The sequence below is a fragment of the Onychomys torridus genome, chromosome 8 (genome assembly GCF_903995425.1).
Source record: "Onychomys torridus chromosome 8, mOncTor1.1, whole genome shotgun sequence".
Classification (NCBI taxonomy): Eukaryota; Metazoa; Chordata; class Mammalia; order Rodentia; family Cricetidae; genus Onychomys; species Onychomys torridus.
This window is the reverse complement of record NC_050450.1, coordinates 49,402,302-49,545,937: the sequence shown is the minus strand read 5'-3', so window position 1 is coordinate 49,545,937 and position 143,636 is coordinate 49,402,302. Positions and strand designations below refer to the sequence as shown.

General features: G+C 46.2%; 2 protein-coding genes and 1 non-coding gene across 3 annotated transcripts; all 3 read left to right on the top strand.

Annotated features, from left to right (window-relative positions):
• Positions 1–11,372: 11,372 nt before the first annotated feature.
• On the top strand, positions 11,373–11,444 carry Trnaw-cca. The gene has a single exon. It is a non-coding gene; the product is annotated as a tRNA-Trp (tRNA).
• Positions 11,445–32,588: 21,144 nt separating this feature from the next.
• LOC118589741 (multidrug and toxin extrusion protein 1) lies at positions 32,589–70,262 on the top strand. Its single transcript, XM_036197275.1, has 17 exons — positions 32,589–32,750; positions 38,045–38,146; positions 39,192–39,260; positions 40,447–40,595; positions 41,419–41,461; positions 43,153–43,197; positions 48,095–48,192; positions 48,448–48,545; positions 48,625–48,738; positions 48,818–48,885; positions 52,158–52,266; positions 52,398–52,473; positions 59,426–59,495; positions 59,758–59,890; positions 64,864–64,958; positions 65,621–65,699; positions 69,847–70,262. Exons 1-17 carry the CDS (start codon positions 32,616–32,618, stop codon positions 70,071–70,073), a joined length of 1,710 nt encoding a protein of 569 aa, XP_036053168.1. The 5' UTR covers positions 32,589–32,615; the 3' UTR covers positions 70,074–70,262.
• Positions 70,263–71,727: 1,465 nt separating this feature from the next.
• On the top strand, positions 71,728–117,047 carry LOC118588258 (multidrug and toxin extrusion protein 2). The gene is made up of 17 exons (XM_036194477.1): positions 71,728–71,880; positions 71,961–72,062; positions 78,324–78,392; positions 79,382–79,530; positions 80,062–80,104; positions 83,454–83,498; positions 84,848–84,945; positions 87,483–87,580; positions 101,019–101,132; positions 101,903–101,970; positions 102,535–102,643; positions 103,404–103,479; positions 104,859–104,928; positions 105,313–105,445; positions 114,509–114,603; positions 116,504–116,558; positions 116,812–117,047. Exons 1-17 carry the CDS (start codon positions 71,728–71,730, stop codon positions 117,045–117,047), a joined length of 1,713 nt encoding a protein of 570 aa, XP_036050370.1.
• Positions 117,048–143,636: the final 26,589 nt, after the last annotated feature.

Sequence of the window (143,636 nt, the reverse complement as noted above, 5' to 3'; positions counted from 1 at the left end):
CAGCCCTGATAAAGGACAGACACCGTGATGAGGACAAATTCATAGGGTGTCTGCTCTTCCAGCTTCATTTAAGAGGAAAAACATTAAACAGCTCTGTCCTGGACAATTTGCCAATAGTGAGCAAATCCAGAAGATGGTGTATTCTATGTTTTGATACAGGATTTCTAAGGTGGACATGAACAGGGTGAGGCTTCCGGGGAGGCTGTACCACCCCAACCCCACAAGGAATTAGGAAATTGAGTGTGGCTTAGAGTGAATGCTTAGCAGAGAGAGAGAGAGAGAGAGAGAGAGAGAGAGAGAGAGAGAGAGAGAGATGGCTCCATCTCCAGCTTGAAGAAGAAACTTGAGGCTGGAGAGATGGCTCAGCAGTTAAGAGCACTGGCTGCTCTTGGCCTTGGGTTCAATTCCCAGCACCCACATGGTAGCTCACAACTGTCAGTAATTCCAGTTCTAGGGGATCTTTGATTATCTCCCAGGTTGTGGGAAATAATCAAAGGCAGGCTGTCATTACAATGCGCTAGGAAATGTGGAGGACACAGTGGGGTCTACTGCCAGGGGCCTCTGACCTGCACCCCTTCTGTGTTTTTGAGGCACTCCAAAGGAGGTAGGAAATAGTCCAAGCTGAGCCCTGTTTGACTTGGGAGCAAAATACCAAACAGTAGGCTCACTGGGAACTCCCACGGCAGGGCAGATGAGCATCATTTGTGCAGTGAGCTAGCTCAACAGTGTAAGTCCCCAAAGTCCAGGCCTATTGGTCACAGGGGACTAAAAAGGAGAGTGGAATTAGAGAACCATGTGGTCCTAACTCTATCCTGAACTCAGAGAGAAGCCTGAGGAGGGGGAGATGCTGGATATTTCTGGGGCCAGCTCAGACAAATATCTGCATGCTTTCCAGTCCAAGTGAGAACAGAGGCTCCACAGATGGACCCTGGAGGAAGCTTCATGACCTGTGCCTCTACCCATGGGCTCAGCCAGGGAACCTGTTAGTGATGCTGTGGGGAGAAGGCAGAGCCCCCCTGAGCACTGACTGCATCTATAGGGGCACTGGACATATAAACTCTTCCTACACTTTCTCCTCTATCTGTGCATGTGGACGGCCATGGTCCCCCGGGATGGTTCGCCCCTGGGGAGCAGCCAGTTTGGCTGCTCTTCTCCTACAGACCTGACAGTGATCTTGCCTCGCACATCCTGTAGGCAGAGTTTTCTCCGAGCAGCTGTACCCATATCCCTATCATTCAGGGTCTCCTCGCATGTGGGTATAGCTGTGGTGTGGTCTCCTATCCCCACAGTGACCTGTTCTGTCTCTCCCACTCTGAGGAGGTTTTGCCTCTCCTAGAAACTGATGTGCAGGAAAGCTTCCCCCACTAGAGCAAGGCCACTGCGTGTGTCTTTGCCTGGCTGTCTTCCCTCCTTTAGAAAAGATCACATGCAGCCCATGCTGCAGCTAGTGCAAGCCTGAGGTGGCCTGGTTCACCTTCTGCTGCTGTGATAAAGACACGACCGGAAGAGGCTTAGGAAGGACATTTGACACACTCGTCCTGATCACACAGTGAAGGGACCCTAGCCCCCAGAACGTGTGCCTCTGGCGGGCCTCGCCCTTCCCGCCACTACCTCTGCCTTGCTAAAAACCGTTAGATGACATCCCTAAAGCTAGCCACCAAGGTCTGTTCCCTTGTTTGGCCACTTCGTCCTCCTGAGGCAGACCACCAAGGTCCAGCCATCAAAAGCCCCCTTTGGCTCACCTACTTAACAGGCCCAGTTAAAATTAAACCTCATCCTAACATGCAGTTTCCCCTTTACCTGTATAAACCGCCATTTGCCTATGTGCCACGTCTGTCTCTCTCTATCCAGAGGCAGTGCTTTGTCTCTCTGGGAGAAATACCCCGCCCCTTTCCCTGGTCCCCTTCCCCTTCTCCCTGGTCTCCTATCTCCGTCACTACCTTGTCCTAGCCATTCCTAACACAGACCTCCCCTTCTTCTCCTCTTAAAAATGACACCTGCAGCCGGACGGTGGTGGCGCACGCCTTTAATTCCAGCACTCGGGAGGCAGAGGGAGGTGGATCTCTGTGAGTTCGAGGCCAGCCTGTTCTACAAAGTGAGATCCAGGAAAGGCGTAAAGCTACACAGAGAAACCCTGTCTCAAAAAAACAAAAACAAACAAACAAACACAAAAAGACACCTGCAAGGTCATTTGCTGCTGTTTTCTGCCTGAGTCAGAAAGCAACCACTTTACCTTTTCCTCCCCAATTAATAAAGAATTTCTCTCTGTGAAAACGGGTGTTTGGGTGTGGTTTGTGCCTAGTCCGGGGTCTGGGAGGAAGCCTCCACTGTTTGGGAGTCTCTTTCACACAGTCCATCCCTGAGGGAAGCCAGGGCAGAAACTCAAGTAGGGCCAGCAACCTGGAGGTGGGAGCTGAAGCCGAGACCATGAGAAAGCACAGCTTGCTGGCTCGATTCCAGGCTTCTTATACAGCCCGGGTCCACTTGCTCAAGGATGGCACCTGCCGTAGGGGCTTGACCCTCCCACATCAATCATCAGTCAGGCAAATGCCCCACAGACTTGTCTACAGGCCCATCTGATGGAGGCGTTCCTCAGCTGAGATTCCCTCTTCCCAGAAGCCAGTAGGTGTGTGTCAAGTTGATTGATGCTCTGAATGAAGTCTCTATGAACACTCTGGTGCATGAATGGAGGTGAACAGCAACACAGCATGTGGAGATCGAGGACTTTCCATCATCTCTCCAGGCCTCAAGGACCAGGGGCAGAAAGAACCTGTGTGGGGTCACATGACCAGGCTATGCCGTTAGGAAAGGAGTCTGTGACTCCTGCTGTCACTCAGCGGGCCGAGGGCTCTTTTGCTCCACCCACATAGAAAGCACAGGCCACAGAGGTCTAGAAGAAAGTCCTGAGCATGTCTCTGCTCTCAGGGTGTCCAAGCGGCAGGCAGTGGACACGCGGAAGCAGCAGAGCATGGCGCCCTCTAGTGTTAAAGTCTGGTTCAGGCCTCAGGTGCCTGGAACCTACGCCCTTGGCAATAGCCAGGACCTAACAGCGCTCATCCTGAGGTCTGAGACCTTTGGTCTTTAAGACCTGACGGATCTTTGGAACACTTCTGCTAACCGGGGCCTGCAGTTTCTGTTCGCTGGATCTTTCAAACCTTTTATGATTTTCATTTATTTTATTTTATTTTTTTGAGGCTGAAACTTACCTAGCCCAGGCTGGCCTCGAACTTGCTTTGTAACTGAGGATGAACTTGAACTCCTGAGGCTCCACCCCCCCAAGTTCCAGGATTACAGACTTGGGCTCCCACACTTGGCTCCTCTATCCTCCGTTAATCAGCCCCACCCACTCTAGTCTCTCCTGGCGCTAGCCTTCCTCCCGCCCCGGCTTCGGCTTCGCTCTGGCTCTGCGGCCTCTCTTTCAACTCTCAAGCAGCGGGCTGCCTCGATTCTTTTTCGTCTTGGCCTGGTGGCTGCTCAGCTCTACCATCCTCTGCCCCGCCACTGCCCTCTGCTGTCTCTTTTGCTTCGGCTCTCACTACAGAAGGCAAGTGACGATCGTCACGATCAACTCACTGGATGAACTTGCTTACGTAGCCTAGGAAGGATGTTTGGGCCAATCACAGCTGTTTGTTTGGGCCAGTCACATCCTGACTCTCAGGCTAGTCTCAGCAGCCCCTCTCCTAGACCTCCAAGGGAAGACCCTTCCCTCTGGCCAAGGTGGAAACAGTTGCAGGGTTCCTTAGAAATCCTTTTGGCTCACGATGACGAAATACTGTGAAGAGCTGTTGCCAACAGTGAGGACTGGGCTGTGCCTTGGGGAGCAAGGGCAATCAGCTGTGCTTTTCCCATTTTCTGTCATTTTCTCAAGGTGTCCCTGGGGTGTTCCAGATGGCTGGTGCTAATATAAGGGTGCCTGTCAGCCAGGGAGAGTCAAAGGCTTGCTGACTGGGGAGTCAAAGGCCCTCTCCACCGCTCGCTGCTTATTTACAGGAAAATGAGCACCAGCAGGAGCGTTCACAATATAAACTTAACTCACCACTGATATGAGCAGGGATTTTAACGGTGCTTACAGCCTACGGAGTGCCCACTGATAGATAGACATCCCCTCCTCCCCGCACCCCCACCCCTGCCTGCCTCAGCTCTTCCAGGCCCTCTGGTCTTGACTATCAATAGCCTAAGCAGAATTAGGGCTGCTGGACTTATTACTCCACCATCTTGGGTCCCAACAGTTCATTTATAGCCCTGTGATTAACTCCAAGCCTACAAGGGGCAAAGAAAGGAAATGGTTTTATTCTCAAGTCCCAAATCAGGTTTGCCTGTCCGTTGTGTAAAAAAACTCCACAGGATGGACAGGGATGCATCCAGTGGATGTGACTGGAACAAAATCAGTCTCTCTTCCCCAGGAAACTCAGCTGTGGGTCAGACAAGGGGAAGAGGTGCAGAAGGAAGAGTTTGGCAAACAATCAAAGTTTTCAGACTTTTCAGTACCGGTGGGCCACCGAGCTTACCAGCTGTCCGAGTCACCACCGGTGCTTTCTCTGTTTGACTAATGGGAACAATGTGCTCCATCTGTACAACCTTGGGCTAGCAAGTGAAGACAGCTCTGTCGCTCAAAGAAGAAACTCTTATTTACTTTGTTATGAGTGCTCAGTGTAAGAACTGACAGCATGACCACTCCATGGTAAGGGGAAGGTTTTTGTTGTAGACATGAGAGAGACCAGCCAGCGGCATCCGGAAGAGTCCAGAGCAGAGAAAGAAAGAAGTATACTGAACATGGTCCAACAGAATGGACCTGGCCAGGGCTGTCTGTAAGAGAGGGAGAGGAGCAGGGGCTAGAAATACACATGGAGAAAAGCAGGAACAGAGCATTGAGAGAACATGTCAGAATAGCAGGGTTGTAAGGAGATGAGTACCTGGGGGAGGGAAGTCTGTGAGCTGGAGGGAAGCCCAGGAGCTGGGGGCAGGAGATGCTAGTACAGACTCTGAAGTATGTAACAGGTGCTTGTGATACTGAAGGAGCCTGAGGGCCAGCATGGGCTTTGATGTACTAAAAGGCGCCTCAGGTACACGTTCCTTCTGCCAGAGCTAAGGGAAATGACTCCTTTTGATAGCAGGAAACCCATTTCCCAAGTTCCCGAGGAATGTTGGCTTTTAGCTAACCTCCAGTTACCCTCCTATGGCCCAGGCTGAGCTCAGTTTGGACGTGTGGACTGCCTTTTAGAGTTTTGGGAACTGTAGTTTCCTTGGGACCTGACACTCAGTTACATTTCAGCCTCGCCTTCAGTCTGGCTCAGGCTATGAGCAGGATGGAGAGGCAACAGGGTCAAACTTCTGACTTGTTGTGTAGGCAACAGACCCCTTCCCGAGTCTCAAGTTCCCATATGTCTGTAAGCACAGACCGGGGGCTAACACCCTCTGGGGCTCTGGGGCTCGTCAGCCTAAGTCACTGTCTCTGCCAAGGGAGTGTCTGTCCGCTCTGTTCCTGCTGTTCCTGCTGTCCCTGAGCTGGGCCGCCCTGGCCTCCTGCATCAGTGAGTTTTGGTCATATTCACCACCCCACGCCTCCTCCTAAGTCCACCCTTCCCAACTTTCTTTTTTTTCTTTTCTCAATAATTCATGGAGTCCAATTTGTGCTGTCCATACACTCTTGTTCAGGGCTATCCATTGGTTGACCAGGAGCCACACCCTTAAAGAAACTGACTCTCCCTCTCCTAGAAACCATCAACTGTCAATAGTACCTCAGCTAGAGGTGGGGGCTCATGAGACATCCCTCTCCATGCCACCGGCTTGATCTTGTGCGACCCCAGCTGCTGTGATCATGGCTGCAGCAGTCCTGTCCAAAAGACACTCTTTCCTTCTGTTCTCCTCAATCTGTGGCTCTGACAGTCTTTCATTCTCTTCCATGATGGTCCCCCAGCCTTGGAGAGAGTGTGATATAAATGTCCCGTGTGTGGCTGAGTGCTCCACGGCCACTTACTCTCTGCACTTTGGTTAGTTGTGAGTTTTGCATTAACAACCATCTGCTGCAAGAATTTCTCTGATGAGGTCTGATACTGCACTGTGGGTATAGAGAAGTGACTCCAGAGGGCTATTGGATATTATGTCCCTTTAGCTAAATCATAGTAAGTTCACCACTATGAATCTCAGGGTTTGAGGCCAGCCTGGTCTGTAGAATGAGTTCCAAGACAACCAGGACTATACAGATAAACCTTGTTTCAAAAATAAAAAATCGCTGGGCAGTGGTGGCGCACGCCTTTAATCCCAGCACTCGGGAGGCAGAGCCAGGCAGATCTCTGTGAGTTCGAGGCCAGCCTGGGCTACCAAGTGAGTTCCAGGAAAGGCGCAAAGCTACACAGAGAAACCCTGTCTCGAAAAACCAAAAAAATAAAAAACCAATAAAAAATTTAAAATCTCCATAAAAATTCATGAGTGGGGCTTGGCATGCAAGTAGCCCTGAGTTCCATTCTCAGCATGTATAAACCCTGCTTCATAATGGTGCAAGCCTGCTTCCCAGGACCAGGAAAGTGGAAGGGAAATCAGGAGTTCAAGGTGATCCTCAGCTACATATTGAGTTAGGCTAGCCTGCTCCCTCCCCCAAAGAAGGAAAAAAGATTCAAGAGTCGTAAAATGTTGTTAATCTGAATGGAAACTGAAGCAGAAAGTCTGGTCTACATGACTTTGCTGTAGACACAGCAAATTTGGTCACTACTCGACTCATGCTTCTAGAGAACCCAGATTAGGGAAATGCCATACCTCACCCCTCTAGCGCTGGTCAGCTTTGTCCCTTTGAAGTCCTAAATATTTGAAAGCCAAAAATTGTTCTACCTGGGACTCATCTCCACACATTTCCATAATCATTACAGCATCTTTCAATGTGGCAAATAACTTTAGAGTTGTGTTGTGACTGCTTCCTGTTAAATGTGAGCTTTCTCAGCCTGAAGCAAAGGAGCTGAAATCACACCCATGGGACCATCGACTTTCCCCATGAAAGGAGGGTGGAGGCTAATGAGGTTCATGCTGCACTCCCCCACCCCTGTGATATACAGATGGTTGACAGTTGCTGGGAAGGGAAAACCGTGCTGGTGTAGCAGCCATAAACTGGATGTGTTGCTGCTGGAAACCCATCCCCCAGGCTCTCAGTGGTGGATCTGATCCTTTGATCTGCTGTTGAAGTCCTGTTTGGGGTGAACAGACATTTGTTTACATATCTCCAGGAAGCCGTACAAGTCAAAATGTTGGCCACGGGAAATTTGGGTGACCTATCCAGGGTCACATAGGAACAGGCCAGCAGCCTGTCCCGACACAGCTTCTCTGGCTCCCTCTTTCTTGGTAAAGTTCCTTTTCTCACAGTAGGTAGACCTTACTTCTCTCTACTGATGCAGACACTGGGCCCACAGTTAAGTTCGGATAACAGGGACGAGGCTCTCCCTTTCTCAGGTTGGAAGACAGCTGTCAGGCTTTGAAAAAGGCAGCATCAGATTTTGTCTGTTGATGGAATTCTGGAGTTCTATCTTTCATGGAGGCCTCCTGCATGCAGCCTACACTCATGGTCAGCTGCATTTTATGGAAGTATGGCCTGTAGGCTTCAAAAAGTGCAGAGCTCAGATCGCCAGTCCGAACACATCTCCAAAAGCAGGTTTTGCCAAAATTATTACACAGGGTAAAGGTAAGTTGGGAGAGTCCCACATTACTCGGGGACAGCTAGACCCTGCTAGCTGCACCTCTGGCTGTTACGAACTTTCCCTCCAGACACCCCTGTCCCCTGTGACGCTCCAGGCCCTTTGGATATCTCTGAACATGCATGATAGTCTTCTAGCAGGACGTATTCTGCAGTAAGCCTTGTGTTACTGTAACAGAATAGTTGTCATAAGTTAAGAGGAAAAGTTTATTTGGATCCATGGTTTCATCATCATCAATTGGCCCTGTTGCACACCAAGGTGGGGGGGCACATGATGGGGTCCCTGTTCCCCTCCTGGTGACAAGGAAGCAGAGAGACAGAAGGTGGTCAGGGACTTAATATCCCTTTCCCAGACACATCCCCAGTGATCCAGCCTCCTCCCATTGACCCCAAGTCCTAAAGATCCCACCATTTCTCAGTAGTGCCACAGATTGGGGACCAAGCCTTCAACACATAGTCCTAAAAAAGACATTGTGAACAAGAATATGAACCTCTCAAAACCAGTCACTTAGATTTATGTGGATCTAAACTGACCAACATCATTGGAAAAAACAAATCCCAGGTCACAGACGCTTGCAAAGCAGGGAGCTGAGGGGAAAGGCAGAACAGTTAGCCTGTGCTCTTTGGATTTTCCCTTGTTATGAGCTGAGCATAGGACACACATGCATCGCTCCTCTAGAACACTCTAAAGCCCGGCAGATGTAGGAACATGCAGCCTGCAGTAAGTGGAGAGATTGGGTGGAGTGCATTCCTGCTGAGCTCCTGGCCTGATTCCAGAGAGCAGCACCTAGCCCTAATCCTTCCTTTGTTTAACCACACCATTTGTTTCTCTTATGTCCCTATGTGAATCTTGTCTGAGAGTCAAGGATCAGAGAGTCCCCCAAGGATCAAAGGCCTATGCAAAACTTGGCTCAGGGAACCTGGAAAACTATGATACCTGATTAATCAAGGAATTTGCACTTGGCATTTGGTCTCTGGGAGCTCCTTTTAGGTTGCTTTGAAGGTATGGAAATTAACTGGCTAAACTGTAAATAGAGAGTAATTAAAAGTGTCCTAGGCGAAGGGAAAGGCTTCAGTCCTTCAAGGCTGGACCATCCTGCAGCCATGAAAGGCTATATTCATTCTTAAGATGCCTCTGAGTCTTCTTTCCACAATGCTGCATGAACCCACACACTGGTGTAGTGACACTCAGCCACACTGGGGTGTTGCTCAGTGGCTCAGTACTGTGCTCCAGAAGTGTGCCTATGCTTGTGGAGGCTAGAAGAGGATGTCCAATCCCCTGGAACTGGAGTTACAGCTGTTTGTGAGCTGCCATGTGGGTGCTGGGAATTAAACCCTGGTCCTAACCAACTGATCCATCTCTTCAGCCCTCTGACTTATTCATTAGTACATAATCTCTAGAGAAAAATAAATGTGACAGAGCATTTAAAACATTTGTTACCCTGTGATCCCAGGACCAGTTTGCCTTTTTCAGTTTTACACAAGAGTATCAGTTCCCTAAACTGATTGCTCTCTCTCTCTCTCTCTCTCTCTCTCTCTCTCTCTGTGTGTGTGTGTGGTGTAGGTTCCCATAGAGGACAAAGGTGTCAGATCCCCACGGAGCTGGAGTTTGAGGCAGTCGTGAGCTGCTGGGCACGGATACTGGGCGTGTGCAACTGCTAAGCCATCTCTCCAGCCCTGCTTTACTTTCTTGAAAAACCTTCTCCATTTTTACTATTTTTCTGTGTGTCCCTGGTAAAATCTTGAGACATAAGAACCTGGAAAGTTCAGTGGGTGCCCCTGGGTCTCAGGGCCACACTTCTAAAGCTGGGGGTCACGATGGGTGTGAATCAGGGTATTCACCTGTCTCTTCCCTGGACTCCTTTTCACCTGGGTCGCTTAAGGACCCAGTGCTGCTGGCTCCCCAGAGTACTACCACATCTTCAGATTTCCCCAGGCCCTCTGCACTCATTTGCACACCCCAACATTCCTTATACCTTCCCAGAATCACAGCGAGGTGACAGGAACGCAGATGAAGCTCCTGGCTCACCACCCCTATCAATGTTGTCGCCTACAGGCTCATAATGCTCCTCCCTTCTAGTTAATTCGGATCCCCACTTTTCTGTCAAAATACCTGTTTACTTCCCTAACTGCTCTCAGTTCCTCCCTATTCATTTAGCATAGACACTGCTATTCCAAGAGTATGGAGATAATTCTCCAGAAAAAACAAAAAACAAAAAACAAAAACCAAACACAATACCTTGAACATTGGCTACAAAGAAAACAGCTTTTCCCACCTGCACTTTTAACCTGATGATTCAAAACAAAATACAAAACCATCCAGATAAGAAAAAGCTTCTTCTAGCAGACGAATTCTTGAGGTTTTGTAAATTTTAATTGATGGCGTGTGTGCCTGAGTGGACCATATGCATGCAATACCCAAGGACACCAGGAGGGGGCGAAAGATTCCCCTGGAACTATGCCATGCTTTGTCATAATCCCAAGCCGTCCATTTCACTGATGGGTTTTAAATAAAATATTCCCTGCCTTAAAAACAAACAAAAGAATTTTCCTGGAGAAAAAAAAAAAAAAAAAAAAAAAGGAATCTATGGCAACCCACAGAGACCAGAAGAGGGCATCAGATCCCCTAGAACTGAAGTTACAGATGGTAGTGAGCCACCTAAATGAGCCAGTTTATTTAGGAAGGAAATCATCATTAAAATCTACGTATCTGTATCTAATGTTAAATTTCAGAGTTTGATGACGTTTTTATCCTAGGGTCCTGTGAATGTTGTTTTGTGTAAGCAACATTTTAAGGTTTTAGGAAACATTCAATAGATCCAAAGGTAACATTTTAGTAGATTTTACGATGGTAAGAGTACCTCAGTTTATGAGTATGTATTTATCAAGCCTTTCAAAATACCCTTTCAAAAACATGTGCGCTCACACTTAGGCACATATGCATTTTTAAAGTACACGTGCTAATGGTGCTGGCTAGGTATTTGCCCTTCGTGAAAATTCGGATACTTTCTGTGCGCCACCATCCGGAGGAAGAAAGAGCACCGGGAAATACTAGCGTTTCCGTGTGACGACTCTTCCACGATTGCTCTTTCCTCAGAGAAATGCTTATTTGTATAGTTAAAGCTGCCGCGCCTCTCTGCTGGTTTACCAAGCCCTTCGCCTGGGCGTCGCCCTCTCGCGTCCCCACGTTTCCAACCAGCGGACAGCGGACTGAGAACCAGCGCTGGTGCCCATCGGTGCCCGCCTGGTCCCCAGCATCCGGAACCGGCCGCCCTGGGCCCGGTGCCCGGCCGGTCCCGTCACCCCCGCCCGGCCGCCCGGGCCCTCCGCCGAGGCGGCCGCCATCTTACAGGGCGGGGCCCGCGGCTTCCCAGCCGCGGTCAGTCGGGTCCCCCGTTCCCCCCGTCCCCGGGCAGCCCCCGGCTCCCGAGCATCCCTCCGTCCCTCCTCGGCGTCCCCTCGCCCGCGGGGGTCCCCTCAACACCGTGTGCCCCGTGGGCCACCGCGAGAGACTGAGAAGAGCCCAATGTTTGTCGCGAGCGAGGGTCCCCGCGCGGCCGTTCGGGCTGGCGCCGCGGGATTCCGAACTCCTCCCCTGCATCCGCGAGCGACAGTGCTCTACCCTGAGCCTCTGAGCCCAGCAGCGAGCCGGTGGAGCGAGGCCTTTAGCGATGCAGAGTCCCTAGCTCGCTGTGACCTCGTGGCGCAATGGTAGCGCGTCTGACTCCAGATCAGAAGGTTGCGTGTTCAAGTCACGTCGGGGTCAGCGTGGCCTTTTGTTCTTTTTCTCTGCCAACCACGGCAGAGTAAAGTACTGTAAAGTTTTAAAGAAATTAGATTATTGCCGGGTTAAACCGTGCCACTCACGCCATGGAAGACAGTGCTACTTTTTCTCTTCCTTGAGACCGAACACCCGAAGGCTCGGGAAAGCGATGACTCGGGATGACTCCCGATGACCGACAGGAGGCGCTGCAGCATCAGCATCGGCATCGAGGTGGGACCTTGGGGAAGGTCTGCAGACTCAGCCTCCCCAATGCCAAGGCCCTGCCTCGCCCCTCGGGCTCCCCCCCCCCCAAAAAAAAAAACAAAAACAAAAACAAAAACAAAAACAAAAAACAAAACAAAACCGGTTCTTGGTCTCGCGAAGAGTAATATCTCTCTGGTAATATCTTCAATATCTGTGCCCAATCCTTACCCCTGCAAGTCCAGTTACAACCATTAGACCTGGATGGTTTTTGTTAATAGCTTTGTTTTAAATCTCCTTCCCCACCCCCACCAAAGATTGATGTAGAAAATAAAAGCATGCTGCATCGAAATTATAAACATGAAACTCAAATTTAGTATCTTTGATCTGAAATGCTTGGGACCAGAACTGTTTCAGACTTTTGAAAAAACTTTCGGAATGTCGGCTGTCTTAGTTAGGGTCACTATTGATGTGATGAAACACTGCGACCCAAATCAACTTGGGGAAGCAAAGGATTTATTTCACTCACAGTTCCATGTAACAGTTCATCATCAAAAGCTGTGAGGGTAGGAACTCAAGCAGGCCAGGAACCTGGAGTCAAGAACTGAAGCAGAGGCCACGGAGGGGTGCTGTTTATTAGCTTGCTCTTACGTTTGCTCAGCCTGCTTTCTTAGAGAACCCAGGACTGTGGTGGTATTGTGTTCCCCGAAATATTGTGCACACTAATAAACTTATCTGGGGTCAGAGAACAGGACGGCCACAATATTAAACATAGAGGTTAGGCTGTGGTGACGCACACCTTTAATCCCAGCACTAAGGAGGCAGAGCCCAGGCAGATCTCTGTGAGTTCGAGGTCACATTGGAAATAGCCAGGCATGGGGACTCACACCTTTAATCCCAGAAAGTGAGCCTTTAATCCCAGGGAGTGATGGCAGAAACCAGAAAGATATATAAGGCGTGAAGACCAGAAACTAGAAGCATTTGGCTGGTTAAGCTTTTAGTCTTTGGAGCAGCACAGAAACTAGTTAAGCATTTGGCTGGTTAAGTTTTTAGGCTTCTAGCAGCAGTTCAGCTGAGATCCATCCGGATAAGGACACAGAAGCTTGCAGTCTGAGGAAACAGGATTAGCTGAGGAACTGGCGAGGCGAGGAAGCTGTGGCTTGTTCTATTTCTCTGATCTTTCAGCATTCACCCCAATAATTGGCCTCAGGTTTGTTTTATTAATAAGTATCTTTAAGATTCCTGCTACACAGCTCCACCAGCCCAGGGACAACCCCAACCACAACAGGTCAGGCCATCCCCCATCAATCATTAATTAAGAAATTGTCCTACAGGCTTGCCTACTGCCTGATCTTATGGAGGCATTTTCTCAGTTGAAGCCCCCTCCTCTCAGATGACTGGCTTGTATCAAGATGACATAAAACCAACCAGTACATTGGCATACATGTAAATTACATATCTTTGAAATGGGACTAAAATTTAAAGACAGAATTCACTTGTATTTCCTATATCTCTTGTGCCCAGTCTGAAGATAATTGTTATGATATTCTTAGTGTTCCTGCGTCTGACGTCCACCTGTCCTGTGAAGGCAAGGTGTAGAACTTTCCAACTGACCTAGGTAATGTGTCACCGGTCAAGAAGTTTTGGGCTTGGAAGCATTTTGGATTTCCAGATTAGAAATAGTCAACCTGTGAATACATTTGGTACTGAAATATGTATCTGTATTTAGAAATGTGAATGATGACTCTGTTGTGCAGAGATAGCTTCTCTGAGGAAGATAACAGAGAGCAGGGGAGGGGCAGAGACGGTGATTTGTCGTTTTCAGACCTGACAACATGTGAGTCCCCTCTTGAAGAGGTCAGTATATATTTTTTAAGCCTGATATAAGACACCCATCTCCACATTCTGCCATTTGAATGAGAAATGTCTCCCATAGACTCATGTGTTTGGACACTTGGTCCCAGTTGGTGGCGCTGTTTGGGGAGGTTTTAGAACCTTTAGGAGGCAGTTCCTTACTGGAGAAAGTATGTTGATTTGCCACTATATTCTGTTTCTGATAAAGCTATAAAAAGCTCTGATTGCCTTTGTAATAAACTAGTCTAAGCCTTAGTCTTGCCGTGGCCCCCTCCAACCTGTGCCTGCTTTTAATTCCTTGACCAGCCATATCAGGTAACCTGGGCCTGGTAAGTGGGCGCCCATGCTCACAGGAAGTGAAAATCTAGCAGTATGATGTCTGTTCTGGTGATGACCTTCTGGCTCCGCCTCATCACTGTGGAAGTAAGTGCACATGAATGAGAAGAAGCGCTTGCTTATATATGCCAGAGGTCACCCTCAAGAGTTATTCCTTGGGCTTATAATTTTTTGGTTACATTTTTACTTATTACTTTGTATGTCTGTTTCACACATCAGTGAATATTGAGGATCCACAGACAACATTCCAGGGCATACTTGGGCATGATTAGATATTTTTTGAGATGGGGTCTTGTGAGTGTACCCCTGTATGAATGAATATTCATAACAGTCATGACAGGAGCGCAGCCACATCAAGGAGCCCAGTGCCCCTGGGACTAGAAAGGCCTTTCTCCTGGCTCTAGAATGGATGTTGACTATACGTGCAGGAAGTAATAACTCCAACGTTTTCCTCCGTGCTGACCATTGTAGGCACCTGTGTTTACTTACCAGGCCATGGTTACCTGATATGACCAGTGGAGAAATGAAAACCAGGCCCAGGTTGGAGGGGTCTACAGCAAGACTGAGGCTGTGACAATTTTATTGCAAGCAATCAGACTTATTGGAAATAGAATATAGTGGTGATTTCCAGGATCAAATACAGTTGTGGTTGCCAGGATACAGTGGCAACTGCAAGCGGTACAGGGTACACAAGATTAACGTCTAAGGTTAACATCCTTACACATTTCCATAGGCTTCATTGATTTCTAAGGGAACACACACAAAGCAGCCTGAATGCTTCACTGCCTGAGGGACTGCCTCAGTTTCTCAGGAACTGAAAGACACACAGCGCCCCAGGAGCTACAGACTCTAACCTGCAAAACATATGGTGCATGTTAGGTCAAACCAACTTCATGGTTCCCCATGACTATAGCCTGAGATCTCTCCTACTGAGATTCACTACTGAGATTAGCTGACTCACCACCTCACTTGGCTGTATGTAACAATCATGCTGAGTTTCCCTGATGCTGGTGTGTCTCTAGCAAAGTGCACAGCCCAACCAATCCCAGCTTTTCTGTATCTGTGTCTCATTTCTTCACTCTCTGTTCCTCCAGGCAGATCAATCCCCCCCAAACACTCAGGTTGCAGCAGGGTCTCCTGGACTTCTATATTGAACATTCTCTGCCTTCTCAATAGCTGTGGTTACAGGCTCATGCCTCTGTACCTAGCAGAGTTTTGGTCAGAGAGGAAGTGCAGACTTAATATGCAGCCCCAGTAAACCCAAGCACCCAGAAAACCTTGCAGAGACAGGAAGTGAACAGTCTTAATCTACAACAAGCAGCTCAGTTCTAAGTATGTGCAGGAAGCCTTGAGTGAGTGACATCCTGGGTGCATGTGTGTAGTTGATATGAGCACAGCCGTGTCAAGAACCTTAGCCTCAGATTTGTAGGAAAATGGCAAAGTCTTCCCCCTGGGTTGAAGCTCGGGGGGGATGGCAAAACCTTCTGTGTGCAGATGTTGACAGTGTGTGCAGAAAATATCTACTATAGCTTTCTCTTCCATGATGCTCCCCCATAGCTGCTCCTAATTGAGATGAGCTAAGCCTGCCTCCTTGTTCGGCTATATATAATAATTCTGCCGCTCTGTTTATTTGCATGCAACAATTCCCTAGCTTCCTGTTCTGCTGCGCACAGTAACCCCGCCTCTCTGTTTAACTGTATAATAAACACACTGAGCTTCAGAGGGCCCCGTCCACCTGATCCAGCTTTTCTATGTGTTTGTCTTCATTCTCTCGGTGCTCCTGTTAGGTCCAAGTCCCTGGAGCTGTGCAAAGAATTCAGCAAGTATGTGAGTGACCTAGAATAGGGCATTCCTGGGTGTAGACGAAATTCTAAACAGTCACTGGACAGGTAGCTCCGGCCAGGCCTGGGGCCTGTAAACCACCTTGGGCGCCAAATGTAGACAGAATTCTAAACCGTCTTATTAAATAAGAAACAGCCAGGTGGTGGTGGCGCACACCTTTAATCCCAGCACTTGGGAGGCAGAGGCAGGCGGATCTCTGTGAGTTTGAGGCCAGCCTGGGCTACCAAGTGAGTCCCAGGACAGGCACCAAAGCTACATAGAGAAACCCTATCTTGAAAAACCAAAATAAGTAAATAAGTAAGTAAGTAAGTAAGTAAGTAAATAAATAAATAAATAAACAAATAAGAAACACAGAGCCAAATACAGAGTTAAAAGCCCAAGAGATCGGAGCACTAGCAAATAGCCAAGACTACCTTTTCTTACCACTGGCTGCTGTTGCTTCCCCGAGAGAGAGACCTTCTTCCTGTGTGATCTGTCTTTTTTATTGCCTTTCTGTTCTGCTTTCTCATTGGCTCTAAATCTAACCACATGACTTCCTCATCACTGCCTGTCTATACAGACCTTCAGGTCTCTATGGTTGGTACTGGGATTAAAAGTTCATGTCACCTCTTGGCTGTGTCCTTGACCACACAGAGACTCTGCCTGTCATGTGATCAGATTAAGGGCATGTGCCACCACCGCTGGACTTCTGCTAAATGGCTTGCTCTTAGCTCTGATCCCCAGGCAACTTTATTTATTAACATACAAATAAAATCACATTTCAGTACAAATAAAATATCACCATACCTGGGTGATGTGTGGGAACAGGACAAAGCCCAGAGAGATGAGGCCATGTAGGCAGGGACCTCCTCTATAGGACCCTAGGTGTGACATTATGTGTGGCTTCTGCATGCCATCTGAGGCCTCCTCTGCCTTTCTACTGTGACATCCATTGTGGGATAATCTTTTTGTACACTGTGAAGATGTGTCTCTGCCAAGGCACCTTCTGATTGGTTTAATAAAGAGCTGAATGACCAATAGCTAGGCAGGAGAGCATAGACGGGACTTCTGTGCAGAGATAGGAACTCTGGGGAGAAGAGAAGCAAGATTCACTAGCAAGATGCAGAGTCAGTTGGATGTACAGTGGTAACGAGCCATGTGGCAGAACATAGATGAGTAGAAATGGGTTAATTTGTGTTATAAGAGCTAGTTGGGAACAGGCCTAAGCTAAGGGCAAGCTTTCATAAATGAGAAATCTGTGTCATTATTTGGGAACTGACAATCCAAAGAAAGTCCAGCAGCAGACACCTCTGGGTTCCTCCTGTTTGTCACATCCCCGTGGATAGCTTTCTTTTGTGTTTAGCCCAGCGTGTAACTTGATCAAGTAGCACGTCTGAGGATGGTTGATGTCATCCATGCCCCCTGGCTTCAGTGTGGCCCTTGTGGGGTGTCAGTAAGCAGAAGAATGGAAATGTATGAAGGGTCCAAAGCTTGTGGCAGCGCACAGTGAGCTCCAGCTCTGAGATCTGCAGAAGCCTGGAAGATTCCAGGCTTGTCCACTAGACTCCCTACCCCTCCTGACTGCCACAAAGCTGGCTTCCCAGCTAGATTTGGCAGCAAGGGGCCGCCTCAGGGCTGTTGCTAGGCACGGATTGTGGGTCAGCATTCTATTTTTATGTCTGGTCTGGCCATTGTCCGTTTCTATATTTACTTTCTAAAGGGTGTTCCCAACTGCCTTCTTACAGGGGCACTGCAAACTGTGGCCTGAATGGGGGCACACAGGTCACCCCCCCACACCCGGTCGCTATTGTCTCATGCTGCCAACGGCCTTTGCCTGCCTTCAGGCTTGAATGTGTCAGTGGGCAAAACACTAACTAGGTCCTTACCAGCCCCAGAGTGCTCTGTCAGCTTGGATTTGTCCAGGAGGTGTCTCCTGAAAGATTCACGCCTGAGGCTGCAACACCAAAGAACTCCAGTCTGGAGTGGTGTGACATGGCGGATGCAAATACAAGGATCTGGTGTTTCTCTGATGTTAGGTGATCTGGCCAGATATGAGCAGGTCATTGAGGATGAACTCCCCTCCCTGCCATAATTTGCTTTGGAGCCCAGCTCCTTCCCTGGTAACACAGTGATTTTTTTAAGGAAAAGAACATTTCATAGCTGCCCCTCCGTAAGACCTAAACACTCATTGAAAGGAGGAGGTTGGCAGCGGCAGAGTTTTGTCAAGACCACTGAGGGAAAGCGGCTGTTTTATAGACTTGGTGGCTTTTTAAAAACTGTTTTTTCTTAGCATCTATTAGTCATACCAAATGAGAATGATGGGCTTTGTTACAACATTTCATATGTGTATATGATGCTTTTGATCATGTTAGACCCCTGGTACCCTCTCTTGTAATTTTGCTGATCCCTTCCTGAGCTCCCTCTATCTCACACCTCTGTGTGCGACCCAGTGAGGTTGATTGGAGTTGCATACAGGAACATGGGTTAGGGGTTGCTACCAGGAGCACAGACACTCTTCTAGTGTTACATCCTTTTTCGGTGTCCCCCGAGCCTCTGAGTGGGTGATATAGATGTCTCATTTATGATTGTGCTGGAAAAGAACCCCAAATTGTTGGGGAAATGTGTATCTAATGCCTCACAAAGAAACAGAGGTTGTAATGGAGTCAAATCTCAGGAATGGCTGGCATTCAGGGCTTGGGCAAACAGGTGTGTACACAGAGATTTACAGGATGGGGGAAATGTATAGGACCCTGGCCCTGGTGGCCTAACCATCTGTCTTCCATTGATGTGATGAGTCATCATGACCATGGCAATTCTTATAAAGGAAAGATTTGATTAGGGATACAGTTCAGAGGTTTAGTCCATCATTATCATGGCACACTGGCAGCATGTAAGCAGACATGGTGCTGGAGAAGGAGCTGAGAGTTCTATATCTGGATCTTCAGGCAGCAGGAAGACAGAGACACACACTGGGCCTGGCTTGAGCATTTGAAGCCTCAAAGCCCATCCCCAGTGACACACTTCCTCCAACAAGGCCATGTGTCTTAATCCTTTCAAATAGTGCCTCTCCCTATGAGCATGTGGGGGTGGGGGGGCATTTTCATTCAAACTACCACACCCTTTTAGATCGGAAAGACTTCCTTATAGCTAGGCATCCAATGCCCACTTATTCTGAGCAAGTTGGCAGGTTAGGAGTCTCTGACCACTACAAGAAGCCTCTTCAACTATAGCTGACACTAATCTATGGCCATAAACATAATTACTTAGAAAGCAATTTGGTGAGCATATCATGTCTTTTTAGGACATGCTGCTTGATTTATTATTTTTTAAAATTCTTTTAAATTTATTGTTACATGATTTTTTAATCAAAAGAATGGGGTCTGAGTCATATCTCTGGTCCCAAGTGGAGGTATGACATCCTAAACTGCCCCTAAAGGTCATAATATTATGAAGACATTAGTCTTCCCCTCTCTTAAGTGTTGATCAAAAAGGACCTGTCAATCATATGGACAGGAAAACGTCTTTCTGAAAACTGTAACTGGGCCTGTGACACAGCTCGGCAGTAAAGGCACTTGCTGCCAAGCCTGATGTTCTGAGTTTGATCTTTAGAAAGCAATTTTCTCAAATTGTCCTCTGACCCAGAGGGACAGGCCCCTCCCCTCCCATGCATATGCACACACATTAAATGAATAAATAAATGAACAAATAAGTAAGTGTAATAAAAGCTGTAGCTTCAAGAAATGTGATTCACTTGAGGGGATTTTAAGGAGTTAGGAGAATGACTACCCTTTAATGAGCTAGGTGTGTGTATAGCCTAGACGCCCCCCCAGGTGCTCCCCCCCCCCCAATACAGTTGCTCGCAGATCCCTTCTGCTAGGCCTGCCTTCTTTTCTGAGTTCTAACTTGAAAGCACAACTTTTCTTCTCTTTGTTTTTTTGAGCTGAGGATCGAACCCAGGGCCTTGCGCTTGCTAGGCAAGCACTCTACCACTGAGCTAAATCCTTTTTTTTGGGTGTTTGAGACAGGGTCTCATTTAGTGTAGGCTGTCCTCAAACTCACCCTGTAGCAGAGGCATACCTTCTGCATCTAGCTTCCAAGTGCTGGGATTAGAGGCCAGTGCCACCATGCCCAGAGAACCTGTCTTTCAAAGATGCTAGAATCAGGTACCACCCAACACAGTGTCAAAGAAATGCTTGGAGGAAAAAGTGTCCACAAAATGCCTGGCCCTTCCCATTTCCCTCAGATCCTGGAATGAAATAAAACGGTCTCCTCCGCTTACCCCAGTTCCCTGTTTTTTCTGCAGCAGAGACGGTTGATGGATTTTTGGTAGCAGTGGGACTTTTTTTTTGGGGGGGGGGTCATGACCACATCTTGTCACCTCCAGAGAGACAGAACAGTGTGTACGCTGGAGGACGGCTGTGTCTGTGGGCTCACCTCTGTGTGTACCACCCAGGCTGGGGAAGCGGAGCCAGCCCCAGCAGCCAGGGTCCAGATGCTCAGACGAGGACCCCCCTGCCGTAGCTCACCTCAGTCTCTAAGAAGGGCAGCTTTCTTAAGGGGGCTTTAGGTCTGGGGGAGTTGCGTGTTTACAAATGAGGTTTTAGGGCAGAAGCCCAGCTTTGGCTAGCCCCAGTGGGCTAGGCTCAGGCACCACCCTGAAATGAGACAGGTAACCATGAAAACTGCAGACATCCATACGAACAGCCCGGGAGAACAAAGTGGTCGTGTGGCCTCAAGTCCATCTTGGGGTACAGTCAAAGCTGAGGTCTCGTTGATCTTTGTTTTACTTCTGGTTCTGCAAGGCTGTCGGAGGAAGTCCTTATTGCTTGAGGGCACTCTGTTCTCAGGAAGTGGATGCTCTTGCGTGGTGCAGTCTCAGCCTCGGGGATAACTGCCCTCCCACGTAGAGCGGCGGTCATGGAAGGCTCTGCTCTTCCTCTGGGATCTGCAACCTCAGCTACTCTTATCTTTGTGCCTGCAGGCTGGAAGCGGGTGAGACCCGTTAGCTATCTTGGTTTCTAGGGTGATTAACAAGGGCATGTGTAGTTGAGCAGGAGCCAGTGCGAAGTTGAGAAGGTATACAATGGACAGAGGGGCCGGCCTTTCCTCCCGCCCTCTTCATTAGGGACTCCGGGGGCCCCGAGTGAAGGGGCAATGCTGCACACAAAAGCAGATTCTCAGCTCTTGTCTGTCTAGCCAGCTCCAGTGGGAGAGAAGGGGTCAGCCTCATGTCCCTGCGGTGCTTTCCTACAGGAGGGAAAATCCGCTAAGACAAATATCAGAAAGTAACGGAGTGACTGACTGCTCCACTCCTGACAGTGGCTGAGAATAGAGACAAAGGGACCGAGAGGAACCTAGACAACTATTTCAAAGTGTATACAGTGGGTTAGGAACTAAGTAGGAGATGGTGTTGGTATGAAATAAACTGAACAGCAGAAGCTCCCACAACTACCATACTCCGCAGGCAAGGAACGGGTCAAAATGTGGTTACTTCTGAGCTGCAGGGGGCAGATTCTTTTTGTTGACTCTTGTATATATTTGGAGATGATAAAGAATGGAGCTGGGTGTGCCGACATGCAGAGTGGCCACATTCTAAACTTAGCCGCTGCCTCTGACTTATTGTGTGACCTGGGATGATTTCTTTACATTTTCAGTGCCCAACTTCCTATCTGTAATATGGAAATAATAATGTTTCCAACCTCGCAGGGCCAATGGGAGAACACAGTGACTGTGTTTATGGAGAGTGCCTTGAGTGAGGCATGTGTAAGCTGACAGCAGAGATTGGCCCAGCCATTTTTGCCATTTAAATGCCACTGCCATTTCCAAAGCTAGACTCTTCATGTGGTCAGTTAGCAACAGAAGATTCCATACACCTCCAACATACATACACACCTAATGTTCCATATATCCCCAACACACATGCACACACAATGTTCCATACACCCCAACACACATGCATACACAATGTTCCATATATCTCCAACATACATACATTCATAATGTTCCATACACCCCCACATACATACATACACAGTGTTCCATACATCTCCAACATACATACATACATACATACATACATACATACATACATACATACATAATGTTCCATATGCCCCCAACATACATACAAACATAACGTTTCATACACCCCCAACATGGATTAAGAGTGAGATTTAGTGTTGTGTGTTTGTAGTACCAGCTACTTGGTAAGTTTGAGTCCAGGGGTTTGGGGACCAGTGTAGGGCACATAGATATAGCTGAGATTCTGTCTCAAAAATCAGCAAAGTAGGAGGCTGGCAAGGCTCAGTGGGTAAAGGAACTGATAACCTGAGTCCCACAAGGTGGGAGAGGAGAGCCACTTCCTCAAATTGTCCTCTGACCTCTACATGCACACCACACATACACATCCAAGTAAACAAACGTAATAGAATTTCCAAATAAATCAAATAACCGTCCCAATGACAAAAAAAAAAAAACCTAAACAAATAAAACCCTAGAAATAATAAACACATACTTGAGAGAGGGAAGACCACGGTGAGTTCAAGGTCAGCCTGAACTATATGAAACCCTACCTCAAACAAACAAACATGTCAAAAAAAGAAAACACAGAAATTTAGACTAAGAATGTCCTGCTGTCCGGACGACGTTCTGACCGTGGTGTGCTGTGGATGGACCCTTCAAATCCAAATTCAGATCATGAGACCGTGGCAGCAGCTTGGCCCTTATCAGGCGAGATTTTGACCACAGCTAGAGAGAATACATTGAAAAAGACAGCGTTTATAGCATCTTGCCCCGTCCACATCCCCCCCCACCCCCACACACACATCGGAACACTGCAGAAGTTGTCGGGGACGTAGGAAGAGTCGGAGGATAGGGTGGAGGACGCAATAAATCTCACAACAACTGCAGTTACCTACAGCGGGCCTGCACAAGACCGGCGCTGCCGACAAAGCGTCAGGAAAGGAGAAGAGACCCAGGGGGCCCACCACCCCTTACTGCTGAAATACTGGCTATTGATAAATTCCTGGAGAGGAAGAACCGCCGTCGTTAGTGGTGCACCGACTGCTGAGTCCACCAGACTCCTGCAGATAGCGCCTGACCCAGGATCACACAAACATGCTTGTGACTGCGTGGGTCACAGAACAAATACATGAACGGGAGAAAGGTATTTTTAAGGAAGAGGGAGAAGTACAAAGTATAGGATAGGGTAAGGAGTGAGAATGTCATTGTGCCTCATTTGCTGTGTGTGAAATTGTACAAGAACAAATTTAACTATTTAAAAAAAAAAAAAAAAGTGTAGACGCCAAACAAGCAAATATGCCGCCTACCAGCAGAGGGCGCAAGTGGCATACGCCAAAGTAGGTAGGGCCTGGGCCATCCAACCCTCCTTCCCTTTTACAGGTTGTTAGTAAACGGTCTTGCTAGAGTAGCCTAGGCTGGCCTGAAACTCTATGTAGCCCAGGCTAGCTTTGAATCATGCATGGTACTGCTCCTGCCTCAGCCTCCTGAGTGCTAGGATTACAGGCATGAGCCACTACATCCAGTTTGTCTGTCTGTTCTTATATGTTATACCCCCTTTCCACCAAAAACTAGCCATGTGTGCATGAAATGCTTAGCAACCTGGACACCCCAAATGGCTAAGTCACCCTGTTATCTAAAGCTAGGGTTAAATGGTTGAACCCTAGCTCATGCACAGTGGAAAGGGGGTCTCCCTTTCCCTACTAGCTTCTCATGGCTGGGGTGGGAGCTGGAGCCTGTGTGCTAACAAGGCCGTCAAGCTGGTCAGGATCCACCTCTCACATATGAGAATGAAGAACAGGCCGTCAAGTGGGCAGGTGGAGACGAGAGTGCCTACAAGATCATCAAGTGGGCTTCCAGTTTCTAGTGACATGAAACTTAGACGACACTGTTTAACCCGAAGTGAAAAACAAAATCAAAACTCCAGCAACTTTCTTCTTTTTTATTTATTCTATTTTATATGTGAGCATTTTGCCTACAAGTGTGTACTTCACACATGCCTGGAGGTCAAAAGAGGGCATCAGACCCCTGGAACTGGAGTTACAGATGGTTTTGAGCTGCCATGTGGTGCAGGGAACTGAACCCAGGTCCTCTGCAAGAGCAGCAGGTGCTCTTAATGCCAGACCCTGCTCCCACCCAATTCACTGGCTCACCAAGCTAGATCTGGGCGCAATCTTTAATCCGTCATGAGTGCTCTATCATTTGTTCATGGCTCCCATGTCATGCAACACTTCCATCTGTAACAAACATGTGGCACCTTGTGTGTGTGTCCCCTGGGAGGTGCCACATGTGTAAGGCATTTGTCCTGTGCAGATGGAAATGGAAATTCTCTCCACTTAAGCCCAACATGCAGAAGTCCCACACAGCATAGCATACCTTCATAAAGCTGCCTAAGTGCACCATAGATGCTTGAAACAGTTTGTTACAGAATAGAGACTTTTACTGTGGTGCTGTGAGCACAGATGCTGTGGATGCCTGGGTGTTAGGAGCTTGGACCCAGGTCTCTATTGCCCCTGGCTTCATCCCATGGTGAGTGCTGGGAAGTTTGGGAGGTGGAGCCTAGCAGGAGGTCTTCTGGTCACTGGCAGGGTGCCTTTGAAGGGAGTTGTGAGACCCCCCATCTCTTTTCTATTGCTCATGGCCCATGGGTGACGGTTTGTGAGGCTGCATGCTCCACCACGAGGTACTGCTTCACCTCAGAACCCAGTGCTAACTAACCAGAGAGGGGAACCTTTAAATCCATGAGTCTCAGGTGCCTTTAAGACAATGTTTTATTTACTTATCATTTATTTTTAATCTTTGTGTGTGCATGACGTATGTGTGGGTATGTGTTCACATGTGTGAATGCAGGCGCATGTGTGATATGCCTAGTGTGTGGAGTTCAGAGGAAGACTTGGGTCTTAGTCCTCATCTTCCAACTTATCTGTGACAGGGTCCCTTGCCTGTGGCTGTGGACACCCAGCGAGACGGCTCATGAGCTTTTGGGAATCCTTCAGCCTCCACCTCCAGTCTCTCTTCAGGAATGCGGGGATACAGGGGGCCCTGCCACAGCCCGCTTTGTGCTTTACACAGGCTCTGGGAACCCACTTTACACACATCCTCACCCTTGTGCAGAAAGTGCTTTCCCCATGGAGCCTTCTCCACAGTCCCTGGGTCTCTCTGCAGGGCCAGGAAGCAGATGGCTATAGCAGAAAGCTTCAGACCCATCCGAGTTTGGGGGATTCTGGCAAGTCGGCTACTAGGCTGGTGATGGTCTCTGAATCAGTGAAGGTGGACCTGAAGGAGCAGGTGAAGGTGGACAGGGTGGCACACACCTGGAAAAAATTCTCATCACTCTAGAGGCTGAAGAAGCATGATGAGTCCCAGGCCAGCCCCGATACATGGGGGCACGGGGGAGGGGGGGGGTTGGGTGCATTATGTGAAGGCAAAAGGCAGAACCAGGAAGAAGGGGAAGGAAAACCCACTCTCATGTGAAATCTGGTGGAACATCATAATTTCTTACAATGAAGGGAATATCATATACCGGTGAAGAAGAAACAAAAGCAACTTGGGTCAGAGAGTCGGAAGGAGGAGGAGCATAAGGCAGGTTCCAGATGACGACTGTGGCTTTACTTCCATTGGGACACTGTGATTGACAGTGGAATGCTACCAAACTGATAAAGTGCACACCGCGCAGGGCACAGTGTTGGTACAGTGCACATGGCTCATGGCGCAGTGTTGGTACAGTGCACATGGCTCATGGTGCAGTGTTGGTACAGTGCACATGGCTCATGGCGCAGTGTTGGTACAGTGCACATGGCTCATGGTGCAGTGTTGGTACAGTGCACATGGCGCAGTGTGGAGGCAACTACAATGAGAAGCACTTTGGATCGTGAGATAAAAGAAAGAAACAAACATGGAAACAGGTTCTGGGACGACATCAGGGCCCCAGCAACAGAGACAGCATGATGGGGCTCTGAGAAGAGGAATCAGGGCCCATGGGGCATAAGTGTGGCTAGTTCCTTATTCCAGCTTTCTGTGGATGGGGGAGGTATCACAGCATAAGCCTGCAACCAGGTTCTGGGAAGGGGTGGGAGCCGGATGTGTGGCCACCATTACCCATGCTAATGTGAACTCATTTTCCCAGGTGAGAAATTCCAGCACCCCAAAGTCAGAGCTAGAGTGCCCGGGCAGTACCCGAGGTGTCTGTGGGAGGACAGGGCGCTGGGGCACTGTGACCGTCTGGTCTAGATTCTAGCCTTTTGTTCTCACAGTTCTAGGGTCACAACCCAAAGAAACTGGAATTGCTCCTACACACTGTTGAGACTCTGTGCCAAAAGCCTGCTCAACTTTTATAATTCAGACACATATGATGTTTCCTATGAACATTTTGCCAACTTTCTTTTTTCATACCATGAACAGAAAGATGTGATAGCCTTGGTAATCTTTTTTGTCTAATTTTTCTTCCAAACCCATTTAGTATTTCCTTCTTTAGTAATTCATTCTCTGAATCGGAGCCCTCTCCATCCCTGGAGGTCTTGGTAGGGAGCGCAGGGTGGCCTAGAACTCATACCCCTCCTGCCTTACCGGTGCTGGGACCACGAGCTCCCAAGGCTAGTTCCAGGATCTGTAACTGTAGCCGCCCTGCAAAGGGCATCACAGAGAGAAGGGCCCAGCGCTTGACAAGGCAGCTGCCCGGGGCTGTTTGACTGACTGCCACCTGGGTGAGTTTCTGGAAGCAATTTGGCTTGACTGGTCCTGTGTTTCCCACCTTGTCTGTGCGGATTCTATCTCTGTTTTACTTTATAGATCTGTTTCTCAGACAAGTGTGGTTCTGGTTTTACTCCTTGAGTTTTTTGTTTGTTTCTCTGGCTGGCCTGGAATTCGATATATAGAACAGGCTGCCTTCAAACTCATAGATGCTTATCTGCTTCTGCTTCCCCAGTGTTGGGATGGAAGGCATGCCCCACCATGCCCAGCTATTATTGGAGTTTGTAGGATAAAAGCCAACAAGCTGGGTTCAGCCACCTGTCCCAAGTATGACAATTTAAGAAATTCACAATTGTGAAAGCAGGTATTGACTGAGGTTCAGGTTTAATTGGACCATGAGAGGTATGGGAAGGTCATGGAGTGGTCCTGTCCATATGAACAGCCAGGCAAAACAAAGTGGTCCTGTGGTCTCAAGTCCATCTTGGGGTCCATCAAGGTACCCATCACTGACCCATCACTGTTTCTCTTCCCATCTGCCTGTGGCTGGTCTGATAAAGTCAGCACAATGTCAACCTCTTCCAGAGAGACAAGCTCCTCCTCTGGCTGGAGCCCAGCTTCAGGCTTTCCTTTCCCTCAGCGTGAGATTCCTGGGGAAATCTTATTCCTTTGAGGTCCATTGTCTCAGTGGTCTGACAGCTGGAAGGAGGGGCACCGCTGTCTCTTTTTAGAATGTCTCTCCTCCCATGGAGTTTGGGTTGCGTAGATTGACGTATTTCCCTGTTTGCGAGTGTGCATGGGCCATTTCAGGATCACTGGTAGGCAGGGCACCAGGTACAAGGGGTTCAGCTTGTGTAGCTCGGGGTCTTGATACCTCGGGGTGCCTCAGTTTGGTTTTCATTTTTTCTATACCAGCATCAGGTCATGTCACTCTGCATGGAAAGTGTTTTTCCTCCCCCCGAAGTTGAATGCTGTACTTTGGTACCCATAGATCAAGGTGGGCATCCAAGTCTGAAAAGCTGGCTCTCTCTTTGTGTGCATCAAGGAAAAACCTTCCCCTCTATCTGAGATTGGAGATTTGTCTGTCTGAGTGGCCTGTTTCTGTCTCTCTGATTTTGTGTGTGCAATTCTCCTGACTTCACCTTCTTCGATGTCAGCCTCATCCCTGGGCTCAAAGTGTGGTAGGTATGGGCACACAGTTAGGCATGGCATAAAGCCAAGGGTGGAGTAAAAGCCCTTCCTGTCCAAGATTCTTTCTTAGAAACAAGGAAACCTGTTCCAGAACTATTTTTTACTGGTTAAATATCTGTGGTTAAAATTGGGCTATGCCTATAAATTCCCACACAGGCCTTGATGAAGAAAACTCGATTATTATGAATGGCTAAAACAAATGATTTAGTGTGAAAAGAATATTGGGGAATTAACTGTTGCAGCCACCATATTTCCTGGAATAAGAGGGGAATTAGAGGAGCACGTAAGACTTGTCATTTGATACTCGAAACCACAGTGAACATGGTGGTATGCAAAGATTCAGAAAGTATATACCATATAACCTATTGAGAAGTCAATGAAGTTAATGAAATAAAGAACCAGGAAGCTGAAGACAGAATGGGAAATAACGAGTGTGAAATGCAGAAAGTTATCCTAATCCCCAGAATGCATGGCTTCGTTATCCTACATGATGACATAGGCATAGGCAGATGTGACTAAGTTAAAATCCTGAGATGTGGCAATCACTCTGGATTGTTACATGGGCTCAGTAGAATTGCAAGGGCCCTTAAGATGAGGGCAAAAGGTCAATGTCAGAAAAAGGACTTGAGGTGGCAGAACCGAGATGGGAGTGTATGTTCCATATTGGATTGCTACAACAAAATACTTGATGCTGGAGAATGTATAAAGAAAAAAAGGGGGCTGAGAGATGGCTCAGCAGTTAAGAACACCGCCTGCTTTTCTAGAGGTCCTGAATTCAATTTCCAGTATCCACATGGTGGCTCACAACTATCTGTAATGAGATCTGGCACCCTCTTCTGTATACATAATAAATAAATAAATCTTTTTTGTTTGTTTGTTTTTGTTTTTCTTTCGAGACAGGGTTTCTCTGTGTAGCTTTGTGCCTTTCCTGGAACTCGCTTTGGAGACCAGGCTGGCCTCAAACTCACAGAGATCCGCCTGCCTCTGCCTCCTGAGTGCTGGGATTAAAGGCGTGCGCCACCACCACCTGGCTTGGGGCCCACTTCTTAAAGGTTCTGTCTTTTGAAGACTACAACATGGAGGTCCGAGCTTCCAATGCACAAGCTTGGGGGACAGACATACTGAAGCCACAGTAGCCGATAACTTTGGGAGACAGAAAACTTTCTATTCTTTTTTTTAAAAACCAATTTCCTTCTTAATTTTTATTTTAATTATTTAATTATTTTTGGCTTTTTGTGACAGTATCACTTTTTAGCCCAGGCTGGCCTGGAATTCATGCCTTAGTTTCCCACATATTGGATTGCAGGCATGAACAGCTGTGCCCAGCTTATTCTTTAAGAGGTAGGAACTTTGCTGCCTATGTGGGGCCTGAGCTCCTAGGCCACAGGCTTCTGAGTACCAGGATCACAGGCACATAGTCCCATATCTGGGTGGCTTTGGTTCTTTTAATCCCAAATGAGATGAAAAATTGGTGACAGTGAAACATCCAGAATATTCCATGGATGACACAGGTGTTAAGCACTGCCCTCCATCCCTCTGCAAGTTAAAAATTCAAAATATTCCAAGGAAATCTGAATTCTGTGCTGGTTTTATGTTGAGAGACCTTGAATTTTCTAGTTTTTTTCTTTCTAACGGTGTGTCACCTCCGGGATACAGACACATGACTACTAAGGCCTCTGTGAATTCACGTTTCCTTAGTTCTTACTAATGTCCTTTTCCTGTCCCAAGAAAGGCTTGTGACACTACTGTCGGTCACGGAAATAAAATAAATCCTAAAAAACAAAATTATTAAAAGATCCAGAACATAAGGCTGTGGGGTGGATTTCACGTTCAGTCATAGCACGCGGTCTACAAGGATTACTAGCTCTCACCGGAAGCCAGCAGTGGTGTGCACCAGAGCTTCCTCCTGAGTCCCCAAGAAGAAACTGGCTCTGCCATCTACCTCCCTAGCTTCAGGCTTTTGGCCTGAAGTGTAAAAGAATCGAATCCTGTTGTCTGAAGCCTCCAGATCTGTGGCTGTTTTTTAAAATCCTGTTGTTTCAGAAGCCCCAGGTAACCAGGGCGGGTGCATGCTGCCCGCCCTCCTGCTATTGCCCCCTCCGTCTTCTTTGATGGAAGCCTTGTCTGTCAGAGTTCTCTGCTGTGAAGCTGTCATCCCTCCTCACCATGCTGTAGAATGAGGCTCAGATCACACTTAAGAAGCGAGGCCAACAGGTTTAATTTCTTGCTATTGTGTCTGGTATTTCTTTTAAGAATGTTTTCACGTAGAAACCAACACAAAAAGCTTGCACATAGAACTTTATTAAACCTCTTTTAATTCTATTTTTTTTCCTGGTGCTGGAGATGAAACTAATGGACTTGCCCATGCTAAGCAAGCACCGTCCCTGGAGCTCTCATTGCAGGCCCCTGTATTAAATCCATCAGCTTTCCCCCATTTGATTTCTTTGGATAGTCTTGAATTACAAATACAAGCAATGGTTTTACCTCTTCCTTCCCAATATTTACACATCACATTTATGCTTCATGTCGTGAGGGTTTCATGAAGACCCCAAAAGAACAGTAGTGGCTGTTTCCCTCAGAGCCAGCGGGGGTGGTCATGTTTAAACCTTTGCTATGAGGAGTTGCTAAAACAGCTGGGCAGCCTGAAGGTGGCACTCGCCCAGCTGCATATCACCAAAATAACAGGCAGGAAGGCCTCCAAGCATTCTGGGATCAGTGTTGTCTGGAAATTCACGGTCCATATTCTCATCATCATTAACCAAACTCAGAATGTTCCACAAATACCTGAATCTGTGCCCAAGAAGATTCATGTCACAAACCAATGCTCAGCAAGCAGGAGAACACCCCCAAAGACCAAGAAATAGCTGCAGAAGTTCATTGTCAAGGACCATGTAGCAGAGCATCGATATAATGAGGCTAGGGTGGGAATAAACTGCAGGAAAAGGGAGGGGCATCTTAGAGCCCAGCCTGGGCTTCCAGCTTGGAGACTCCCACTTCCTCTGAGAAGCTGCTTCTATGCTCCACACATGCAGTCCTGGTTGAGAAAACCCAGTCGTAGACAGGGTCCAATCCTTTGGTACAGAGCTTGGGGTATAGTTGAGGTATACCCAATTTCCTGGACCAGGTAATTGTTCTAAAAGTAGGCAAGACATCTAAGGAGAGCCAGTCCCCTCCTCTCTCTCATTTTGTGTTAATGGAGTCAGAAGAGAAGGGAGAAGGGCCTTAGCAGCTGACCTATAGAGTGGGATGGGATTGGAGATTGCCTTTACCCGCATAAGGACCAAGGGGAGAATCACAGATGGTGTGAAAGGGCAGGGAAAAAACATTAATGGTCTTGTTTGTTTGTGTGGTGGTCTGAATAAGAATGCCTCCCACCATAGGCTCATCAGGGAGTGGCACTACTTGAGAAGGATTAGGGGGTGTGGCTTTATTGGAGGAAGTATGTCACTTGGGGGTGGGCTTTGAGGTTTCAAAAGCCCACATCAGGCCAGTGTCTTTCTCTCTCTCTCTTCCTGCTGTTTGTGGATCTGGATATAAAACTCTCAGCCACTTTCCAGTACCATGTCTGCCTGCGTGCCACCATGCTCCCCACCATGACAATAATGGACTAAACCTCTGAAACTGTAAGCGAGTCCCAGTTAAATGTTTCCTTTATAAGAGTTGCCTTGGTCATGGCGTCTCTTCACAGCACCAGAATACTGACTAAGATGCTTTGTTTGTTCTTTTCGTGGTGCTGGAACCCAGGACCTAACACATAGTAGGCAAGCATTCCATTTCCAGCCACATTGATCTTATTTTAAAACCTTGGATTCTCCATGGCTGTAGCTCAGTGGTAGGGCTTTCGTTCAGCATGTGTGAGGCTGGGGGTGGGTGGTATCCCCAGTACTAAAAATCAAAACCCAAATCCTGACTCCAAAATTTCTGGTTACCTGAGTGTATGGTTCAGTTATGCAGTGTCTCTCACGGAGTTTTATGTTGAAGCCTTGGTCTCCACCTGGTGGCCTCATTTTGGAAGGTGCTGGAAATTAGGCTGGAAAGTGAGTTGTCACATAGGCATGTCCTTGAAGGGTATTTTTGTCTCTTTGCTTCCTGGCTGTCACAAGGTAAGAAGCGTGGTTCCTCGGCATCCTTCCTGTACAGTGCCTGGATGTGGATGGAGCCGTCTGAGGCCGTGAGCCAAAGTCAATCGCAGCTCCCTTAGGTTGTGTTTGGAACATGTTGTCACAGTAGCATGAAACTAACAGTGAGCTAATTATTTGTTGTTCAGGCTCCCTTGCCACAGAAGGGACTTTAGCACCTCACAGGAATCCTTTGACTAAGGCAAACTAAGGAGTGGCTGAGGAGGGAGATGCATCTTGAGTGTACAGATGAGGAGAGTGAGGTGGCGGTGCATCTGTATTACTCCCCCCCCCCCCCCCCAGGGTTGCTGGTGTCCTTTGAACCTGCATATTCTTACCACAGTGTCTCCTGTCTCTTCTGGCTGATGACCTGGCCAGGGAACACTTCAGTGGCTTGCTTTTCTCTCCTGGAAGATGCTATATTCTCTAATGGAACAACTGTCAAGAGGGAAAAACAATTGTAAAGTCCAAACCCACAACAAAGTGTGTGTTAAGCTGACCACAAGCTGCACAGCAGAGACCTCGGACACCCACAACTGCCAGACCCGACTCTGGGCTGGTCACAGTGGAATCATGATCGGACCCCTGACTGGCCATAGTGAATCACGTCTCAGGACTCTTAAGTCTTTCCAAACTACAAATTTCTGAACCTGCCCCTGGGCAGCGATGGAGACTGGAAGGTCGATCCGCTCGCTGTTCCCGTGCGCTTTCCATTCGCTTCCAGCACTTCTGCAAACTTCTCTGTCCTGAGTTTGTGCGCTGGCCTTTGGAGACGCGCGGACCTTGGGGTTGCAGGGGCAAGGGGTGCGTCCAAGGTCACAGAGACTGCGACTCACCCTGCCAGCGCTGGGCGGGCTTGGGGAGGCGGGGGAGGGCGGAGACTGGAATCCGCCAGGCCTGTGGGTCCCCGTGCCGCGTGCGTCCGAGCCCCTGGCAGCACGAAGGCCACATGGAGCTCCCGGAGGAGTCTGCTCCCGGGCCGGGAGGCGCGGACGCCGTGTCCGAGCGCCGTGGCCTGCGCCGCCTGCTGCTGTCCGGCTTCCAAGAGGAACTGCGGGCGCTCCTGGTCCTGGCGGGTCCTGCGGTGAGTCCTGTGGCCTCGGCTGCCGGCCGGTCCCCAAGGATCGGGGGCCCAGTTAGCTAATTGGCCGCGTCTGACTTGGTGGGGTTGGGGACCGGGAGAGCGGCGGGCCACAGCTGCGCCAATGTGGAGAGCCTGGTGCGCCTCCGCGTGCGCCCTGAAGCCAGAGGTTCCTGAAAGTAGAAATGCTCAGACTTAGTTTCTTTGCAAACAAGCGGTGTAGCCTGGAAGGTCGGGGCGTCTATAGAATCAACCCCGGACAGAGGCATGGAGCAGGAAGGTGAACTGTCACCTTGGAATTAGGTTTTCGAAACTATTTGGAATCTGGAGCCAATGTCTGACGCAGAGGCATCCTGTGCCAGCTCCTCTCCCACCAAGCACCGTGATAAAAACCTGAGTTCTTAATGCGGTTCTCTTTGGGGTGGAGTGCTCTAATCAGCCGGGTTGGTTTAACTCATTAGGCTAGGCCCCCTTTACCGCTCTCTTGGAAGCAATGTGGGTTTCAAAGACCACAGAACCACATCACATGTACTCTTATTTCTGTTCTCTGCCAGTTTGGGAGTTTTTGGTCCTCAGGGCTGAGAAAGCCACTTCTCTGGCCAAAAGAACCTGCCACTGTGTGTCTGAGTAAATATACTATTGGCCAAGAGGTAAACATTAAGCACCTTGGAGATCCTGAGTGCCGGCATGTGTGACCTCTTGGAATGGCAATCTGGCTCTTGGATATGGTGGCACACACAGTAGGGTGCAAAGCCACAAGAAAGCCCGGGGCAAACCCATCAGCTGCAGGTCCACCAGAGGTGTAGGAGTTCACAGCCCCCTGCAGACAAGAGCTGCTGGTTGTTCAGTCGCCAGACCTGGAGCCCAGCTCCCTGCTTGGATCTTCCCAGGCGTGTTAGGAAACAGCCTGTGAACATAGAGCAGTTCTGCTCTCTCTCCAGAAGTTGAAGAGCAGCTAGCTTGGCGTCAGCTTAGTCTCACCGAGCTGCTTTCAGTAGCCATGGCCTGGAACCTCAGTACTCGTTAGGAGACTCGGGCAGAAGGGTCAGTCACCCACGAGTTCAAGGCCATCCCGGCCTACAGAATGAGCTCCTGCTTCAGAAACCCAAAAAGGAAAAAATAGCAACAGTGTCCCAGCATCCGGAGCTCCTGCCCTCTTCTAGTCTCCTGATCCTCAGCAGTAGACTGATGGAGGGCACTGCCTCCTTTTCCTGCATGGGAACATGAATGTATACTTGCATGACGTTGGTTTCTTACCAACAGAAAGCATATTCATGGCAGGGGGGATAAAGAGAGAAGAAGAAGAAGAAGAAGAAGAAGAAGAAGAAGAAGAAGAGGAAGAAGAGGAGGAGGAGGAGGAGGAGGAGGAGGAGGAGGAGGAGAGAGAGAGAGAGAGAGAGAGAGAGAGAGAGAGAGACACTAAGACCAAGAGAAGGGGAAAAAGGGAAATCTCAGATTATAGGAGCAGCTGGGTAACCCGATAACTGCCTTGCAAAAGTGCCATCAAGATTTCTGACCCAATCAGCTTGTGATTATGTGTGGAGCCCTTCTTGGTTCCTCCACCTCCATGCCCAGCAGCTGGGCATTCCCTATTTCCCGAGGGCTGTGCTTATTGTCTACTGCTCTGTCTTCCCAGTCTCCACCGTAAATAGGTAGGGTGGCTGAGCACTGTCCTCTTTCTTTCTCTTTACATTTATCTATTTATTCATTTATTGTACGTGGGGGTGTATGTGGGTGGGAGGATGCCACAGCACACCGGTGGAGCTCAGAGGACAACTTGCCAGAGTTGGTTCTCTCCTTCCACCACGCAGGCCTCAGGCCTTGAACTCAGGTGGTTTGGCTTGGGAGCAAGCGGCTTTATTGGCTGAGTCATCTCACAGGCTGGCAGGATTTTCACTTTCTCATTCACTGAATTTCCTCTAGAGATCCAAGCATGATCACTGTGAAGCAACTGCAGTTCTTCACACATGTGTATTGAATACAGCAGTTAGTGCCGTGCTCAAACCCTGAACTCAGTTCTGTGGTCTAGCCCCTGCTCAGCCATCATGCCTTACCTTATTTCTACCTTACTACCCAGCCCACCTCCATTCAGAGGCCTGGCCTCAGCCTCCTCGCTGCAGGTTCACTGCCCTTCCCCTCTGCCTGGAAAGTTCTTTATGCAGCTTTTGAGCTCAACTTAATGCCTCCTGGAATCTTCTCCAATTTCCTCATCTCAGCCCATCTTCTGGGCACCGGCCTGGGCTTTCCATTTCAACAGAGGGAATGTTAGGGCCGTGAAAACATCCCTGTTATCACACACTGGTCCAGAGGAAGCCCTGCACCAGGGTTATGGAGATACCACTGTTGTCACACACTGGTCCAGAGGAAGCCCTGCACTAGGGTCATGGAGACATCACTGTTGTCACACACTGGTCCAGAGGAAGCCTTGCACTAGGGTCATGGAGACATCACTGTTGTCACACACTGGTCCAGAGGAAGCCTTGCACCAGGATATGGAGATATCACTGTTATCACACACTGGTCCAGAGGAAGCTCTGCACTAGGGTCATGGAGACATCACTGTTGTCACACACTGGTGCAGAGGAAGCCTTGCACCAGGATATGGAAACAGCACTGTTATCACACACTGGTCCAGAGGAAGCCCTGCCCTAGGGTCATGGAGACATCACTGTTATCACACACTGGTCCAGAGGAAGCCTGCCCTAGGGTCATGGAGACATCACTGTTATCACACACTGGTCCAGAGGAAGCCTTGCACCAGGGTCATGAAGGAGACATCACTGTTGTCACACACTGGTATAGTTGGCTGTCATTTCAGTTCGGCCATGTGTCTCTGGAGACATCATTACTCGAGAGGACAAAGCCGCTGGTTCCATAAGATGATTGCTCCTGCATTTAGGGAGGGGACACTCCGGTTTCCTTTAGGGGGTAACTACTGTCACATGAGAAGTAACCCCCTCGTGAGTGATCTGTCTGTGAGGCTCTGTTGTTCTTGGGATCCAAGATGACTGAAGAGTGAGAACATGACTGGAGAATTTCAGATGCCTTGGGGGCTAGAGCAGGGTATTATGGAAACCGATGGCTGGATGCCTTAGCTGTCCTTATCTCTGTGCCTTCACTCTTCAAGGGGACAAGATGGGTTAGGTATTACTAGTTCTTAGCCGGAACTCTGTAAGTGATTAACATGCTTATGGGTAGAGTAGGCAGGAATCTAGTCCAAGTAAAGGCACAGACACAAGTGAAGGCTGAGATGCCACCCTGCTTAGTTACTGAAGGTCCCCTGTCGGGAGGCCGGTGCTTTTTAGTTCTCTGTGCAGAAGTGCTCAGCCGTGTTATTGCTTCATATCCACATCTCTTCTGTCTGGGCTATGGCTTCCAAGGTTGGGCGGCTGAGAGAACTCAGACTGGAGACCACAGGGCTGGGATTCCAAATGCACTGCATACTTTAAAGATACTATTATGCTCTGAGCTGAGTCAGGTGACTCTGGACTGAGCTTCCTCACACGTATAAGGAAGAATGTCCCAGACGCTGGCTGTGCTGACCTGTTGTTACTAAGAGTGGACTTTCAGGCCATTGTGGGGAGGAATGAACGAGGCCCTTCTAGAGTTCCTGTACAGTCCACTGAGCAGGCTGTTACTTGCTCTCCCTCCAAGCACCAGGCCCCAGGCACATACTCCTCTTGTCCTTCTCCTATATTAAGTTGCAAGGAGGAAGGGTCTTGCTACCATGTTTCTGTATTCTTATGACCTGCTGAAAAAAATGAGCAATGTCCCTGGACAAGAAGGAAGGAAAGAAGTAAACGCTTCCCACGGAGCTGCAGCCTACTCTGGTAATTTCTGTGATATGTTTGGTTCTGTCTAAGCTATGCCCACGTCCGTTCACACAACAGCCATTGAGCTGTATGGGAGAACCAAGCCTTGCCTAGAAGCAACACGCCTTCTAGCAGCAGAGCTCCAAAAGGTCTCGAGTATTCTCTAAGTATGATCGTTGGCCATACACATCTTTGAATGGCACAGAGGTAGAGAAAATAAAGAAATGCAGATTCCTCAGCCACGCAGACCTCCTACATCAATATGTCGAGATGAGCCAGGGAACATTCTGAATACCTGCAGGTGACTTACATCTGTAACCAAATGCTCACTCAAAACCAAGAGCTGAGAAATCAACAACACATTTCTGCTCCAGAGCCCTGATCCTGCAGGTACTAGATATGTTCAGCACCAACCCGGGTAGTGAGCAAAGTTATTGGCATCCTCCCAGCAAAGCTGCAGCAGATCTCATGAGGAGGCTGGATTAACTAGCCTGCCTTTGAAAGTGCATCCCACGTGAATTATCTGAACTTAGCTCAAATTCCTGGGCTTTTGTGTCAGAGACACAGCATTGTGGAGGATTCATGGTAGTCATTGGAATGTGAGGCAGTAGTTGCGGATGTATTTGCCCTCAAAACTGAGCCATCATAGAAATAGAGAATTAGAGGTGCTCAATAAAACAGACGCTTTCCGTGTGAAGTCCCAGTTCCTCTGCTGTCTGGTTGGGTAATCTCACTTATGTCTTAGCCCTTGTGTTACTTACTTTCTGTTCTGATAAAACGCCAAGACCAAGGGTTTATTGTGACGTATGTGTATGGTTCCAGAGGGCTAGAGTCTGCAATGGTTAGTCTGAAGTCCCCAAGTCTTCCACGATCCTCTAGGAAACATGGTCAGGTTCTTTACAGCAACAGCCCACTCCTTGGTACCAACCTCTGTATTAGTTACCTTTCTGCTTCTGTGATAAACACCACGGCCATAAAAGCAAACAAACTTGTGGAGGAAAAGGCTCATTTCTATTTGTACTTCCACATCACAGCCCATCGTTGATGGATGTCAGGGCAGGAGCTCAAGCAGGAACCTGGAGGCAGAGACTGAAGCGGAGGCCATGCGGGATGCTGTTTACTGGCTTGCTCTCATGGATTGCTCAACCTGCTTTCTTACAGTCTCCAGGACCACCAGCCCAGGGGTGGCACTGCCCGTAGTGAGCTGGGCTCTCCCACATCAATCATCAATCGAGAAAATACCCCCACCATATCGGCCTGGTATTTTCTCAATAGTCATTTGCTCTTCCCAAATGAGTCTATCTTGTGTCAAGTCGACCTAAAACTAGCTGGCACACACATTGTATGCTGTATTGAAATTGCGTGTTCATTCATGTCAACAGTGTCTGTGTTTCTTCCCCTGGGGACTGGATGGGCAGCACCATGCTCTGCCTTGCACTGTGGTGGTGGGTGTTCATCTTGACCCTTGCTTTCCTCTCTTTCCAGTTCTTGGCCCAACTGATGATGTTCCTGATCAGTTTTATAAGCTCAGTGTTCTGTGGCCACCTGGGCAAGCTGGAGCTGGATGCTGTCACATTGGCAATCGCGGTACGTTATTAGACTTTCTATAAAAGCTTACAGAGCTGTCTGCTGTGAGCCTCCTGGTGCCGTGACAAATGACCAGAGACAAGGTGATATGCCACTGATCTCTGCTAGGGATTGGTAACTGGCCTTGCAAGGTCAAGAGAGCCCCATCAACTTATTTGGCTTAGTTAGTCATGTGTTTCTTTAAACATGGACTCTGGCTCTTTGCAGGGTGTATCCATGTTCTCCTTACCCCTCTCCTTGTCCTGCCCTATCTCTACTTGCCTGGTCTCTAGGCAAACCCTCTACCATTGAGTAACAAACACTGTAACTCCTTATTTGAAAACCTGAGGCAATGTGGAAGTCTATGCAGGTAAGCCTCAACAGGTTGCTATTGGCTGAGGTCTTGCGACAAGCCTGCCCTTTCAGCAAGCTGAGCTCAGCTGTTGTCAGATTCAGTGAGGCAGCAGAAGGAGGCCCCCTGGATGCTACGTCCTGACTCTAGTGAAGGCGAGTATGCCTGTAAAGTAGTCTCCAGCAGACACTGGCTTTGCTTCTGTGTTCTTCATGGGAGTCAGGGGCTTGACCCAGGCACACTGGTGAAGCGACCCTTATCTGAAATGCAGGATGGAAGTGTCTCAAATTCCTCTGTGCATTTCAGAATATTGGCACACTTTAACCAGGTGAATATATCTAATCTGAAACTCCAAAATCCAAACTGTTGAGATGCTGTGATTTGTCATATCAGTGTTAAAGTTTCGGATTTCTGAACATTTTGGAAGAGAGATGCTCAATGGGTCCTTAGTCTCAAGAGAGCAGACTCACCCCAAACTGCTGCTGTGTCACACTGTGTTCCTTTAGGAGCTGCTCTGAAGTCGGGGAGCAAGATAGCTAAGACTTCAAAAAGGCTGTGCTATTATCTCTGGCCTGGGATTTTGATGTCCTTCTATGAGCTTTTGTGTGTCCTTCTAGATGACCCTAGTGATCTGAGCAGGTGCTCTAGGAGGGGTCGGTCACACCGTGGTTCTGATCTACAGCCTCCTTTAACTCCTTCTCACTTCTCTTCCAGGTTATCAATGTCACCGGCATTTCAGTGGGGCACGGCCTATCTTCCGCGTGTGACACCCTCATCTCCCAGGTAAATGGAAGTGATCACGTTCTCAGTGACTCCAGACATCTTTGGTGTAGATGGAGAAACTCACCACAAGAGGAAGAACCATGCACACACCCAGATGAGGAACTCAGAGCAGCAAACCCCTGCCACCCTTTGCCAGCCATAGATTCCAGTTTTCACTGCAATCTTTGAAGTGTGGCTAGGGTTCTTTCAGCCCTAGCAAACTATTGTTCTGCATGACTGTCATTGATCAAACAAGGGACCTCCTATAACTTTCCTGTTGGAGTTTGGTATGGTCCTGGGCATCTATAACTGAGTCTGCATCAGGGCTGTTGGGAGGGTTTGCCAAAGTGCAGGTTGCTGGGCCCCACCCAGGGTTGTGGGTGAATGTTCAGCATCCTCTAGGAGGGTGGTATTCCGGCTTGCATATGATGCTCTTTGACTGGGATGGGTTACATCTGGATAGATCCATCCTAAATGAAAATTACCCTAAGATAAAAATGCACTGAATCTCCCTCACCTAATGGACATCCCAGCTCAGCAGCGTGGAACACAGCTTGGTCCCTTTGATCCATAACTGAGTGGGAGTGGAGGCTCCTGTGGTGCCCAACACTGAATGACAGGGCCACACCCCATATCACTAGCCTGGAGAAGGATCTAAAATAAAACTTCAAAGTTGGTTTCCACCATGTGTGCATTTCTTTTGCACCGACTTGGAGTTGAAAAGTTAAGCCAGTCCATCTTAAGCATAGGGCAGTCCCATTGGTCTGTGTTCCCCTCTTTATCTAGTCTGAAGTCCCCACATAGATGTTACTGGACAGAAAGCTGAGAGACACCAGCATCTTCTGGCTTCTGTAAGTTGGTAGGAGCTGGTGCCTCACACTGCTGGCCCTTGGCCCAGTCCCTGCTTTTAGGTCAGGATCAGGCCCAAGAATCTGCATTTCTAACAAGCTTCCAGGCAATGCAAAACCTAACAGCATTCTAGAACCAGATGGGACCTTTGACACATCATTGCTACTTGGGTCCCGAGTAGTATGTTTTTGTCAGGCTGGGCAGTGCAGCAAGCCCAGCTCTCAATCAGCCACATGATCTTTTCCTAGAGACAATGGCTAAGCTACCTGCTTTCTTATGAGGCATGACTGAAGGCCTCTGAGGGACAGCTGGGGTGTACCCCTTCTGCTTAATGGGTTTGTTTGCCTGTGCTCCCCAGACATTCGGGAGCCAGAACTTGAAGCACGTGGGGGTTATCCTGCAGAGGGGGATCCTCATCCTGCTCCTTTGCTGCTTCCCTTGCTGGGCACTCTTCATCAACACTGAGCATATTCTGCTGCTCTTCAGGCAGGACCCGGAGGTGTCCAGGTAAGGCAAGGTTGGGGGCAGGGCATCCCTCTCAGTAGAAAGATCATCCATACTCAGCCTCCAGGTGACAGAGGCCAGGGACTCACACAAAGATGAGCTTATCCTGGGCATGGCTGCTCCTTCCCAGGCATCGATACCTTCTATATCTGCCTTGTGAGACCTGGATTCCTCTCGTTACTGGCTCCTAGGGTTAAGAGTTTGGAGTGTATTCGCATTAACAAAAATCTTCCCATTGGGATCACAGTCTGTGGCATGCTAATGCTTAGTGATTTCTGACCACGGTTGGTATTAAAATCACCTTGGTACTTTAAATACTTCTCTAGGCCTCTAGTCCCCACACCCCCAGCTTATTAACTGGTACAGGTGAGGCCCGGAGCATCAGTAACCTTCAAATCTTCTATGCGTGAGCTGCCATGTTTAAGACCCACTGGCTTAACTGATTAAGACCTTTGAAAAGCACTTGCCCCATGCCAGCATTTGACAATAGCTGAAGATGTGCCTGGATATCACATTGGGTAGAGGGGCTTGGGAACCAGGAAGGCTGAGAGACAGTTTGTGGTGCTCTGGGCAACTCCCACAGCTGGGGACTGTCCAGCGGCACCATGAGGCTCAGCATCCCTGCCCTAGATCTTTAGATAGGAAGAAGCAGGAAGATGAGCCGGAATGCCAGGTGACAGATTTTGTACAGTCTTCCATTTGCTCCGACAGCTGAGGTCCATTTGTTTAGGGAGAACCAAGAATGCACCAGCAGTGTGCAGTGTTTCAATCTGCCTCTTCCCGGGAGAGTGGCCTCTGCCATCACTGTCACCATTTTCTGTTACAGGCTCACCCAGACCTATGTCATGATCTTCATCCCAGCACTTCCTGTGAGTCTGCAAGGGGTCAGACACTTGGGTCCTTGGCTAAAAAGTGACAGAGATGTCATGAGCTCAGTCTGACATAATTCTCACATGTGACATCGGCTCATCACAGAAGTATGCTTTTAATTATGTCCCTTAAGGACACACCAGCATTTTTGTCTCCCAAAGAACAAAAGGAACTCTAGGACAGGGGTCATTGCCTTGACTTCTTGTTCCTGGCGTACCCTTGGAGTATCCAGCAGAAGAGTCCAGAAGGTTTCTTTAAGGTGTAAAGTCTTGTCCATTCCAGATCCCTCAAGAGCATCCCTTTGACCTTTAGACGGTTGTCTGTTAATGTTTATAACAAGTTGTAGCTGGTCAATGAACTGTCAAAGCTAAGTTTATTTAATTGGGTAGAGGGGCTGGACGTTTGCTGGGACTGCCACAGACTGGGGGCTCAAACAGCAAAAACTGATGTCCTCACGGTTCTGAAGGCTAGAAGTCCAAGATCCCAGTGTGGGGCTCAGTGGTTTCCCTGTGGCCACTATCTTTGGTCAAAGGTGTCTCTTTTTGTTCCTGCATAACTTATAAACACACTAATTGGGGCTGGCGGGATGGCTCAGTTGTTAAGAGCACTGGCTGCTCTTCCAGAGGACCTGCCTTCAATTCCCAGCAACCACAACTGTCTGTAACTCTAGTTCCAGGGGATCTGACACCTTCATATAGACATACATGCAAGCAAAACACCAATGAAAGTGAAATAAGAATAAATAAATTATTAAAAATGTTATAAACCCACTAATCCTATTGGATTAAAGCCCACCCAGGGCCCTCATTTTGATTTAATCCTCCTCTAAATCCAGTTGCATATTGGGTATAGGGCTTCTGGGGCTGAATTTGAAGGACTCAGTCTGCCATAATGGTAGCGATTTGCCCTCAGAATTGGCATTTTATTTCTTAGTTCATCATAAAACGTTTTATTTTACTTTTAATCTTTATGTTGTGGGGAATGGAGCCCAGTATCTTGCATGCTAAGTGAGTACTCTAGCCCTGAGCTGTACTCTCAGTCCTATCCCATAAAACCACTTAAATGTGACATGTTTTCATTATCCCACCAAATGAGATGAGAGCTGGGCTATACTAGGATGTCAGTGTATACCCTAGGAGACAGTACGTCCTTTGGCCAGACATGGAGTGAGGGTGTACCTCTTTTGTGGCTGGGACAAAATACCTAATAGAAGCAACTTAGAAAAGGATTTACTTTTAGTTCATAGTCCCATGATGGTGTGATTGGCTCCTCTTAGTGACCCCAAGAACCCAAGGACACTTCCTTATAGCTCTATACCACCCGCCTCTCCCCGCAGGAAGCAGGAGATCAGGTCTGTAGTGAGGCCAGGCAGAACCCATGACCCTGTATTTCCCAAACATTCCACAACTTCCTCAAAACAGCCTGACTACCTGAGGACTACATGCTTAAACACACGGACCCTTAGGAGACACTCCATGTTCCACCCAGGGCAGGCACTGTTTGGATTATGTTCATTCACACGAAAGGTGTGTGAAGCCACTGGACTACAGATGCTGCTTGCCCCAGGTCTAGATGAGACTTGTGGCGTGGAAGGCAGCCAGGGTGGCTGTGGGACAAGCTGCTATGGCACTCAGATCTCTGATGTACAGTCAGGCTGCAGAACTAACCCTGTCCTCTTGTTCTCTCATAGGCAGCCTTCCTTTATACGATACAAGTTAAATACTTGCTCAACCAGGTAACTCGGACTACCCCTTTCCTTTGGGGAGGGGGTGGCAGAATCAGGGAGACCAGGGTGGAGGGAACTGGCCTGCTGAGAGTCACTGAAAGCTGCTTTCAGGCTTGTGAACACAGGGCTTTGATGTGGAGAGATTTCTTAAGTGACATCAAGGAGTGACTGAAGCATTATTCTTGGCTCTGAAAGTTTATATCCAGTTCCCATTTGGAAATATTGCCATTGGCAATGCTAAGGTTAGCATCTCTGTGTTCTTTGGCTCTTTACTGGTACAGGCCTGTCTGCTCTCTGTAAAGGGCTGAGGGTCACAGTGGCTTGGCTGGGTCTAGGGAGTCCACACCTCTTCTCGGTTTGTCTGAAGGCTCCTACTCTCTGGGGCAGAGGGTGTCAAAGCTCAAATTGTATTGATAACAGAGAACAGTCAAGACTCTTCATACATGGCTAACAGCAAAGGCCAAAGGCACTGGGAATGGTGGCCCTGACTTGGTGGGAGTGGATTTATGAGGACAGTGTGTGTTATGGGGCTGTAGACTTCCTTCTAGAAAAATCCAGGTAAAGGAGGCAGGCTTCCTCTAGCATGTGTAATAGGGAGGCATGGATAAGGGGTAGAAAGGGGCAGGGAAGTTCCCACTTACTGGATACTTTATTAATATTACATTTATGTACTTGAACTAGTTGAACATGGGTGATAGAAACAGCATTTCTAATTGGTCTCCAAGCCATCTCTTTTCTGTCTAGACCCTTGTAGGCACCAGGTAGAATCCTTTGTATGTCACAGTGGCTCCTGCTTGTCTTTCTGTCCTGCTTGTCTTTCTGTCCATCTCCCAATGGAATGGTGACTTTTTATCTCATGGATGGAGAGTGTGAACATGACACTTTCCAATAGCTGAGGCTGGGCAAAGTAGAGAATCATAGTTGAGAGGGGTTGGGGGAGATGTCCTGAATTATGGTAGACTAGTGTAGCTCTAGGATCTGGGAGGGAAGTGTTCCCAGACGGCAGGTGCCACGCACCAGTCACTAGGCAGGAGAGCTGGGTGTGGTCAGGCTGCTACAGTCGTGAAGACATCGCACAATGGCTTAAGAGGAGCAGGCTGGCTGGTCTGCTGAGCATCGTGTTGTATCTACTGGGGGTTGGGTTGGTAGAAAATAAACTAATTTGTGGTGCCGAGATAAGAATTAGGAAAACGGTGGGCTGACAATGGTCTAATAAGAAGAAAGAACTGCCCCGAAGGAGCAGGACCCGTGGTGATAGGTGGACTCTGCAGACTGGGCAGTGTGGGCTCGGGGAGAGCCAGGAGTGTTTTAGCCCAAGCGTACTGTTGGTTTGGAGGAACATATTCCCCTGGAAGATGGCAGAACCTGACCCTGTATTTCCCAAACATTCCCCAATGCAGAGGAAAGACAGAACACAGATTTGCAAGAGGAGGGAGAGGAGCTTGGCAAGGAAGGGAACAGGGGGGCTGGGCCTCCTTTGGCCCTCCTTGAGAAAGGCACCTGCATGTCTCCAGCTGTCATCTATATCCCCATCTCTGACCTCTAGGCAATGGGGAGCGTTTGGCACACGTGACTCCACCTTGGCCTGCAGCCTCCTCCCCGCTTTATTCAGTTGGTGGCCTCTGTTCTTTCTGTCTGTCTGTCTGTCATCGACCCTTGTCTCTGGGGCTTTACCTTTTCTTTCAATTTCCTGTTTGACCGGTCACCTAGTCCTGGGGGTCTCTCTTTCTGTTGAAAATTATGTGTGTATGTGCGCGTGTGCGTGTGTGTATGTGCGTGTGTGTGTGTGTGTGTGTGTACATGTGTGCGCACGCGTGTGTGTGCGCGCGCGTGTGTGTGCATGCACATGTGCGTGTGTGTGTGTTGTGCATGCGTGTGTGTATGCACGTGTGTGTGTATGTGTGTGCTTGTGTGTGCATGCGTGTGTGTGTGTGTGCATGCACGTGTGCGTGTGTGTATGTGTGTGCTTGTGTGTGCATGTGTGTGTGTGTGTATGCACGTGTGCGTGTGTGTATGTGTGTGCTTGTGTGTGCATGCGTGTGTGTGTGTGTGCATGCACGTGTGCGTGTGTGTATGTGTGTGCTTGTGTGTGCATGCGTGTGTGTGTGTGTGTGTGTGTGTGTGTGTGTGTGTGCGTGTGTGTGTGTGTGTGCCACAGCATGCCCCAGTGGAGGTCAGAAGTGGAGTCAGTCTTCTTCCTCCACCATGTGGGTCCTGGGATGGAACTAGGTCATTAGACAAGGCAGCAAGCACCTTTACCTAATAAGCCATCATTAGGCAGTTACCTGGTGGGCTCCTGAATTCGCTTCTTGTCACTTCAGCAGAATCTTATTTACCAGCCTTCTTGCTCTCTGATTACCCTGGTATCTTAGTTAGGTAGAAGAGACACCATGACCACGGTAACTCATATAAAGGACAGCATTTCATTGGGGCTGGCTTACAGTTCCGAGGGTTAGTCCATTATCACCATGGTGGGAAGCATGGTGGTGTGCAGTCAGACATGGTGCTGGAGCGGTAGCTGAGAGTTCCACAGGCAGCAGGAAGTGACAGTGACACCCTGGCCAGGCTTGAGCATCTGAGACCTCAGAGCCCACCCCATGGTGACACTTCCTCCAACATACCTAACAGTGCCACTCCCTATGGACCTGAGGGGGCCATTTTTATTCAACCCACCATACCCGGGCCCCTCAAAATGCAGGCTGGCTGCTTTTCCACACGAGGTGTAAATCTGATTGCAGACTCCCTTACATGGAACTCACCGGGGCTCACTCGGCACTCACTTGAGCTGTCACACTTTAGTCCTGGTCCTATCTGCTGGAGACCACCAGAGACAAAGCTGCAGTTGTATTTTGTTCCTTTATGCACCGAGGGCCCAGGAGTGTCTGGGGTGTCTCACCAGACAAGGAGGAAGTGTGAGCGGAAGTGTCTGTAGAAGCAGCCGGGTGTGGCGAATTGCAGGCCTGCCTGTGACCTCAGCACTCAGCAGACAGAGGCAGAGGGATTATGAGTTCAAATGCAACCTGAGCTATCTAGTGAGGCCTGCCTTATAAAACCAGTTTACAGATGGTCATGATCAGGTGACACTTAAAGGAAGCCTTGAGTTGCAGGCCCAGAGCAGAGCGAAGTCCTTCATGGGGGCCGTGCAAGGGTCTCTCCATCTGGAAACTGCAAAGCTGAGGTGTAGAGGTAGGTGCATGCCGATCGCTGCATTGAGGACCTCATGTGGCATTCGGCATCTGGATCAGACATCAAAACTGCTTAAATTTCTTCTTTTCATAGTGCTGGGATGGAAGCCAGGGCCTTGGTCATAGTAGGCAAGCATCATTACGAACTGAGCTATACCCCTGACCCAAGTGATGCTGATCTTCTAAGCAAGAGGAGAGTGTTTTTGTCTTCCCAAAGCAAAATTTTAAATGGCTCATGATTCTCATATCAGCATTTCTCAGTGAGAAAGCAGCATCCAAAGAAGGCGGGGCGGGGAGGGTGGAGCTAATGCCACCGTGGAGAAGAAGAGAAGTACTGTCTCGCTCCTGGTGCAGACAGCTTCTGTTCTTATCCTCCTGATGCAGGTGAGGCAGGCTGTGATGTCCTCGGTCCAATGTAATTTTATGATCACACCCTAAATGTTACTTTACTTTTCGACTTAAATTATTTTTCTTGCAGTACTGGCAGCATAGCCCAGGGCCTTGCAGATGCTGGGCAAGTACTCTACCAAGAAGGGAGGCCCCATTTCCTCCAAGTCTTTTAGGATTGTTTGTTTTGTTTTCTATTCAAAGACAAGGTGTTCTAGTTACTCTCCGTTGCTGTGAAAACACTCACCCGAACCAAACTGGAGGAGTAAAGGGATTGTCTGGCTTATAAGCCCTGAACACAGTTGATCATTGAGGGAAGTCAGAGCAGCGGAGGAACCATGGAGGGGTGCTGCTTACTGGCTTGCTTGCTCCCCATGGCTCACTCAGCCTGCCTTCTTATACAACCCAGAACCACCTGGCCACACATGGTGCCACCCACAGTGGGCTGAGCCCTCCCACATCAGCCATCAATCAAGGAAACACCCCACAGACATGCCCATAGGCCAATACAATGGAGCAATACTTCAACTGAGTTCCTTCCCAGGTGACTTTAGTTTGTGTAAGTTAAAAAAAAAAAAAAATTAACCAGAACCCAGAGTTTCCCTGTCTAGTTCAGGATGACTTTGAACTCAAGATCTGCCTGCCACCATCTTCCCAATGCTGTCACCACAGGTCCCAGCTCTTCCCTAAGCCTGCATATACGTCTGTGCACCACTTGTCTGCCTGGTGCCAGTGGAGGCCAGAAGAGGGCATTGGATCCCCTGAAACAGGAGTTACGGATGGTTATGAGCTGCTTTGTGGGTCCTGGGATTTGAAGCTGCGTCTCTGGAAGAGCATCCCATGCTTTTAACTGCTGGGCCATCTCTCCAGCCCCTCCCCTTGGCTTTAATGTGAGGCATGAAGTAGGGAGGACATTTTTTCCCCTGTTCCTGCTTCTCAGAGCCGGTTGTGAAGGAATCCAGTCTCCATTTCAGGAAGAAACACAGTTTCACAAGCCCTTTGGTCCAGCTTCTGAATTTGAGTTTTGGTAGAGAAAGCAAAGTCTATTGCCAATTGCTTGCAGATGCCAGCCTGCCTTCTGCTCTGCTAATTCCTGCCTGTCTTGAACACAGCAGGGAGGGTCTCTGTTTTTTTTCCTCTCCCTGCTGCCTTCTGACCTCCTACCCCTTGGAGGCCAGAGCTCTCTCTTTACTCACAGCAAAGAGGAGGACCCAGAGGGAAGGGACAGCGGAAAGGTGAGAGGGTGAGAGGCATCCCCAGCGGACTGCTCCTGTTATGCCCAGGTCCCCTGGTGCTTTAGCATGTAAAGTCATGTATGTGTCTCTTCGTTCCAGGGCATTGTTCTGCCTCAGATTGTGACAGGCATCGCAGCCAACCTGATCAATGCCCTGGCCAACTATGTGTTTCTCTATCAGCTGCATCTTGGGGTGATGTGAGTCCAGCTTCCTCTTGGGCAAGGGGGGCTGCATTAGCTTTTTCCAGGGGAAGGAGGGCAGTTTAGCCGGTGTGGGTGTGGCCTTCTTATGCCCTTTGGAAAGTGCTGGGGATGCTGCTCTAAATAGAAGTAACCTCAGGGTCTGTGGTGGGGGAGGGCACAGTGAGGGAAGGGTACATGACTCCCCAACGCACCGAGCCAGGGAAGAGAGGGTGGAGCACAGTGTCCACCCACACCTGCTGGTCTTCCCAGGGGTTCAGCCATGGCCAACACCATCTCCCAGTATGCCCTGGCCATCTTCCTGTTCCTCTACATCCTCTGGAGAAAACTACATCAAGCCACCTGGGGAGGTAAAGACTATGTTTTGATTGGGCTGTGGCTTTTGCCTGAAGGTTAGATAAGTTGGAAACCCATCTGTTATACCTGCAGGGTGGTCCTGGGAATGTCTGCAGGACTGGGCCTCCTTCCTGCAACTGGCTGTGCCCAGCATGCTCATGCTGTGCATCGAGTGGTGGGCCTATGAGGTCGGCAGCTTCCTGAGTGGTGTGTATGCGGACTGGTGGGAACTGGCTGGTGGGAACAGTCCGGCTGGGGCAAGGCATCAGTTGCCCGTCTTTACCAGGTATCCTTGGCATGGTGGAGTTGGGAGCCCAGTCCATCACCTATGAACTGGCTATCATTGTATACATGGTAAGTGCTCAAGACCCTGTCATGTGGCTGTGGTAAAGGTGTCCTGTGTTCTATCCTGAGAGTCCCACGGTGGCATACTGTATGAGATGGTTCCTAGACATAAAATGCCCCCCTGAGCAGGGATTGATGATATGGACATGTGAGTCCAGTTGCTCAGTGGGTGAAGCAGGGAACTCATAAGCTCAGGGCTGGACTTGGCTAAAACGGTGGGAATATCTCAGTGGTAGAATGTTTGCCTAGTACTCACAAGGTCCTGAGTTCCAGCCCTGACTCCTCCCTCACAAAGTCAACTTGGAGCCTGGACAGGCCCTTTATGCCTGGTATGGTTGGGTCTCCCTGTAAGCTGAAGGGGATAGGGTGGGCAGAAACCCCAAACGATCTGCTAATTCCGTCTCTGGTCCAGTTCAGACCTAAAGTAGTTGACTCTGTTTCCACACTGTCAGAATCTTTTTCTTTGTCCTCAAGCAATGCCCTGGGGTTGGAGTGGTATGGAATGGAGGTCTGGTCACCAAGGTCAGCTCCATGCTGGGTCCACATCCCAACATACTGTGCCTGCCATGTATATTTATCTCCTGGAGACCCAGAAGAATGGGAAACAGGGACTTGGACAGCTATGTACACACCACGTTCACAGAGGCGTTACTGCCTGTCGTTAAGGGGTGCTGTGTACCTAAAGTTTTCCTGGTTCTGTTCAGCTCCCATGGCCCTGCAGCCAGCCGCTTGGACCCAAGTAAATACACAGAGACTTGTATTACTTATAAACTGTATGGCCATGGCAGACTTCTTGCTATCTAGTTCTTATTATCGTAAATGAACCCATTTCTATTAATTTGTAAGTTGCCACATGGCTTGTGGCTTACTGGTACTTTATAGCTTGTTCCTCATGGTGGTGGCAGCTGGCAGCGTCTCCTGACTCAGCCTTCCACTTCCCAGAATTCTCCCCTCTCTTTATCCTGCCTATACTATACTTCCTGCCTGGCTACTGGCCAATCAGTGTGTTATTTATCAATCAATCAGAGTGACACATTCATAGCACACAGAAAGACACCCCCAGCAATGCTATCTGAGAGTCTGACCATCAGTGGAGGAATGCGTGGACCAAGTATGTGCATGCCCACCCTTAAAAGTGAAGGAGATTCTGACATGCTAGAAAATGCGTTGTTCGAGGCTTTCCTGTCACTTTGTGTTACAGAAAGCGTCAACCTGAAATTCTGAAGGGTTCCCTTCTATAGCATGCACCTCCTCAGACAGAAAGCAAAAAAAGGGGGGAGGTGCCACGTTGTGGTAGAGTATGCCCAGCATACCCGAGGCTCGTCGTCCCCAGCACTATGCAAAAGAAGAAAAAAAATTTTAATGGAAAGAAAGGGGCATTTACAGTTTGGAGAAGGACTCAGCCAGCTAACATTCTACTCTCCATTGTTTATATTTAAACTATACAGGGCATAGACACTGTTTATGGCAGTGCTGGCGATCCAAGCATGCTAGGTCAATGCTCTACCTCTATTCCTTGGGGGCATATATTTTTATTTTCACTGCCTGTGGGAGACATTTTTAAATCTGTACTTCATGTTTTTATATTTTATTTACATCTCATATTTTAATAAAGTACATTTATTTATCAATGCTTAAAGTCCATGATCCCATTACATCTAAGCCAGTTTTCCACCGCCCAATATTTAATCTATACTATTTTAATAAGATCAACAGCACCTCAGGATACCACCTAGGACAAATATCTTCATGTGATTTCCTGATTTTTTTCCTGTCTGGAAAAAACAAAACAAAACAAACAAACAAACAAAAGATAAATGGTTACTCTGCTGGGCATGGTGATGCATGCCTTTAATCCCAACTCTGCGAAGGCAGAGGCAGATTTCTGTGAATTACAGGACAGCCAGGGCTGTTACACAGAGAAATCCTGAGGGAAAAAATAAAATAAAATAAAAAGAGAAATGCTTACAGGTCTCTCTATATGCTTTTCGCATATCTTGTCCTCTGTTCTCTACAGGCACATAAAGCACATCCACACTCTCCTTAGTTCAAAAAAGGCTGTGCACCTTCTCTATGGATGCACCAGTGGCTCACAGCACCACATTTCCAGGTTCCCTGGCTGTCTGCCATTACTTGTTCTAATGATGTTCTTTGTAACTTTCCCCTCTGGCATAAAGGAGATACGTCCTGTTAATGTCCTTTAATCATTAATGTCCTTTAGTTGGGAACAGGGCTGTGGCCTTTCTGCGCCTCTCTTGACCAAGACATTTCCCCTCACAGTGTTATAGCTGTTTCATCCTAACTATGTCCAGATTCTCCACTTGAGGAGGGGATTCTGTAAGAAATGATATCGTGTCCTTCTCAGGACACCATACCAGGAGACACATCATATGGGTGTTAACTAGGGGTGTGTGGTCAAATTGTTGCTGACAACTCTCTTCATGTCACATTCCTGTCTCTCCCCTTCTGTGAAGAAATTGCTGGAAAATCTGCTTGCCACTATAGTGACAACCTTGAAGATGGGAATCCAATCTCCCTTTTCTTCTATGTTCCTTATTCAGTGGATTAGATTTTCTTTATCCCTCACCATAGATATCTCAACCTGTAAGGCAACATTCATGCTCGAATAAGTGATTAATCTTTTAAAAGTTATTGTTAGTGACTCAAGTGGTAAATGTATAGATATTCATGGAAAATCTTTATTGGCTATTCACTATGTGTGAGATACTACTAAGCAGCTGGCCATATGAGCTCTGTAAAGTCTCCATTTCTAGAACCTTTGTACAGATAGAACGAAGCATCAGAGGTTAAGCAATTGGCTTAGTGTCCCATGGGTAATAAGTACAGACATGTCAGGATTTGAATCCAGGCAGTCTGGCTGCAGAACCCCCACCTTGTTACAAGGCAATGCCCCCTTCCTGGTATTTCCTCAGTAACATTTCTGCTTTGCAAATGGAATCTCTCCATCTTTCATAACAGACACTAGAGTGGACTCTGGTCAGCCCGTCCTGCATACTGTTCCCCTGTATCCCAGAGGCCAAATGTAATTGCGTGGGGTCCTCCCTCCCATGGCAGAGTTTGGAGACCCTGCAGAAGAGTCTAACTTATTTTGAGAATCCCAACTTGGAGATATAGGTTCATGATTAGCTTAGGGCTTCTAGCTAGGCCAAAGAGAAGTCTCCAGAGCCCCTAGGACCCGTTTTGCCAGCGAGGTGTGAAGCAGAGGCTGTTCTGTCTGTGGTGTCTCAAGTACAGTTTTCTTGTGTCTTCTTTCATTTTAGATCCCTGCAGGCTTCAGCGTGGCTGCCAACGTCCGGGTGGGAAATGCGTTGGGTGCCGGAAACATTGAACAAGCCAAGAAGTCCTCAGCAGTTTCCTTGATAGTCACAGGTGCTTCTACACCATCAGTCCAAGGCTCCTGGTGCAGCAGGCTGTGCAGGCTGTGCATGGGGTAACCCACTTCCCCACTTTTCTGTGACCTCCCTGTTCATTGTGCCGTTTCTTCTCTGCTTTACCTCCAGAGCTCTTTGCTGTGACCTTCTGTGCCCTGCTGCTAGGCTGTAAGGATCTTGTGGGCTACATTTTCACTACCGACCGGTGAGTGCTGGGGTTTTCTTAACATGTGGGGTCTGTGATGAAGAAACAGATTAGGTGGATATCTCACGATGGGTGACTCCTGGGAGTAGCTGCATCTTGGCAAGGTGTTCTGAGTCATTTGCAAGATCAGAAACTGATCTTACTTGAGATTTACTTGAGAAGATCCTGATTACTGAGATAGAGAAACCAATTTGTAATCTGAATCTCAAGTTAGTGGGAATTGGTGGTGACAGTATTTCAATGGATATGATAGTTATGAATTTTTAGAAATTGTTTTAAATTACATTTAGTGTGTGTGTAAGGGAGACAGACAGACAGACAGACAGACAGATAGATAGACAGATGTCAGAGGACAACTTGCAGGAGACAATTCTCTCCTTCTACCATATTGATTCCAAGGATTGAACTCAGGTCATCAGGCTTGCGACATCTTTTGAACCCTCATGTGTATTTTTTTTCTTTTTTAAACTCTCCCATACCACTGTTTACATTTGCAGCTTGCATTTGGTTGTTTAGTGGTAGAATTCTTGCCTGCCACATTTGCAGGTTGGTTGGATATCCTATTTCCCTAATTAAAAAAAAAATGCTTGAAAATCTGAAAGCATTTGAGCACCAACATACCATAAATAGGAAATACATTTATCAGTTCAGGATTAACAATATTAAATGGGATAAAACAATTTAAAATAGATCGAAACTAGCCAAGTGCTGGTACAGCTCTGAGAAGCATTGTAGCTCAGAGCTCCTAAAAGCTTTAAGATACCAAGAGCACAGCCAGGCAGCCATGGCACACACCTTTAATCCCAGCACTTGAGAGGTAGAACCAGATAGATCTCTGTGAGTTCAAGGCCAGCCTGGTCTACAGAGTGAGATCCAAGACAGGCACCAAAACTACACAGAGAAACCCTGTCTCAAAACAAACAAACAAGATACCAAGAGCTGCCCCTGGTCCAGCAAAGATCAGGTTTGAGCCATGTTATAGCTCTGCACACCTCCAGAGCAGTAGCTCTGTGGGGCACTAAGTGGTCTTAACATATAGGGGTTCAGAACTGTTATGGGAACAATCAGGTCCTCATCTGAAGTGTGGAGTCTTGGAGGCCGAGGCAAGAACAAGTCCCCTCTGCCTACAGTTGCAGATGGAGTCCTGGAGGCTAGCTCACCTGAGCTCCTGCCAAGGAGGCCTCTGTCTCAAGTGAGTGTCCCAGTGAATTCTGAAGGCAGTTGTCTCTTCCTCCTCCACTGAATCCCAAAGGCCCCTGGACTCAGAAGCCCAAATGTGTAGGGTACTTGCTGCGACTGGCTGAATGTTGGTAGGAAAATAGAATCAATGGGGCTGGAGAGGTGGCTCAGAGGTTAAGAGCACTGGCTGCTCTTCCAGAGGTCCTTAGTTCAATTCCCAGCAACCACATGGTGGCTCACAACCATCTGTAATGAGATCTGGTGCCCTCTTTTGGTCTTCAGGTGTATATGCAGCTAGGACACTATATACATAAATAAATAAATCTAAGAAAAAAAAAGGGAGAAAAAAAGAAAATAGGCTCAACAATAGGAATAATTGAAGAACTTTCAAACCTGGAGAGGCGGGGAAGAACCCTGAGCCCACAAAAGGTGCTGGAGTTCGCAATCAGGTGGGCAGGTCCCTCTCCATAGATACTTGTTAAAATAGTCCAACTACTTCCAGAGTTCCCTGCAGGGCCCCTGACGCTTCCCTTCTCATTCAGCCGGAATGTTTCTTCTTCTGCAGCTGCTGCTGTGCCTATGATTGGCAGTTAGATTTCAGGCTCCAGCCTGCTGGCTGCCAGAGACTGCCGCCAAGTGGCCGCTAGAAAGCCCAGGGATGGGGCGTGCACCCTTGACAGTGTGAAACAGCAATGAGTTTTGCACATAGACTTAAGTTTCCTCCTCGGGATGGTTCATAATGTCTATGCAAATATTCTAACATCTGAATATACCTGAGGTCTCAAGCACTTTGGTCCTGGGGAATCCATCGGGATGGATGCTCAACCCAGTGATGAGTCCCCTTGGTGTCTCAGATCTGCCAAACTTTTAGAGTTTTAGAATATATTTGTCGCACCGATTAAAGTTCAAGATCTCATCAGTGAGTCGTCTTAGGACTGGCCCTGAAGTGATGGCTGAAGAGACAAACAAATCCATCCTGTGCTCGGCAAGGTTTTTGTCTTCCTCAGGAAGGCTAGCTCAGATGTTCTGACCATAGAGAAATGTCACAGAGACCCTTCGTATTTCAGATGCCTTTATCAGTCATCACAAACTGCCAACTTCCTTGTGGATTCAAAAAGCTATTGGAATAGATTCAGTTGCCTCAGTTGCTTCCTCACTGGCTTCGCTTCTGTCTTTGGATGGCAGGCTGACATTTTCTCAGCCTCAGCCATCCTTCCACAGATTACTCCCTTCAGGGTGGATGAGGAAGGCAACCATAAATAGCTCTATGTTTTTCTTTCTCAAAAGATGGACATGGGGCTTGGGCCAGGCACAGAGGTATAGAAGACTTCTTGTGCCTTCCACCATATGAATTCTGTGGAAGGGTGGTGTACTGTGGATTTTAGGCTGGAGTGGGCCTAGTGCCCCAGGTTGGCCTGGAGACCTTGCAGCTGGATGGCCAGACAGGAGCTGGTACCGGTACTGTCTGCTCAGGGGCTGTGAAAGTAGAAAAGCAGAAGCTGGCCCTCGAGTGAGCCGTCCCCTCCCCAACCAGGAATCTAGGGTGTAAAGCCTCTGCAGAAAGATCAGAAACCATCCTCTAAGCTGCTGGAGGAGACAGGATCATGCTACTGTACACTTGGTCCAATGTGGGGTCATCCTGGGGATACTCTTTAAAAGGGCATTCAGCCAGATCAGTTTCAAGAACTCGGGTTGGGCCCTGCTCCTGCTGGAGGAGGGCGTGGAAGAAGCCAACAAGAAGCTCCAGGAGATATGCAAAGGAGAGACCCTGGTGCAGGCCCCCAAGAAAAAGCAAAGCCTTGAGAACAAGTGAGAGGAAACCTGAGAACATCATGTTTCCACAGTTCTCGAAGTCTGCCCTGCAGCAGACCACCCTTAAGGCCAAGCAGCTTGGCTAGAGAAGGGAGAGGTTCTGTGACCCTCTCCAGAAGGGCAAACAATCCAGCATTGGCTATTCCCAATGACAGGAGTTTAAAGTTACAGAGTCCCCTTTCCTAGGGGCCCTGTATCCTTTCTTCTGCTCCCAGGACCCCATTTTGGTACCCCAGGCTATGGTTCACCATGCTCAACTCTTCAGTCCCTGTCACTGCTCTGAGCTCTCCTGCACATTCAAACTGAGGCTCTTGCTCTGCCCGGAGATGGGGCAGAGGGAGGGGAGAAGGTCGGGGGCTGGGTGGGGGATAGAGCTTGGGTGTATTCTGCCAGCAGGCTGATGGGTTCTTCATTTACTGAAGAGTGACTTGAAGCACGAGGGTGGGTCCTGGGAGGGTGGGAGGAGATGATTGGCAGGAAGCCGAAGCTCAATGATGCTCTTGATTTTGATCTTGTATCACTTATCACTTTGTTCTTAAATAAAAGAAACCTGAACACAGTTTTAAAAAAAGCATTTAGGGGCTGGAGAGAGGGCTCAGCAGTTAAGAGCGCTGGCTGCCCTTCCAGAGGACTCGGGTTCAGTTCCCAGCACCCACATGGCAGCTCACAACCATTTGTAACTCCAGTTCCAGGGAATCTTACATCTTCTTTTGGCCTCCAAGGGCACACCACCAAGTACACATGTGGTACATAGACATATGTGCAGGCAACACCCATGCACATAGAATCATAATGAACAATTAAAAAATACATTTAATTATTATATTTTCATATATGTATATACTATGCTTTGATCATACTCAGCTCCCACTACCCTATACATTTAATCATTTAGAGTATATATATATATATATATATATATATATATATATATTATTATTATTATTTTTTTTTTTCTAGACAGGGTTTCTCTGTGTAGCTTTGTACCTTTCCTGGATCTTGCTCTGTAGAGCAGGCTGGCCTCGAACTCACAAAGATCCACCTGCCTCTGCCTCCCAAGTGCTGGGATTAAAGGCGTGCACCACCACCGCCCAGCAAGTAGATTCTTTCTTTCTTTCTATTTATTTATTTATTTATCTATTTATTTATTTATTTATTTATTAGCTGAGGATCAAACTCAGGGCCTTGCGCTTGCTAGGCAAGCACTCTACCACTGAGCTAAATTCCCAACCTCTATTCTTTCTACTTATAAAATGCTGTAGCACACCGTATGTCCTGCTATCCCCTCAGTGGCTCTGTGACATGTGTGCACCATGTCCCTCAATCCTAGCATTTTTTGTCATGCTGGATTTTATTTTATGTCATTTTGTTTATCAGGCCCTAGGAACAGCAGACTGCAATAGACAGACAGGACAGATTCATATCCTTCCCAACCCCCAGTAGCAGACTAAACCACCTAGGTTTATGTGACCTCATTCTGTGATGTTTACATAGAGATGAAATTGGATAATAAGACATTTCTCAGAATGTATCCCTGTCATTCTGTGTGCATGACCAACCCATGGGCAGAATGAATGAAACAGATGAAATCCTACCTCAGCTAAACACCGTGAAGAGAACACAAAGAGATGATGGGTGAACCTAATCCATCTGCTGGTGGGATACAGCCCAGGCTCTATTCCCCTCCCGTCTCCCTTCCCTCTGCCCCCATCCCCAGCCAAGGATGTGGTCCAAGTGGCAGCCTGTAACTCTCACAGAAGGGCGTTTTTCAAACAAGTGTCTCTTATTTCTTACAAGGAAACCATTTTATTTATATCTTCAGTCTTTTCTAGGGTAATTTTGCAACAGGTAGGCAAGCAGGCAGACACACACACACACACACACACACACACACACACACACACACACACGATCATTAAAAATAAATCCTGAGATTAGTTCTCACAATCTCTTTTTATAAGGAAAATTAAAACCAAGAAGAACAAAGGCAGACATAGTCTCACGTGCCTGCAATTCCCCCTCTCAGGATATGAGGCAGGAGGATAACAGGCTTGAGGTCAGCCTGGGCTACATAGTGAGGCCCTGTGACAATAAACAGGACAAAACAAGGACAACAAAAAATACCACAGAAGAAGTAATTCTCTAGAATAATCGTGGACCCAAACTTACCCTAGAAAAGACTGAAGAGCTAAAGAAAGTGGTTTCCTTTCTAGAAGGGAAATTTGTTTTAAACCCCTCCCCCAAATCACTGATTCCAGAAGATTCCAGGGGAGAAAGTTTTCAAATCACCAAAATATAGATAATTCTAATGATGTTTAATCTTCCAAAGCACAGAAAAGGAAACTGCATTTCAGGTGAAGCAAATGTGTCCACGCAGTACCCAAATCTGGCAGTCTGCACATATACAAAGAAAGCCAGACTATTCCCAGTCACCCAAGCTGATTAAAAACCCAAAATAGGGCTGGAGACACAGCTCAGTGCTTTATAAACCTGAAGCCCTGGTTTGACCCTTGATACTGCAAAAATGAGTGACTTATCTATTTAAAAGTCCAAGGTAAGGGCCTGGGTGTGTGACTCAGTGGGAGAGCATGTATTTAGTGTGCGCATAGAAGGCCTTGCTTCAGGCCTAGGCATCGCCACTCCCCCGACCCCTAAAAAAAAAATTAAAACTCAAGATGAAATTTTAGAAGACAGGATTGAGGAGCACCACATTGCAAGGACATTTCAGGGAACTAGAAGAGAGAATGTCATCTACAGGCAGAAAAAGCCAGAGCAGGCTTAGAGTCATAGAGGAGGGCCGTGAGCCACGCAAGGGGAGTCTCCTCATATCCATTTGGATTTGCTTCTACTTCCATGAGCATTGAACAGGAGTGGTAAGAACTGTGGTCTGTGGGGACAGGGCAGTCATGGTGTGGCCCGAGAGGCAGTGGTCATTGGATTTGTTTGCACATACTTCTCATCCAAAGCTTTATTTTAACAAACAACTGTATTCCTGTGCTGGTTTGAGGGAAGAGACCATCCAGTCCCATGCTGGGTTCTTTATTCATTCACTCAGCAAATATCCACTGCCAGACAGTTTTTTTTTTTTTTTTTCTTTTCCCCAATCAGTGCCTCTGAGGGTGCTTCACCTGGTAACATTTTTTTCTTTCCCTTTACACATAGGCATTAAAATACAAATCTGTAGCATTAAGGGTAGAGTCCAAGTGAGAACCCTGGAATACTCTTACCAAACTTGGTTGACTGGGAAGAACATGTATTGTTTGATGGTGCCAGGACCAAACACAGGGACTCATGCACGCTCTGCCACTGAGTGGCACTCTGTACAGACAGCATGTGCAGGCTTGCTCTGTAATGCATCACTCAGACAGCTCTAGAGATGTGCATCCAAGGTCTGCCTCAGGAATTGGGTTAAACAGAGAGTGGCAAGTGCAATCTAAGCTTTGTTTTTGGTGGGTAGATGGGTACTAAATCATTCCGTTGGTTTTTATTGACTAAATGGATTGCATGTGTCTCCCCCCCCCCCAAAAAAAAGCTATGAACTGTATGTATTAGAAAATTGGTTTCTGATGTGTGTCACACAATGGTAGACTTGTCTCCACTTGGGATGCTGTGAATACATCAGGGCAGCTGGACAAAGAGCCCAGGCCTTGCTGAGCGAGGGTACACGTGGGGCCTCCTCTCCTGGGATCCATGACCTTCAGTTCTTGTTTCTTTTCTCTTTATGCCTATGGATGTTTGCCTGGTGTGTGTCTGTGTACCTCATGCATGTCTGGTGCCCATGGAAGCCAGAAGGGGCTCTTGGACCTGCTGAAACTGGAGTCAGAGGCAGTTATAAGGCTGTCATGTAGGAGCTGGGAATTGAACCTGGGTCCTCTGCAAAAACAAATGCTCTTAACCACTGAGCTGTCTTTCTGGCCCTTTCTTTCTCACTAAACTACCATGCACTCTGTTTTTCCGACAGAGACATCGTGGCCTTGGTGGCTCAAGTGGTCCCCATTTACGCTGTGTCCCACCTCTTTGAGAGTCTTGCTGTGAGTACTGAGCCTGCTTTCCCCCACACGCTTCCATGGTCTGCGTAAGCTGTTTCCTCGGATTATGCTAAATTTCAAGTGGGAAGAGAGGCTGGAGTGGTCTAGAGGGGCTACTGTTGATTGTTATCATGGCCACTTTTGCAAAAGCGTTATTAGAGTCATGTTCAAGTCTGAGGACCACAGAGGGGCTTTCTATGCTTGGAAGGTGGGCTCTTTCAAAGCACCAGCTGTGTTCATACTGATGGCTGTCACCTGCCCACAGTGTACCTGTGGAGGTGTTCTGAGGGGCACTGGAAACCAGAAGGTTGGAGCTATCGTTAACGCCATCGGGTATTATGTGATTGGCCTCCCCATCGGGATTGCACTGATGTTCGCAGCCAAGCTGGGAGTGATAGGTAAGCCTAACTGTGGGAAGACAGGCCAGCTGTCCACAGGCCCAGGGGATGATGTCCAAGCGCAGGGAAACGTCACTCCTCTGCCCTGACTTTCCCCACACTCCTGAACCTTGTCAGAGAGTGAGTGTGCAGGCAGTGGGTGAAAAGTGACCGTGAATCCAGAGCTGCCTGGTCACTTGCCCATGTGTCAGCAGTGGAGTATGGTAAAGGGTCTTTCCTGGTCTCCTCATTCTGAATCAGCCAGTCCTTAGTCCCAGGACTTGATGGCCAGGACCTCTGATGCACTGGGAAACATGTTGTATGTAGACCTTGCCCTGTTCCTTTAATGAGGATCCATAGTACTGTAAGGCCCCTAGCATGACACAACAATACTAAGGCCTTCTCCTGGTGTATTGAGGAGTTTAGGGTGATGTGGGGAAGCCCTAGGCTAGGATGCAAGAGGCTAGACACAAGACTTCCCAGAACAGTACCCTGTGTACTCAGTATGGAACAGGGCTGGCGGTGGGCTCCTTGTCACCTTGTCACCCTCCACAGCCTCTGCTCCACACTTGTCATCATCCATGTCTCTCATGTATCTCTGCAGAGGGACACATGGGAGGAATGTAGAGCAAGGGATGCTGGGGCAGATTCCTCTGTATGACCTTGCTGTGTTTGAAGCAGGGAGCTGAACCCATACGCTCTGAAATGACCAGAGTTCATTTTTTTTTTTTTTTTAAAGTAGGGAGTAGATAACTGTCCAGCTTTGGTTTCTAAAATAATAATTGAGAACACATTGGCAATGAGTAACTGGTTATGTGAAAACCCAACTGTTGTCTTTGGGGTAAAGAAGTGACTGACTGCGGCATGGTTTGTTTGAGTTCATCGGTGTGTGGCGGGCTCGGAGGTGCTTAGGCGTCATCCGATAGCTGCCCAGGACTTCCAGTCCCACATATGTAAGTGTGTCACTCTTTTTTTCTCAAGCTCAATAATATTTTAATGAAAAATATTGTTCTTCAAAGAAGGAGAGTGCCAGAGTTCCGTGGCCATGAAGGCGCGGATGATATTTGGCTGAGTTTCTGGCATTGTTCGTGGCTTGGGTCTGCCCAGGACAAAGCCAAAGGAAACACTTTAGAGGAGTCTAGTTTTTTGAGTAGTATTTTTATTTAACACAACATTTCCAAAATATTATTATTGTAACATGCAATCAGTACAAAATACTAAGGAGATACTTTAGTCTCTTTTGCAATATTATTTTAATTGATAAACACAATTATGAACATTTATAGAGCATAAAGTACTGTTTTGATGTATGCAGACAATGTGGACTGTTCAAGGCCAAGGTAATTAGATTTTTCCATCTCCTTGTGATGCGATCATTGTATACAGTAAATGATACGTCTGAAATTTAAAAAACAGTTTTTAAAAAACAGTTTTATTATATAACTTTGGCTAAGCTAGAACTCACTATGTAGACCAGGCTGGCCTAGAACTCACAGAAAGCCACCTGCCTCTGCATCCTGGCATGCGCCAGTGTAGCACGAACCGTTAGAATGTCTTATTAATAAAACAAACCTTGGGCCAGGTAGTGAGGTGAATGCTGAAAGATCAGAGAAGCAGAACAAGCCACAGCCACCTCACCTCACCAGTTCCTCAGCTGATCCTGTTTCCTCAGACTGGAAGCCTCTGTGTCCTCATCCAGAATGAATCTCAGCTGAGCTGTTGCTAAAAAGCCTAAAAGCTTAACCAGCAAAAATGCTTCTAGTTTCTGGTCTTCATGCCTTATATACCTTTCTGCTTTCTGCCATCACTCCCTGGGATTAAAGGTGTGAGTCACCGTGAGTGGCTGTTTCCTTAAACACACAGAGATCCAAGAGGATCTCTGCCTCTAGAATGCTAGGATTAAAGGTGTGTGCTACCACTGCCTATCCTCTATGTTTAATATTGTGGCTGTTCTGTTTTCTGACCCCAGATAAGTTTATTAGCATGCACAATATTTTGGGGAACACAATACCACCACACACCAGCATGTTCAATTATGTCCAACCTTGTTCTGTTGTTGTTTTCTTCTCTTATTTTTATCTTAGAAAGTTTTCTTATGTAGTCCAAGGAGGCCTTGAACGTGGGATCCTCCTGCTTAGCCTCCCAAGTGCTGGGATTACAGGTGTGTGTCCCCATGTCTGGCTGAGTTAAAATTTTAGAAAGGAATCTGCTTTAAATATAGATACATCTATGTCCCAAAGTCTGTATTTGGCTCCTCTTACCTCAATTGACAAAGCCGATCTGCTGTGTGAAAAGTAGATCAGGGGATTCCTGGGGGAAATGGCAGGGGTCCGGGGAGCTGAGGGCTGTGGGTGAGCATGTATTTGGTCCTTCCAATGGCCTCTTAGATAGAAGTATATAGTACAGGTTGGTTTCACCTTTCATGTTGCCACCATTAGGGTGTGCAGTGTGTACATGGCATTCCCAGAAGCACCTCAGAAGGCTGCAGGCTTTCTCATGCAGACTGACTAATTGGAACGGCTATCAGTTTCCTACAGGGTTTTCAAACACACAAATTCTTGGCCCTGCGCAGAGGATAGGATTCTGGTAGTCACCCTGTATCTTTTAACAGGTATTATGACATTAGTGGAAATCAAGTTCCTAACTCAAATTACAGCTAGAGCTAGCTGGGTGTGTCTGTCAAAAATCTTTAGAATGAACTTGAAGTTTCCATGTAGGAACTGGGAATTTGAAGGAAGAAGGCACAGGCCTTTCTTACTCTCTCCTGGGACTGGTAGGTGGTCACTGACTTTACTCCTATAAAGAGCAGACTGATCGATTAATCCTGATAAATGAGATTCAAGGGCAGCTGCTACCAAGGAGCAGAGCTGTAAACCTACCAGAGTAAAGATAAGCCTTTGAACTATGACTCAGAAGTTAGCCTTAGCCCTTCTATGAATCTGATCAGTTAGCAAAGTCTATATCCTGTTAGGCAAGGGAACCGGTGTCTTGGCAGAGAGTTGAAAGGCAAGCGGAGGAGTGGAGAGCATTATGGGGGATGAAGATGGCTCAGGTGTGTCCTGATTGAAAGCAGCTGAAGAGACATGGCCTTGTGTGATTGGTCCAGGTTTAATATGGTCTAGATGAGGAGATTGTCAGTTGCCAGTTGCTGGTTACAGTCATGATTTAGTTTCCTAGTGGTGGTAACTTGGCTCTCTGTGGGTGTAGTTTCTAGCAGGTGGGCTTCTTGGGCTGTTATGAGGCGAGGGGCTCCTTACATGGGCTGGTTGCTGCAGTAATGGGTTGCAGAGTTGGAGTCTCATGTGTTGTGGTCAGTGTCCATTTGTGTGCTCAGCCCTTCCTGACTGGCAGAACTTTGCTTCTGCTGCCCATTCACTGTGGACAAACTGCTCATCATCCGTGGTTCCCCATGTGCCCCATGCAAGTTTATTAGATAGACTCACCAGGACATGGGGATCCACTCTGTGTACCCTCCAGTCCTTCCCAAGTGTAACCAGCCCTGGAAGCAAAGCTTGTGCCCAAACAAAGTTAGGTTTGAAGGTTGAGCAGAAATCTCTGGGGGATTTTTAAGATTGATGATTTCTGCCAGGTGTGGTGACATACATCTTTAATCCCAGCACTGGGGAGGCAGAGGCAGGCTGATCTTTATGAGTTTGAGGCCTGCCTGGTCTACATAGTGCATACCAAACAAAACAAACAATGAAGAAAGATTTGTGGGTTCTAATTTAACCTCTCTACTATTCCACATGTCATCTCCATATCCATGCAAAGTAGGAGCAGGGTTTTACAAGCAGAATTTTGGAATGTAGAGATTGATTTCTAAGATAGTCTCTTCCAATGAGGGTGCAGCTCAGTAGAGAGTGCATGCCAGGCACGTGTGAGGTCCTGGGTTCCATCCCCAGTAGTTTGCTTCCTTTTTAGACATCACAAATGTACATAAGCTTTAGGGATTTTTTAAATTTTATTTTAAAATATCTTTGATATTATAATTATATCATTATTCCTTCCAGGGATGTTTTTAATGAGAGGTTTAGTATTCTGTTTTGCTAATTTTTAGCTGACAGTAACATACAATAATTTTCAAATCAAAGGCCCCTAGGAGTAATATCCAAATTAAAAATGAAATATTTAAACTCACTTATTAGCCATAAAAATATTAGCTTTAGTTGACAAGATGGCTCATCTGGTAAAGTGATTGCCACACAACCATGAAGACTCGAGTTTGGATCCCTAGAGCCCAGGTAAAAAGCTGGGTGGGTGTAAAACCAAGTAATACCAGTGTAGGGAGGCAAAGTCGGGGAATCCCCAGAGCAAGCTGCACTGTCAGATTGCCAGAACAGTGAGCTCTGGGTTCAGTGAGAGACCCTGTCTCAATATATATAAGGTGGAGAGAGACCTTGCTCATTATATAAGGTGGAGAGAGACCCTGCCTCAATATATAAGGTGGAGAGAGACCCTGCCTCAATATATAAGGTGGAGAGAGACCCTGCACATTATGTAAGGTGGAGAGAGACCCTGCCTCATTATATAAGGTGGAGAGAGACCCTGACTCAATATATAAGTAGAGAGTAATCAAGGAAGATGCCTGACATCAACCTCAAGCCTCCACAATTACACAAACACATGCACTCTCCCAATTTGTCTACACACATGCAAACATACACACACATGCATGTGTAGACCACATACATACCTATGTAAAAAAAAGTTAGTCTCCTCTTTTGAGGAGCACAAAACAATGATTTTTCTGGAGAAAGTATTTCTTTACAACTGGCCCATTTTTTAATATCCAATCACCATAAGCAAAAAGGACCCAAATAGCTTCCTGGACCTGTTGCTCTGACATTGTGAATCACGGCAGTGGCCTTAGGGAGTGCTGAGCCTCTGCAGGATGGAGGTCACTAGCCCACTGTGGGTTCTGTCTTGCCCATGGAAGCTGACTTAGTGTGGTTATTGTCTCCTTGAGCTAACCTGTCAAATATCTTCCCGTGCAGGTCTGTGGTCAGGGATCATCATCTGCAGTGTCTGTCAGGCCCTGTGTTTTCTGGTTTTCATTGCTCGGCTCAATTGGAAACTCGCCTGTCAACAGGTAACCATCCTCAATGTGCCCTAGTCTCTGAAAGTGCCAAACCAGACCGGATATGGCATGCATTCTTTCATTTTGGGAGGTTCTTTTTTATGCCATTTTTATGCTTTTTTGTTATTATTGGATTTGTTTTGTTTTAATAGGATTTTAAGGTGAAGGGCTGCATGATCCTGGTCCTATTCATTCCCCTTTGTTTGTTCAGTGAAATAGAAAAACAGGATTTCATTTTAAGTCTCTTGCTATGAAGAGCCAATTTCAGAAGAACTGGAACTGGAGAGATTTTCTCCAAGTTTGCCCTACTACTCTGTGTGTGTGTGTGTGTGTGTGTGTGTGTGTGTGTGTGTGTGTGTGTGTAAGACACTGTATGGTTCTTTTTCACTTTCCCAGGTCAATGTGAGGTCTGGAAATAGGATGTAGAAATGGCAGCTGAAGTAAGAAGATGAAGAAAGGCAAATGCCTTGGTCCATCTCCCTCTCAGATTAGCCTACTCCCCTTTCTCTCTTGGAACCCGGTTCAGTTTTGGAAGAGAGTTCCATAGTGATCCAGTAATGCTTTATCTCACATGCCAGTTCAGGGACATAGCTTCTCCTAAACCAGGTGGCCATGCTTATCAATGCTACCTGCTGACACTTGGTCTTAACTTTGAGTCTCACTTACTTTTCTAGGCTCAAGTACATGCCAATTTGAAGGTAAATGTGGTCCTGAATGGGAATTCTGCTGTCTCTCAGGAGCCAGCTCACCCAGGTATGCTACAACTCTCAGCTCTGGGGCAGACCTTGGCTATACAGGACTGCAGGGGCATCTGTGGGACACATCTGGATTAGCTGCTGTGAGCTCTCACTGAAGTGGGGCACTGAAGTTTCAGACACAAATGTCGGTTTCCACCCACTTTGAGATAAACTGACTTAAGCTTGTTCACTTGGATTCCACACATTAACAAACTGTTATGGGTGATAGTTCAAGCTTCTTAGGCCCTCTGCTAATACTTGGTACTTCTACAAACATTCTACGGGTGTTCCTTTTCTTTTTAAGTGTATATTGAGAATTTATGTCCATGTACAATAATTGTACTTATTCATGGGGTGCAGTGGACATCTCATTAGGTGTAGAAGAACACGTAGTGCCAAGAGTGGGAGAGCTGGCAGATCATCCCCTCACACACTTGTCCTTTATGTTGGGCACAGACTTATTCCTGATACTTAGCATTCCTGCGTGAGGAGCACATCTTGGAAGCTGGTATTTGCATCCTTGTTTTAATGTGGTTCCTGTGGTTGGCTAAGCATCATTCACTTTAAGCAGGTTTTTGCTTGGACTTTTGCATCATGAAAATACAATTACATTAGGCTGTTTGTTTGTTTGTTTTTTCTGTCAATTTAGTAATTCTTCCATATCCCCAGTTCCTTGGAAGGTTAGTAATGTTAACCTTTCACTCCTGTGAGCGAGGTAGACATGAATTCCTTCTACCTTCCTGCACTCTGTGCCTGATACAAGTTAGACAGGAGAAAAACAGTGTTTAGTTATGTCTGTAGATGTGGGAGTCCACACACCACAAGACTTGAAGGAGGTGAAGACATCTTTAAATCCTGCAAGCCCAGACACAGGGGTTCAGCAGGGCCCACCCTCACCAGGTGCTGCTCAGCCCTGGGCCACAGGTCTACATACAGACTGTCAGAGCAAAGCCAGCCCCGTCCCCAGGCTGGTTCACCCTGCAGGTTTCCAGCTTCCTTGTGATCTTGCTCTGGGACTTTGCTTTGTGTCATTAGTTCTCTGCCACCTTCAAGATGCTTTTTAAAATTCATTTTATTCTGATTTAACCATTATTTTGAGAGGAAGGGCTAATTTGTCAACTTCAGGAAATAATGTTATTTATCCTGTGTCCTTACTGTGAGGATTGCACGTGAGGAACTGGCAGACACAGCCTAAGTATTTTGTAGATGTGACCTAATATCTAATATTGTCTAAATTTAAAAGTTTTTCTTGTTTGTTTGTTTGTTTTTGTTTTTTGGGTTTTTTTTTTGGACAGGATCTATGTAGCTCAGGCTAGCCTTGAATTGGCATTTAGGTGAGAGTGACCTTGAAGTTCTGACCCTCTTGCTTCCCAAATTGACATTACAGGTGTACACCACCATGCCTGGTGAAACCTGTGTTATGATGTTCCAAAATATTTTGTCATGACTCTGAGGCCATTGTAACAATCTCAGCACAGATCGAAAATCCCTAATCTGGAATATTCTGAAATCCAAACCACTGGAATATGAAATACTTCTAATTCCCAAGCATTTCAAATAAGGTGTACTCAATCACTTTATACCCTCATGCTTTTTAAGACAGCTGATGCCGGCCTTCTTCTTAGGCTGCTAGGTAATCTGCCTTTATTTTTCTCTTGGAAAGTTTTTAGTGTGTTTTCCTGTTAGTATCCTTATTCCACAAGCCATGAGACCTGAGTCTTCTTCGTGTGAGTCATTATCTTGCTTGGTACTCAGTGGGTCCTTGGAGGTGGAGGGTCCCATATATTCAGGTCTGTGAATGTCTTGAGTTTTATGCTTAGTTTATCTGTCCTCCATTTGTTTTATTTTCAGTCTGATTAGGCAGGTATCAGCCCCTTGAAAAGCCTGACCCTAGGAAGCTCTCTGGCTCCCCAGGCTGGCTGCAGAGCAGGTTGCAGAGTGAATAGAGGCGCTCAGAGACAATGGACCAAACGTGGACCTGTTACCAGCAATTGTTAGGGTCAGAGCCTGGGTCCTGGCAGCTCTACCCCAGACTCAGCCCCTGTCCTCAATGGGCCAACTAAGCAAACAAGTAATGCTGGGAAGCAGAGAAAGGGGATTTATTATTCAGTATAGCCACACTGGAAAGAGGAACAAATAAAAAGGTCCAGTGACAGATCTCCCCTTCTCCTTCAGGGTCCTGACATGAGGTTTAGGTTTAAGCAGAGGGCACAAGGAATGTATAGGTGTGTAGTCCTGGTCAACATGTGGTCCTGCCCCTCAGCGACACATCACTGATAGTCTTTCCTGCAAGATTGTCTGAGAAGTTGTCAGAACTGTGTAATCTCTTTGTGGGAGACAAGCTCCTCTCTGGCTGGCACCAGGCATCGGCCTTCTCCTTCTCCTAGCATGAGATTTCGGGAGGATGCCAATGTCTTGGGAACCACTGTTGTACTAGTCTGATGGCTGAAGGAAGGGGCACAGTGTCTCTAAAAGATCTTCATCCCTACTTGGATGGTTCCAGAGTCATCTCCTGATGAAGTACAAAGCCAATAAGCACAACCCAGAGATAAGATCCAAAAGTGTCCTGGAAATCCTCCCTCAGCAGTACTGGGGATAGCATTTGGTTTTCTATCATGATAAACAGAAACCGAGAATTGAATCTTTAAATTGTGCTCTATTCAGCATACTGGAAGATGTGAGAAGCCCGAGGGAGCCCTGCCTACCTCCTCCTTCTCTTACTAGCATATTTACAGAGAACAGGGAACAGAGGTGTCTTAGGGTTTCTATTGCTGTGAAAGACACCATGACCATGGCAACTCTTATAAAGGAAAACATTTCATTGAGGGCTGGCTTACAGTTTGGAGGTTCAGGAAGCATGGCAGAGTGTAGACAGACATGGTGCTGGAGAGGGGCTGAGAGTTCTGCATCTGGATCCTCGGGCAGCAGGAAGGAAGAGTGAGCCACTGGGCCTAGATTGAGCTTGTGAAACCTCAAAGTGACACACTTCCTCCAGCAAGGCCACACCTCAAAATGGTGTCACTATGAGCCTTTAGGGACCATTCTCATTTAAACTACCACATTCCACTCTCTGGCCTGCATAGGCTTGTAGCTATAACATAACCCAGAAGTGCATTCAATCCAACTTCAAAAGTCCCCACATAACAGTCTCAACCCTGTTTAAAAGTCCAAAGTCTCTTCTGAAACTCATGGCAATCTCTTATGTATTATCTCTTGTAAGATCAAAATTAAAAAGCAGATCACATACTTCCAACATACAATGGCACCAGGATGTACTTTACTGTCCCAAAGGGAGGAAAAAGAGCATAGTGAGGAAATATTCAAACCACAAGAGGCAATAAACCTTTTCAGAGTGTAGTCTTGTCCCCTGGCCAGATATTTGGCCTTGTCTCTGAGTTTCATAGCAGGGGAGGGCTGGCCAAGGTCACTGAGGCTTGCATTTCTCCTGAGCCAGTTTGGATGACATTTAGATTGAAAGTTAACTCTGAACAAACAGACCATTAGCAGCGCTTACCCGCAAGCTGCTTACAGTAGGCACTCATGGATTCCTTCCTAGAGAATGGGGTGCAAATATGCTCTTGCAAGTTGTAAAATGCTGCCATTTCTTACTACAAAAAGAAACACAAATGTGCCCCTATTTGTCCCCTATGAGTATCTCTGGGAGCAAAGGCAGTAAAAAGATTATATTGGAGTCACTTATGCCTATTTCTATGGGAGAGACTTAGCATAGGTCAAGGCAGGGACACTTCTGAACATGCACAAATCATGCATGTGCAAAATGGTGGACAGGAACGTCTGGACAGAGAGTGTCAGTATAATGAGGTTGTAGTGGGCAAAGTGTGTGGCAGGTCAGCCAGAGAGTGGGTCAGAATGGCTTGGCAATTCTGATGGCTTCCTTATGGTTTTCTCTGCAGGGCCTTATCTGAAACCAACCATAATAACTTGAAGGGACATTAATAGTCATTTTAAGGGATGGCAGCAGGTGCATAGCCCTAAGATCTCTTACCTAGCAGTCAACAATGGTTTCTTTTATTTATTTATCAAAACAACTGCTTCTCGAATCAACTCTCTCCTAGCAATAATCATAAATAATAACCAGCATTTGTACATATGAAACTAAAAATCCTTTCATGCTGCTCACTAAGGTGCTTTTATCCTCACAGTGAGTCCTGAAAGCCATGGGGAAATCATGATGACAGATCTCGAAAAAAAAGATGAGACTCACTTGGACCAGCAGACGAACCAGCAACAAGTTTCGCCTGTCCACCCGAAGGACAGCCATAAACTGTCTGGGAAACAGTTAGCCCTCCGGCGAGGGCTCCTACTCCTGGGAGTGGTAGTCGTCTTGGTGGGGGGGATCTTAGTGAGAGTCTATGTCAGAATTGAGTGATGTGGAAGACTCAAAGATCAAGCCACACGGGTGCTCCTCAGTTTATGAGATTAACACCTGACCAAACCAACACATATTGAAAATACTACATCAGGACTGGGGGTGTTGTGTGACAGACAAACACCTGCTTAGTGTGTTCAGGGCCCTCTAACAAGTATGCTCTCTCTCTCTCTCTCTCTCTCTCTCTCTCTCTCTCTCACACACACACACACACACATACACAGAGAGAGAGAGAGACAGAGAGACTGAGAGTCATACATACACACACACACACACACACACACACACACACACACACACAGAGAGAGAGAGAGAGAGAGAGAGAGAGAGAGGGAACGAACACATGTTTTGGGAGTGGACAATGCATGCAATACACTTAACCTACCAAACACCACTGTTCCAAATACTGTACCAACTAGAATGTTAATTTTTCACCCCTGGGTTGCAGGACCACCTGGGGGCTGTAGCTCACCATCACTGTCCCATATTGCTGAAGGATGGTGTCACACATTGTGAACCCAGGAAAAGCTCCCAGTTCAAAATAGTCTCTACTAAATGCATGTCATTTTTGCACCCATGTAAAGTTGAGAGCCCTTGGAAAGTGAATGACTGTAAGTCAGGGACCACATGTAGCTTTGAACTTACAGACAATTCACAGGCCTGGCAGTGGCCAGTCATTTTAGCTAACAGAATTCAGCTGTGCTTATGGGTTTTATGAACTGAGAATTCAAAATTTTTTTCTAATAAGGAATAAAGAAACACCATATTGTGGTCTAAAACAATATGGGGAAGATGATGTTGAAATATTAATTCATCCACCACAGTCCAACAAGGACTGCTGTGTACTGACTGTATTCAGGTGTGGATTTCCCATTTCTTCTGCCTTGTTTTCTAAGATAGAGACCTGTATCTGAACTGCTTCTATAGTTTTATTGTGTGAGTTCTATTAAATACATTTTATGTCTCTCGGTTATTTTAATGTCTCTAGATTATTATTCTGTGATCGAACATCATTTATTAACCATCAGAGGGAGCTCAGATCTCCTGTGGGGATGCAGGCAGGGAAGGCCTCTGGAGCCGTGATGTGGTGAAGATCTAAACATGAGTGACAGTTCCTGGTGGTGGCCAGAGGACAAAGCTTTAATAAAGGCATTAAGATGAAGCCCAACTCTTTTAGCCTCTTAAAGAGTTATGTACACACTGATAACTCAGCAAACTTTCAAAGAACAGAAAAGGAACACAATTAGGAAATTCAGCTACTGTGAGTAAAACCGGTTCCATTCAGCGACTGTGAGTAAAACCAGTTCAATTTATTTTGTTTTTCTTTTGGTGGTTGGGGCTGGAACTCCATCCACTGCAGGCGAGTATTCCTCACTGAGCTACACCCACAGCCTTCTATCGGTTGGGTTTGGTTGGGACCCCCTAAAGCCTCCCGCAGAGAGTCATTCTTGTTGGGTAAATACGATGACATTTTCCAGCCACCCAGATCGAGGCTTGTCCCGCGCGCGCTGCGCTCGGTGACGGTTGGACTTGGACGCGGCGCCCGGGGTGGGGTGGCGCGTGGGGCGGGTCCCGAGCCGCTGCCCGCGCCCCGCAGTGGGCCACTCCGCCCTCAGCTCCACGTGCCGTTCCCGCCAGCATCAGAGCCTGCACCATGGAGCCCGCCGAGGACAGCCTGGGCGCGGCCACCCGGCTTCCGGAGCCACCCGACGCCCCGCAGTGGCGCATCCCTGGCGGCCTGCGGGGAGCGCTGTCCCCTGGTGTGCTGCGGGAGGCAGCCGCGCTGGTGGCGCTCGCGGGCCCGGTGGTGAGTAGGACCGGGAGCCGCCGCGGGTGTCGGGCGGCCGCAGGAAGGCCGAGGGTGACCGCCTTTTCTGCTCCTTGCAGTTCTTGGCGCAGCTGATGATCTTTCTCATCAGCATTGTCAGTTCCATCTTCTGCGGGCACCTGGGCAAAATCGAGCTGGACGCCGTGACGCTCGCGGTCTCCGTAGGTGTTAACTTTGTTTCTGCTGATGGCGTGGTAAAGCCTCGGGAGTAAAGCTTTAACGTGCTTTTATTTGTGTCTTTATTTCTTTGCTGGAGACGAACTCGGGGCCGTGTGTGTGTGTGTGTGTGTGTGTGTGTGTGTGTGTGTGTGTGTGTGTGTGTGTGTAAGAGATTGAGTGCCGAGCAGATCTCACGGGCACTGTGGAAGGAACGTCCCAAACAGAGGCATGGTGCAAGGCTACCTTAGATGAACGACACATCCCTGTCTTCTGAAACGGAACTACCAAAGCTATTAGTTACACTGTTCGTTAAGATTGCACTTTCTCTTGTAGTGTGTCGTCCTTACGATCACCCGTCCTTAGAAGCCTCCCTCCGTATAGTGCGGTAGGGGAGAGCTGCTGTGATAGCATTTGATCTGCACCTTCAAACATGAGAAAAACTCCTCCTCCGGGTGCGGGGATGGCTACTGGGTCCTCCCCTATTTCAGAAAATGTCCCTTCTACCTCCCTAGGATGTCGCAATGCCCTGTGTGACAATGGGGGCCTGCAGTTTCTCTGTCAGCATCATGGTAGAGTACCTGGCTATGAAGAGTCTCAATTTATAGGACTATTACTGTATTGACCGAAACAATTCACCCCCACCCCCATCTCTGTCTCCGTCTCTGTCTGTTTTCTGTCTCATTCTCTCTCTCTCTCTCTCTCTCTCTCTCTCTCTCTCTCTCTCAGTGTCTTCTCTAGGGAAGATGAGCTTGGCCACTGCATAGTATTGGGCACTGTCCAGTGTCCTGGTCACCTAGGGTTGTGAATGTGTTGACAGGATGGCCATTAGAGACCTGGTGTTTTCCTAACCCTGGTGTCCCAGCCAGGAAGCTCCCTTTTGGGCATCCCATCCCATTCTGTGCTTTTCCTCAAATCCAGTCAGCCACCTCAGCCCCTGGGAGCCTCTCTTTGCTGTCATCTTTGGGGGTGTGGCTTGACTCTGCTCATTCCCCCTCACTGATTTCTAGGACCCCTGCCTCTCCTGCAGTCTCCTTACAGTAGGAACAAGTGCTTGGCTTCATGTTTCTAGGCTCTCCTCAGCCTATAGACCCTCAGTTTGGTTCTCACTCCATCCTGCCTGCTCTTGACCCATGGAGTCCTTACACCAGGATGCCCCAACCTTCTACAGCTCCTGTGGCCCTGCTGGGTTCCTGCCCCAATACTAAACAGGCAGCTCGCCCTCCCCTCTTTCCTCTTCCTCCTTCCTCTCACCCCCCCCCCCCCCCATTCCATATATCCGGTCCTTTGGAAGCCCAATCCAGCACTCCCCATCCACCACACTCTGGGACCTTCTTGCTCATCGCCACGCTTTGTAAATACATCAAGGGTTTCTATGAACATATCCCACCACCTCTGGCTTCTCTTCCCCTTCTCTCTTTGCCAGGGTCTACACTCAGCCTCACCTGCTGCAGTCCGCTCTCTACTCTCCCACGGACTCTACCAATTCACCCCAACTGGCTGGTTTTGTGTGTCAACTTGACACAAGCTAGAGTCATCAGAGGAAGGAGCCTCAGCTGAAGAAATGCCTCCTTGAGATCCAGCTGTAAGGCATTTTCTCATTTGGTGATCAATCGGGGAGGGCCCGGCCCGTTATGTGTGGTGCCATCCCTGGGCTGCTGGTCCTGGGTTCTATAAGAAGGTGGGCTGAGCAGAGGAAGCAAGCCAGTAAGCAGTTCCCCTCCATGGCTCTGCATCAGCTCCTGCCTCCAGGTTCCTGCCCTGTTTGAGTTCCTGTCCTGACTTCCTTCTGTGATGAACAGCAAGGCAGAAGTGAAAGCCAAATAAACCCTTTCCTCCCCAACTTGCTCTTTGGTCACGGTGTTTCAAGGCAGCAATAGAAACCCTGACTAAGACATCACTGGACTCTGCCCACGGTTGTCAGGAGTGTTCACCTTTGTGCTTGCCACCATGTCACCCCCCATCTGGCCATCCTCCAGGCTGTCACCGCTAGGAACTCCCCACAGTGTTTCTTCTCAGCCTCGGCTTGGCTATGGCCTCTGATAGCTGCACTCTTCTCTCTTTATATTTTTCTGCTTTCCCCCTTTTTATTTCATTTAAATTAATTATTAACTAATGCTGCAGTGAGCAGTTGAACCCGGGACCTTGCACACGCCAGGCAGCACTCTACTACAGAGATAATACCCCCAGCCCTCCGCTTTCTGTTTTAAATGTCGTCTGTCTGTGTCTCTCCAGTCAGTGTCTCCATCCTTGACATGGGCTCCCAGTTCTTGTGGAGGGTGGCCAGGTGGACCAGCAGGAGACCAGCGTTGAAACCAAACCAGCGCTTGCTGCAGCTGCATCTCCCAGGCAATGCTGGGAGTTTTCCATTCCGTCTTGGTAGTGGTGAGGACAAGCTCCGAGCCTTACGTTTGCACTCTGTCAGCCCCTCACCTTAGGCCCTCTCCATCCATCAGCTGCCATGTTCCTTAGAGCCTCTCTGCATTTCTTCTGCTTCCGGTGGTACTCTGCTGTGAAGGCTTCAGGCTCTCTTCTTCATTCTGAAGCCCTTTCCGGTGTTCCCCGGAAGGCTGAGGTCTTGCCTCTGGTCACTTGGTGCTGGTGTTTCCTGCCTTTGCATTTTTCTCTCAAGTTGGGGAGGAGTGAGCGCCTTGTTTGGTGAAGCTTGAGTCTTGCCATAGATCTGGGTCACCCAGATGTTTTGGAGTCACATAGCTGTGCTGTCCTGCCTGAGCTCACCTGGCATCTCCTTGTCTTTTTCTTTGTCTGTCAGCCTTTCTGGCTGGGCTTTTCTGTCCTGCACTTTGGTGAGGATTGCAAGCCTCAAAGTTTTGTGTCTGCATCACACCATGAGTCTTTCCTTCCTTCCTTCCTTCCTTCCTTCCTTCCTTCCTTCCTTCCTTCCTTCCTTTCATTAAAATTATTTTAAGATATATCTTTTTTTGAGGAAAACCAAATTAAAATAGTGTGTGTGTGCTGTTTTTTTGTTTTTGTTTTGTTTTTTTGTTTTTGTTTGTTTTGTTTTTTTGCTTCGTTTTTGTTTTTTTGGCAATTTCCTTTCCTTTTCCCATTTATGCCTCTAGAGTTTTTGATGTAAAAACAACAGGAATAAATGCAACCCACAGTAAGATGGGAGGCTTGGTGGTGGCATGTGGGAAGGCTGGTGTGTTCCACAGGCAGGGCTTTCTGCAGATAAGGTCCTGAATAGAGCGAGCCACTGTCGGCCTTTGTAAGTGGGTCAAGGGAATATGTTGCTTCTAATGGATGTTAACTTGTAACTAACTTTTGGGAAGACGTTGGACTTGATGGCACCATGATTAGATATGTTAAGTTTTATAAATTTTGCTTTTGAGACAGGGTCTTGCTCAGTAACCCAGGCTGGCCTTGAACTCTCAATATTCTTGCCTCAGTCAGAATTACAGGTCTAGTAATTTTTGTCTTGTCTTTGGTTATAATGTTGTCCATGGTAAGAGAGAGCGCTAACACTGCTCAGCCTAGTAGAAATTTGAACAAACGTGGGCTACAGAGGATGACTGACATTCTAAGCCAGCCAAAGGCAGCTAGTGTGTGACAGCAACAGCAACAATAAGACGACACTCTCATGTATGAATTTAAAAAGCAAACAAAACTTTTTATAAAGTAAGGTACCTCCCCCAATTCTTTTCCTTGATTGGCTCAGTAGTAGTGTGTACCTAACACTGTGCCATGAACCCCTGGATTTCATGTCTGGTCGGGTAACTTTAGGACACTCCACATGTGGCCTGCTATTGACCTCTTGAGGCTAGGAGGTGTAGATTCCCAGGTATCTCGGTCCCTTCCTACCATCTCAAAGCATTGGGCACTTTATAGAGAAAGGTTTCTTTAGCTCGCACTTCAGGACATTTAGGAGCATGGCACCAGCTTCTGCTGAGCTCTGGTGGGGGTCTCACCATCACAAGTGGATGGCATCATGGCTTATGAGAGGAGCAAGCAGTTACACAGTGTGGCAGGAAGCAAGAGTAACTCTGGCATCTGGCTCGCTCTCCTTACAATTCATTCGCCCAGGAACAAATTAGGTCCCAGGAGAACTTTAGTTTTTTGAGACGGTCTCGTGAAGCCCAGCCTGACCTCAAACTCACTGTGTAGTAAAGGGTAGGCCCCAGCCTCTGCCCCTTCTGCCTCCACCTCTCCAGGACTGGGGTTACAGGCATGTGCCACCATGCCCAGCTCACGCAGCACTGGATTCTCACTCTAGGATAGCACTCTGCCCTACTGAGCTGCATCTTCTGCCCTGTGTGAGAACTTACTAGCCCCATCTGAGGCTGACATCCCAGCGACTTAATCACCCTCCACTAAATGTCATTTCTTGAAGGCCCCACTACCTCCCAATTACACCATACAAAGGACCAGACTTTCAGCACATACACCATTGGGGACCACATTTCATTAGCCAAAACACCAGGTCAGAATCTTGGTAAGTAAAGCAGTTAATTTACCTGGAGTTAACATCAGCTGCTATTTGTGAGACCCAGAATGAAGAAGTGCACTGTACTTTCTCTCTCCTCTGTTGGCCTGGACAATAACACACTTTGCCCTATCCCTCAACTTACGGGCTAATCTCTGGGTAGTTGGGGAGTGGATGAGATCTGCTTGACAGTGTGGTATCAGCCTAATCCTTACCGGACTACTAAAACCTTAGGTATGTAGCCAGACCTCCCAGCTTCAGGTCACAGCACGTAACCTAGGTAAATACAGTAAGTTTTCTGTCACTCAGGCCACCTCCTAAAATGGGGAACTATAACTCTATGTACGTGTGACTTAGGACAGTGCCTGGTCCTAACTCCATAGACACGAAGAGCCTGGCGCATAGTGTATGTTCAGTAAACAATGTGTGTGTGCGTGTGTTTGCAGGTACAGCACCCCTGCCCATGCATTCGGAGTCCAGAGGAGAAGGTGGGTGTCCTGCTCTCTCCCTCTCCACCTCACTCCTTGAGGCAGAATCTTTTATCAAAACTAGAGCTGGGCTGGAGGGTTGGCAAGCTCCAGGGTCTGCTTATCTCCACAGCACACCACATCAAGTCCTGGAGCTATACGTGCATGCAGCTTTTAAGGGGTTCTGGGGAACCAGACCCAGTTCTCACACCTACATAGCAAACACTATTACCATGGAGCTCTCTGCCAAGCCTGGCTTTAAATAGGTTCTTCTTCTTCTCCTTCTCCTCCTCCTCCTCCTCCTCTTCCTCCTCCTATCTTCCTCCTCCTCCCTCCCTCCCCTCCTTTCTCTCTGACACCCTAACCTGTTACTTTTGAATGCATATCCTCTGGCAGACGAGGTACACAGTCTTAGATAATAGCAAAGCTTTTGTGTTTATTTGATTTTTTTAGTTTTGAAGGTGGGGTTTGGCTCTGGTACTGAGACTGGCCATGAGCTCCTTGGGCTCTGGTGACTCTTCTGCCTCAGTCCTGCCAGGTGCTGGGACCACGGGACTCATCACAGTGCCTGGCTTTCCTTTGCTAAAGCAGAAGCTCTTGCATAATGTATTAAGAAAATCTAGGCTTGCTGGGTGTGGTGACACTCACCTTTAATCCCAGAACTTGTTAGTAAGAGGCAATTTCTGTGAGTTTGAGGCTAGCCTGGTCTACAGAGTGAGTTCCAAGCCCGCAATGGCTATATAGAGAAAACCTGTCTCAACAAGAAACAAAGTGAAAAGGCTTTAAGCTCCCCTGGTTGACCTATCGTGGCTGTGGTTCTAGGTTAGAAAAGGCATTTGTGTTTGGTAATCCTCAAGAAGCTATGCGGCCATCTGAACCACAGGAGCCTGGGCATTCACGTGGGCGTGCATGCTCTTTGAAAATGAGCTGCTGAGTTGGGCTCAGTGGCCCAGACCTTTAATCCCAGCACCAGGGAGGCAGAAGCAGGCAGATCTCTGTGAGCTGGAGACCAATCTGGTCTACATAGTGAGCTCCAGGACAGAGAGAGCTACATAGTGAGACCCTGGAACAACAACAAATAAACAAAAACCAACCAAATAAAAATGGCTGGGCAAGGTAGGTGGCACATGCCTTTAATTCCAACACTGAGGAGGCAGAGGCAAGCTGATCTCTGTGAGTTCAAGGCCAGCCTGGTCTACACAGAGAGTTCCAGTACAGCTATAACTAAATAAGGAGACCTTGTCTCATAAAATCAAAATGAGCTGCCGAGGCTCCTTGGCTCTGAGCAGCCGCAGCCTGCTGTACTTGGCCTGTTTCTTTCTTTCTTTCTTTCTTTTTTTTTTTTTTTCTTGCAGGTTGTGAATGTCACTGGGATTTCAGTGGGAACCGGCTTGGCCTCAGCTTGTGACACGCTGATGTCTCAGGTGAGAACCTCTTTGCCCACATGGGCTCTTGGCAGTTGCCTAGGGAACCACACACTGTGGTTTGGCAGCCCTTTATGTATGGACAGCACAGCTAGCTTGACCAACACTCAGCTAACTCAGCTGTGACTCTCATGAGGCTTCATTTGTGACTCTGCTAGGGCACAAGAAGGTTACAGCTCATGCTGATGGCACAGCAGTGAGCGGGCTTTGCGCGATGGGGACAAGGAGAGGTACAGTAGGAAAACAAACAGAACCTGTTTTTATCCAACAGTTTAAAGCAGAGGAACTTATTAGCCTGACTTATTAGGCTGGGACCTCTGTTTGCAGGGAAAACAGTCTGGTATCTTTCTACCTCCTTAAATTTTCAGTTTGTGTGTCCTTTAGCAAAGGGACTCCGCTTTTGTTGGTTGGGTTTGGTCCTGGTGCAGGAGCACAGGCAGATCAATGGGTCCCATTGTGTTTGGCAGACGATTCTGCACTCCAGGCCTGGTCTGCGCAGGGGCTGCGCTTTCCTTGTCCCTTGCTCCGAGCTCCCATGTAAGCTTCTTAAAAGCGGCCTTTGCACTCCAGGGCCTACCTCTGCACCGAACTCCGTCCCCATCACCGCCGGTCCCGCTGGGCTTAGCCTTTGCTCGGTCTCCTTGGAGCTTCTTCAATAACATCGTCAAGTGAACACAAGCCATCCTTAACCATCCGGGCTACCTCAGCACAGTGTGTGTCCTTTTTCCTCTACACCCCTGTGCTATGCCTACCCCTTTCCTAAAGCTTCATTTCCAAGAGCAGGGAACAGTTGTCCTAGAACACATACAATGCCACACTAGCAGTTGGCTGTCTGGGACCTGGCAGCCGTCTCCCCCACCTCCCCCATTACCTTCCTCCTGCCCCGCCACCTGGGCAGTGCTGCAGGGAACATGGCTGCCAGAGCTGCTGGGCCTGCTGGAAGTGGGGGGCCTTGGTCCCCACGTTTGCTGAAACACTGTTTTTCCAAGTCCTTTGGAGGCAGGAACCTGAAGCGCGTGGGGGTCATCCTACAAAGGGGCATCCTCATCTTGCTGCTCTGCTGTTTCCCGTGCTGGGCCATCTTTCTCAACACCGAGCACCTGCTCCTGCTCCTGCAGCAGGACCCGGAAGTCGCCAGGTGAGCACCTGGCTCAGAGTCTGGGGGTCAGCAGTAGGTGGCAGACATTCTCAGCTGACCAGGAGCTGTGACCATGACCACAGAATGACAGGCGCAGGGCCCAGGCAGCGCACACCGATGCAGCGGGCTATCTCTTTTGTGTCCGGCACAGTTTTTTCCCACAGGGAGTCCAACGCACAGCTGTCTTCACTGTTGTGTTTAGGGTTGGGTTTTATAAAACTTAACAATCTAGTGGAGTCTCTGCTCTTGGGCTTGGTTCTTGCCAAAGGTTTCTACATCACATTGTGCTCAACTTGTAGCAAGTTTCCCTGTGCCCCCCCCCCCCCATCACTCCGCTGAGAAGTGTCTGCTGTCCCTTCCCCCAACTTTAGGGACCACTTAGCAGCTTTTGGCTGCTGCTGGTGCTTTGACTCATTGTCTTACCAAGAGGTGTTTAGTTTTAACTTTTAGAAGATACCCCTGAGCTGGACCTGAAGGGAGGGTGACCAGAAACCACTTCACTATTGGCTGAAAGCTGTCTTCTTGTTCCAGGATAGCCCAGGTTTATGTGATGATTTGCATCCCTGCTCTTCCTGTAAGTTTCATAGCTTCTGTGTTTCTTTATTAGTGTATAATCATAGACACACTAATAGCAGTGATATGAAGTCATGATTTCCATTGAGGCACTTGCATACATGTATATAATGCACTTTGCTCAGACCCCTTTCCCCCTCTTTCCTTCTTCTACCTTCCCCTGGTTCCTGTGGTCCTACTCAACTTCCCCTGTATAACCCCTCCCTCTCAGTTCTACACATGAGAGAAAATATGTAATAATTGTCCTTCTGAGTCTGGCTTCTCACCTAAATGAGGAGCACAAGTTCCGTTCAGTTTCCTAAAGAGGACATGATTTCAATATTAATGGCAGAATAGTATTCCATTGTCTTACATAGGCCACATTTTCTTTATCTGTTTGACCATTGCTGGCCACTGAAGCTAATTCCATAATGTGTGATGGTTAATCTCAACCATCAACTTGATGAGATCTAGAATTACTAGGGAGACCAGTTTCAGGAATGCCTTTGGAGGATTATCTTTATTAGGTTGATTTGAAAGACATATCCACTACGGGTGGCACCATTCCTTGGCTGGGTTCTTGGACTGCACAAAAGGAGAAAACTAGGTGAGCACAAGAATTCATCTCTCCTGCTTCTTGACTGTGGATGCAACATGACCAGCTGCCTCAAGCTCCTTTCCACCACAAACTTCCTGCTATGGTGGACTATGCCCTTGAACTCTGAGCCAAAATGAACCCTTTCCACTGGGCGGCAGAGGTGGAGCATGCCTTTAATCCCAGAACTCAACAGGCAGATCAGGAGGATCTCTGAGTCTGAGCCCAGCCTGGTCTACAGAGAAAGTTTTAGGACAACCAGGGCTACACAGAGAAATTCTGTCCTGAAAAACCAAAAGAAAAAAAGAAAAGAAACCTTTTCCTCTTATATTTTCTTTAATTACATTTTATTTATTTTGCTCCAGTAGGGTTCAAGTACAAAGAGGAGGTGTGGAGTCAGTGAGGGAAAGAGATTGACATGATCTGAGGGTGAATCAGGATGACCTCCCATTTATTGAAAACAGGCTACACCTTGCATTATAGCGTAACCACAAGCAATACTAAAGCACACTTAGTGGTTCCAGGATGAAAGCAGTCATCAATGCCATTACAGCACTTTTCTTGAAGGAAAAAAAAATAAGTTTAGCAAGAATCTAAATGCCTATTGTCCTCTGAGACGCAGAACCCACCAGGTACCCTCTCACACTTCCTCTGTGGTCAGGAGGTGCCAGATACTGAGTCCTGAGAAACAAACCCCTAAGAGTGGGCTTTCATTCTTCGAGGAGTGTGATGCAGTGTTTAGACCATGCAGCACAGCAAGCATTGAGCTGTCTCCTAACTGCATTCCTCTGAAGAGGGAGTGGCGTGGAGTATTCTGCTGATGCAATCAAACAGTAACCATGGAACTCCTGGACAGGGTGGCACCGTCTGTGACCCTGTCTGTATTGAGAAGGCTGAGGTAGAAGGAGAGAACATTTTGAGCCAGTTTGAGCTACATAGAAGACAGGTTTGTGTTTAAAGAGGAGGGTGGGAAGGCAGGCGAAGACCACACCCTGAGCTGCTTCCAGGCCCCATCACCCAAGCAGCCATGACCCAGCTGGAGCTCCTCATCATGCCATGACCCATGTGAGGAGGTCAGAGGACAAATGTGAGAATCATTCTCTCCTTCCACCATACGGGTCCTGGGGAGCCAGGTGTGAAGACCCTTGCACACACTATCCCCGAGGATCATGCTCACACCCAAGCCCTTGCACTAGGGCTCTGGGACTGAGCTTCCCGTCTTCTGGAGGTCCAGCCTGCCTTCACCCCTGCAGTTGGGAGACTTCTTGCCAAAGACTGGGCCTGTAGCTCCCTGCCCAGATAGTCCAGACTGGGACTTTTGCTCCAGCCATATAGAATCTGTTCTTTTCTGTTCTATAGGAAATAAATCTTTCAAATCTTTCTGGCATTTGTTTAGGGTGAATCTGGTGTTCTGGATTTTGATGTTACATAATCAGAAAGAAAGTATCCTAAAAACCAGAGTAGACAATGATAGCATAGAAGACCCAGAAAAAGTTCCACACAAAGCCATCCAATCTTTTGGCAAGGGTGTCAGAACACACACTGGAGAGAGGGTGGCCTCTCTGATGAGTAGTCTGAGAAACGCACTGTCCCCATGTAGAAGAATCAAAATAGATCCATATCTCTCACCCAGCACTGAAATCAGTTGGGGTAGAACACAGACCTTAAGTATAACGAGAACAGAGCACACAAGGAGAACACTGAGGGCCAGCACAGGCAGGGGCTTTCTATGAAGGCAGACAGCAGCAAAGGAAATAATCCTGAGGTTGAACAAATGGGACGACATGGAACTAAAAAGCCTCTGAATAGAGAAGGAAATAGTCATCAGAGGCAGCGTACAGACTGGGAGCAAGTCCTTGCCAATCATAAATCCCACATGAGATTAATATTTAGACTATACAAAGAACACCAACATTTAAATATCTCCCAAATCAAAATGGGCTAATGGATTGAACAAAGGAAGAAATAAAAGTAGTCACTATCTTTAGCTATCAGAGAAGTACAAATTAACACTGCCTTGGTGTTTCATGTGAGCCCAGCGAGACTAGATCTTATCTAGTGAGAACAAATGCTGGTGAGGATGTGGGAGTGCAAACCACATGCACACAACAGTACAAGTAAAGATGAGTGTAAGAGGGGAGGGAACGAATCCAACTGGAGACCATCGCATTAAGTGGAGTAAGCCAGACGCAGAGAAACAAATAGTGAGTCTTTTCCCCTTGTGCAGAATGCAGATTTAAATATCTCTGAGTAGTGTGTGTGTGTGTGTGTGTGTGTGTGTGTGTGTGTGTGACACAGAAGTAGAAAGGCACTCTGAGAGGGGAGAAAGCTGTCTATAGAGAGGGGAGGGGAGCAAGACATGGTTGTGGAGTACATGCCATCAGAACGGAAGATGAGGCTATGGGAGGAAGGGGAGCAGGGGCTGGGAGGACAGTGATGGTGGAGGAATAAGAACAAAGGCAGTGACACATAGGGAAGGCCAAGTGAAGCCTGTTTTCTTCTTGGCCAGAATACAGGCCAAAACTTAATAATAATAATAATAATAATAATAATAATAATAATAATAATAAAAACAACTCCAGAACTTGACATGTATGAAAATGTTATAATGAAATCCACTATTTTATAAAACTAGCATTCCAAAGAAACTGAGCTGGGGCCTAGCCCTGCAGCAGACACACTGAGGGCAAAGTCCTGGGCTTGGTCCACAGAAATGTAAAACAACAACAAAACCAGAAACAAAGTAAGCTCTCGTGTTTTCTGTTTCCTCTTCTAGGCAGCGTTCCTGTTCCAGCTGCAGACACGGTATTTACAGAGTCAGGTATTCTTCTGTGTTTCTACTGCACACTACTGTGGGAAATGTGTTGTTTCAGATTTATTTTATTTATTAGGTATACAGGGTTCTGCTTGCATATATCCCTTCAGGCCAGAAGAGGGAGCCAGATCTCATTACAGATGGTTGTGAGCCACCTTGTGGTTGCTGGGAATTGAACCCAGGACCTCTGGAAGAGAAGTCAGTGCTCTTAACCTCTGAGCCATCTCTCCAGCCCCAGAGCAAATGTTTTAAAGGGATTTTCTGTAATAATGTGTACCTCCTTTCCCTGTAATTCATTTCTGAGACACACCTGCACTCTGGGGACACCAGCGCCTGTGGTTTTGTGTACAGAAGAGATGGTGGTCGTGTGCACTTGTCTGTCTGGTTCCTCTTAGTTTTCCTGCTGTCCCTGCGCGGCCTTAATATCTAAGGCTTCCCTAGTCTCTCAGCTCGCTGCTGGCTTTGCATCTGACCTGGGGTCCTGGCTCCAATTTTGATACTGACTGGGAGGGTCTGGGGTTACTACAGCTCCACTTGTAAGTGTGGGTAGGACACCGTGCGTGCCGCACACAAGGCAGAAGGGAAATTGAAGGAGGAGAGGGCCAGAAGTGAGTGGGCTGAAACTGGGCCCCACTTTAGCCAGTGTCCTGTCCCAGGCTAGCTACAGACAGTTTGTTAGGCTTTAAACATAAAGGCCTTGCCCCTATGCCAGAAGAAATTGCTCCGCTCTGACAGTCTTCCATTCTGTGTGATTGCTGGGAGAAGAAGTTTAAGGTGAAAAAAGTGTTTATTTGAGGACTGAAGTGTAGACAGCATAAACAATAGGAATGTGCATGCCTTTAATTTCAACACTAGGAGCTCTGTGAGTTCGAGGCCAGCCTGGTCTACATGAAGAGTAGCCAGAACTACGTAGTGAGAGCTTGTCTCAAAAACAAAAGCAGAACAGAACAGCATATACTGCTGAGCAAAGGGATGGACATTTTTCTCCGCACTTGCTTTAAAGCAAGTGTTTCTCGGTGCTGTGCATGCGAGAAGATCCTCAGGCAGAGCTCTGAGGAGTGGTGGGCTCTGGGACCCAACACCCCCAAAGCCTGTGTGTTCTTCCCGAGACCACTTCCTCTTTCCCCTGTTGCTGTGATGGAACTGGACAGGGTTTTGACACGGCTCCCACAGGCTTCTGGGTGGCTTGGTGAGAAGCCCCATCAAAGGAGGAGCTCATTTGCTCATTCCTGGCTTTTCCACTAGCCGTGCATGGCTTTACCACTGCCACGTATTTAACCATGAGTTTCATTTGACAGCCTAGCCGACCAGCTTTTGAAAATGGTAATGTTTTCCTGTTTGTTTGGGAATTTTAGGGCATCATCATGCCCCAAGTTATTGTTGGGATCGCAGCAAATGTTGTCAACGTGGGCATGAATGCCTTCTTGCTGTATGCCCTGGACCTCGGAGTGGTGTAAGTTGAAACCCATTCATCCAACAAAGACTGCTGCATGCCCTAGGGCTGGGGATATGCCAGTGAAGCAGGGAACGTGGACAGGTAAGCAGGCACCCAGCTGTCTGTGCTCGGGTGCTCTGCATGGCAGGTAAGAGCTGGCCCCGTGGGCCCACAGAGGAGCAGCTGGGAGAAAGAGGGTGGAGATTAGACAGATGGACAGGGAGCCTTGGACGGCCATTCAGAGACTTCTGGGGTGGAAGTGGTGTTAGTCCTAACAAACAAGCTGCTGCCACCTGGAGGCTGAGGTGAGTGACAGGCAGAGGCTGGAAGGGCTTCTCTCAGGGCCTCTGTATTTTAAATGGCTGAGCCAAATTCCTTCTGGAAGCTTGAAGAGATGAGGTCCCCATAAAGAGAGAAGTTAGGGTACCCCAAGAGTGTCCTGATGGCCCTTCCTCACACCAGAGGGTGTTTGGCTGCCCTAGCCCAGAGCTAGCCTGCATATGTGGCAAGAGAGTCACACCGGCAAATGAAGACTGAGCCCCACAATTTGGGTGTGCTTTGGGGTTCGGTGTTCTTTGGTTAGTGGTTCTTGAATGTTACTCATATATGTAATAACAATTAAAGAAAAAGAGGCCATGAATTTGAACAAAAGCGGGGTGGGGGAGGTACATGGGAGTGGATGGGGGCAGGGAAGGGGGAGAAATAAATTATAATTAAAAGAAGTTAATATGTTAGGAATTAAGGAGAAGAAAACAAATTAGAGTATAACATATGAGTTATATCAGCTGTTGGATATCTTCACTTCGGTCTGTTTGGTTTCCATTCACATGTTAATGTGGGTTCTGGATGTCAATGAGACCACGATAGTCATCATTACAGAGTAACATGGGCAGGGATGCAGCTCCGTGGGAGGGAGCTTGCCTAGCACCTACAAGGCCTGGTTCCCATGCTGTCTTCCTCATGCCAGAAAGATGAAGGAGGCTGTATCAGTTTCCTGGAAGAAGAGAGGGAGGGAGGGAGGGAGGGAGGGAGACAGAAAGGGAGAGGGAGAGAGAGAGAGAGAGAGAGAGAGAGAGAGAGAGAGAGAGAGAGAACACATACATATATTACAAAAGGGGAATTCTTGGATGGACTTACATGATAGGAGCTGGGTAGTCTAACAGTAGCCATATACCCACTGAAGAGACAAGCAGCTGTTAGGTGTCTCAGTTGTCCCAAATTGGCACTGAAGGCCTGAGGCTTCCTGTAGAGTCACTGGTGGGCAGGTCCAGGTTGAAAGGCTGAGGAGGCCTGTCTTAGTGATGGTTTCTATTGCTCTGGTAAAACACCATGACCAAAGCAGCTTGGAGAGAAGAGGGTTTATTTTGCTAACCCTTTCATATCACATCATGGAGGGAAGTCAAAGTCGGAGCTGATGCAGAGGCCATGGAGATCAATGCTTATGGCCTGCCTTCTTATACCACCCAGGACCACCTGCCCAGGGATGGCACCGCCCACAGTGAGCAGGGCCCTCAGGCATCAGTCACTAATCAAGGTGACCCCCCCCACAGACTTGCTTTTGGACAGTATTCGAGGCATTTTCTCACTTAATTGTCCCCTTCTCAGATGTCTAGGTTTGTGTCAAATTGACAAAAGCCAACCAACAAGAAATTGTAGCCTAATGTCAGTATTTTACCCCAAAAGGAAAGGAGGCTTGCAGACACCCGCACGTTCCTTCCTCTACCATCTTTGAGTCCAGGCCACCAGCTTGCTGGATGGTATGGCCCACATTTGGGGTGCGTCTCCCCTCAGTCACTGCCTTCTATGTCCACCTCTAGACAGCCCTGCAGACCCACTGAGGTGTTGTTTTGTTTTTAAACCATTCCTAGAAGGCTAAGTTGACAGCCAAGGGCAACTGTCCCCCAGGCATTAGTCAGGGAATAGAGGGAGCCCGTCAGGGAAGAGGAGGGCCAGTAGGTTGACTAGACACCACAGAGGGCCCAGGTCCCCCTATGAAGGGCACCTGAGAGACAGAACCTTGGACTTTTCCTGAAGAGAGATGCACAGGATAGTTTGGAAAAGGAGGAGAAGATACAGGGGTGGGTTAATAAATGATAGAGTGTGAGGCTCAGACAAGAACAGGAGAGGGGAAAGTAAACAAGAATGCTGAGTGTGGGCACTGCGCTGGCCCAGCATGTACCTGAGGTGGGAAGATGGCTCCCACTGATGACGCCCAGTGTTGTATTTGATGGAAGACAAGCCCGCTCTGCTCCTATCTCATAAAACCATGGCTTGGACGAGCGCTTGGCTGGCCCAGCCCTTTGAACTGGTCTTCATCTAAGAAAAGCTTAGTTGGGGCTTAAGGTTGGTGGCTTGTGGGATGGCAACACAGCTTCGAGCCGCTCAGCGTCACATGGATGGACAGCAGATCCATCTCCATGGAGACAAACAAGCTTATTCCACCTGGACTCAGCCTTCACACAAAAGGAAGGCAGCACAGGCACTCCAAGCTCGCTGCCAGCAAAAGCCTGTCAGAGGCAGTCTGTCGTGAGCTAGCCTCCCCTTTTCTCCTGCAGAGGGTCAGCCTGGGCCAACACCACCTCCCAGTTCTTCCTGTCTGCCCTGCTTTTCCTCTACGTGTGGTGGAAGAAGATCCACGTCCTCACCTGGGGAGGTTGGTGAACCTGTGTCCTCATGTTGCAACCTGGAGCTTTGCAGATGCAGCTCTGCCCTTTGAATGTCTTTACCTCATAGAAGTTGGTTATTTTATTTCTATCTTTTAGGAAATCTCAATATATATATATATAACATTTGTTACCAAAAATACAAAGTTACTAGGGACGGTGTGTGATTTTGTGTTTGTGTGGTTACCAAAATAGAACACTGTAGTAGATCCTGGGTTTTAAGTTGCAGTTATAGTTTTAATATTTAATGAATTAAAACTACTAATAGGAAATCCTGTTTCTGGAAGATCATGTTATTCAACTGAAGGGCAGTTAGATTACTGCCGTATCAACTTAAGAGAAAAGATTGCTGGCTGACCAGCCAGGACCACTCACAGCTAACTGAGGAGCCCAGAACACTTGAGTAGACACCCACGGGCTTAACTGGATTTGTTTTCTTTCTTTCTTTCTTTCTTCCTTCCTTCCTTTCTTTCTTTCTTTCTTTCTTTCTTTCTTTCTTTCCTTCCTTCCTTCCTTCCTTCCTTCCTTCCTTCCTTTTCTTCTTCTTCTTCTTCTTCTTCTTCTTCTTCTTCTTCTTCTTCTTCTTCTTCTTCTTCTTCTTCTTCTTCTTCTCCTTCTCTCCTCCCTCTTTTCTTCTTTTTACAGCTTTACTGAGGCAAAGTTGATAAAACTAGTATCTATTTAAGGTGTGGCTGTGGCTGTGACTTTTATTGTGATAGTTTGTTTTGTTTCGTGGTCCTGAGGATGGGACCCAGGCTCTCAGACATACTAGGAAGTGCTCTACTATTGACCTGCATCTCTACTACTGTTCTTTTGTTTTTAAATTTTGAGACAGGGTCTTGCTAGTTGCCCAGGGTAGCTTCAAGTTTGTGAATCCCATCTCAGCCCTCCTAACAGCTGGGATTACAGGCACACACTTCTATGATAGCCCATCATGGTGTTTTGGCATACATGTATGTTATGAAATGATTATTACTGCAAAGTTAATTCATGTGCCAAGCACCTTGCATAGCCACCACTCTGTGTGTGCCAAGGATGGTTCCTGCTGTTTCTCTTGACAGACTTGAGGTACTCAGTGGATATACTAACTGCATTCCTCAGTTTCTATCATGTGACTGATCTCACTGATTCCCTCTACCACCCGATCCTTAGTAACCAGCCTTTGGCTCTTTGTACGAGTCCTACTTTTTCAGATTCCACATAAAGAGATCGATCACGCAGTACTTGTCTATGTCTTGTTGGATTCCTTCTTTTTAGTAATTTTCCTCTGTGTGGCAGGTTTGAGACATGGCTTTCATTAGCACTTCCTTGATGATTAGTGATGTGTGTGCATGTGCACGTGTATACATGTATATTTGGAGGTCAGAGGTGACATCTAGTGTCTTCATCAGTTGCTTTTTATCTTATTGTTTGAGAGTCTCTCCATGAACCTAGAGCTCACCAATTTGGCTACACTGGCTGGCCACCACGCCCCATGTCTCCCATCTGTCTCCCTGTGTTGGAATTGCTGGTGAACACTGGTGTCTACATGGATCCTGGGGATCTGAACTCGGGTCCCCCCGCTTGTGGGACAGGCACTTATTAATATCCATCTCCCCAACTGCAGAGCACATGACAAAGTACCAGTTGACCACTTGGATGCCATCTTTTCTTTTTCTTTTCAGAAAGTCCCTTTTTTTTCTTTTATTGAGTTGTATAGTTATATATTTTGATTTAAACCCCTTATCAGATACATGATTGTGGCTATTTCCTTCCATTCTGTGGGTTGGCCTTTTATTTTAGTTTTATGCTGTTCTTCTTGGTTACTTTTTCTAATATTGCCTGTTCTTTGGTGTTGTAGGCAAAAAGACATTGCTAGTACCGGTATCATGGCCTCTTCCTCTGTGATTTCTTCTGTGATTTTGAGATCATGATAAGTCTTGAATCCATTTTGAGTTGATTTTTGTGTATGGTACAATGTTTAAAATTTTTAAGTTTAAATTTTAAAATCTTATCTAAAATGATCCTGAGTCAGCTTGTCTTTTTCCTGGAGTGGTCCAGGGTTCTCAACACTACTGAAGAAGGTCACCCTCTCCAGGTTTTGTACCCTGGAGCTTTCGGTGAAGATGGTTGGCTCTCCCTGTTTTTGTGGTAGTGACACAGTTTGAGTTATGGTGGCCTTGAAACAGGGGTTGAAGTCAGGATGTGTCCATCTCTGTTACTTTCCAAGATTGTTTTGGTTCTTCAGCATTTGGGTTTCTGTAACATTTTTTCTATTTTTTGTGACAAATGCTACCGGAATTTTGCCAGTGTTTGTTATCTAACGTTGGGTATTGTGGACATTTTGACATTTTGATTCTTCAGGTCCAAGATCAGAGATCTTCCGTTTATTTATTCTTGCTCTCCCCTCCCGTCCCCAAGTTCTATTGTACAGACCATTGCCTCCTTGGTTAGATTTGCTCCTAAGAATTTTCTTCCTTTTAATGTTAAAAATGGGATTCATTCTTTCCCATCTTCCCTTCCCCAAGTACTGGTGGCTGAACCCAGGATTTTCTACTTGCTTCCGGTTTCCACTTGTGTTTTATTAATGTATAACTTATACAAATAATGGGTCTTATTATGAACTTTGTGAACCGTGTATATATGTGTACCCTGTGTACTTTGTATCATTTATACCATGTGTATATGTGTTCTATGAGTACATGTGTATTTGTGTACCATGTATACCATGTGTACCATATGTATGTGTGTTCCATGTGTACAATGTGCATTTGTGTACCATGTATACCATATGTGCGTGTATATATTTGCATATGATGCATAACATGTATCATGAGTACCATGTGTACCTGTGTATACTGTGTGTACCATGTGTCTGTGTGCTATGTATACCATGTGTACATATATACATATACTATGTGTGCCTGTATGCCATGTGTACATTTGTATGTGCATTCCATATGTATGTGTATTTGTGTACCATGTATTATGTGTACCATGTTTATGTGTATATGTTTGTGTACTATGTATAATGTATTGTGAGTACTGTGTGTACCTGTGTATACTGTGTATTCCATGTGTACGTGTGTACATGTATGTACATGTACTGTGTGTGCCTGTATACCATGTGTAGCTCTCCTCCTGCTGCGTGCCTTCCTCCTCCCAACTGGTCCCTCTTCTACTTACTAGCACTTTATGTGATAATTTCCAGGTCCATCCATTTTGGGGGGGGCAAACAATGTAATTTTTTTCTTCTTTATGGAAAAATAGATCTCTCTTGGAAGACTAACTTCTAATCTGACCTGGGACAGATGTGTGAAGTCGACACAGCAAAGAAACTATGACCACCTGTTTCAAACAAGTGGCCCTGGATAGTCTGAGCCTTTTTTATTTATACAGTTTCAATAGTTTGCATGGAAAGTTTTACAATCAGATTTATTTCCTTATGTTCCTAATAATGATTACAATAATTGCCAGTTTGTTCCTTTACCTCATTCCCCTCTTGTCCCCCAACTTACCCACTTGTAAACATTACCTACTTGATTCATAGCTTTAATGTAAGGAGCATAGGCAGTGTCGCAAGCAATAAAGGAAGTTTTCTAACTAGGCACACCTACAGGTGGAACAGTGTGCCCAGTGGGTAGCATTTGCGGTTACAGCATCATGCAAAGAGAAAGAGAGTTTGCCAGTGCTTAATGTTTGCCTCTAGTCAAATCTAAGTTCTCACAATTAACTCATGAACCAAGGCTGAGTCAATTCACTCTTCATTCTGTACTACTGTAGCCAATGGGGATATACCAGGTTTTCTCCTATCATCCTGCATACTACATAACTTAAAAGCTTGCTCTTAATAGTTGGAACTGCTTATCCCTTGTTCTCATGTCTCCTCCCTCTCAATTTCCTACAGCATTGGCACAGCTCTTTGAAGTGAGGGCTTGTGGATTTCTATGACTCTACTTCATTCACTGTTCCTAGACTGTTCCCATTAACTCCTGATATCATCTATTTATTAGCATTTCTCCTAGACTCTTGTGGTTAAAATCATTCTCTCCAGCATAGTTATGCAAAATTGGTAATGTCATGAACTACTGTGACTCTTTCAGGCTAGTCACAAGGTGTGTTGGAGAGGCAACATCATGTTCTCAAGAAGCCTGAATTCCTGGTCACACTTGAAACATCAAAGACTTTAGGAGCTGAATCCACTGTTTTTTTTTTTTTTTAACAACATCCCCTCTGGTTCACCCAGAGGAGAGCTATCAGGGGGAAGTTTTCCTAATGCAGTAGCTATTTCCTCCATAGCTTTAAGCAAGTGAAACTAGAGGCAGCCAGCAACATGATTTGTATAAAGAAAGCAAGGAGAGCAGGTAGCAATATGCTCCTGGGATCGTGCCCAGAGTTACACAGTGACCTGTCCATCAGCCTTGCCCCAAATGGGACAGACACTCCAGGGTCTCGCCACAAGGAGAACTTGTTCATGCTATTCTCAAGCCTTGTCCCCTGAAGAAGTCACATGGCTCCCAGCAAAACTCCACTGTGTATATGTACCACATTTTCTTTATTCTTTTGTCTGTTGACTGACGTTTATGCTGATCCCATCCTGTGACCCATGAATAATGTCACAATGATCATAAGTGTGCAGGTCTCTCTGTTGCAACCTGACTTTGTTTCCTTTGAGTATAGCCCAGGAGTGCTACAGCCAGATCATGTCCTCCTGTGTTTAGATTTTGCGATCCCACCACACTGACTTGCATTTCCACCAGCAAGATATAAAGTTCCTTTCGCCTTGCGTTCCCGCTGGCAGTCATTAATTGCTGTCTTCTTGATGCTAGCCATTTGATTGGCATGAGGTAAATCTCTCTGGAGTTTTGGTTTGTGTTTCCCTGGTAACTGATGTCATCCCAGTTTTTTGTACATTTGCTGGCCACGCTCTTCTTTGAGAACTACCCAATTCATTTTCCTGTTGATTGGATTAATTGCTCTTAGCTTCTTGTCTTCTTTATGTATTCTGGATATTAGTTTACTATCAGAAGAATAGCAGGCAAAGATGTTTTTCTTCCACTTTAAAGACAGCCTGTCATTCTGGCAGTCATTTCCTTTGCTGTGTGGGGTTCTTCAGTTTCATACAATCCCATTTGCCAATCTTGCTCTTCTTTCTTGAGCCATTGGGGTTCTTTGCAGGAAGTCCTTGTCTAAGCTGACCTCTTTCAGTCTTTTTCTCTAGTGGTTTCTTGGTGTCAGGTCTTACATGGATGTCTTTTAGCCATTTTGAGTAGATTTTTGTACAGGGGGAGGTACAGAGCTTGCATTTTAGTCTACCTGTGAAGATCCAGTCTCTCTCCCTCTCTCTTCCTCCTCCTCTTTTTTCTTACACACACACACACACACACACACACACACACACACACCTTCCATTGCTGGCAACAAGTATTCAGGTTTTAAAACAAAAATGAACCTGTGAAAAGTGCTTCAAATAAGAACACACTTAGGTCCCTTCACCCAGCTTTTCTTCTAGCCTTTTGTTTGCATCCATTTCACTTTTAAAAGGTGACACAGATAAGTGAAAGTTGAGAGAACTTCTCAGTCGGCTCTGCAGCCTTGCAGCTGAACATAAAGACCATGCCTTAACTCCCTCTTGTCTGGTCACAGTTCTTAGTCATTTCAGATTGTTTTCCAAGTCAAAATGAAGAAAATGATCTTGAATTTTTAACAGCTCAGTTCCAGTGTGATCTCTCTATGTCTTGCACCCAAAGTGTGGTCTTACTCTCCTGTCCCTCTGTAGTGCTGGTGTTCCCAGACTCTATCCTGAGTTGTCTCTGGAGAGATATTGCAGCAAATGTCTGCAGAAAGGGTTCCTACCCAGAGGTAAACACTTTGTAAGAACAGAGTAACAGCCTTCTGTTAAGTACCACTTACTTTAGGGTCTCCAAAGAGGCTGGCAGTGTTTTGTGTACTAATAGATTTGTTCCTTTGCACCAGAGAGGAATGCAAAGGAAAAAGGTAAAGGAGAAACTGTGTTTTAATTTTAGGTTGATAGGAGAAATTACAGGATTTTTTTTAAGGTGTAGAAAGAATGGACTGGCAAGATGGTTCAGCAAGTAAAAGCACTTCCCCACAAACCCAACTACCCCATTTCGAGCCCCAGAACCCCAGGCATATGGAGAGAACTAACTCCTGAAAGCTGCCCTTTGACCTCCACATATGTGTTGTGGCATGCCTGCACTCACAGACACATATCTCACAATTTCTTTCCTGATTTCTTCAATGACATTCTATTCAGTCTCCAGGTCTTCATATACTTTCTGTTGTTTCTCTTAATATTGACATATTTCCGATGATCTTAGGAACTGAGATGCCACCCAGTAGCAAAATTACAATTATGAAGTAGCAATGAAAATAAATTTATAGTTGAAGTTTCCTAAGACCATTGGAAATAAGTGTTTTCTGATGGTATGACCCACAGGTTGAGTCTGTTTGTGAGAGAAAAGTATTGAAATCACGCAACAGTAATGAATCTGGACTAGTGTTTACACAGCGTGCCTTTATGGTGTTCATGTAATTGCGGCCCCAGTGTTAAGTGGGTATGGTTATTACATCCTCTTAATGGGTCATTCCTTGGCAGCTGTGTCTGCTTGAAGTCCCTATCTGAGCACAGCTGCCTTCACTTGTCTCAGCTTCTGTTTGCTTGGTGTATTTCTTCCTCCCCTTAGAGTGAGTGTGTCTTTACCAGTGAAGAGTGCTTCTTGTGGATAACAAGTAATTAAATGTTGGTTTTAAGCCAATCAGATAGATACTCTGTATCAGTGGTCCTCATAACCTGTGTGCCACAACCCCTTTTGGGGTCGAATGACCCTTTCACAGGGGTCACCTAAGACCATCAGAAAGCACAGATATTTACATTATGATTCGTGACAGTAGCAAAATTACAGTTATGAGGTACCAATGAAAAGAACTTTATAGTTGTGGGTCACTACAATATGAGGAACTGTACTAAAGGATCACAGCATTAGGAAGGTTGAGAACCACTGCCCTATATCTTTTAACTGAAGAGCCAAGACCATTCACACTCAGAGCTATTGCTTAGAGGGTTTTTTCTTGGTAGGGCTGGTTATTTATTTTATTCTTTTCTATTTTTTCATGATCATCTTATTCATGTATTCATATTAGGGGCTGGATACCTTTTTGAATGGGACATGATTATTTCCCAATTCTTCTCTGTTTATCTGTTCATTGAGTTTTTTCCCTGTGGTCTCATGATTGAGATTGCCTTTCTTTCTCTTTTGTGTGTGAGATTCCTCTAAGTATCTTCTACAGTGTTGGCAGTGGTCATGAATTGCTTTACTCCGTGCTCCCCCCAAAATAGCTTTATTTCTCTATTCATTTATTTGAAATAGAAAGTCTCATGTATCCTAGGAAGTTTTGATTTTCTGATTCTCCTTGCCCCCCTCCACCTCCTGATTGCAGGGATCATAGGCAAGTGCCACAATGCCTTGTTTATGTGATTCTGGGGGCTGAAGCTTGAATTCTAGGCAAGCACTTTACCAGCTAAGCCTCAGCCTCAGCCCCACTTCAGTTTGGTTTTAAAAGATATCCTTGCTGTATGTAGTAAGCTTAATTGATGGGTAGTTACTTTCTCATGTGTCTCTCTCTCTCTCATTCTCCTCTCCCACCTCTCTGTTTCTGTCTTTGTCTCTCTGTATCTCTCTCTGTCTCTGTCTCTGTCTCTGTATAAAATCATTCTACTTTACTGACTTAGGATTTTTACTGAGAGTTAGATGTTATTCTGTTGGGATTGCCTTTGCAAGGAGGCTTTTTTTTTTCCTTACAGACTTTAAGATTTCTTCTGTTTGGGCTTCTAAATGTATTTTTGCTCTTGAATGGCTACCTCTTTGCTTACATTTGGGACATTTTCTACTGTAACGTTATTGAATAGATTTTCTGTGCCTTTTTTCCCTTTTTCATGTGTTTGTATATGTGGTGTGTGCATGTCTGTGTATTCATATGTGCTTGGGCACAGTGTGTGTTTATGAAGCCCAAGATGATGTAGAGAATCTTCCTTGGTCACTCTTGCGTCTTATTCCTTTGAGGCAGGGTCTCTTGCACTTGGGGCTTGTTTCTATGGTTTAGGCTTTGTCCTAGATAGGTTGCTATTGCTGTGATGAAACACCATGACCAAAGCAAATTAGAGAGAAAAGAGTTTATTCAGCTTGTTCTTCCACATCAGAGTTCATCATCAAAGGAAGTCAGGGCAGGAACTCAAACAGTGCAGGACCCTGGAGACAGGGGCTGATGCAGAAGCCATGGGAGAGTGCTGCTTACTGGCTTGCTCCCCATGGCTTGCTCAGCCTGCTTTCTCTTATAAAACCCAGGGCCACCAGTGATAAATGAGCCTGACTCCATTTTAAGATTAAAAGCCATCTTGTTACAAGGTCAAAATTAGTTCATTCCTGTTTTCTGTTAACCTTGGGTTTGACCATGTCTTGACCCATTTTCTGGAATTTGACATTTTCCACACCCTATATCCTAACCTCCACCCTAGTAAGATGTTCTGCCAAATAATTTTGAAATGTTCTGCTAAGTTCCCATGTAACCAAACCCCTTGAAGAACACCAGCCTGAAGTTTGGGGGCTAATATAAACCCCACCTCCTGTGTTTGAAGCTATTTTCTCAAACTCCACTTTAGGGAGATAGCTCTGTCAGAAAATAAGGCTTACTTAATTTGGTCAAAGTATTTGGGCCATGTTCTTTACTGTTATTTGGTGGGCCAGTCCAGGGGTGGCCTCACCCACAATGGGTTGGGCCTTTCCCCATGAATCATAAATTAAGAAAATGCACTTCAGGCTTGCCTAAAGCCCAATCTTTCTTTTATTATTATTTTTAAAATTTTTATTTCATGCATACTGGTGTTTTGGCTGCATGTATGTCTGTGTGAGGATGTTGGATCCTCTGGAACTGGAGTTACAGATAGCTGTGAGTTGCCATGTGAGAACTGAACTCAGGTCCTCTGGAAGAACAGCCAGTGCTCTTAACCACTAAACCAACTCTCCAGCCCCCTAGAGCCTGATCTTAAGAAGATATTTTCTCAATTGAGGCTACCTTCTCTAAGATGACTCTAGCTTGTGTCAAGGGGCATAAAACTAGCCAGCACTGTCTTCCCAGTCAGCTTGCAGCAAGGATTACTTGTTTCTGTCTTCTGACACCCACCTGGCATTTCCATGAGTTCTGGGGATCTGCATTTTGGTTCCCTTATCTGCATGGCACACACCTTAACTGCGGAGCCACCTGCCCAGCTTTGTGCCTTTAATTTTCACTCATTTTCTTTCCCACAGACTTTTGGGCTTGATCACTTAGGTCACGGAATCCTTGGAAGTTAGGCTCGTGCTCTTTAAATGTTGATCAGTCTCATTTCTTTCCCATTGCTGTGATAAAGTACCTTGAGGAAAGCAGCGTGTGGGAGGAAGGGTTTATTCTGGTTCACAGTTCAAGAACACAGCTTGTTATGGTGGAGAACTGGAAGGAGCTTGGGGCAGCAGGGCACATCAGCTCCACACTCAGTGAGTAATGAATGAGCCACGATGCTGTGCAGCTCACTCTCCATTTTATACACTCCAGCATCAAAGACTGGGAGAGTCACCACCCACAGTTGGTCTTCCCAACTCAACATAACCAAAATAACCTCCACAGGCATGCCCAGAGGCCCATCTCTCAGGCCTTGCTGGATTTCATCGAGCTGATGATCAACCCTTCCCTTGACCTCATCTTTCACCCCTGATAGAGCTTGACCTGCTCTATTGGTGATTTTGAAATTGTGTTTTTCACTCGATTAAGTGGCATTTTTACTCCTAATGTTCCTTCTTGAATTTTTATTTTCGAACTTTAAATTTCTTCCCTGAATTTCTCATCTGTGTCATTGGCTTTCTCTTCTATGTAGCTGACTTTCTTGTCCATATATAGAATTTGTCCCCTCACTTCATAAATCTGTTTGCTTTCTTCTTTGAAATCATTATTGTTTTTTACTAATAGACTTCTGAATTCTTTATCTGGTGTTTCAACCATTTCTATAGCCTTGGATGTTACCTAAGAGTAGTGATTATTTGGAAGTGTGTGATGGCTGTTCCTGGTTGTCAACATGACTACATATAGAATTAACTAAAACCCAAGTGGCTGGGTACACCTATGAGGTATTTTTCTTAATTAAATTACTAATTAATTTAATTAAATTATTTGAAGTGGGAGGACCCACTTTTAATTCTGATCTTTTTAGCAGGGGAAATCCACTTTTCATCTAGATCTTTTGAGGTGGGAAGACCCACCTTTACTCTGGGTCACACCTTCTGCTGGCAGCCTATACAAAGGACATGGAAGAAGGAAGCTTGCTCTCTTTGCCTGTTTTTTCTCACTCTCTCTAGCAAAGTCAATCCTTTCAATTCAGTAGAGCCTATTTCTTTGGGATTCTGTCATGTATTAAAGATAAGCTGAAACATCCAGCCTCATAGACTGAACCACTACTAGATTCTTGGACCTTCCATTGGTAGACAGCCATTTTTGGATTAGCTGGACCACAGACTGTAAGCCATTCTAATAAATCTTCCATATATATAGACATATATATGTGTGTGTGTGTGTGTGTGTGTGTGTGTGTGTCTCATATAAATATATATATATATATATATATATATATAACTGTAAAACCTCATGTACTCTGTGTTATTTGTGCATCTTTTTTTTTTATTTCTTGTCTGTATTTGAGGATGATTTTAGTGATTAGCCTACTTTTGAGGGTAAATGTAACAATACCAAACCAAACAAGATATAGAAATACACTAAACTTTAAAACTAAGGCCTCCAGGTGCTGGAGTCAGATGTTCTTGTATCTTCGCTGCCGATTAGGTTGACGCTGGGCTGAACTGGTCAAGTGTCAGTGTCCACTACCTCTTTCTTCTTTTTAGGAACTTCCTTTCTTTATGTACCAGGAGCTTCTGTTAGCTTTTCAGTCTGTGGGCCAGGCAGGTTCTCCTATGCCACAACTCCTCAGTTCATACATCTCGGGGAGGCCAATGTGCTCTGCAGGGGTGCCTCTTGAGTCACTGGGAATGAGAGGCAAAGCAGCATTGGGATGTGTGTGAGAGAACCTGTCTCCATGTTTTGAAGACACACTCATTAAAGCCTCTGCTGGAGGGATGAGGATGTGGACATCAGGTACACTGTTGGAGCTGCAGAGTTGTCACTCCTGATGGCTTCAGGCTCGGGGCTATCATGCTCCAAAGGTATTCTCTGGTGAGGTGCTTGCCTCCCAGCATCTGAGAGTGGGGATACCAGCCACATAACTTCCATTTCCCAAGCCACCCCTCCTGCCACCTGAACTTCTCAGCATGCCCGTGTCTGCCCCTGCCCCTCATCTGGGGAGGCCTGCACTGTCTGCCCAGACATGTGTCCTTGTCTATACATTTTTACTTTCCCAATGACACTGTAGTTTAGATTTCTTTTTATTAATATCCTTTTATTTAGCATAGAGGTTGTGGCTCATGGCCTATTTGTACTGGAATGCCACCACATCTAGTCAGTCTCACACAGCCCGTGGCTGCTACTGCGCTTCTAGAGTAGAAATGAGCTAACGTGAGAGCACTGTTTGTTGAAGGTAAAATACACATCACATCAGACTGAGCACTCTGACCACTGTTAGCCACACTAAGTCCACCGCACTAAGTGGTGGGGAGCACATCTGTGCTCTTTTGCAATCATCACCACCATTTGATTTATAAGTTACTTTTGCTGCAACTTTATATTGCAGAATGGGTGGTTATAATGAAAATTAAGTTGGGGACTTTGGTTTTGGTTCTTTTTTTTTTTTTTTTTTAAATTCTGAGTTTAATTAACATATGCTGGTCTTGTGCTCACTAAACATCCCAGGCTGGCCCCAAACTCACTATTCTCCTGCCTCAGACTCTCAGATATTAGAACAGCAGGTGCCATGCTGTCAGTTATTTCTCTTTGAGCTCCTGGTTCCAGCGTTGGTACCAGAGCCATGGTTCTAGTGTTGGTGCCAGCAATGGGGCCTCTTCACGAACTGTAACATGCTAGAGTGAGCCTCACAGGAAGACATGGGACGACTGTGTCAGAAAGAGCTCATTTCCATAACAGAACTGCTCTCTGAACTGCACAGCAACCCACTAACCTCCTAGTACATTTATCCACCAAGACTCCACCCTCATGCCCCAATCCCCTCTCAAAAGCCCCATATACTCTATGACTGGGGGGTTATGTTTCTAGCGTATGAGCTTGGGGTACACACTCAAACCAGAGCAGCTCCAGACTTTAAAACCTTTCATCTTACAGAGTTGAAAGGCTGTATCCATTATGCAGCAGCTCCCTGGCCTTCCCTCCCAACTTGTAGCCCACACTGACCAGCCTACCCGTTTCTATCACCCTGGTCACTGTCAATTCCTCCTGGCATTGGGCCTTCACAATATGGGTCGTTTTTTGTAACTTGCTTATATCTGGAGGACTTCCTTCCTTTGTGAGAGGATCTTACATTGTTTGTATGAACATTTTGGTTTTCCACTTAATGTTGAAGATGATTTGGCTTGCTTGGTGTCTTAGTCGGGGTCTCTATTGCTGCCATGAAACACTATAAAGAAAAAGCACTTTGGGGAGAACAGGGTTTATCTGGCTCACACTTCCACACCACCGCTCATCATCAAAGGAAGCCAGGACAGGAACTCAAGGCAGGAGCTCATGCAGAGGCCATGGAGTGGTGCTGCTTACTGGATTGCTCTTTATGGCTTGCTCCGCCTGCTTTCTTACAGAACCCAGGACCATCAGCCCAGGGATGGCCCCACCCACAATGGGCTGGGCCCTCCCTGAGCCCTCTCCCATCAATCACTAATTAAGAAAACGCCTACCTACAACCAGATCTTCTGGAGGTGTTTTCTTAATTGAGGTTCTCTCCTCTCAGATGACTTTAGCTTGTGTCATAAAACTATCCAGCGCACTTGGGCTGTGGTGTAATGATGGTGTGAACAGGGCCATACAAACTGCTCTTCTGCCTTAAATCTCATTTAACTTTTGGTTCTATACCCAGAGGCAAAACTGCTGAATCATGCAGTTATTACATCATTGATTTCTAGAGGGATCTCCTTTTTAAAAAAAAATGTTCTTAATAACAGCACACAAGGGTTTCTATTTCTCTGTACCTATCAATCTTTATTATTTTCTGCTTTTCTTTGTTGTGGGTGAAGGGTGCTGTTGATAGTCTAATGGTTAGCACCAGCTGGTAGCTCATCGTGGGTGCTTGTTTATATATTTGGTTGTGGAGACAGCTCCTCACATTGCCAGTTTGGTCCCTTCCTTCCCAAGCTGTGGCCTTCCCTGACACTCTGTCCCTGCCTCTGTGTGAGAGGTGGTGGCTGTTGTACAGTGGGTACAGCAGACGCCTTCTTGCCTGTTCTCCAGGTTGGACAAGGGAGTGCTTTCAGGAGTGGAGCTCCTATACCCGCCTGGCCATCCCCAGTATGTTCATGGTGTGCATCGAGTGGTGGACCTTCGAGATTGGGACCTTCCTCGCAGGTTGGTCCACACCCAGGGGAGCCTGCACACAGCCTGGGTAGTTACAGTTCAGAGTGGTAGTTTCCCAGAGTGGAAGTTCTGCTTCTATCTCTGGTGTCTTGTGGGGTCCTTTAGGGGCTTGCAATGCAGGCACGAACCCTCAGCCAGCTGTCAGCACATGCAGCGGCATGGCTTTCCCTCTGTTATGCCCTGTGTTTTGTGAACAGGGAAAGGGAGGCTCATGGAATGGGAACTCAGGTGTCTTGACTCTCTGACCACCTTGCTAGCTTGGCCAGGCTTCCAGCGGAGTGTGGCTCCATGCCAGCTGTGACCCGTGCTTCTGCTGGAGTTTTAATTAGTCTGCTCTTATTTCTGGAAATGTTCGTAGTCAGACAGTAATGGTGAGGTTCTGTGGACATGCTTCAGTTATCCCCAAAGCTGAGCATGTTGTCCTGCCTCCCTTCTTCCCATGTGACTCCAGAGACACCTGAAACCCCACGAACCTCATCTTACCCCCTACAAAACTTACAAGAAGAGATGGCTAGGATTTTTGCATCTGGCCTATTCTTGACTTCTTTAAAATGAAAACATGGGCCAGAAGCTGGGGACATAGTACAATTGCATCCTGTAACACACACACACACACACACACACACACACACACACACACACACACACACTAACACACACGCACGCACCTCTACATACAAATACATATGTGTTCTAGTTTCACAAAGAAATGGTTCCTCTAGTGCACTATTTGACTTGTATTGTCTGAGTTGCTGTTTCAGGCCTTGTTAATGTGACAGAGCTGGGAGCCCAGGCTGTCATCTATGAACTGGCTTCTGTTGCCTACATGGTAAGAACATGAGTGACTTTCTCTGTATAAGTCCTATGGGCCATTGTCACTACGTTAAACAGTGGAGGGGAGGAGGGAGGGAGGGAGAGTTGGGTCCTGATTGTCTCTTTCTCCCCTTTGTGTGGCCTGGGCTCCTTACCTAACTTTTCTGCATTTCACTTTTTTGGTTTACAAATGGGAGGGAAATGTAGCCATGTAGCTACACACTCCAAGCGAGGACTGAATGAGACCCTGTGCATCAAACAGCAGGTTGCCTGGTGTATTCAGTTAACCAGTGTGGAGTTATTGTTGGGACTTGGACGTGAGTGTGAGGGATCAGATCTCCTATCCCCACCAAATCCAGCTCTGTGCTGGCTTGCTTGGATTCAGGCTCTGTGGGGGGCACTGTACCACTTACTAGTGGAGAAATCGGGTTTCAAGGCGGTTAAGCCATCTGTTTCTAGTCACATGGCTCGGATGTAGTCAGAGCCCTCTCCAGAACCTGGACTGTAAAGTCTGTCTGGTCTCCACATGGCTGGACCCTGCTGCTTTAACATTCAGGACTCTATGACTGCTCACTCCCAGGTGCCCTTTGGCTTCGGTGTGGCTGCCAGTGTCCGAGTGGGCAATGCCCTGGGGGCAGGGAATGCTGAGCAGGCCCGATGTTCCTGTACCACGGTTCTTCTGTGTGCTGGTGAGCAATATCTGTGGCGTCCATACTGAATTTGGTGTAATGTCTGAGCCCGTTTGTGCTTCTACAGCAGAATATATGAGATGGTAAATTTGATAAGGGCAAAGCTTATTTCTCACAGCTTTTAGGGCTGATCAAGCCCTGGATCTAGGTTCCACCAGGTCTGGTCATCTGGTGAAGTCAGCTCTCAGTTTCCAAGATCTGCTTCATGTTGAATTGTCTTGAAGGGAGGAACCATGTGAACTCTTGTGATGGAAGAGAAGGAAGTGGTCCCCAGTCAGGCCCTTTTAGAACAACCCCTCCCCCACATGCCTGGCAGCGTGGCCCTTGTGGTCCAGTCACCCTGCTTCTGCATTGGGAGTGAAATTTCACCCTGAATACCAGAGGGACAAAAACATTCAAAATATAATCCTCATGTTCCTGAGGGTTCTACTCTGGGGAACAGACTCCATTAGAAGGAATCTAAGACAGCAGATCTTAGTTGGCTTTTTCTTATAGAGTGAAAAAGAATTACTATTTACACTGTAGCACTGATCTTGTGACAGGGTCTCACCATGTTGCCCAGGCTGGTTTTGAATGCCCAGGTGACAAATTTAAGCAATCCTTCTGCCTCAACTTCCCACGTAGCTGGGTCTGCAGGAGCGTGTCCTTTTACCCAGCTGCATCTTTACGTTTCTCAGATGACTAATGCAAATCTCCCATGGGAAGCTTTGTCACATTCAGGAGAACTGTGGTTTCCTGTGACTCCTTCTGTATTTCCCAGGTGTCTGTGCGCTCCTGGTGGGAATTCTGCTGGCGGCTTTGAAGGACGTGGTTGCCTACATATTCACCAATGACAAGTAAATGGACGTCCAAGAACTGTCTTTGCTTCTATGATTTCTTCACTGCATTCTTCTGGTTATGAGGGGGCATTGCCCTTCACTTCACAGGAAGGCTTGTAGCGCATCCAGGAAGGAGAGGCAGGCACAGATGAGAAATAAGGGTGAATGATGCCAGCCTGTGCAAATCATCCCACACTTCCAGTACCCACGCCATTCATCAGACCTGAGTACAGTTTTGCTCTTAGAAACAGAAGAAAGCATATGGGCTAGTCTCATCCCCAGACAGGCACCTTACAGTACAGCACACCTTATAGGGATGGTGGCCATCCCCTCATTTGAGGCCATGTTTGCAAAAGTCATAGACTCAATCTTATACTTTTATTGTGTTTTCTGTAACAATAATTACATAATTATTTATATATAAGAAATTGTCTATTGAGTAAACCATTATCAGCCTGGCCTGGTGGAATAGACCTCTAATTGCAGTTATTCAGGAAGCAGGGACAGGAAGATCACAAGTTCAAGGCCAGCTTGCCTTGTACAACTTAGTGAGACTCTGTCTCAAAATAAATATCTTTTTAAAAGAAGAAAAAATCCTCTATAGTGTCAGAAACTATATATTAATAAAATTTGAATTAGTATGATTTTATCATATACTTAAAATGTAATGTTTGCACTAAATTGTTAGGCTTGTGATTTAAAAAAATATTAGTGTGTATGCATGGACATGTGCATGCCATAGTACATAGTACATGTGGGGAGGTCAGCTGTGGTGATATATTGTGTCCCCAATATACTGTGCATCCTAATAAACTATCTGGGGTCAGAGGACAGAACAGCCACTAGATGGACATAGAGGTCAGAAAATGGTGGCACACATGCCTTTAATCCTAGCATTCTGAAGGCAGAAATCCATCCGGATCTCTGTGAGTCCAAAGCCACACTGGAAACAGCCAGGCATGGTGACTCATGCCTTTAATCCCAGGAAATGATGGTAGAAAGCAAAAAGGTATATAAGGCGTGAAAACCAGGAACTAGAGCTGGTTAAGCTTTTAGGCTTTTGAGATCCATTTAGATGAAGACACAGAGGCTTCCAGTCTGAAGAAACAGGATCAGCTGAGGAATTGGCCAGGTGAGGTAGCTGTGGCTTGTTCTGTTCTCTGATCTTTCAGCGTTCACCCCATACCTGGCTCCCAGGTTTGTTTCTTTTAGTAAGTCTTTTTAAGATTCGTGTTACAGTCAGCCGGCAACTTACGGTGTTGATTCTCCTTTTACCATGTGAATCCTGGGGATGGAACTCAGGTCATCAGGCTTAGCCAAAAGCACCTTTGTCCGCAGAGCCATCTTATTGACCCAGATGTGTCTAAGTCACTGACTACTGTCCTCCTCCTGAACAGGGACATAATTTCCCTTGTGAGCCAAGTGATGCCCATTTTTGCTCCATTTCATCTGTTTGATGCGCTTGCGGTAAGTATTCAGTGATTTTACTCTGATATGTGTGGAAAACATTCCCAGCTTATTTATCTGCAAATTGCATGTCTGATTTAATGTTTGCGTGTCTGTCAAGGGTCCTTGCCTGGCTCTCATCTGAGTGTCTAGAGTAATGTACTGGCCAAACAGCATGGTGACTGCTGGATATGTCCAGGCAGGTTGGGTAGTGGTGAGCTAACTGACCACTAGAAGGTCTCTCTTAGGCTGGTCTTCTGTGGACCTGTGGATGTTTAAAGACCCTTTGGCTACATTCCAGAGCCGTCTCTGGAGGCTTATTCTTAGTATGGACAACTGTTGTCTGTGGCATGACTTAAGGTCATTGTTGTTCAGCTTTTCTTACTGTTGGCTTTCTCCCCACAGGGCACCTGTGGCGGGGTCCTGAGAGGTACCGGGAAACAAAAAATAGGCGCTATCCTGAATGCCATTGGTTACTACGGGTTTGGTTTTCCTATCGGAGTGTCTCTGATGTTTGCTGCTAAACTTGGGATAATAGGTATGTGTCAGCTTCCTTAGTGACCCACCCCAATCTCACTGGTGTAGTAAAATTAGTCACCTGAGGGGTAAAGCAGTTGACTGGAAAGTTGTTCTGTGGACAGGGAGGCATTCCTGCATGCTGCCTGCTGCAGCAGGAGTGAGCCCAGCGGTGACTGTGGAATTATTGGTTTTCATGACTTCATGATGCTCCTAGTGTTTTTCCACTAAAGGGCATGGTAGATTTGGGGCTGCAGTGTGCATGTGTGCATATGGCTTTAAATCATGTTTAAGAAGTGTCTGTGGATCTGGAACAGAGGTGAGTGCCTGGGGTTATAGCCAGAGAGGCAACTGCCCCTGGGTCCCACTGTTGGACACAGGCCATCCCAGGAGGAACTGCCCAACTTGGCCCCAGTTTCTGGTCAATTGGCGGACCTTGTGGGAAGGCACCCTTTTTCCAAGACTGCAGGCAGACCCTGCAGTCTCCACACCCTGCCCCCACATCCATCTGCCGGAGACCCCAGCCACTTCCTGAGACTCAGAGACCAGCCCCCAGCTTCCATCCTGCCCTGGAACTCCTATCTGGACCAGAGACCAGAGGAACTCCCATCTGGACAAGAGACCAGAGGAGCTCCGATCTGGACAAAATAAGGAGACCCCCAGGGACTTCCCAAGACTCAGAGTCCAGCCCCCCAGCTCCTATCTGGCCAGCATTCTCATCTGGATCAGCGCTCCCATCTGGCCCAGAGCTTCCATCTGGCCCAGAGAGAGACTCCCTAAATCTGTCAGCTCTCTCTGGACCAAGTACACTGATAAGACCAAGAACGAACCCAAGAGGAGATGGGCAGACGTCAAGGCAAAGTACATACAACAAAATAAAGAGCAATACAGCATCACCAGAACCTAGCCCTTCTCCAACAGCTAGACCTGAACATCACAGAATGAGAAGAAGAAGAAGAAGAAGAAGAAGAAGAAGAAGAAGAAGAAGAAGAAGAAGAAGAAAACAACCTTATAAATGACATCATGAAGAGGCTAGAGCCTTATATAGAAGAAATCAAAAATAAAGTGGAGGAACAGACAAACAAAAAATGGGAAGAACGCTATAAAAAACTAGAGGAAAGGACAATTAAAGCAGAAGAAAACAATAAGTCCCTGAAAGAAAATCATGAAAAAACAAGGCAAACAGTCCAAGACCTGAAGAGGGAAATAGAAAAAATGAAGAAGACACTAGCAGAAGGAATGCTGGAAATAGAAAATCTGAGTAAACAAACAGGAACTTCAGAGGCAAGTATAACCAACAGAATGCAAGAGATGGAAGAGAGGATCTCTGGTGTTGAAGATACGGTAGAAGAAATAGATTCATCAGTCAAAGAAAACACTAAAACCAACAAAGTCATGGCCCAAAATGTCCAAGAAATTTGGGACACCATGAAAAGACCAAACCTACAAATAATAGGGATAGAGGAAGGAGAAGAATACCAACTCAAAGGCACAGAAAATATATTTAACAAGATCATAGAAAAAAACCTTTCCAACTTAAAGAAGGAAATGCCTATGAAGATACAAGAAGCCTATCAAACAGACTAGACCCCCCCCAAAAAAAAGTCCCCTTGCCACATAATAATTAAACAACTAAACGTACAGAATAAAGAAAGAATATTAAGGGCAGCAAAGGAAAAAGGCCAAGTGACTTATGAAGGCAAACCCATCAGAATAACACCTGATTTCTCAATGGAGACTTTGAAAACCAGAAGGACCTGGACAGATATAATGCAGACACTAAGAGACCATGGATGCCAGCCTAGACTAATATACCCAGCAAAACTTTCAATCATCATAGATGGAGTGAACAAGACCTTCCAAGACAAAACCAGATTTAAACAATACTTATCCACAAACCCAGCCCTACAGAAAGCACTAGAAGGAAAATTCCAAGCTAAGGAAGGCAGATACACCCATGAAAACACAGGCAATAAATAACACCATAGCAGTAAACCCCAAAGAAGAGAAGTGTACACACACTACCACCAAAAAAATAAAAATAACAACAGGAACGAACAATCACTGGTCATTAATATCCCTTAATATCAATGGACTTAAATTACCTATAAAAAGACACAGACTAACAGAATGGATACAAAAACAGGACCCATCTTTCTGCTGCATACAAGAAACACACCTCAAATTCAAAGACAGACACCTCCTAAGAATAAAAGGCTGGGAAAAGACTTTCTAATCAAATGGTCTTAAGAAGCAAGCTGGTGTAGCCATCCTTATATCCAGCAAAATAGACTTCAAACTAAAATCAATCAAAAGAGATGATGAAGGACATTACATACTCATCGCAGGAAAGATCCACCAAGATGAAGTCTCAATTCTGAACATTTATGCCCCAAACACAAGGGCACCCACATATGTAAAAGAAACATTACTAAAGCTTAAATCACATATAAAACCCCACACATTAATAGTGGGAGACTTCAACACCCCACTTTCACCTATGGACAGATCGGCCAAATTGAAACTTAACAGAGACATAATGGACTGAACTGATGTTATGGCTCAAATGGACTTAATCGATATCTACAGAACATTCCACCCAAACAAAAAAGAATATACCTTCTTCTCAGCACCCCATGGAACCTTCTCTAAAATCGACCACATACTTGGCCACAAAGCAAATCTCAACAGATACAAAACAACTGGAATCACCTCCTGTGTTCTATCAGACCACCATGGTTTAAAGTTAGATTTCAACAACAGAAAAAACTACAGAAATCCTACAATCTCATGGAAACTGAATAATGCTCAACTGAGTCACCAATGGGTTAAGGAAGAAATAAAGAAAGAAATTAAAGACTTCCTAGAGATCAATGAAAATGAATACACCACATACCCAAACTTATGGGACACTATGAAAGCAGTGCTAAGAGAGAAATTCATAGCACTGAATGCCCACATAAAGAAGCTGGAGAAATCTCACGCTAGTGACTTGAGAGCACACCTGAAAGCCCTTGAACAGAAAGAAGCAAAATCTCCTAGGAGGAACAGACGCCAGGAAATTATCAAATTGAGAGCTGAAATCAATAAAATAGAAATAAAGAGAACAATACAAAGGATTAATGAAACAAAGAGTTGGTTCTTTGAGAATATCAACAAGATAGACAAGCCCTTATCCAAACTAACCAAAAGACAGAGAGAAAGCATTCAAATTAACAAAATCAGAAATGAAAAGGGGTACATAACAACAGACAATGAGGAAATCCAGAGAATCATCTGGTCATACTTCAAAAACCTCTACTCCACAAAACTGGAAAATCTAAAAGAAATGGATAGTTTTCTGGATAGGTACCACATACCTAAGTTAAATCAAGACCAGATAAACCTTTTAAATAGTCCAATAACCCCTAAGGAAATAGAATCAGTCATTAAAAGTCTCCCAACCAAAAAAAGGCCTGGACCAGATGGTTTCACTGCAGAATTCTATCAGATCTCCAAAGAAGACTTAATACCAATACTCTTTAAATTGTTCCACACAATAGAAGCAGAAGGTATATTACCAAACTCCTTCTATGAGGCTACAATTACCCTGATTCCTAAACCAAACAAAGATGCAACAAAGAAAGAGAACTACAGACCGATCTCCCTCATGAACATGGATGCAAAAATACTCAATAAAATTCTGGCGAACAGACTCCAAGAACACATCAAAACAATTATCCATCATGATCAAGTAGGCTTCATCCCAGGCATGCAATGGTGGTTCATCATACGAAAGTCTGTCAATGTAATACACCATATAAACAAACTCAAAGAAAAAAATCACATGATCATCTCACTAGATATAGAAAAGGCATTTGACAAAATCCAACACCCCTTCATGATAAAGGTCTTGGAGTGATCAGGAATACAGGGAACATACCTAAACATAACAAAGGCAATCTACAGCAAGCAACAGCCAACATCAAATTAAATGGAGAGAAGCTCAAAGCAATACCACTAAAATCAGGAACAAGGCAAGGCTGTCCCCTCTCCCCATACTTATTCAATATAGTACTTGAAATTCTAGCCAGAGCTATAAGACAACACAAAGAGATTAAGGGGATACAAATTAGAAAGGAAGAAGTCAAGCTCTCCCTATTTGCAGATGACATGATAGTATACATGAGTGACCCCAAAAATTCAACCAAGGAGCTGACACAGCATATAAACACCTTCAGCAACATAGCAGGATACAAGATCAACTTGAAAAAAATCAGTAGCCCTCCTATATACAATAGACAAACAGGCTGCGAAGGAAATCAGAGATACATCACCCTTTACAATAGCCACAAATGATATAAAATACCTTGGGGTTATTCTAACTAAGCATGTGAAGGACCTATATGACAAGAACTTTAAGTCCCTGAAAAAAGAAATTGAAGAAGATGTCAGAAAATGGAAAGATCTCCCATGCTCATGGATAGGCAGGATTAACATAGTAAAAATGGCGATCTTACCAAAAGCAATCTACAGATTCAATGCAGTTCCCATCAAATTACCAACACTATTCTTCACAGATCTGGAAAGAATAATACTCAACTTCATATGGAAAAACAAAAAACCCAGGATAGCCAAAAGAATCCCGTACAATAAAACAACCTCTGGAGGCATCACAATCCCCGACCTCAAGCTCTACTATAGAGCTACCATAATAAAAAACAGCTTGGTACTGGTATAAAAACCGACATGTGGACCAATGGAATCGAATTGAAGACCCTGACATTAACCCACACACCTATGAACATACAATTTTTGACAAAGTAGCCAAAAATGTACAACGGAAAAAAGAAAGCATCTTCAACAAATGGTGCTGGCATAACCGGGATGTCAGTGTGTAGAAGGCTGCAAATAGATCCATATCTGTCACCATGCACAAAACTTAAGTCCAAGTGGATCAAAGTCCTCAACATAAATCCAGTTACTCTGAACCTGATAGAAGAGAAAGTAGGAAGTACTCTTGAACGCATTGGCACCGGAGATCACTTTCTAAATATAACACCAGTAGCACAGACACTGAGAGAAACAATCAATCAATGGGAACTGTTGAAACTGAGAAGCTTTTGTAGAGCAAAGGACACGGTCAATAAGACAAAGCGACAGCCTACAGAATAGGAAAAGGTCTTCACCAACCCCACATCTGACAGAGGGCTGATATCCAGAATATATAAAGAACTCAAGAAATTAGACATCAAAATGTCCAACAGTCCAATTAAGAAATGGGCTATAGTACTAAACAGAGAATTCTCCACAGAGGAAGTTCAAATGGCTGAAGGACATTTAAGGAATTGCTCAACATCCCTAATTATCTGGGAAATGCAAATCAAAATGACTCTGAGATACCACCTTACACCTATCAGAGTGGCTAAGATCAAAAACACAGAAGACAGCTTATGCTGGAGAGGATGTGGAGCAAGGGAAACTCTCCTCCACTGCTGGTGGGAATGCAAGCTTGTACAGCCACTTTGGAAATCAATATGGCGCTTCCTTAGAAAGTTGGGAATCCATCTCCCCCAAGACCCAGCTGTAGCACTCTTGGGCATATACCCAAGGAATGCTCAATCATACCACAAGGGCATTTGCTCATATCAGCATTGTTTGTAATAGCCAGAACCTGGAAACAACCTAGATGCCCTTCAACTGAAGAATGGATAAAGAAAATATGGTACATATACACAATGGAGTACTACTCAGCAGAGAAAAACAATGACATCATGAGGTTTGCAGGCAAATGGATGGATCTAGAAAAAATCATCCTGAGTGAGGTAACCCAGACTCAGAAGGACAAACATGGTATGTACTCACTCATAGGAGGATACTAGATGTAAAACAAAGATGACTAGACTGCTACACAACTCCAGGGAGGCTATCTAGAAAACAGGACCCTAGGAAAGACCCAAGGATCACCCAATGACAGAGAAATGGATGAGATCTACATGAACAACCTAGACGACAGTGGGAGTAATGAAGGGCAATATTTGAGGGAAAGAAAGCTTAGGGGAGCAGGAGATCCCAGGTGGATCAAGAACAGAAAAGGGAGAATGAGGAATAACAGACCATGATAAATGAAGACCACATGAGAACAGGAATAGGCAGAGTGCTTGAGAGGTCCCCAGAAATCCACAATGATATATCCTCTGTAGACTGCTGGCAGTGGTCGAGGGAGGGCCTGATCTGACCTAGTCGGTGATCAGATGACTAAACACCCTAGCAGTCGTCTTGGAACTCTCATCCAATAACTGATGGAAGTGAATGTAGAGATCCTCAGCCAGGCCCCAGGTGGCGCTCCAGGTGTCCAACTGTCGAGAAGGAGGAGGGACTACAAGAGCGTGAATTGTTGAATCCAAGATTGGAAAAAGCACAGGGACAAATAGCCAATCGAATGGAAGCACATGAATTATGAACCAACGGCTGTGGAGCCCCCAGTTGGATCAGGCCCTCTGGATAAGTGAGACAATTGAATAGCTTGATCTGTTTGGGAGGCTCCCAGGCTGTGGGACTGGGACCTGTCCTTGGTGCATGAGCTGGCTGTTTGGAACCTTGGGCTTACACAGGGACACATGCTCAGCCTAGAAGGAGGGGACTGGACCTGCCTGTACTGAATCCACCAGGTTTAAATGAATCCCCAGGGGTGCCTTGATCCTGGAGGACATGGGAATGGAGGGGAGGGGCTAGGAGGAAGGTGGAGGTGGGGGGGGGGGGGGGAGGACAGGGGAACCCATGGCTGATGTATAAAATTAAAACACATAATAATAATAGAAAAAGAAGAAGTGTCTGTGGAGGGCTGGTGAGGTGATTTAGTGGGTAGAAGCACTTGCCATGAGCTCATGACCTTGTTCACTCATTCAATCCACTGTGAAAGGAGAGAACTAACTCCTAAAAGTTGTCATCTGACATCTTGGTACATGTGCCCAACACTCTCACATGTACATCGTAACCCATATCCACCATATATAGTTACATACACACACAATCATATATACTATATATATATATATATATATGCATACAATCATATGCATACGTAACCATATATGCACAATTATACACAACCATAATTACATGCACACTCATACACACATAATCATAATATACAATCATACATGCACACAATCATACACCACTGCTTGAACATAATCATAAACATACAACCATACATACACAATTATATATACACATAATCACACACAATTATACCCACATAATCATACATAATTACACATATACAAATAATAAACTAAAATTTAAAAGAATTGACTGTGGAATCTGTTTTATGGAATGCTTATAACAAAAATGTCTGAGGATTTGACAAATGCTGTTTCAGTGCCTGTGGAAACAATTGTGTAACTTTTAGCCTTAGATCAAATAGGAAGGTGGGGGATACTATCTTCCTTATAACTATCCTGACTATGATGTACTAATTGAACTGCTCGACTTTTATGTTACTATTTATATGAATTTTGCAATTCACTGTAGTTTTCTTTTTTGTGTGTTTTTGTTGGGTGTGCATGCTTGAGCCCTTGGCCTTACATGAGCTAGGTGAGCACTCTGCTACTGAGACACAGCCTCAGCCCTTGTTAGAGCATACTATTAATAACATTCCTTATATACAATGCTTACTTCATAAAATAAGTTTTGTATTCCCCATGCAATTAAATAAGATTGATCTATTTTTTTGTAAGCATTTTGTGGAATTCTCCCATGAAGCTGTTTTAACCTCAGATTTTTAAAAGAAGTTTATGCATCTGAGAGCCGTCAATTTCTGTTTGGACTTTTTAATTGTGTCCACATGAATAAACCATATAATTACTAGAAATGTTTTATTGAGGTTCAAAATGTTTAGAATTGTGCAAAGTAATTTAAAAGTTGTATGTATTTTATGTATATATTCACATTTTTATTTTCTATACATTTCTTTTAGTAGCAATGAATTTTATTTCAAACTAAAAATAGTGCAGGTGGATCCGGGCATGCCTACCATGCATGATGCCCTGGGCTATATCCTCAGAACGGTTTTGTAAATTCTAATTAGAGAACTGTATGACTACCTCAATATGTGTGGAAAGCATTCTTCCCATTCTGTCAAACCAGCACATTTTTATCATGTCACAAGTTTATCTTCTCCCATTTCTTTGCAAAACTCGAAATTACAGCTGGCAGAGGAGATGCACCATGCGCTGCCTCTTCACTGCTTCTCTGGGAGGGGGCATTTGAAAGACTCCCCTCTTTCCTCCCTCCCTCCCTCCCTCCCTTCCTCCCTTCCTTCCTTCCTTCCTTCTTTCCTTCCTTTCTTTCTTGCTCCTCCTCCTCCTCCTCCTCCTCCTCCTCCTCCTCCTCCTCCTCCTCCTCCTCGACACTCTCACTCTGTATTCCAGACTGACTTGAAACTATGGCTCCTGGGATAGCCTTGATATCTTCCTGCTTCAGCCTTTTGGATGCTGGGATTGTAGGCATGAGCCACCATGCCTGGCTTCGAAGCAAGCTTTAAAAAAACCAAATCTCACATCTATCCATGCATACACCAGTCTGAATCCCATTTGTGAGTCCCCATTACCATGGATAAATAGAAACCCCTAGACTCTTCTGTGGCTTATGTGTCCTCCGAGGTCTTCTCCAACATTGTCACTTCCTACCTGGCCTCTCTGCTCAAGGGGTTCCCAAACTGTCATCTTCCTGTAGCATGCTCCTCCTGCTTTAGTCTGTACTGCAGGCCTGGACCTTCCCTAGGCTGGTTCAAGTCTCCACCTCAGAAGACATCTGGCCACTCATTTGGACTACACTACAGGTCATCAATAAGGACCAGAGAGTGTCTGCCAAACACTCACCACTTTTTAAATTTCCAGTTTGTTTCTTTGCTCATCATCTGTCTTTCTGTGTCTCTAATAGCTTGGTGACAGACTTCAGTCTTCTCTGCTCCATGTTTATCTAAAATTTTTGAGAAGTTAATTTAACTGAAAGTTTGCTCTACTGACTATGAGTTATCAAGGAAGAATTTAATGATCACGGGACTGGAAGTGATGCCCTGATGTTCCTTTTGCATCCACAGGCCTCTGGTCTGGACTGGTAGTCTGTGTTTTCTCCCAGGCCCTCTCCTATTTAATCTACATCATGAGGACAGACTGGAATAGAGTCGCAGAGCAGGTAACAGTCTCTGTGTCATTTTAAAACACATCAACACTTGATTCCATGGTTGACAAGGCACTTGATCTCATGGCTGACAAGTCACTTGATCCCATGGCTGACAAGGCACTTGATCCCATGGTTGACAAGGCACTTGATCCCATGGCTGACAAGGCACTGGATCCAATGGTTGACAAGGCATTGGATCCTATGACTGACAAGGCACTTGATCCCATGCCTGACAAGGCACTTGATCCCATGCCTGACAAGATGCTGGATCCCATAGCTGACAAGGCATTGAATTCCATTGTAGTTAGAGTTTTCCTGCCTGGCCCACAGTCAGGACAAATCTCTGTCATCCACTAGGCCCATAGACACTCAGAACCAACCAAGTAAACACACAGAAACTTACATTGTTTAGAAACTGTATGGCCGTGGCAGGCTTCTTGTTATCTACTTCTTCTATCTTAAATTAACCCATTTCTATTAATCTATACTTTGCCATGTGGCTTGTGGCTTACCATTACCTTACATCTTCCTTGTCATGGTCGCGGCTGGTAGACTCTCCACCCCAGCCTTTCGCCTCCCAGAATTCTCTTCTCTCTTGTCCCGCCTATACTTCCTGCCTGGCCACTGGCCAATCAGTATTTTATTTACACAGAGCGATATCCACAGCATCCCATAGCTGACAAGGCACTTGATCCCATGACTGACAAGGCAGTGGATCCCATGGTTGACAAGGCACTGGATCCCATCCATGGCTGACAAGGCACTGGATCCCAAGGCTGACAAGGCATATTTCGGGGGTGAAATGATAAATAAAATCCCACCAGTTTTGAGACAGACAATACATCATGAACCACATTGACTATGTGGGAAGCTGAAGGGAGACAGAGAGACGGTTCCTCTTAGCCAGAAAAGGAAACAGAAATTGGTCTCAATATATTTTTGTTTTTCTGTAAATAGAATCAGAAAAAATAGTTTCCTGTTTGTACCGATTAGCTCTTTTTAAGGCTTCAATTGAACTTTTTATTGATCTGTTCTTACGAAGAAGTAATGTGTTAAATTTTTGTGATTTGTGGGACATGTGGGCAGGGGTGGTGACCCATGTGAGTGTGTGAGCAGAGACTGTGCTCATCTCACTGTGGTGAGGCCTAGTGGAAGACAGATGGGTGGCCAGGAGGAAGAACCCTTAATAAGGAGGGAGGAGGGGAGTTCAGGGATTCTGGTCGTCACCCTTTAGATTTCTGAGCCCTTTGGCTTTGCCCAGTGCTCATGTTTTGTGTGTTCTTAAGTTCATGTTGATTTGTTGAGAGAATAGAATATACAGACTGTTGACTTGGGGGCTGGAGAGATGGCTCAGTAAAGAGAACTGACTGCTCTTCCAGAGAATCCCTCTTTGGCTCCCAGCACCGACAAGGTAGGGGGCAACTGCCTGTACCTTCAGTTCCAGGGGATCTAATGCCCTCCTCTGGCCTCCATGGAAACTGCATGACATGGCCCACTGACAGGCAAGCAAAACCACCCATACACATAATTGGAAAAAATTGCTATTGACTTAGTCAGTAAACTAGTTTTTAGATGGGGATGTCATTTACCTTTAGATGTGGTCCCTTAATCCATATTTGGAGACACTAAAGGCATAAGTGCAAACATGTTAAACCCTCAGCTTTTCTGTTAATGCTGCCAGTGGAGGGAGCACTGGGAGATGAGCCATTTTCTGCCAGTGGGGAGAGCACTGGGAGATGAGCCATTCTCTGGAGTTGTCAGCTCTTAATATGTCATATGACGTTTTCATGACCAAGAACGGCAGCTTCTGATATTACAGCCTTTTCAGCACTAGCTTTAAATCGAAGCTTTAACAGAAAGCTACAGTTTGACTTGATTTCTACCTCATTTACTCACATGGCCTTGTTTTTAGGCACAAGTTCGAGCTGGGCTAAAGAGCAACAAGGAGACAGTGCCCATCCCAGCAGGTAACGGTTCACTCTGCTCATCGGTCTATTTCTGCTTTTATAGAGTCTGAAGCTCAGTTGTCCAGAGAGGTTGGGTTTATGAGCTCCTGTTCTCGTGACAATCACATTCATCTCCGCCACAATTCGCCAGGCCAACTCTGAACGCACCTGTTAAATGTTTCTTATGTGATGTCACGTGTACTAACTGACAGTTGAGGGTCATTTTTTAATACTACAGTGACAAAACGAATGTTCCACCTCTGTCTTCAAACAGATCTGCCCATCTTGGAAAGAGAAGTTGTTGATGGAGTGATTTTGCCTGATATCATCAGACCGGAGAGCCAGACTGGCCAGCTGGTAGTGGAAGAAAGCAGCCAGCATGCAGTGCCCACCGTCGGGGAGGTCTTGACGGGGAGACAGCTGATCATCTACCGTGGGGTGGCTCTGGCTCTTTCTATTGCTGTCCTCATAGTGGGAATCATGGTGCGAGTTCTCAGTGACCGTGGCTAAGATGGAATCCCCACCAGCCTGTGGACTGGTGGTAATTGGGTGCCATGTCCTGAACATGGACGTGAGCTTGTTACTGAAACAGAAGCTTCTCTTAACTGTGGGTAGCAACGCTGCCAGTGAGTGTCCTTGGTTACACTGAGACACCCCCCCCCACGTCCCCCACTGTACTGCAGGTCAAGAAAGACGCAGCGTGCTTGCCTAGTGTGAGCAAGGCCCTTGTGTGTTGTTCAGCACTAGGATGTGGGGTGGGGGGTGGAGTGAACAAATGAAAGAATGGCTATCCAAATTTGGGGGTGTGCTGGGGATAGAGTCCACGAGCCTCAGGACATGCTGGGCAAGTGCTCTACCACTGAGCACTCCCAAGCCCCAGAGCTCCACTTTTAAGAATGCCTTTCACTTTATCATGGTTTCCAACTACGTCAGTTTGATTTTGTTTCCCTACTGTAAATATACTTTACTCTTCCCTGCATCCTCTGCTGCTGGACCCTCACAGTGAGTGAATATCAGGTACCTCTTCTACCTCCGTCTAGGTATTGTGCCACAAAAGCACTTATAAAATAAGTACCTAAGATTTAAAATATGTGCGGTGACTATTTGGGGCCATGATGTTATTCTAAATGGTAACTTTTAGGTGTTACCTTTAAACACATTTTCATACTAATTAGAAAAGGTATGGATTTTGTTGTTGTTCCTCGATTCCCACAATGCTTTGGTTTGGTTTCCCTTTCCAGGAAAGACATTTTTATTGCTTAATCTAGAAAATTTGGTCAAATCTAAGATAATTTTTAAAAAGTGTATACTAAAATAACAAAAGAATACCAGGCACTCTCCAACACAAAGCTCCTGTTGCCCATAGTGGAGAACAAAGCCCTGCAGTGTTAGTCAGCGTCCATGACTATATCATAAACCTGGTGTGATCAATAGATACAGAGAAAACATTCAATGGATTTTGGAAGCTTCATCCCATGGTCAGCCGCCTGTGTTGTCCGGGGGGAGCCTGTGATGGAGCAGAGAGGCTCTCTTCATGACCTGGTGTCAAAGAAAAAGAAAGAGGCTGGGTTCTCACTATCCCATCCATGGCCAAGCTTCCAATGACTGGACATCCTCCTGGTAGGCCCCACCTCTTAAAGGTCCCACAGCCTCCCACTAGTGCTGCACTGGGGATTAAGCCTTTAACACATAGTCTTCACCGAGACTTTGCTTATTTGATTCGCTGTCTTGAGGATGAGAAGAAAACCTAGGATCATCAACTTTCTGAAAAGCTGATGAAGAAACCCATAATAAATACTGCGTTTATAAGGATAAAAGCTTAGATCCTCAAAGACACAATAGAAAATATTATAATTGCATCACAGAATAGGATGCTATAGGATAAGATTTTGAGGTAAATTTAGACCACATAAAATGCATCATTTGTAAGTGTGGGCCTCAGCAGCATTCAGCCAAGTGTGCAGTCATAACTCTTGCCTAGTTGCAAAGCATTTCATCAGCCTCCAAAGAAACCCGTTTATCAAGTTGGCACTCAAGTCTCTTTCTCCCAGCCCCAAGCAAACACTAACCTGTTTTCTGTGTCTGGATTTACCTCTGGGGTTTTGAAAGACCACATCTGACTCTTTGAGTCTGCTTGATATTTATGGTTCATCCCCAGAGCCACACCCATCTGGACCTTCCTCCCTTTCCTGGCTGAGTGATAGATACATCTAGGCTGCTTCCCTCTTAACTGGTGTGAGTAGTGCTGGTGTGATCATTCATGTACAGGGTCTTTGTATACACACCTGTCCCACTCCTTTTGAATATGGACTGGGGAGTGGAACTGCTGAGTTATACTGTGGCTCTGTAAGTTTTAGGGGAACTGCAGCAGGATCCATAGGGGAAACTATGGGGACATGGGGAAGAAAAGGACCCAGTCTCCGGAGCTTGCCAGCGGAGAATCAGAGCCCCACCCGGCATGCCCTGTGAATGCTGCCAACGTGGAGAATAACATTCCTTTCACATTTACCTATCAACACGGCAATGAATCAGGCTTATTGCCAGAATGCATATGATCATTTTTCTCCTAGATCAGCAGTTCTCAACCTGTGGGTCACGATTCGTTTGAGGTTGCAGATCAGATATCCAATATATCAGATATTTACATTACAACATAACAGTAGCAAAATCACAGTTGTGAAGTCTCAGTGAAACTAATTTTATGGTTGGTGAACCCAGCTCCAGAGGCCAGTTTTGATAGTGCCTCCTTCACACAAGCCCCCCCCCCCCAACCCAGCCTCCAGCTGTTCCAAGACCAGCCATGGCTTCACTTTACTCTCCTCCTCCTCCTCCCTGCCCCACTTCTCTCAGCTCCATCCACAGAGCTTTCCCTAACCACTTCCCTCCCTGGCTGGACAAAGTCTCATCACTACTCACTTATACAGGGGCTCAGAGAACCCGCACCTGCAATCCCCTCCCCGAGAAAACGTCTTTCCCCTTCAAGAGGTGGCTGGTAAAGACCTTACTATCGTCCTTCTCCCACATCTCTCCAATCCTATATAGAATCCAAATGGATTGTTTAAGAACTTTTCCACCTACCCCAGAGGATTCCAAAGGGTTCACCGTGGCTTTGGCCTAGGCTGGTAAGACGTGTGTCATTCCTGACCACCTGCTGCATGCATCAGGAAAAGTTCCACGTCTGTTCTTCCATGTCTTACACTCCTGGGCAAAGGAGATTCAATCTCCTAATGGAAATATAGCCCAGTCAGGCTCCGCTGCTGTGCCCTCTAGGGAACCCCATTGGTCACATCAGCCCGCCCGTGTAGAGGATGAAGGAGAAAGGACTCGTTGAGGCCATGGGGGTGTCTGTCTACTAGAGGCAACGAAAAAGGCCATTACCAAATGTACTAACTGTAATGATTATAGGGAATGGTTCAGGGAGCTTCCACACACCCTGCCTACTTTCAGTGTAGGCTAGCTGAGATCACACACAAGTGAGTTAATCCAAACCTTGAGAGTCTAGAGGGCCAAGTCATCCTGACTCTACATTTTATATGTTGGGCCTCTCTAGATATTATACATAAAGCTTCAAACACTAAGCCAGGGACCCCAGACCGCCTTTCTTACTTTATTAGACACTGTCTTCAAGATCTTTAATAACTGTTAGGAGGCTCTGGGGGACCAAAAGTGCCAAAATGGAGGGAGAAAGGAAGCCCCAGTAAAGGACGCCCTGGCAGTATATGTCCCCTGGTGCAGTAGGAGCACAGAGGTCATAGGGATAACCAACCACTTACCGTTTACTGGATTGAAAGCCCACTCCACAAGATAGAACTCATATCTGACACTGTCAATGAGGCCACAAATCTGTGGCTAGATAGGTCATGGGCCAGAGGGAGAAAGCCTACTACTATTACTGCTAAATGAACATAGTTAACAAAATAATTCCCAATGACTTGCTAACTATTCCTATAGATTTAGATATCACTCACCCCTCATCAGAAAAGCTTCCTCATGTAGAGTATGACAATTAACACAGAGACCCACAACTGCTCAACGTGACCAAGGTGGCCAAGCCCTAAATGGGACGTCCTTTGTCTAAGGTCCAGGAATTTACACACTAGAGGGAGCAGAACTATTGTCAGAGCTGGAGGTGCATGACTTCAAGTAAATGGTGTTTTCTAGACCCAAAGGACAGATGCATGTGTGAACACACAGTGTCTGTGAAAGCATGCCCAAGCTCAAGGCAGACAAAATCCCTGGTTGGAGGAGAGGTGGGCATGAAGTTCCACCTCAAGTGAGGAGCTATTGACATTTGGTTGTGGCTGGGAGAAGGGAAGGCATCTTTCTTCCGTGGAGTGACATCTGCCACATGGAGCACACCCCAGGGCAGGCTTCACACCAGGAGTAGTTGACCAACATAAGCGGGGCTTGAAGGGAAGGAGGGCGAGGGGTCGGGGCGTGAGAACATGGAGCTGGGTGGGTAGAGAGCTAAGAGAGCATCTGTGAAGAGTTGGGGCAGGGGGTGAGTATGATCAAAATACATTGTATGAAATTCTCAGAGAATTGATAAACCCATTTTATTTCATTTTTTTAAAGAGGCAGGTGCAGTTAATAGCTGTAGCAAAAATTTGTCCTGTTCCTGCCATCTCAGGAGAGCCTAGAGCTCCCCCTAGTGACCCCAGGAGAACTACTCCAGCCTCTGCTCCAAGGACTCTGTTCTATGGTCAGTTAGGACATTTCAGCCAGGAGCATCCAAGGCCACTTGACTAAAAGCCCTCACCCAAGGGTCTTGTCCAATCTGCAAAGCAGAGGCCCACCAGAAGCAAGAATGTGCTCTCTTTGTGAGGGCAGGCTCTCACCTCCATCCCCTTGTGAGGGCAGGCACCACCTTGTAGGGCAGGGTTAGGTACAGGCATCTCCCCCACGCCAACCTTGTGAGGCTAACCTTTATCCAAGGACCTCAGTCAAACTGAAAATGAGCAAATTCCCTGGGCTCTTTGTTTCTGGCTCTGAGGATTCTAATGAAGACCTTGAGAGCTGATGGGGTTCTGAGGCTGCACAAGTGCCTGTATCTCTGGACCCTCTTGAGATTCCAGAGGCTCTTGTGGTATCCATGACACTAAGTCTCCTGTTCTGTAATCGCTATGAGCTGTCAGGGGCCTGCTAGCTGCCCACCTCCCACAATCTCTGCTATAGGCCCCCACATCAGCCAACAAGCTTCTCCCCAGTCTGGGATATCTCCAGTCACACTATCACTCCAGCATGGAAACACAGCCTCATGATAAACTTCCAATCACTTGGCTATGCAAAGTCCCGTCTGGGCAGGAAAGAAATAGTATGAAACCCACAGAATCTTCCAGGCCCTGAAGACCATAAATAAGGTATCCTGGTCCACCCTATAATCCCAAATCTTTACACCTTTTGGGGATAAATATCCCTCCAGTGCCTCCTGGTTCACAATGTTCGATTAAGGACGTTTCTTTTGTGTTCCCATCCACCTAGACTCAGTTCCCATTTTCTGTAGAATGCCTAACCTCAACATCCAGGTTACTCAGCAGCTTTTTGGACTGTCTTGCCTCGGGTCTTTTGAAATAGTTCCTACCTCTTCTGATAGGCACTAGCCAAAGACATGTCCTCTCTTAGCCCCCCCCCCCCACCTCACCAGAGTATCCTACTTCAGCATGTAGCTAACTTAGGAATCTCGAACCAAGAAAAATCTGCTTAAGACAAAAACATAACTCCTAAAGTTTGCTTCATGTGGTTAGGTTTTTCCTTCAAAGGCCCAAATCTCTCAACAAATGGTCCAGTTCCTGGGCCTTATATTAATCCGAGGCAAAAGGAGCCTTTTCCATCACAGTAAGAACAGAACTATAGGAATACCAGTCATAAAACGACAAAGAACTCCATAAAACTTGGACATGGCAAGGCTTTGCAGAATTGAGCATCTCTAGCTTGGGCCTTATTAAACTTTATGAGGCCTTGCGGTATGTCCATCTGTGTGCTGAAGGTTGCCTGCTTCCCATGACAGCCGTCAGTGTGGCCCAACAGGAAGACCATACACTTACTTAAAATGTCATGAAAATTTTTCAATTCTTTTTCCGACCCTATGACACAATTCTCAGGGGAGAACCTTGTAGATGACAGCATCATGCTAGTGTCCAAAGGTTGGCCACATCTATGAGGGACAAGAGGATTATTTCTCAGACGGGCTCTCTGGAATGGCACAGGCCCCAAGCCTCCTAAACAAGACACTTACTTTGGTCCCATTGCCAGCTCTTCCTAATCTTGCATCTTTTCCCTGCGTATATATAATCATAGGAGGGACTTCACCCAAACTTTGGGGCCTTCCTGGCACCCAGTACCTTCTCTCTCCAAGTCGCTAGATTTGGTGGCACTGAGCTGCCTCTTTTCCATTAGGAGACTCTCAGCTGTGGTACCCTGGGACCGAGTGTGATTGCTTACTTCCCTCACTAGGTCCTTGAAATTCAAGGGCCTGTCACTAGATCACAGATGTTAAAGTCAGTAAGTAACAGACCCAGGCTGGGTGCTTGCTTAGAAGACATGAAGTCCTGGATTCAACCTTCTGGCACTGCATAAACTGGATCTAGAGAGGCATGTGTCTGCAATCTCAACACTCGTGAGTGGTAGGCAAGAGGATTGGAAGTTCGAACTCATCCCTGAGTTCAGTGCAAGGTTTGGGACACGTGAGACTCTATCTCAAAAAAAAAAAAAAGAAAAAAAACAAAAACAAAAACAAAAACAAAACTAGACACTTCTCTCTTGTGAATAGGAAAGGCCTAAGGTCTTTTCTGCTCCTAAAAAGTACCAACAAATCAAAGCTGCTACAAATATCATTCAAAGGTGGCAGGGTTCACCTCAAGTTGAAAGTTAAACTTGGCAATGCCATCCACATAGTTCTGGCTTCAGAGTCCCGGAGGATATACAGATAAAGGGGTTGTGAAATATTCCTCTGCTGTTGAGAACTACTGAGGCCGAGTGTGTGGCAGGGGAGTCCCTGAATGGAGATCCTGAGAGATTGGTCATTGCATGCAGCTGTGAATGTGAAACCTGGATTCTGTTAGACACCCTGTGATATTGGAGATGCCAGAGCCGTGAGGCATCTGCCAATGAGAGTTGCACACTGGGTGTGGAACCAGCCCAAGAGAGAGGACTGTACTTCAGGCAGCAAAGCTGGAGGGAGAGAGCTATCTAAGCCCTCTGACATCAGACCTGGGGCTACAGGGTTTGGAGTTTGCCTTTCCTGGTCTCGGTCTTGCTTTGGCCCAGTGTTACCTCACTATAGCCAGATTCCTCCCTTGTGTCATAGTAATGTATGTTCTGTGCGATTGTATGTTGGAAGATGTGATTTGCCTTTTTATTTTAAAGGAGGTTGATGTATGTGAGGGTCACAGTAAAGGAAACACCAAGATGGCCGTTCCATGAGTCAGGGGAAGGTTTTTATCGTGGGTAAGAGAGAGAACGGCCAGAGACACTTGGAAGAATCCAGAGCAGAGAGAAAAAGAAGTAGACAGGGCCTGCTGGGGCTAGTGAAGTGGGGTGTGGAAAAATCATGCGGGCTTAGAAGGAGGATGGGTAGCTGGGGGAAGGAAGCCTGTGGACTGGAGTAGGCTTTGGAGTTTAGGGTAGAAGAAGGGGTGAGAGGGGCCAGAATCCTAGTGTAGGGGCTTTGAAATGTATAATGGGTACTCATGAATCGAGTTTGAGGGAGCCTGGAGGCCAGCGTGGGCTTTGATATGCAACCACAGGCAAAAGTTAATGGAGAACTGTATGTTCCTTCTGCCAGAGGCCGGGGAAAGGACTCCTTTGTCACAGGAATCCATTTCACAAGCTCCTGAGGAATGCTGGCTTTTATCTGGTCACCAGAACTTCTGTGGTTCAGTTTGAGGCCTGGATATATGCACTTCCTGAAACCTAACAGTGGCAGTTAAGAGATTGTCTTGAGTCTCAAAGAGGCTTTGGACTTTAAAATGGTGTTGAGACTAAGAAAGACAATGGGAAATTTTAAAGTTGTACTAAATGCATTTTGCATTATGATATGGCTATGAACCTATGGGAGCCAGGGAGTGGGATATGGTGGTTTGAATGAATGAGAATGCCCACCCCCAGGCTCATATGTTTGAATAACTGATATCCCATTGGTAAAACTGATGGGGAAGGATTAGGTGGTGTGGCCTTTTTGGAGGAGGTGTGTCACTAGGGGTTTTAGGTCTCAGGGACTCATTCCACTCCTAGCTGCTCTCTGTCTCCTGCTTACAGATCAAGATGTGAGTACTCGGTTGTCTCTGCCACTACGCTGTCACTCAACTGTCATGAACTCTGACCCTCCAAAACCGTGAGCAGACTAAATGCTTTCTTTAATAAGTTGAGTTGTCGTGGTGTTTTGTCACGGCAATAGAAAAGAAACTGCTTGCCGGGCGGTGGTGGCGCGAGTGTTTAATCCCAGCACTTGGGAGGCAGAGGCAGGCAGATCTCTGTGAGTTCGAGGCCAGCCTGGCCTACAGAGCAAGATCCAAGAAAGGCGAAAAGCTACACAGAGAAACCCTGTCTCAAAAAAACAAAACAAAACAAACAAAAAAACAAAAAACAAAAAACAAAAAAAAAGAAAAAAGAAAGAAACACTCATAACAGCTGGGCTATTCACTCCACTTCTGAGGGAAGTCAAAGCAGGAACTCAAGGCAGGAGCTGATGCAGAGGCCCTAGAGGAATGGTGCTTACTGGCTTGCTTCTCATGGCTTGCCCAGTCTGCTTTTTCCTACAACTCAGGACCACCTGCCCAAGGCTGGGAAAACCCACAGTGTTCTGGGCCTTTCCACATCAATCATTAATTAATCCAGAAAATGCATGGCAGACGTGTCTATATGCTAGTGTTATGGAGGCTTTTTCTCAATTGAGAGTCCTTCTTCCTGACTGACTCTAGGTTGTGTCAAATTGACCAAAAAAACAAACAAAAAAACTAACCACAGCATAGGCCAAAAAGACTCAATCTCTGAGACCCCAGATATTCTTGATTCTAGCCAGTTTTAGCACTCTACTGAAAAAGCAGTGATATATTTGGATTCAGGGCCAATGACTAGAGTGAGCCTCCTGGGGACAGACACTACTCTCTTTGTGGGTCTGACTTCCCTATAGTCCTCTTGACTACTGGTGGTGCTAATGTATGGTGGTGGCTGTCTCTGAGGTCTAGATTGTCAGTATTTCAGATTTCCCGTCTTCCAAATGCTTTTCCCAATCTTGGCTTCTTTAATAAAATTAAAAATCTCAGGAATGCCTAGCATTTCTCATCTTGGATACTAATGACAAAAACCCTGGGGATGGGAAGGGCAAACTTGAGTCCATTCTTAAAGAACTCGCTTGGCAAATTTAAACTTAAGCTATAGAAATGAGTATCAGAAATTTTATCCTACAATGTACCTAGAAACCTCAACTCTCTAGCTAATCTTCCTGGAGCAGAGGACCCTATATATCCTTGTTTCAGAAGCAGGAAACTAAATTAAGATAAAAATTTAGCACAGATCTCCTTGCAGGGATCACTTTCCTTTAGACCTTTTCCTATAGGCTGCAAAGGACTGTATAGCTTTCCATCGGCCTTTCTTACATTTAATTCTGCCCTGTGTCTTCAGCTTTTGCTTATTTAACCTTCTTATATGATTGCTGTCTTTTAGATTGTGGACCATTAAGCTCCAGATGGTATTGTCTCAAGAAAAACAACCATTATCATTAACACCAACACCTGGCTCTCACCTTCGAGGACTTCTTGACCTCCAATCTGAGGTGGTATTGTGTTCCCCGAAATATTGTGTGTTCCCCCAAAATAAACTTATCTGGGGTCAAAGAACAGGACGGCCACAATAATAAACACGAAGATAGGCAGTGGTAGCACACACCTTTAATCCTAGCATTTCAGAGACAGAAATACCTCTGGATCTCCATGAGTTCAAGGCCACATTACAAAGAGCCAGGCATGGTGACACACGCCTTTAATCCCAGAAACCCAGCCTTTAATTCCAGGGAGTGGGGGCAGAAAGAGAAAGATTATATAAGGCATGAAGAACAGGAACTAGCAGCATTTAGCTAGTTAAGCATTTGGCTGGCTAAGCATTCAGGCTTTGGAGCAGCACAGTTCAGCTGAGAGCCATTGGGATGAGGACACAGAAGCTTGCAGTCTGAGGAAACAAGACCAGCTGAGGAACTGGCAAGGTGAGGAAACTGTGGCTTGTTCTGCTTCTCTGATCTTCCAGCAGTCACCCCAATAACTGGCCGGAGTTTGATTTTATTAATAAGAACTTTTAAGATTCCAACTACACCAATCACTGTCTCAGTTGAGCTCCCAACCTCTTATAATAACCACTCCCCTACAATAACGTTCTCCCTTCGCCATAAATGTGTCCTAAGTTTCTTACGCCATATGGTCTGTGGTGGTTAGTACTGTCAACTTGATAAAGTCTAGAGCCATCTGAGAAGGGAGTCTCAATGAGGTATTATCTTGATTAGGTTGGCATGTGGGCATGTCTTTGATTGTATTACTTAAGGTGGGTGGCATCATTCCCTAGGCAGGAGATCCTGGACTGTATAAGAGCAGAGAGAGATGGCATGAATGAATTCATTTCTATCTCCTGACTGGGGACTCAATGTGACCAGCTGCTACAAGCTTCTGCTGCCTTGACTTCACAGAGATGATGGACTGTGCCTTGAACTGTGAGCTAAAATAAACTGTTTCTTCTTTAAGTTGTTTTTCTCAGGGTATTTTATCATAGCAATGGAAAAGAAACTAAGACATGGTCCTATCCCAGTGACAGGTTAATAATGCCATCCAGGTCTCCTTGATGCCCCTTCTCAACTCTACAGCAGTTCCAGAAAAGACACCTCTGTTGTCTGTCACTGATTTGACCTCACTGATCGCTTGGAGCAAAGATAAAGACACAAAGCCCCAAAATAAAAGGCCAAAGCCCCAATCTCTAACAATTAGACTGTCACCACTGGCTGGCATTGCTTATATAAATAATCACAGCCTCACACCTAATGACAGCTGGCATCTTACCCCAAATGGCCAGTCTCAAAGGTCAAATGGTGTCATAAAATTTATTACCTGTTAGAAACAAAATCTGACGGCTTATTTTTAAAGATGCCTCCAGACAGCTTAGGTCCAGACACAAATGGGCAGAAACTATTAGAGCCTTGCTGATGCCTGCTAGTCCAGCTCTCCCCAGCCCCAACTCTGTCAAGCTACATCCCCAATACCCACACTAAGTCTTTAAAAGTAGAAAATTCCTCACAGCCAACCTTGCCTGATAAGTTTTAAAACCAACAAGAAAGGTAGAGATGAGACCACACACTGTTTGTATTGATTAAAAAGATAAACCACTGAAGGGAAGCTAAGGTGTGGATGGCCACAGGGTTGTGCCTTCCTGATCACACACTATAAACACAGGGAGGAAGGCTTTACACTGCTGTCTGGGCTCATCAGTGCACCTGTCATTCTAGGCCAACTCCTGACTTTGCAAGGTCACGAAAATAAACTGCCCTATTTGGCTGCACAGAGTCCCAGTGTTCCTATTAGGAAATAAGTGTTCCTGTTATGAAGTGGGGGCCATTGTTTCTCACCAAACAAGCCAGTCAGCAGCTCACTTATCTACCCATAAACCCCTTCAAATGGCCCACAAGATAAGACCAGATGACTTCTATGAACTGTTACAAAAGTGCTCCAGTTTCCCCTCAGGGCAGTGAATCTCTGAGAATTCATCCATTGTCTCTATCTCTTCCGCAGTGCGTATTTATTATTAAAAGATTTGCCAGCGGGCTGAGGAAGCCGAACTGTTGGTCCCGCCCTTGCTTGGCATGCACAACCCCTAGTTTCCATCCCCAGCACCAGACAGAACCAAGTCTGGTGGCACGTGCTTGTGAGCCCAGCACTTGGGAGGCAGAGACAGGAGGTCACCCTTGCCAACAAAGTAAAGTGAGTTCGAGGCTAGCCTGGGCTACAAGACACCCTGCCTCCAAAGAAAGAAACAAAACAGCAACAACAATAACAAAACCTTTTATTTTATTTTTTTTTAAGCTGAGAATCGAACCCAGGGCCTTGTGCTTGCTAGGCAAGCACTCTACCACTGAGCTAAATCCCCAACCCAACAAAACTTTTTATACTCATGATTTTGTAAGTGTTTTTCTCCCTGCACCATGGGCTGTTGGTTCATCCCATGCCAGCTTGACATATTGACATTTCTTATCCACAAACATGGAATATCTCTTTGATATCCTTGAACTTTTATGATTTTCCTCCTATATATTGTATACTTTTCTCAATTTGTTAACACCTACCTAAGCATTTTATTTTTGGAGGTGCTGATGTACGTAGCATGGTTATTATCAGCTGTGAAGGGAAGGAGACACAGCTCCATGCTGCCACCCTGAGCTGCCTGACGTTTAGGGACCTTGATTCAGACTAAACTGGGGCTTGTGGCTTCAATGCTGGAAAGAATTTCAGGACTGGTCTGTGAAGCAGGATTTGTTATTTTATTAATGATAAATTAGTATAGCCTTATGTACTGAGTTAAGAGAAAAGGAAGTATTCAGAAGAAAGACAGACATATCCAAGTGTGTGTGAGGGATCCCAAGGGAGAGTGGGGTAGGGTGGAAATAAGGTGTTCCCAAATGTGGGTTCAGGCTTTTCCAACAGAGGATAGGCAATTCATTGTCTTAGCTTTAGCCACCGCATGTGTGTGTGTGTCTCTGTGTGTGTCTATGTGTAGACTTCTCCCATTTACTAAGTGAAATGCTGTAGACAGTTATAATCTGTAATTTGAAAAGGTAAAACCAGGACAATGTCCTTTTGCTGTAAATGGGGTTTCTGGTGAGATTCCTAGACAGTCAGAGCTTTATGGCTGGGAAGGGAGAAGGGCCTAGAACAATTGTTAACTGTGTTGAATTCTTGTTTTGCTACAGGTGAGAGTGTAAGCCCCTGGAGCCATGTGAGTGGCCACCCTCCCTCGAGGACCTCTAACTGCCAGGTTCCAGCCACAGAATACTCTAACTGCCCTAACTGCTGGACCTGCCCCCATCCTACAGAGTGAAAAGCCCAATCTCTGGACCAGAAATCCCACCAATCTCTACCCTGGAAAGATCCACCCTGAAAAATTCCATCTCCTTCTCAAGAAGCTCTATATCAACCCTGTATCCTGTTCAGTTTGCTGCTGTTTCTCACTAGAGCAGAGGCAGCCACCCTCCTGGTTTTTCCCCTCCCCCAAAATTTCTTGTGTGAGGTTCGTTGTGTGGTTTGTCTTTGGGGCATTCTTTGGCTTCCAGCTGCCAGGGTACCTTTCCATCTGAGCTGCAATGCTTACAAAGAGGTTTCAGCCAGATACCTGAGAAAGGGGCTTCTCTTCCTTTTGTGAATGAAAAGTCTTAAAACAACAACAACAAAAAGCTGTGTCTGCATTGACTGACTAGTTAGAAGTTCAATATTGTGGGGAGGTTGGAACGCTACAGGTCCAGATAACAATGACATTATACTGGGCTAGCTTTAGCCCAAACCCCCAGTAGCCATTCCTTGCCTACCTCTGTGTCAGAACTAATATCCTGTGACTCATATGTGAAAACCTTTGCAGTCTATGACTTAGCAGACCACTAGTTTCCACCAATCCAAAAGCTAAGAATGTCATTAGAGAGTGTGAAGCCCAGGAAAAAGCTCCCCCATCCTGCTCCAGCTGCCCTTCTGATGCGCCCACCAATGTATTTTAAACTTGCCTTGAGTGATGAGTCTCTTTGTCCTATAAAACTACACAACTTCATGAAACTGCTTCCACATTAGAACATGGAATTTGGGGTGACCCAAGTCTGTGTTCCTCGGCATGTTCATTCAAAATGGCTCGAAGAGAAAACTGTCTCCTAGTCCCTGAAGCTGTGGTTACATTTCTCATGTCCCCAGTTTTTCTCTGCCTTTCCACCCTGCTAATCTCTCCTCATTCTAATTTCAGTTTCAAATAGTTTGATGCTGATACATGGTTAGTGGGTTTTCTATATTAAGGTTGTACCCTCGCAAATTTGTGTAATTGTCTATTAATGCCAGAAAGTTTTCTTTTAGTTTTTCCCCCTTTCTCTTTTTAGAGAGAGGATCTCACCAAATTGCCCTGCCTTGAATTCACCATGTTTCTGTCAGGTTTGGGCTAGGGGCTATTCAGGCCATGCTCATCTGCAGTGGCCTCTCTCTCTCCCCTCATAGATGCTGTAAAAGAAATGGAAAGAAAAAGAAAACAGCCACCATGCTTTGGCTCTCGGTGACTCTGTAATCCTGGAGGAAGTTGACCAAGTACTTTAGGCTACAGGGGACACATTCCACATGATGGACACACTAAAGAGCCGAACCTTTCCCTTTCCCCTTCCCCCTTCCCCCTGCCGCCTGGGAATCAGACAGCCTAACTGCAAGCTTGTCCTATGGGCGATTCGTCAACTACATGCTATGAGACCTCCATGTCTGAAACTTGGAAGAGGGCCCCAGCTTAGATCTCATGGTTCTGAGCTCTACTCAGAGTCCTTACCATGCTGTCTGTCTTTGGTGTTAATCATTCACTTACCCCAGTGGACAGGCCACTAAGTGTCCTTTTAAACTCTGAAACTTGAAACCTTTCACCTTCTTCTTCAACGTCCCTGCTAGTTGGGACAACGGGCTTTCCGATTTCTACATGCCTATTATGTGATCTGTGAACAAAGGCTGCTTTATTTCTTCCTTTACAGTCTGGAATAAAATTACTCCAGCACTTGCTGGGTTTTTTCCAATCCTTCCTCTTCATCTGGGGTCAAGCTGCTGCAAATGGAAGGCATCCAAAAATGTACCTTTTGTCCCTTCATGGTTGCCAAGAATGACTAGAGTTAGGGTCAGAGCTTGTGCCTCTGGCAGCCCTAACAGGCCAGGCTCAGCCACCTGACCTCAATAAGCCAATTAAGGGCCAAGTTAGCCCGTGAATCACAGCAAAAGGTAATTCACTCAATGTGACCCCATTGGGAAGACAGAAAGGTTCAGCGACCTCCTCCTCATACCCAAGTCAACTTCAGGGTCCTTACATGGGGGGTCGTTTAAATGTAAGGCAAAAAAATTATACATAAGTAAGCGGTCTTGGTCCAGGTATGATTCCTGCTCATCATTCACCCATCGTGGTCTCACCCCACTCTCTTTCCAGGAGAAAACTTCCCCTTTGGCTGGTCCAGGCTTAGCTTTGTCCTGTTACCAGCATGTGATTCCAGGGGAGTTCCAATCCCTCGGGGGTGTGAGGGGGACAAGGATCTCCTTTAGAATAGCTCATTCCTTCCAGGTATGCCAGTAACAACGTGTTACCTTTCCTATTACTCAACACTTAGATCATCAGTGTCTGGATTTTGTAGTCTTTGAGTATTTGCATCCTCATCGAATTCATTCACTGTTTCCTCTTTTTGGTGTTACTGAAAGCAGAAGTGTGTGTGTGTGTGTGTGTGTGTGTGTGTGTGTGTGTGTGTGTCCTCCTGTGTGGGTGCACGTGTGCATGTGTGTGTGTGTGTGTGTGTGTCCTCCTGTGTGGGTGCACGTGTGCATGTGTGTGTGTGTGTGTGTGTCCTCCTGTGTGGGTGCGTGTGTGTGTGTGTGTGTGTGTGTGTCCTCCTGTGTGGGTGCACGTGTGCATGTGTGTGTGTGTGTGTGTGTGTGTGTGTGTCCTCCTGTGTGGGTGCATGTGTGCATGTGTGTGTGTGTGTGTGTGTGTGTGTGTGTGCGCGCGCGTGTGTGTCCTCCTGTGTGGGTGCACGTGTGCATGTGTGTGTGTGTGTGTGTGTGTGTGTGTGTGTGTGTGTGTGTGTGCGCGTGTGTGTCCTCCTGTGTGGGTGCACGTGTGCATGTGTGTGTGTGTGTGTGTGTGTGTGTGTGTGTGCGCGTGTGTGTCCTCCTGTGTGGGTGCACGTGTGCATGTGTGTGTGTGTGTGTCCTCCTATGTGGGTGCACATGTGCATGTGCAAAGACAGTAGGAACTGGGCTGAAATATCAAGGTCAGCAGAGGAAGGCTGGGAGCTTTTACTCACCTGGGCTTCATCTACCAACAGCAGGAGCAAGAAAAGCTGGCCATGTGCAAAGAAGAGGCCAACGCTGTGGAAGATAAATGTCCTTCTGTATAGGGTTCTACGAGGCTCAAGGCCCGCACTGGGGAGACTTTGACCCCTCAGTTCATAGCCCACTTCCACTCTTGGGAATGCTTTGCCTTTCTTTTCTTTTTCATTTTTACTTTTTTTCTTTTATTGAAAAATAGATTTTTTTTCATACAATATATTCTGATTATGGCTTCCCCTCCCAGTCCCTTCCCAGTTCCTCCCAGTTCCTCTCCCATCTAAATTCACCCCCTTTCTGTCTTTTGTTAGAAAACAAAGAGGCATCTAAGGGATAGTAATAAAATATAATATAATAATATAAAATGAAAAGAAACTAATTGGAATAAGACAAAACAGCCAAACAGAAGTAAAAGTGCCCAAGAGAAGGCACAAGGAACAGGTGTAGACACAGAGACACACTTGCTGCACATTCAGGAATCCCATAAACACAAAACTATAAGCCATAATATATAAATATATAAACATATGATAAAAAATAAATAAAATAAAATAAGAGTGGTTATTAATTGGAGATAGCTTCTGGGTTAGAGATGGGGCATGTGTCCACTTCTCTTAGCTTGGGGACCCTATCTGGTGCAGACCTGTGCAGGCCCTGTGCAGGCTGTCATTTGTAGCTGGGTTGGTGTTTACACTTCTCCTGGATTATTTGGGGGGTTTCCATGGGACCCCTTTAGGCAGCAAATCGATTAGATGTAACCCATTCCTGGTAATGAGGTGTCATTTGATGATGAAAGATGTCCAGTTGGGGCTTTGTCTCCCCATTATTTGTTGATTTCATTAGATTGCCTTTATATATGTCTATAATTTAGGAAGCTTCTATATGATGTTTCCATATGGCCCCTCAAATAACTCATTTTTAGTTGCCCCCCCCCATGTTTACTCCCTTGTCCCTGTCTTCCCTTGCTCTCCCTGGCTGAACCTCCTGTTCAGGTCCTTACCCCTCTTTCAGCCATATATCGATTCTATCTCCCTTCCTAGGGAGATCTGTCCTCCCTGCCCCTCACCATCCCCTTACTCTATACTTAACCTCTGAGATCTTTGGACAGTAGCTTGCTTATCTTTGACCTAACATCTAACATCCACACATAAGTGAATACATTCCATATTGTCTTTCTGGATCTGGGTTACTTCATTCAGGATGATTTTTCCAAGTTCCATCTGTTTACCTGTGCATTTCCTGATTTCACTTTTTAATGGCTGTATAATATTCCACTATGTACATGCATGACATTTTCTTTATTGTCATCCATTGATGAAGATCTAAGTTGTTCCATTTTCTGGCTGTTATGAATAGAGCAACAATGAACATGGTTGAACATGTGTCTCTGTAGATCGATATTGCCTAAATCTGGTTTTATCTTGCAATGTCTTTCTTCTCTACTTATTGTGACTGAGAGTTTTGCTGGGGATAGTAGTGTGGCTGGTAACTGTGGTCTCTGAGAGTTTATAGAACATCTGTCTGGGCCCTTCTGGCTTTTAGACTCTTCATTGAGAAGTCAGGTGTTATTCTAATAGATCTGCCTTTGTATGGTACTTGGTCTTTTTCCCTTGCAGCTTTGAATCCATTCTTTGTTCTGTAAATTTAGTGTTTTGATTATTATGTGCCACAGGGAATCTTTTTTCTGGTCCAATCTATTTGGTGTTCTGTGTGCTTCTTGTATCTTGGTAGGCACCTCCTTCTTTAGGTTAAAAAAAAAATTCCTCTATTTTTTGTTGAAGATGTTTTCTGTGCCTTTGAACTGGGCGTCTCCTTCCTCTGTTCCCATTATTTGTAGATTTGGTCTTTTCATAGTGTCCCAGATATCCTGGATGTTTTGTGCCAATTTTTTTTCTTTTTTTTTTAGATTTAATATTTTCTTTGGCCTTCTATCATGTCTATGCCTGAAATTCTCTCTTCCATCTCTTGTATTCCTCTCAGTTTCCTGTTCAAGTTCCTAAGTTTTTCATTTCCAGACTTCCCACAGTGCGGGTTTTCTTTATTGAATCTATTTCCACTTTCAGGTCTTGATCTGTTTCATTCATTTCCTTCCACTGTTTGTGTTTTCACAGATTTCTTTAATGGATTTAGTTATGTCTTCTTTAAGGACCTCTACTCATAAAGGCAATGCTGAGGTCCGTGTCTTGTGATCCGGCTACGTTGCTAAGTTGCAATTTTCACAGTCTACTTAGGAGGGTTGCTGGGCTCTGGTGGGGACACATTGTCCTTCCTGTTATGGTGGGATTTTTGTTTGTTTGTTTTGTTTTCCTCCAGAGACAGAATTTCTCTTTGTAGCCCTAGCTGTCCTGGAACTCAGAGATCCACCCGTCTCTACCTCCAGAGTGCTGGGATTAAAGGTGTGTGCCGCCACCACCCGGCTTCGTTACTGTGTTTTCAGCTGGCCTCTAGGCTTCTGGGTTTGGGATGACTGTAATGCTAGGTGCTGATACCTGGTCTTGTCTCTATTAGGTGGGTGTTTCGTTTCTTGGTTTCTGTTGCCCCCTCTCGTTCTTAGGAGGGTGTGATATCTGTGTGGTGGCTAGTAGGTAATGCTTCTGGAATCCTGCTAGGTGTGGCCACTAGGGGGTCTGGGTACAATGTGTTTCTAGGTATTGGGAGCTGATACTTAGGGATGAGGATGGGCTGGGCTAGAATCAGGGCTGGGGTGGGTTTGAGGGGATCCACAGGAGGGAGGAAAGAAGGGTGTTCTACCAGGATCTGCTTAGTCCCCTGGGAATGGAGACAGAAAACGAGGGGAGGTCCCAGCAGGTAGTGTGCTCCAGGGCTGGGGATGAGACTAGGGGATTGGATTTGGAGGAAAACCGGGGGTGCGGGTGGGGTGAAGATCTGAAGCTCACCTGCTTGCTTAGCTGGCCTAGGTACTTCTCCAGAAGGCTTGCCTGCTGGAGCTGGGGGATGAGACAAGGGGATGAGAGGGGAGGAAGGCTAAAGGAGGAGAACTGATTAGCTGGAGATGGAGAGGCAGTGGGCGGAGAGTGCAGCAGGTGGTCTGCTATGGAACTGGGGGATAAGGCTGGGGGCCTGGACTTGGAGAAGAGGAGATTGGCCACTTTTCTTCTTAGTAAACACTCTCTATTTCTATGTCTTACCATGTATCCCTGGCACAACCCTTTGTCCTAAATCACAAGAGCCTAGAGTTTGGTGTCATCCAAACTCAAATCTGAGGCCCGGCACTAACTGTGTTTTTTCTTTCCCTTCTCTTTCCACACCCGGGCTTCTCAGTTGTCCTCTGACCTCTGTGCCTAACTTAAAAGGCAAGATTTTTGTCTCCCTCCTCCTAGAAGCTGCCCGGATTTTCAACTTGTCTGCCCTGTTATTGTCTTTTTAAACTTTATAAAAGGGTCTCTGAGGGGTTGGGGATTTAGCTCAGTGGTAGAGTGCTTGCCTAGCAAGCACAAGGCCTTGGGTTTGGTCCTCAGCTCTGGAAAAAGAAAAAAGGGGGGGAGGGGTCTTTGAGATTCCTTCTGCATTATTTTTAAATGCTTTTATTAAGGACTCCTGGACTCCCTGCTAACAAGGATAGGATCGCCAACCAGCCATCCTTACTCTGCTAGTAAGCTGCAACTCCAGACCAGGATTATTGTATTAAATTCATTTTCAGATGTGCATTGTGTGATGGTTAGTTCTATTTGTCAGCTTTACTCAGCCCAGAATCCCGAGAAGAGAGTCTTAGTGATGTACTGTCTAGATCAGATTGGCCTGTGAGTGTCTGTGAGCATCGGCTGTTGGCAGCACAGTTCCCTGGGTTTGAGTCCTGGACTGTATGATATTAGCCATAGGTTTTCCTTATGCAGAATGTTCAGGGAACAAAGTGAGGCAAGATAGAGAGGCAGTGAACTTGGGGAAACATAAGCAAAGAAGCTCCTCTGGATTCCAGGTAAAGCTTTCTGCAGCAGAGAAGCAAGAATTTCAGTACAGTTACCAATTGCTTAAGGCTTTTCTCCCTTCCCAGCCATAAACCAGGAATGTTCTAGTATCTCACCAGAAGCCCCAGTGTACCAAACCCCTTGTTCAACCCTAATGGCTTCTGGTTTTACATTATCAGATTCTAATTCCAGCCAAGGCATCTTCATAGAAACATCATAAATCACTTAGCAAATGTGGGGTGGAGAGGGGATTTCCTTAGCGGCCTTTAGGGCTGCGACTTGAAAGCCATTAAAATGGTGAATCTGAGCCGGGCGGTAGTGGCACATGCCTTTAATCCCAGCACTTGGGAGGCAGAGCCAGGTGGATCTCTGTGAGTTTGAGGCCAGCCTGGGCTACCAAGTGAGTTCCAGGAAAGGCGCAAAGCTACACAGGGAAACCCTGTCTCAAAAAAACAAAAACAACAACAACAACAACAACAACAAAAAGGTGACTCATGCTAAGCCAGTGAATGCTTACTCTCCCTTGGGGAGGCTGTGCTGACATTTAGGTGCATCCTACTTTCTTCTGAGAGCCTCGTTTGGCCCCCACACTGAGCCTATATTGAAAGCCTATGTCTTTAATAGAGCCACCAGCTCTTCTTCACTGAAACTGGCTGGTCCTGAAGTTCCTTCCGGTGTTGAAGTCACAAACCATGATTTGACTGGAGTCGCACAGTCCCTGAAAGTCTAGGAGACCTCGTCGGGGTGGTGAGGGTGGCACTGAGGAGCTGTGTCTCTGTCCTCTTACCATTGACAAGAAGTTCTTTTTATTTCCATGTTTCTGTTTCAGAAATGTTATGGCTGGGCTAACGTTTATTGTTTTTCTATTTGTTTTCTTTTGCTTTCTCTTCTGCTCCTTTTCTGGCCTTCATGTTTTGTTGTTGTTGTTGTTTTGTTTTTTTAACTGTATTGACTCTGTGCTGGCTGGTTTTATGTCAACTCGACAGGTTAGAGTCATTTGAGAAGAGGGAACCTCAACTGAGAAAATGCTCCCACCCGATTGGCCTGTATTGTTCTGATGGACGATTGGTGGGGGAGGGCCCAGCTCACTGTAGACAGGGCCACCCCTGGGCTGGTGGTCCTGGGTGCTTGAAGATGACAGGCTGAGTAAGCCATGAGGATCAAGTATGTAAGCAGCACTCCCCCACAGGCTCTGCATCAGTTTCTCCCTTGATTTCCCCATGATGGACTAGAAGCTGTGCACAGGAATTAACCCTTTCCTCTCCATGTTGCTTTGGTCAGGCTGTTTCCTCACAGCCATAGACACCCTCACTGAGGCAATGACTGTTTTCATTGCTGTAACCAAATACTTGACATGAAGTAACTTAAAGGAGGAAGAGCTAGTTTGACTAGTTATTTGAGGGAACAATTTATCATGGTAGGAGGGTGTGGAGGCAGAAGAGGCTGTAAGTGGCCTTCTCCCACTGGTGATGCAGGAAGCAGAGAACAGTGAGTGCCTGGGGCCCCAGTAGGCTTTCCCTTTTTCCTTTTACATGCAGCCTGGAACCCCAGGCCCTGGAGCACTGCCACATGCATTCAGGGTGGGTCTTCTCTGTCATGGGCCACAAGAATATGAAATAGGAGTCCAGCTGTGTATAATAAGCTATACCTTGATCGACCAAGGAGTACTTCAAGAGGAAAGCCATTTATCAAGGAATATTTGATGTTATTCAACTTTTAATATATATCAGCTGTCTTCTGTTATGACATTCTTGTGTGCTCAGATACTACTAGGCCACATGGCAAACAGAATAAGCTTCTCAGACCTACTGCTGATCTACTAGGTAGCACCCCTACAGAACCTAGGAGACAGGTAGACTGTAGATGCATAGCTTTGTTTCTTGTGCAAATGAAGCTCAGACCATCCCCTTCCTTCAGACCTAGTAGCATTGCAGAGCTATTGACTCAGGACAATAGGTCTTTTTGTGTAACCAGGTGCAGTAAAGACTAGAGCAGAATTCCTGGTCAGAGCAGAGTTGCATGGCCAGAGGGGAGGGGAGAAGGCAGAGTTTTTGGAGAGTATGGCTCAGGCTGAGGAGTAACAAGTAAGGAAAAGTTTCTGCAGACTGTAGGTGAATTTGAATCAGGTCAGGAGAGGAGAAGAGGAAGGAAATATGAAGGATACAGGAACAGGGGATGAAGATGTGATCAAAAGCATAAGGGCATAGTTATTACTAGTGCTATGAGGGGGCAGAAAAAGTAGGTACAGAGAGGAGCTGACTGTGAGGATGGAGCTGAAGCTGTATAGACAGAATTTTGTCTTAGAGAAATAAAGTAAATGGACAAAAGATTATGTTGTACATAGATTCTCTTCCCTCATATATCCCGCTGCTGGACATAGCATTTTCCCCAGGACCCTGGGAGGGATTTTTTTCAGGGCAGGCCTCTGGGAAAATTCTGATACTTCTCAGTTCACTCCCTAGAAGTACCCTCAAAGACATGTCCAGAGGTGTGCCTCCCAGAGATTCCAAATCCAGTCAACAATAAAGATTAGCATCTTAATGGCCATCTTATGATTTTATTTTACCACAAGTCTCAATTAGATTTTAATGTTTTTAGTGGTTTGATATATGCATATACAACTTACATCATTCCTCTTCTGAACAACACCATTCTGCTTCAGAGGTACCGTAACAGAGATTATTCCCAGTCCCTCTCCTCTTCAGACATAAGCTTTGCTAATCAAATATTGTTGTTATTAATTCAACAAATACTGTCAGAGCAGTGAAGAATAAGAACGGTAATTCTGTTTCACTTTCATCTACTCCTCTAATGCTCTCACTGACCAAGGCGAAGCCAAAGTCCATGCAGCAGGTAGCCCGAGGAGATCCCTCCATCCTCGGACTTCTGACTCAGGTCAAGCCGGTATCATTAGTTCCCCATAGAAAAGCATTTCAGGACTAGCCAGTGTGAGCAGAGTTTGATTTTATTAAGAGACATTGTTAACATAGACTTTAAATATGAGGAGTAAATGAGGCAAGAAAACAAGATACACATGAAAGCATGGACATGGGCTCATTAAAAAAAAGAGTTGCCATCATCTTATTTTTTAGATATTCATCCATGGTGTGTGTGTGTGTGTGTGTGTGTGTAGGTCAGAACATATAGGAAGCTGTTCTCTCCTTCTACCATATGGGTTCCAGGGATTAAACTCAGGTTAGTTTGCAATTGTCTTCACAGTTGCAGTATTGTACTGTTTTTTTGTTTTGTTTTGTCTTTTTTTTTTTTCGAGAAAGGGTTTCTCTGTGTAGCTTTGTGCCTTTCCTGGAACTTACCTGGTAGCCCAGGCTGGCCTCCAACTCACAGAGATCTGCTTGTCTCTGCCTCCTGAGTGCTGAGATTAAAGGCATGCGCCACTGCTACCACCACCTGGCAGATTTTTTAAAAAATCTTTTTACTGTAAACAAAGGTTTAGTCTTGTTTGTGAGGTTTACAGAAAATATCTGGGCAAGGAACAAAGCTGTACTGAAAGGCTATACAGGTTTAGGCTTTAGCTGGTTCCTTGCTGAGGTAACATTCTTCCTTCTATACAAGGAAACAACACTCTATAGTGGCAACCATCGCAGAACATGTTTGGAAATTCTTGACTCTCAGGTGGAGAGAGGCTACGCCCAGATTCCTTCCTCTTCCCACAGGAAGGGAACAGGAATCCATGCAGGCAGTTTATGTTTGGACATCACGATACTAACATAGATATCCAGTATGAGTCAGCTACAGATGGCCAGTGTCAGATGTCCAGAGATTTCAGAAGTAAGCAATGATGTCATCTGTTAAATAGCCATTTCTGGCAGAATGCTCCTGTTGTGTGATTCTATATAAACAGGACATAGAGGTCAAGGCCTTCATCTTTGCCTTTTCTTTGTCAGCTGGCCTGTGAAGGCCTGTGTGTGCCACACCTTAGCCCAGGTGTAGGTGGGCACCTGTGTCTTTGCGTGCCAGTACCTGTCAGTATGCACTGAAGGTACATACCTGGATGGCTGGCAGCCTGTGAGCCAGAGTAAAGTGTACCTTATCTGCCTCTGACTCCTTGTATTCTCTTCAAGCTCCCAGCCTCTTGTGACCTCTCTCTGTTCTTGGCATTAGAGCTGGGACCTCACACCAAGCTTTACTCTTCCCTGTCTTTCCAGCATGTCCTACTGTCTTTATGTATCTACATTTCCAATGCACACCATTTTCTTCTCTGTAAGGAGCTTCTAATCTTTCTCGAAAGGCAGACCTACTAACAGATACCTCATATTTTTTTTCTTACATGATTTACTAGCAAATGTCTACAGCCTGAATATAGGCTTGGGTATAGAATTTTTCTCCTCTGCTTTCGGTAAATGAGAATTCCAGGAAAGAAGCTGTGACTACAAAGGTTGATTGACTGACTAGAACTTCAGTGATGTGGAGAGGTTGCAATGTATCCATTCATATTCAGGGCCTAAGTAAACTGTTTCTTTCATTTCTTTGAAGTGTATCTTAGTTAGGGTTTCTATTGCTGCACTGAGACACTGTGACCAAAAAAAAAAAAAAACCAAACAAACAAAACCAAAACAAAACAAAAAAACCCAAAACAAACAAACAAAAAAAAAACAAGTTGGGGAGGAAAGGGTTTATTCTGCTTACACTTCCACACTTCCACATCACAGGAAGTCGGGACAGGAACTCAAGCATGGCAGGGATCTGGAGGCAGGAGCTGATGCAGAGGCCATGGAGGGGTGCTCCTTACTGGCTTGCTCAGCTTGCTTTCTTATAGAAGCCAGGACCACTGGTGTAGGGATGGCAACACCCTCAATGGGCTGAGCTCTTCCTTATCTATCACTAAGAAAACGACCTGCAGGCCTTTCTGCAGCCCAGTCTTCTACAGGCATTTTCCTCTCAGATGACTTTAGCTCATGCCAAGGTGACATAAGACCAGCCAGGACAAAGAGAGAGCTGTCTCTTTCTTCAACATTTCAAAGTCCATTTTTTTCTTTCTTTCAATAACTCATATGTTTTGCTCCACTTTAGTCTTGTTCTTGTGGTTTCTCTGATGTGAACAGTCTGATGTAACTGGTCTCAGTGTTCTTCCATAGCAGAAGCTGTTTTGCCCTGATTTTCATATTGTCTTCGTGTGGGTCTTCTGCCGTCTGGACATGTGCTGGCAGAGCTTGAGGTCCTTTCCGAGCTTCCTCCATCTGTTGCTGTGTGTCTGTAACTACGGTTTGAAAATTCTCACTAGAATTTCAGATACTCCCCATTCCCTCTCTTCTGTGGGTCCCTTTGTTGCTTTATGGCTTTGGTAGTAATCCCCCCCGTTCTTGGAGAGTGTTCATTTTGTTGTTGGTTTTGAGAGTGTCTGTGACAGGCACATGCCGCTGCACCCAGCTCGAGTCTGTCCTTATTCTTGTCCTTCTGTTCTTCACTCTCACTGGGGACTCTGTTACCAATGCAGCCTTAATGTCATTCTCTTCTCAGCTGTGCCCAATCTACTAAAGGGACCTACGGCATTTTAAAATCTTTATTTTTTTTTCCTCTGTGAGAAATGGGCTGTCCCCAAACTCACAATGTTTCTGTGTTAGCCTTCCAATTACTGGTATTGCCACATCTGGCTCTTCAGTGTTTCCATCTGGAGTTCCTAGCACCCATGTCCAGAAGCTCACAATCACCTGTAACTCCAGGTCTGAGGGGTCTGACACCCTCTTCTGGACTCTGTGGGTAGAGTGCATTCACATGTACATTTACACATGCACAAACCCACATGTGGAAACACATACATACACATAATTAAAAACAATTCTCAAAAGGTTTTCATCTGGATGTTTACTCATATGTAGGACAATATTTTAATGTTACCCCTTAGCATATTAATCAGTTACATTTCCAGGCTTTAGTCCCATAGTCCCTGCTGTGTTTGAATCTGGCTCTGTTCACTCTGTTTCCAAACTGTGCTCTTGCCCTGTAGCATACCATGAAACCTGTTTTATGGAAAGCCAGATATATATGGGTTGGAAGATGAGGTGTAAGGAGCCGAGCAAGCTGTCTTTAGTGGGATCTTTCTATTTGCTCATCTGTCTAGAGAGAGACTGTTTAAAGGAAAGGGGTGTAAAGGTTAATGGTACCATCATAAAATGAGTAATCTACAGTCAACTTCATCCCCTACAAGATTTAGTCTCTGAACAAATAAAATTGAAGATAAGAAAATAATCTACTTTGATTAGGCAAGCCCAAAGGGTTATGAAACAGAAAGAGTGGCCAAAGGTTAGTAAGTAAAAGTTTGTACACACAATCTCAATGTCATGTCATTCTTTTATTTAAAAGAACATTTATTATAAAAGAACTTTATCAAGGTCCCTGTCCTAATCTGGGCATGGTGGCACATGCCTTTAATCCCGGCACTTGGGAGGTAGAGGCAGGTAGATCTTTGTGAGTTTGAGGCCAGCCTGGTCTACTCCAAAGCTATACAATGAGGCCCTATCTTGGAAAAAACTTAAAAAAAATAAAAAGATCCCTCTGCTGGCAACCACCTATCCATCTCAACTCTAGCTTGACAAACCAGAGAGCTCACAATTCAATACACAGAGGCTCACACAGGCCTGAGTCCTTAGGCTATGTTTTATAGTGATTCCATCTCCAAAGTGCAGATCCTACAGATTGCAGACACAAAACTGCTTTCTAGTGATGTAGTGACAAACTGAGGTAGAAAGAGTAGCAAATGGGTACATAAGTAGTAAACAAATAGGGCCTTTAAACCAAAACAGAAGCACGTTTTTACATCAGACTGAGGTACTCACGCCTGCAAATTAAACAAACTGGAACAATCTCTACAGTGTAGATGGAGCCATAGCTTATACACTGACTACAATTCACCCTAAAGAGGCTCAGAAATGTTACTTATTCATAAATACTGGGTGCTCACTACATTAATTTTTCAAAAGAGAAGTGCTTACTAAAATAAAACAAAATAGAAGTAATTCAATGTCCACTCCAGGGGAAGCAGTAAACAGATGACACAGAAAATATTAGATACAATTATTACAATTCACATCTTTAACAAATACATGGGAAAATTTTAAAAAATTGTGTAGAACCTTACATTTGTGAATAACAGA

What these genes read in the sequence shown, in the direction of transcription:
- LOC118588258 (XM_036194477.1), top strand. Translation starts at nt 71,728, where the DNA reads ATGGAGCCCGCCGAGGACAGCCTGGGCGCGGCCACCCGGCTTCCGGAG. An exon ending in CCGTGACGCTCGCGGTCTCC is followed by an intron (nt 72,063 to 78,323) that starts GTAGGTGTTAAC and finishes TTTTTCTTGCAG; the next exon opens with GTTGTGAATGTCACTGGGAT. An exon ending in GCCCTGGACCTCGGAGTGGT is followed by an intron (nt 84,946 to 87,482) that starts GTAAGTTGAAAC and finishes TTTCTCCTGCAG; the next exon opens with AGGGTCAGCCTGGGCCAACA.
- LOC118589741 (XM_036197275.1), top strand. Translation starts at nt 32,616, where the DNA reads ATGGAGCTCCCGGAGGAGTCTGCTCCCGGGCCGGGAGGCGCGGACGCC. An exon ending in CAGCTGCATCTTGGGGTGAT is followed by an intron (nt 48,193 to 48,447) that starts GTGAGTCCAGCT and finishes TGGTCTTCCCAG; the next exon opens with GGGTTCAGCCATGGCCAACA. An exon ending in ACCTCTTTGAGAGTCTTGCT is followed by an intron (nt 59,496 to 59,757) that starts GTGAGTACTGAG and finishes ACCTGCCCACAG; the next exon opens with TGTACCTGTGGAGGTGTTCT.